The sequence below is a fragment of the Echeneis naucrates genome, chromosome 14 (genome assembly GCF_900963305.1).
Source record: "Echeneis naucrates chromosome 14, fEcheNa1.1, whole genome shotgun sequence".
Taxonomy (NCBI): domain Eukaryota; kingdom Metazoa; phylum Chordata; class Actinopteri; order Carangiformes; family Echeneidae; genus Echeneis; species Echeneis naucrates.
In genome coordinates this window covers 4,650,114-4,771,280 of record NC_042524.1, presented here as the reverse complement: position 1 = coordinate 4,771,280, position 121,167 = coordinate 4,650,114, and the positions used below count along the sequence as shown (strand labels likewise).

Below are 121,167 nucleotides of genomic sequence, written 5' to 3'. Positions count from 1 at the left end.
TTCAGGAGGGATCTTTATTTAGTTTAGGACTCAGACTCTAAAGTGAAAGCAGATGGGACTTCAGTCTGGAATAGTTTCCACTTGAAGTCTTGGACACGAGTTTGCTCTGCTCGCTGTTTCTGAGCCCATTCCAGTTTTCTTCAACCTGTGTTCTGGTCCTTCAACAAGAGGTTTTCAACCACAGATAGGAACATACACACAAAAGCCCGCCTGTAGCTCACCAACGTAGTTATGCGCACTTGTACACTGACATTTGAGCGTTTTCAGCCATGTGTACAAAGATGTGCAGTGACCATAAAGCCTCATAACTGAGCCTGAGCTGGCTGTGTGAGGTCAGCTGAGCAGTATTGGAAAGATGGTCCGCAGTGACGGGGTGAGCGTGAGAGAAACCCCAAAAGCAAAAACAATACGACCTCTGGCTGAGAGCTGGAGCTAAACAATGCTGTGTGAGGTTCATGAGAGGTCAGTTGACAGTTGCAGAATTGGTACACAATAACTTACAGTAACGGCTACACAATAGTGAAGCAGCTTATCTCTTTTTGTCCCCTTCAGATGACAAGAACGATGTTTTCAACATATACATCTGTAACGTGACCCTGAGAGAAGTCAGGCAAATAACCAACCATAGTATTTATCTTCATGTACAAAGCACATTGTGATTCAGCATCAAACTCTACGCAGTGTGTGAACAAGTTGTGTGATTGCAATTCATAGATTTGCAAAAACACAGACCAATGTGTCCGATGTGCATCCGCCATCTGAAAGGCCAGATCCACTCCCATTGATTCAACAGGCCTGAGAGTGAGGAGTGTGTGGCTGTCTCAGAAAAGATCTTTGTATGTATTTATAACCAACTGTAAATAAGTATGCAATCAGAGCCTGTTGGGTTTTCTAAACATACAGAGGTTTGGCCAGGACTTAGATTTGGACAGTTTTGTTTTTAGAAACACATTTACTATATGTGCATTGCACACACAAACACACGCAAAGTCTAGGAAATGATAAAGCTGTTTTCAACATCTCTAGCTGTACTCAGGATAAATTTTTGGTCACCTTCTCCATCACTCTAGAATGGTGCTGCTGTAACCTTTATTTTTAGCCAGTGATTTAATGGCACAATACCTTCTTTTGTGAACAGTCTCCCATATGTTCATTATTCAGTGGAAAACAAAAGCACAAAGTAATATTGCTGCTGCAGTTTGAATTCACACTCAAAAACTCTTTTCCCATACTGTACCTTTCATGAGGTTGGTCGACTGTTGGCTTCAGCTTAAGCACCAACCTCACGGTATGCATTTTTCACAGTCTGGACCCAACAGTTTGCTGCCTCGAGGATTACATTGTCCTCCACCCCTTAATTTTCTTTCCGTGTCAAGGGCCAGAATTAAAGTGTGTGATGCCAACCTTGGTTTTGGCTGCTCGCTTCTCCGCTGCCATTTTAAAAGATGCAACAGTGTAGTTTGGTAGCTCAGTAGCTCAGTAGAGGTGATTGTGTGTTAGTTCAGGGAAGATCTGGACCAATAATTCAAACATCTGAATGTAAATGGAAAATTACAACACTAAAATTGCACATATGCCATGTTTATTAAATGTTAGATATTGCATTACATTGTAGCTGTCTTTCTACATGATTTGTTTTGTATATCTTAAATATAGGAATTTGACCATTTGTCCCTGCAGTTAAATGATACTTAATTATATTTTGGCTCCAAAGCCTTAACGCGTCTTAGTTTCTGTTATGATATGACAAAATATGGCTCCCTGACTGGAAAAACAAGCTCTAAGGTGGTCTTTGCAAGCAACTAACCCATGGTTAGGTGACCTCTAGTGGCAATTCTATTTATGATACAACAAAAGGAGAATGTTGGGGGACGTAGCCTAAAGAGTGACACATTTGGAGGAGGTTAGTTTGGATGGATTTGTCAACACAACACAGAACTGTCACACAGAAGACTGCTGTTCTTTTCCCATGTGAAAGCAACAATCATCTCTTTTTCTTTTATCCATGACCTCGCCACAACCCTTACCATGTGTTTACTATTGCAACCAAGACGAAGAGGATCATTCAACCTTCACATGCTATTATCGTTAGCCTATTTTAATCCAAATCCTTCAATCTTTTCTGAAACAACAATCTTAACCACCCATTTATCACTGTTGCCATGACAACAGGGATTTGACACACTAACTGCTGGTAAACCCTCATGGGTATTTCTGAGGGAAGGTGGACTGTATTTGACCAAATCAAACTCAATTCAAGTACGAATATTAGCATGTGTCTGGTACATTTACAAAAACGCAAAGTTGCCTATACACAGATATGCCAAAAGGGGAGTGGAACATATTTAGTTGATAACAATATCTGGAATGACACTCAGAATCTGGGTGTCTTAAAACCTCCAAAGTCATTGTAATGGACATCTCCAGGTGACGTCATGTGCCATGAGTACACCACTCACTACCTATATATGTGGGAAAAGAAAATAGCAAGTGGAAAATTCTTTACAAAAAACAAAATAAATATAAAAAAAATTGGTTCCCTCTGTTCAATCTATATAGTGAAAAGGAATTCACACCTCATCCATCTTATTCCAACACACAATCTCTTGGGCTACTTTTTTCCCCTCCATCTCCCTCCTTCACTCACGGCTCGCTGGCCTTGACACTTTACTGGTCCTCCACGTGACATGCCACACTGCCAGGAATTCAGTTCATCTGAGCTATGCATAACCGCAAACGGTATCCTTTACAACCTGGATGACTCACACAATGGGGTCTGATAGAAGAGAGATGCAGGCAGATGGCGCTTTAACACTGGTGGGGGGGTGAAACCTCCTGCTGCCTGTCAGAAATCACTCCTGTAGTTATTCTGAAATGTGAAGGGAGGTGGTATTTTGTATTTAGTAACACACAAATGGCAACCGCATGTGCTGAGTGTCAATGTTCTGAGTCCTGCTTAGTAAAGAGAGCTGGACATTATATAACACAGAAATCTGAATGTTGCAATAAAGCTGAAAGGAAAAAAAAAAGGTGTCTGGACACAAATTTTCAAGATCATGGTGCAACTTGGCTTTGTGTGTTAGATTGTATTTTGAAAAAAATATTCACAACTTTTTCTGGACAAATATGAACATGAAAGAGGTCATTCTAGAGGTTGACTTGTAATGTTAGCTATGCAGTAATGGCAAGAATAGCTTCTTTTCATACAAAACTGAGACTTGTGTTGGAAAATGAAGGGAAGCAAAAGAAAGTTGTTTTTTTTTCTTGCACATTTTGGAATTTAGTTTGTGAGCTGAGTAAAAGATCAAAATTAGTAGTAAACCATTTTTCCAACTTTCTGCATGCCAGCATGACCTAAATTGTTTAATCAAAATAGGTACATGGCCCTCTGCGCTCTGTCTATCTACTCCCTAGGTGCTAAGTAATGTTAATGCTTTACTCTTAATGATTTAGCCAAAGGAGCCAACGTTCAAATCTCCATCTTTCCAGAGGAAAGAGTTGCTATGCAGCCATCTTTCATACTTGACAAAACCAGAATACAAAAGCTTGAAGTTCTGACCAGTGCCACGTTTCTCTGTGTAAACACTTAAATTAAATAGGGGTGAAAGGAAACCAAGTGATTGCGGTAAATCAGAGGAAGATAGTGATGAATAAACATCCCCGGCAGCACACAAACATTAATAGCATCACATTTATCGTGACATTCTTTCCCTCCTCCTCTGCCGCCAGACTCAGCAGCGCTTGTTTTTCCTCAATCAGCAGGCATTTAAGCCTGTGTTTTTCCACACCAGATATAATTTATAATGACAGAGTACTGTAAGTATGACAGAAAGGGGCTTTGGAAAGGTGCAACACCCTGACACATCTGTCTAAATCGCTAGAACTAAGAGTTTGGGGACGAGAGGAGGTAGGGGGAGTTAGGAGAGGACAGTGTGGGGGAGGTGGCCGTGATGAGCATGAGCTTTCACGTTGAGATAATGCAGGGAGTCTACCTTCTGGACACGACAGGAAATGTAGGAGCCTTGGGGGACACCTCAAAGATATCCACAGCGTCCTCATAAACCTTCAGCATTCACAGCTCAGAATGCCTGATATCTCTATTATGTGGTCTGTGGCTGTCATCAGTGAAGAAGCCAAACCAATTTTTCCATTGTCTGACCATTCATTATGAGGGCAAAACAAAAAAACAACCTCATTCAAATGTGACTCACTTCATCTGCACCAATGCCACCCACTTTGACCGCTGGATCTGTTGACAACGTGAATGGCGGTGAATTAAGCATAAAGTGCAGTTTAACTGCTAGTGAAAGTAATCCAGTTTTGTTTTTTTGGTATTTTAAAATAAGTCAGAAAAAAATATATATTTTCTGGAAGCAAGAAAATCTAAATTGTGTTAATTCATATAATTTTATGTCCCTGTGGTGATGCAATCCCCACCCTCTTTACTCTCTCCTTTCTTTCCGTGCAAGAAAGAATAAGTGCGGTTTCATTACTCATGAGGGCCAAAACAGATTGTCCTGTTTTTTTTTTTTTTTTTCTTATTTTCTTCACAGAAACAGCCTGCGAGAGCCGCTGTGGGAGACATGTGGAGCCCTGAGACACTGGTGTTATAATCAAACACAGGAGACACAGTCTCCTGACTCAGCTACTACTACTACCGACAACTGCAGTGACTCAGTCTTTTCAAAGAAACTCATAACTGTCATTTTCAGTAATGGCTTATCATGAAAAGGAGACTCCTGAGCCACTCCCTATCCCTGCTGGGTTTATTAAAGGTGCTGAAACATTACAATGTCTTTAGTCTTACTTGCACCAACGTTGGCATGAAAATATGTTCACCAAATGTGTTTCTTTTTTATATCCCCAGGCCTCGCCAACGTTTGACTCACTGGAACCACATCTATTTACTGGATAGTGAATCAGCTTTCCAATTGGTAAATCCAAAATGGCTGATTGAACTGTCAGCAGCTGCACTGCCAACAAAGCATGTGTTCAAATTTATCAACAGCACTGCCTCTAAAAATTATTAACTAGCTAGTTTGAAATGCTTGTTAAGACTCCTTATATCTGATCGATTTATACTGACCAATCCACTGCGATTATTATGATTGAAAGCTCATGCCGAATATGTATTAAATAGCAAAAGGACACCTTTTATTTCACTGATTTCAAGTTTTTTTGGCCATTTACTACGTGTACTTGAAGCTGCTCCTCACAGCACAGCTGATGAGTGGGAAACATTTTCCCATTGGCAAAAGAGAATTTTTTTCCGCTCCACTGTCATCTAATGTTTGCAATTTTATAGAGATTTAGCCCAACAGTTCCCACATTAGGTGCAAAGCACAACACGGGGGCCTATAATATGCTATGACATATGTATGTTGTGATTTGCCACTACACAAATAGTATAAAATGTATGTACTCTGAATAAGCCAAATAAAAAAACATTATAATATTTGACCCAGAGAAAAGAAAGTATTTTGCTCATTGGATGAAGATTAAAATGAAATGTTCCTATACTATAGTGCCAGCTATGCCATTTTGTTGGATTAGTCCCAGTCACCCTTTGCTGTCAACTTAGCTATTCTTCAAAAGTGTGTGACATCTGAGCTTGTAAGAATGTCAAAATAAATAAATAAATAAAAAATACAGCAGTTACTTCATTAAAGTGTGAAGGGCAGAAATAAGCAGTGCTGCTTAGCAATACTTCCCTCCAACTTAATCTAAACAAAGTGTTGAGCTAAATTTTCTGTGACTAGAGTACTTAAACAGTCCAATGCTTTAAGCTGAAATGACAACCAGTTGGCTTGCCTCAATGATAAGCCGGATCCATGTCGCTCCATGGCCAAAAAGCTGCATATAACTGATCTCCCTCTTACAGCAAATACTCCCTAATTCCCTGTTTCACCTCTCCACTCTGGGCAGACTCATCTGAAAGAAAGACTCACTTACCATGCTGAAGAGTGAGGGAAGGAAAGTTTGGAAAGGCATTATGGTCTTTAAATAATTGTGTTAAAATACCAGTTTTTTTTTTTTTGTTTAAGTTATGTGGCACAGATGTTGAATTTTTATGTTACACATAACAAAATATTGCTGATAGAAGTGCAGACTGAGCAAATGTTTACACCACAGTAAATTGAATTTAATTGCAGTCTAATTGATTTTAAATGACTGTTCTTTATATATATATATCCTGGGTCAAAATCAAGAAAAATGTCTTATTGTGTGAACGTCACACTGCATCAGACATTGGGCTCAGTTAACACTGCCATTGGATATGAAAATCTGCTGCAGAATAATTTCAAATGAATGTAATCCATAGGAAAATCATGAAATTTGATGATTCGACAATCATGTGAATATGAGAAAACATCAGCACCAGTTGAACTCGGACCAACATAGCTTTAAATTTTAAAGTCATCATAAACACATGGTCATTTCAAATTTTAAATTCATATGGTTTGATGTGAAGCAGCATCTCTGTGGCTACACTGACTGGTTTGTTTTTGAAGGCTTGGATTGTCAAAGTTAATAAAAGTCAGGAACGTATATCGACTGCACAAAACGTCGTATTGAGAGTGCTGCCTAACCGCCTGTTATGGCCTGTTATCAATGAATATTCATATTACTTGTGAATTATGCTGATTACACAGTGATGGCTACTGGCTATGTCCCCGGTAATATAACGTTTGAGTGTTTGTGTATCTGAGCACTTTGCACTCTTGCCCAAGCCGTAACACAGCTGCACTTCTCACATAGTCTCTTGGAGAGACTCATGGACAACGTACTGGCCAGGCATTAAATTTATATAAAGACAGAAGCTGTTTGCAAATGCTAGTGAATAAATCAAACAATTAGAAAGGAGTTATAATAGAACTTAAGGAACAGAAGTTTCCACAAAACAATACTGGGAGATGGGTCACCTGAGGAAACTAGCTATGCATGGCTGGATTTAAAAAAATATATATAAATTCTTGTCACACACAAGAGATGAGAACGATATGAAAAATTAATTTAAAGAGGAAATCACATGGAACAGTGCGACTACCTTCTATGGTTGTTTTCATGCTGTACAGCCAAAATGCAAAACAATAAATGGATGCTCTGAGATCAGATGTTCTGCTCTTACTGAATCCATTATGGAGGTTTACATGCGTGAGGTTTTGCTCAGGAGCGAGTAGCAGACAAATAATCCAAGTGGAATGCTAGTTGTAACCCCACTAGTAAAGCTTGCTGTTATTGTTTTTATTTGAGAAGTCTTTGGAGGATAATGCCTAACGTTTCCTTGACAGCAAAGGGTCAGTGACCTTCGCCTCCTTACAGAGCTTTGGGATATGCTGCACACAGTGGAAAAACGTGTACACGATACACCGAGCCATGGGGAAATAAACGGGCAACTGTGGTGTTTTAAAATTCAGCAAAGTCTCAGTGAAGCATTATAGATTGAATTTTTCCATTTGAGAAAAAGCTTGACTCACAGTCTATCAATCTATCAATCATAAATCAGCATAATGGCTTGTAATGTGAAACATATTTTGCTTCCACCACAGTTACAATTTTTCCCTTTTAAAGGCTTGGTGTAGTTGCTTTTTTGTTTGCAGAGCTGAACAGAAGTGGTTTCTGTTGTCCTGTTCTTTTCCTTCATTGCCTATGGTGTTGGTTTAACCTTCCTGATTGAGGGCCAAGAGTGTTTTCTTAAGTTCAGTATCTGTGTCAGACCCTTGGCTCACATCTTGGACACAAATATGAGGGGCAGAGAAGAGACTGAGAAAGAGAGAAGAGAGAACAAGAAAAAAGGGAGGGGGTTATTGTGACAGTGGAATGGAGAGAGTCGAAGTAGATGGAGAAATGATGAGGTTTCATAATTGACACATGGATATAGGAGAAACATAAGACAGAAAAAAAGTACGCCAAATAGAGAAGAAAGGCAAGTGAGGACGCCAAACCTCACTGTGAACTCAGACTAAGCTCTGCTGACATTCTGACAATGCTCACTGACTAAGAGGCTGACAGGCAGTCGGATCGGGACCAGCTCTCCTGCCGCAGTTGCCCACTGTAAAGATGCACAGTGGGGGAGAGAGAAACAGATGAGAGTGTGCAAAGTGAGGAGATGAGAGAGACGGAAAGGTATGGAGTCCATTAAGACTTTTGCGGAGCATGGGAGATTGAATAATCTTGGCAAACGCTAACTCAGCCTCCCTCTCTTTTCCTCAGTACTTTCCAACTGGGTGCCATCCACGTGACCTTTGAACTCCAGCTCAGTAACCCTGGTCCATAATTCATGCAAAGTAAGAATTACTGACTACACCCCGCCCTTTATAATGTGTTGGCTGGCGGCTGTAGGACCTGTGCGGGGCTGAATGGTCCATTCAGGCTCTGAGCATGAGATCATGAATAAGGTTACAGCTCTTCATTCTTCACAATCAGTAAAAGCTGAGGAAGGTGACTATACAGCAAAAGCTAAATCTGTTTTGCTGTCTAATAATGTACCTGGTTATTTTACTCATCTTATTCCAGTGACCTTTCAATTTACAACACACTATAACTGAAAAACCTTGTAGAACAGACACATGGGTTTCTAGCAGTAAAACAGAAACTCTCAGAAAAAAAATTATAAGGTGAGAGGAATTCTTTGGATAAAGAAAAGAACTAAAAGTCAGATTATCAGACGACCATGGAAGCTGAGAGTGGCTGTGATAGTTAATAATCTGTTTTGGCTGATAAACTCAAGATCATAAACCAATGGCATGGTCTCGAATGACTAATAGCTCCACAATTTATGTTTTAAATTATTTTTCATCATGAAATCATTGCCAGAGAAACATGGATCCCTAAAGAGGACAAAGCATTTAAGTAAGAGGATGTTCAATAATGTTCAAATATGTTGCTGTAATGATACTCCTATTATAATGTATGTTCACCACCTGTTATCTGAAGATAACAAGATATCTTACCCACCAGTATGGTCCAAAAAAATAAATACACCCTGGCTCTTATCTTGAGGAAATCAAATTTGTCATATCAAAGGAAGTCATGATCTCAACATGGTTAATCTTATAACAACAACCAGCAAATGGTCCTAAACCTGCATTTATATGGACTATCTTGCTCTGTTATCTATTGACCTTTAGAGTTTGGCACTAATAAAATCTCGCACACATACACACACACACTGACAGAAGGCAGAAATCTAACCAGTCTATTGAATTTTGATTATGTAACCAGGAGGTGTTTTTTTTTTTTTTTCTTCAGATATTTTTCATCTAATGGTGACGATTTCACACCCAGTCTGCTCAGAGAGGGGAATATGTCGTGGTGACAGGAGCGGAGATGGAGAGCTTAGGAAACATAGGGCAAAGGGAGAGCAGCTAGCAGCATTTCTGTCAGACTGAATACTGCAATGACTCACAATCACATCTGGAGCTACAAATTGGAGACAGGACAGGCTGGGGCTAGCTGTTAGCATGGTAACAAAACATGCCCTTGCCAAAATCTTTCTTTATTCTACTGATGATGTTAATGAATTTTTGAAAGATAAACGCCAACATATTGCAAATAAAATGTTGCCTTATTGATCCCGCATAGAGGAAAATTTGAAAATTTGGAGAGAATGTTGGGATTTAACCAAAGTACCCATTCTATTAAATATCCACATGTGGCCACAGAGGCCATTGTTTGTCAGTAAGGTTGTTTATTTTTTCCCCAGTAATTCATATCACAGCTTAAGTGGTTTTCTAAATGTTTACCATTAACATGCTACCTTTTGGTTGTGTACATTTTCCAAAGAAGCACAACTGCTGAAAATGATTGGACACTTTTGTTGATTTGTTACAATGTTATATGTATACATATATTATTTGTATTATGATCATTTATCATAAATGGTATTAAGGCTCAACTTTTTTTTTTTTTTTTTTTTTTTGGGGAGGGGGCTTATTACAATGACAGTGAGAAAAGATGACATGTTGCAAAGGGCTGAGGGTTGGGCTCAAACAGCCAAAGTGAGAACTGAGCCTCCAGTTATTTGTGCTCTGCCAGATGAACCACGGGGGTGCCGCCATCAGAGCATCTGACACCTGCACACACTCACGCTGAGGGCAGGTTTCTCGCTGATTGCTCTGCGCTGCAATCCAGAGAACGATTTATTTTTTTTAACATTTAAAAACCTGATTAGCAATGCTATATTTAAACAATGTACAAAGAAAGTATGTTAAACAATCAGTCACAGGGGCAATTAGAATGGCTAAAACGGTATCAAACTCACAGGGGAGTTATTCCCTTCAATTTTTGCAATTTCTCACTAATTAACAATGTAGCAGAGTTCAAACATTGACCTGTAATTTTGGCTGTGTAACACAGAACCTGATTTGGGTTCAGTTTAGTAGTAAACTGTGCTTTGTTTTTCAGTCTCCCTCGCCATGTGCACGATACTCCCTTCCATCTCACTCACCTCCCTTGTCCGTCCTGCAGTGTTTGAGGTGTGAATGACACGATTGAAGGACTCCTGTAATGCAAGGTCAGCACAAATGAGAACCAGGCTCACACTGTCTCAGCTGGCTTCTTTCTCCTGTCATTTTTTTTCTCTGCTTGATGCCACAAAAAACAAAAAAAGAAAAAGTGAAAACTCACTAAAAATAGCAATTCAAAGGCCATGAGCCAAAGAGCCCCAGTGACTGCCTTTCCTCCGTGAGCCCTCTGAGTCACGCAAGTGTCCAACCACAAAAGGGAAGAAGAAATCAACTCCATATTGGTTAATGTTGCATTAATTTAGGTAAATCTGCCTTTGCATTGTGCGTTTGAACGAATGCTGCAACTCTTTAGATTAATGAAAGTCTGAAAACCAGCTGTGTAGTTGTGATCCTTTCTAAATTGTAGCTGTTTGGCAATAGCTACTATTTGGAACTTGACCACATGACAAGATCACTTTGCGAACAGACCACAAACAGGAAGGCATAGCTTGTGGACAAACATCACATTCTCTAAAAGCACACATATTTGTATTCCAAAGAATCCAGTGATGGAAAATAGCGAGAAGCTTTTCTACTGCCAGCAGAGATAACAACTGATAAACACCATGAGGCTAGGCCTTGGCACCAGCAGTACTGATGTGAGTCCTTAAAAGTCATTGTGTAGGCATGCATGTGTTCATGGTAATTTCCCAGGGTGGTTGAGCAGATTCATTGGGGCCCAGCTGACCTTGGTGCAGAAGTTGCTTTAGCCAACCTCCATAGGTCGTGTTTGCAGTTCTGGGAATCAGTTCAAAGCAATTTCTGGATGACTGGAACTTAAAACTGCTTTGGCTAGATTTTAGAATCGAAGTATTCTTATCTAACCCATAAAGTGAAATGCTTCTGACATCTTTATGAATGCAAACTAAAAAAATTCCATTCTTTTTATCTTGAATGGAAAGGATTTTTAAAGGGCTATCCCAAGGGAATACGTGTCACACTTCCATACACCAAAACCCACTAGAATTGCTGGTGCAGCAATGCTGGATCCTACATATCCCATAATCTGTCTCCTGAATGCCTGTGTCTTAAAACTGTGGTCTAAGCAGATGTAACATTAAACATTGCAGAATATTTGTTAAACTTTGGGTATAATGTTGTTTTTCTCTGAAAAAGATTTCCATACAGTGGTTTGTATGCTCCCCATGATGAGTAAACTGAACTTCATGGAAAGAGTGAAGTATTTATGTGCTTAGAGAAATAAAGAAGATATAAACTTGACAGTCAGCCATATCCTTAAGAATGAAGTGTTTATTCAGTTTTGATGTTTGCTAGACATAAATATACAGTTCATGAGAAAGAAAAAAAACCCACAGTGAGTTTAACCTATGATAAATTATTATATCCACTCATATGGTAGGTGCAGTTCACCATCAGCATAATTATTTTCCTTAACTATTCCATATATTTTGTGGGGAAAGAAACTACTTATTTTTCAAGCAAGTATGCAGAATTGGCTAGCCATTCAAGACGAGTTCATGTGAGCTTAAAAATGAAAATGGAATTTAGTTTAAAGCTTACTTTCTTTGCATTTCATTAAAATGAGCTAAATTTAAGCATTACATCTAGAAGGAATCTCTAAGGAAGATTATTAAAACTGCAGATGATTTTTTTTTTTTCAAAAACATCAAACAATAAAAAACTTGAAGCTCAAGAAATCCCCTACAGTACCTCCACCTCAGTTAAAAGTTACAATAAAGATTGTTACTTTGAGTGCTGTTCCTATTTCTGTTCTGTTTTTTCTCCATTTCTCTCCTCTACTCCCTGCTTTCACTGCACTGACCTACATTTGTCAATACTGTAATAAGCCAGTGCAGTGCAGCAATATATTTTTCTAATATACCATGCACAATACTTCATACTCACCAGCTGCATGTGTTGGCTGTTTTATTCTGTAGTAGATGTACAACTAAGTGAGTGCATTGATTCATCATTTGATGATGCTGGAATGATCAAAGGCTGAATCAAGCAGCACCTGGACACTAACTACAATGTGGGACAACTTTAATATGATGTTTACAGGCTTGATTCCCAGAGAGTGCAGCTGCAGATTAAGCAGACCCACGGGAAAGAAAACACGCTCCCTTACAAAGTGCACTGACATTTGAGGAGAATAGGGTTTATCAACGTGTATGATTGTGTTTCTCCAAAGCCTTCGCTTCTGGTTCTCTTGAGGTGACTTTTCTGGGAATCTGGATGAAAGTAATTACAAGAATTGGCATTAAAAGTGATTTTTTATTTTGCTTTCTACTGTGGAAATAGTGATAAGCTAAAATGTGCTCTAAGAGTAAAACTATTTAGATGAACATTGAAGGTGACATATTTAGTTAAGTTTACTTTTTTTATTATTATTCTCTTGTCTTACAAGACCCATCAGAACTCAAACTTTAAATCTTGTTACACATCTGTATCTCTGATTCTTGACTTATTCCAACTTTTGCATATTATAGTGAGATCCTCAGAAGTCTCAGTAGACTGAAACTCTCTAAAAACCTTTTCCATCAGAACAGTGAAGATTTTATCAGCACCGACACCATCACTCACAGTAAAAAAAAAAATGATTTGAGGATACAGGTTTTCAAGGCCGTTAGAGGAGCCATTTTGTTTTTCCATGTTCTGCTATTGCCACATAGCCAATGTCAGCATTAACGAATGTTTACTCACCAGTCTAGTCGAAAGTTCAGCACTGAAGTTCATTCCTTGACTTGCCAGGAGTCTCCGGTGGAAAATGGTGGAAGGCTGCCCTTTTTGTTTGGCCTCTATTTCTGTCACTTGTTTTCTTCTTGTTAAATTAGCATGCCAACCAGCTAGCCCCGCTCGTTATTTTCACATTAACAAAAGCGACCGGTCATCCCCGGAAGAAATAGCACCGGGCGGATTTTAACTTATTTTATACTGCTGTTCTTTAAAGTTAACAATACTTGTGTTTCCATTAAAGATTTCTCGCGAAACAGAAGTGATATTTCAAAAATGTCGACAAAGTACAAGCGCAGCTTGCAGGTGTCTCCATTGAGGGGAGTTTTGCGTACGAACCGTAATTTTCGTGATGTCTAGATGACGTATAATCTCCTCCCGCGAGACCTCGCATTCGTGAAGATGGGCGAAAACATTTTGGTTTCCATGGTGTTGGAGCTCTGACTTCCGGTGAACTGGTCATGTGATCCCCTACGTCATGTCCGGTAAAGGGGAGATGGATGTGGTGGACTAAATAGTGAACTCATTCATAAAATTAACAACCGCTTCCGGGCGCTACTTTACAGCGTCATCGCTGTTACCAAACTCACGGTTAAAGACAGAAAAAAAAAACTGTTTATCACTGCAGTTTGTTAAAAGGCTTTTGATAATCTTGCACTGCACTGTGATTTTTATTCTTGTATTTGTTCTTCTTTTATTATTTCTTATTTTCTATTCTCTTGGCTCTTTGGGAACAGTTTTTAATTGTAATCAAACGTTAAGTGAATGTCTGATTATACTGTATTTTGCGCGATGTTAATGCTTTTTACATTCATGTAAACAGTATGCTTAATTAATAAACAAATAAACTTGCCTTGCCATTATTTAAATATTTTTTAAAATTGCCATTAAATAATTAATATAAAATTTTTTCCATCAGCGCAACACATCATGGGATATCTTGCTTGGGTTTGTGACCATCGGCTATGCACTACTTTTCACAATGCATTGTGGGATAATTTCAGTGCGCTACATTTTGCTGCAAAAGATTTCGGACACCACTCGAAAACATAGAGCTCCCCATATAGTGCACTAATTAGAGATTAGAGAGCCTGATCTTTGAGTAAGAATATTGAGTGCAGCTTTTTTTTTTTTTTTTTTGCGATAATAGTTTAGAGGGATCAAGAGTTTCCAATAGCAGTGCGATTATTACTAGATCCGATGTATTGAACTCAATTATGTCTTTCCAGTTGTCTTGAAGGTTACCTTTGCAATATGTCATAACAAAGCACACACACACACACACATAAATATTATACTATACAAAGGGTTTCATATTTGGCCTTGAAGTCTTCAGGGACAAGACTTCTGCTTTGGACAGATTTCTCCCAGATTTTCAAACTAAAGACCTGCCAAGTATGTGCCTGTAGGAGCTGGACTTAATCCAAATTCAGCTGGGGAGATTGTTGTGGGCCATGTGTGTCATTGTGTAGTAGCCTCTTAAGTTTGTGTGTGCAGTTGTATGTGTGTGCCTGTAATTATTTGGAGTTGTGTGGGGTTAGAGAGAGAGCATGTTGCAAAAGCGGTCTTGGGATAGCAAGCTGTAAACACAGCTGTGTTGAGGTGAATGTAAAAATAAAGGCAGCAACCTCTTTTTTCTCTCTCTCTCTTCGCTGGCAAGATGATAGTTTAGTTAATGTATTTCTAAATTAGCCAGATGAGCTACAATAGCTTTGTACAGAAAAAATGTACATGTATGTCGACCATCCCCTAAATTATACAGCTGCACTTCCAGACTACAAACATGAGAATATTCAGAATATACACAATTATGTCAACACTGAAATACAATAGTTTGCATTTCAAATGTGCAATTAATCATCACCAGTCATTTCCCAAAATGTCTAGATTGTCTCACTTACACAAAAAGAGCTTCTGTCTCTGGCTCTTTCTTACACCTTGTCAAAATGTATGCTCAGCTCCTTCTGTACACAACACAATACACGATTGTGTGTGATGACCAAATGAGGCAGAAATCCCCAGCAGCTATGCAAACATGTCTGTGCTCCATATGAAATAAACATTTTGTAATTATTCAGCTATGTCAACATGAAATGCCTTTATATGAGCTCAAAGAACTGAATCCACTGTTGACTGGATGTTGGCAATTTCAGCTCAGGTTTTTGTAATGCCACGATTGGCCAAACTTTACTCTATGCTGTGAGAAAAAAAAAAAAAAAAAACTTTTCTCACAAAACTTTCCCAAAAATAGTTGTTTATAAGAAACATGTGAATGGATATTGTTGTTAGTGAGCATTCTTCAGGATGGGAGATCAGAATACATTGTAACAATTTAGGAAAATAGAAGTATAATCAAATGTCATACAGTGAGTACATGGTCTGTTAATATGTCACAATATTTTGTGAAGCCAGGAGTTCAGTGCAAAAAAACTCAAAACCTTACATTAATATTCTGTATATAATACATTTTGCTGTTTGTAAATGTCCAATTGAGTCCTAATTTTATTGTATATCTTGGTTTCTAACATCCTGAAAACACACGCTCCTCGACAGTCATACTGCTAGGTGATTTTTTTCTGTCTCCTTGTCCACTGCACTTATAAAGTGTTGTCATAAGGTAGCAACATAAGGCTAATAAGGTTTGTTGTCTTCGTGTCTGCCAGTCTGCCTTTGTTATTAATTTCCTCACTCACAGTCTTGTGTTGAATTCTGAAAAAAGACAGTCTCACTGGAGTTTGTCAAAAGAGATCAGTAGGAATTTATTATTTGCTTTAAATACATGTACAGCACTTTTTTTTTCTGCCATTGCTCCACTGATCAGTCACTGGAACTTATCTCAAACTGAACTTGGAATGAAGGTCCTCCAATACAGAAACGTTTCTAAGACAGCATGATTATGAGGCATGAACATGTTGTGCTGGAGTTGGGCTCATATCATGTGTAGCTCTTACAGGAGCTGAACCAGTGCCTGCTTTGCATGAGGCGATATGTAAAGTTAAAATGAATGAAAAACAGAGGTAGAAGCCATCTGTTGGAAAAAAGAGGACATCCAATCTGCAATTACTCAAAAAACTTTGAAAAACAGGCCTGAAGGTTAAATACATGAAAGAATGAAAACGACATTTATAAAGCCTTTTGCCTCTTGCTACACAACCAGATTGTTAAATCTGGCTCTGAATGGTGAGAGTAAAGAAAGAAGATGCAGAGGATGAGTTAAACACGTGCAACCTGAAAACACCTCATCATCCCAGTGACAACCTTCATGTGTGAATCATGGAAATACAATGCACATAGCAAAGGGTTTGGAAATAAATAGTGCACTGGTTGCTAAATCTGTGTACATTCATCAGGGCTCATGCATTCAGGCTTCTGCTTCCCACTTGTCTGACTCGTGCGTTAACTTTGTCCAATCTGTGCCATTTTCCTTCTATGACAATGCTGGGCTGTGCACTGCATGCTATTTTTGTTGTGCTGAGATGAACAACTTCACAGTAAAATGCATTTAAGACAATGTCTGATCTCGCTGACTTTAGGAAGCACTTTTTTTCAAAGACACAGAGGTGATCAGCAAACTGAGCCGTCCCTGAAAAACAAAGGGGGTGTGCCGTTGTGCACAACTACACACAAAAGAGTGCTGAGCTGCTGGAGAGGCAGGCGTATAGATTGCTTCACAGGTTTTCATCCAGTTGCTGTTTTGGATTTTGAATGATCTACAATTTGACAAAAAAAAAAAAAAAGAAAAAGAAAAAAGCTAACAACGCAGCATAGTGTGAGCTGCACTCAATTTCCTACTGTTGAAATGGGGCAGCAAGTCTTCTGTTCATATAAATAATACTCAAACACAAATGCCTCCTTCTCACTCACAACAGAACTGTCACAAGACATTCTAAAAACCTAGGAGACACATACAGTACATTATGTTGTCTGCATACATACAAATATACATATATGCAAATACACAAACCAATAACCTCTCCATGTGGAATAATGGCATTTCTGGAAATTTGAAATCATAATTTCATATAAAAATATATAAAAAATAAAAGTGAAATCAAAAGATGTGTCACCTAAATGGGTGAGGAAAACAACAATCTCCATTGCTCTTACACTGTGTGGTGCATCAGCAATTAAATGAATCAGTGTCTTTGAGAACACACACAGTCTGTCTGTCCATGAGATTCACATACGTCCACATACACGCCCAGTGGCCATTTTTAAAAGAAGCAGCCACCAGATGAGTTTAATACTGGAGTGTAAAAATGTCCACAGACACAAAGAGAGGAACAAGGTCCTTGACTCTCTGGCCAGCCAGCGAGGTAACACGAAAACTACACATTTATCTATATACACACTAAGGGATCTCTGACTGCAGGGCACGGTGAATGCACATTCCCATGAAGAGGTCAGTTTTCCTCTTAACCCTAATCAGTTCATCGAGACCTGCGTCACTGTGAAAGAGTGGGCTGGTCCTGTCAACCTAGGCACATGTTCCACCTTGTTTGTGTAGCACTGCTGACCATCGGAAGTGCTTCAAAGAATGCACATATTCCAACAGAAGAAGGTAGAGTATGTTTTTGCGGCAGTGCTCATTGTCCAGAATTCCTGTGGTCAAACGCTGGATTTGTAAAAACTATATTCTTACAATGAAAGCAATGATTTCTGAGAATGACAGTACAACTGACATCTCCACTTGCCTTCTTAAGTTCCATGAAAAAGAACAGCCAGTAGAATGCTGTATCATGCCATGTTTAGGTGGTCTGTTTTAAAGTCCTTCCTTTGATAGTTTTCTAATCTTTCCATCATATTCTCATCTCATGATCTGGACTCTGATCCAGTGAGGGCTCTCTGGTGCTGATCATGGATGCCGAGGGCCCTTGGTTGACTCCAAAGGGAGAAACAGCCGGAGAACGAGCAGCCAGAGGGGAAAGAGAGGGGGAGAAGCTGGGGGACATTGCTGCAGAAGAAATGGATCCCTCGTGACTGATAGGAGACCTACGGAGTGAGGCCAAGTGGGGGAATGTCCGTCCGATTACAGGGACTTTGGGTGGAACTGACATGGCACCTGGGTGGGCTACTGATGTGATGAGAGGTGGAGGATCGATTCTAGGCTTTGGATCCATTTTGGGCTTTGGCTGAAAGGGCTGGCGAGGGTTCTGGCTCTGCTGTGCAGTTTCGTCTTTCAGCCTGGCGATCTCCGTGAAGACATTGGCCAGAGGCTGGAACTGCGGGCACCAGTTGAGCAGGTAATCCCAGTTATAGCTTCCACGGAGCTCCTCATCACTGGCAACGATCGCTGTGAGGGATCCATCTACTGAAGGCTTACCATCCTCAGGGAATGCATAATCTTTAGGCAGGGAAATGTTAAGGCCTCGGCCTACCCCCAGGTACCCGCCTCCCTCATCCCTATAGACTGGGAGTTGGCCAGAGAGTAAGGTCCCGCTGAGACTACCTCCCAGTTTCTTTCCTTTGAACCAGGTGCTGCCCTCCAAAGCTGCAGGTTCACAGGAGATATCTGAGAGCTGGTCGGCATCCTGCTGAATTCCAGAGTCTGGTCCTCTGGCTGAGATGTGCTCCTGCATGGATGAAGTGATGGAGGCGACACGGGGGTATTCGTTTATCATCCTGATCTCATCATCCTCCGCTGCCTCAGCTGATCCTCTTCCGCTGGAGTGAGAGGGATCCAAAGAGCCTCCTCTAGTGTAGGGACCACCACCTGCCCCACCCTGATCTCCTGCATAGCCTGGCAAGGCCTGGTGGTAGATCCTCTCTCCTCCAGTTCCTGAGCTGCAATCATCCAGTTTCTGTAGCGCAGTTCCAGAGGCAGCGGATCGGTTGCCTGCATCTTGTCCTTTCTTTCTCCGGCGTGATTTGACCAGGAACACCACTACAGCCATGACCACAAGCAACACAATGAAACCAAGAGATACAGCGATGATGCTAATCAGGAGAATGTTGACATCAGGAGCCAGGCCAAAATTGGTGTTTGTGACGTCAATGGAGACTTGGGCTGTGGAGGTGCGAGACTCATCAAGAGGACTGTGAGCTTTAACATCAAGAGTCATCAGTCTGGTTTCCCTTTTGGCTCGGCCGGACCCACTGCTGCTGCTGGTGCCTGAACTGTCCAACTTTAGAAAAATCGCCCCAGTTGTTTTGTTTACATCAAAGTATGGAGAGCTGGTGGGAAGAGAATAGAGGACGATACCATCGACCCCTCCATCCTCATCATTTGCTTGGACTTGGCCAATGCTCTGGCCTTTCTTGGCTCCTTCTGGGACTTCAAAGGTGAAATCAGAAGATGTGAAGACTGGATCGTACTCATCCTCACCCGTGACAAAGACCTGTACAGTCACAGTGGCTGAGTGATTGCCTGAATCTACCGCGAGTGCTACAAAGTTAAAAGAGTTGACCTTCTCGAAGTCAAAGGGAATTTTGCTTCGGATTTCTCCTGAGTTCTGGTCCACTGTGAAACTGTCTCTTCCTGCCCTGGGCCGCTCCACCATGTAGTATTTTAGCTGGCCAAAAACTCCTGTGTCATGGTCTATGGCATGGAGAACAGTCACAGCCGAGTTTGCTGGTTGGTTTTCTCTGATACTAGCTGTCAGGACTTCTACGGGGAAGAATGGATGATTGTCATTGATGTCTTTGACTTCAACAACAACTGGAGCAAGGGCAAAGTGTCCCTGTCCATCTGAGGCCTGAATGATGACAATATGCGTGGACTGGTGCTCACGATCGAGTGCTCTCTGAAGCCGCAAGGCTCCGGTCCACTGGTTGATGGTAAACAGGTTGACCTCATCGCCAGAGCTGATAGTGTACTGGACCTCAGCATTGGGAGCTGAGTCTGGGTCTGACGGAGAGAAAACAGAGCACAATGAATTAACTGAGAAAAAATGTAAGAAATTATCATGGAGAAATTCTGAGAGAATTCGATTTCTAGACAACAAGAGACAACTTTTGCCCACCAGTTGCAGTCAGCCGTATGATTTCAGTCCCTGCAGCAGCTCCCTCACTCAGCGACACGGTATACTCTGCTCTGCTGAACACTGGAGGGTTATCATTTACGTCACCGATGTTTATCACCGCAGCAACACTGGAGCTCCTTTGGGGCACGCCACGGTCAGAAACAACCACAGTGAGGTTGTAAAGTGGCTTGGTTTCAAAGTCAAGTCCCTCAGCCAACAGCAGAGTCCCAACGGTTTGAAAGCCCCGCCCTTCCAGGAAGCGCACGCTGCTTTCAATCTGGAAGACATTTCCTACATTTCCATTGGCAATAGCAAAGTCAAAGCCGCAGTTTTCTCGTGAGAGGTCGCTGTCAAAGGCCTCAAACGTCAACACTGTTGACCCTGGAATAGTGTCCTCAGGAACTGTAGCTCTGCAGACAGAAGAGTATTACATTTGTAAGAACAGCCGATGAGGTTACACCACTGCAAACCCAACATTTAAATGAATGTGGACTGACCTGTACTCAGATTGATGGAACACAGGGGCGTTGTCGTTAACGTCAGAGATTTGAAGCTGCACTGTGGTCAGGGACGACAATGGAGGCGAGCCGCCATCACGGGCTTCAATGACAATATTGACTGATGGACGTTCAGGATCAAACTCGGCTCTGTGACTGATGAACAGGGTTCCTGTACATAAAGGACAATGAAGGGGAGTTCAGATGTTGTACTTCGACTTCAATTACAAAATGAAATATCTTAGATGGTACTTTAAATTTTTAGTGAGCTAAAAAAAAAAAAAAAAAAAAATCAGGCAGGAAGCCAATAAACGTTGCTTACCGTTGTTGGCGTCAATGTAGAAGCCCTCCTGTGTTGATGACATTACTCTGTAGGTGATCTTTCCATTATCTCCAGAGTCCCTGTCAGTTGCTGTTACTGTAACAACTGCACTTCCTGGTGGTGTGTGCTCAGGCAGAGATACCTGGGGAGCAAAGATATAAATAATAACACTTGAGCATCTGTGCAAAAAATTAGGAAATGAAAGGAAAAAAAGCTCGCATGCATACTGTAATAAAATGTTCATGTTGAGGACATTTTCTAGGACAGAGAAGTAAATACACTCACCTCTCTAACTTTCCCCCAGTCAATATTAAGTAGTTAACTTTTATCACCCCCACTGCATGCACATGTGAAATGCACATGTGCTTTTAGTGTTTCTGCATGTATACAAATGCATTTTCCTGCCTCTTAATTAAATAGCCTGCTAAAGGTTCAATGCCCTATCAAACCTAGACATGAAGACACCACAAATTTGAAGATATATATACACACATATTTATGTACACTGTATGTTTGATGCGCATTAAACCAAATAAATAACCATCAAAACAGTTATTAGTGGGATGAATAAATGTCAGACTGATGTCTTTAAAAGGATAATTTTGCAAGAAACAGACTCATCCAAGCACCTGCATAAAGAAAGCATTAGTTTAAGTCATCCTACCTGGTAGAGATCATGGGTGAACGCAGGGGCATTGTCATTAATGTCCTCCACCAATATTGTAATGTTCGCCTCAGTTTGATGCTGGCTGTCTGTGGCTCGGACTGTAACAGTGTACCACGTCTTCTCCTCAAAGTCCAGAGGGGCGGTGAGTGACATGCCCCCACTGTAGCGGTGGATCCCAAACTTTCCTAAAGCTGTCGGGTCCAGCTGTAAGGAGTAGGACAGGGCAGGACTGGAGTCCACGTCATTACCCGTCACAAGCGTGATCTCTGTGCCAATCAGTGTATCTGAGAGATAGAGAGAGAAATTGAACAAAAACCTGTTAGTTGCTCATTAACTGAACATCCTTAGATCTGCAGAGTAACAACATTTACTTTGTGAATTTCATATATTTCCCGAAAGTGACCTTAATAAAATACATAGCAAAAAACCACAACAATCCTCAAATTTCCTCCATACTTACTCTCTGGGATGCGGACTTCTTGTGGCAAAGGGATAGTGGGACTGTTGTCATTCTGGTCAATAATGATCACTGTTAATGTGGCTGAACCAGCCAGTCTTGGACTTCCTCTGTCAGTTGCTGTAACGACCAGCCTGTGCAAGGACAAAAGAGGCGTTTTTCCAAACAGTCTTCTTATGTCGCCAATCAGTATTGTTGATGACGATAGAGAAAATGTGAAAGGACTGTCAAAGCACATCTATGCACAGGTTTTACACAGGTCACCTTTAGTTACACATCCAAATGTTGTTGTAAAACATACCAGCTGTTATGAAAAGTTAGTCAACAGTAGTTGATTTAGAGCGCTCCAGAAGTTAGAATTTGCAGCTTTGATACATCTGGCACACAGATATCAGTTTGTAATAGCGCTTATATCTTTAGCAGACTATGTCAACTTCCTCACCAGCTATCTAAATAGAAACTAACAGAGTGAATATGATTCATGATGTGCTACATCTACTTTACCCTTGTATCTGTTTCCTGTGTGTAAATGTAATGGGTTTTTTTTATGGACACCTCCATGCAGGAACAGTCATCACAGGTAAAGTGTGTGTCAGTCCTCAGCATGTGCACATAGAATGCTTATTTAAGCACAGGTCTGTTCTCACTTGGTCTGGGTAAATATCTCACGGTCCATGATGGCAGCTGTGGTGATGCTTCCTGTCATCGGGTCAATCTTGAACAGGCCACTCATGACCGATGACTGGATGGAGTAGGTCACCTGGCCATTTTGGCCCTGATCAACATCCTCAGCGACCACCTGGGTAAAGTTGGGAGGTGAAAAAGGAAAAATGAAAATTTATTTATACCCTTGGCTAAATGCCAGGAGAGCAAGTTGTTAATCATGCAGCTCTTATATTTTGAAGTACCTGTATGATAGGCATTTCATAACCCTGAGCTTCTCTCATGTACGCTACATAATTCTGCAGCTGAAAGCGCGGAAGGTTGTCGTTGACATCCTGCAGGATCAAGTTTATGGCCATGAAAGATGTGGAGGATATGGATTCAGCCTTCACAACTAGACGGAGTCTGGGGGTGTCTTCAAAGTCCAGACCTTTGGAGCTCTGAACCGAGATTTCACCTGAGGAAAATGGGGATTAAAAAGGTGGTCAGATTTTGATGCTTGTGGACGCAAGTTTTTCAAATTGCAGTTGACCAAGAAAGCTTGGTGTTTAACCTGTTGAGGAGCTGATGATGAAGGCCTGCTTTCGGTTCCCACTGAAGAGACTGTAGTTGATACCGTTACGGGTGCCATCTGGGTGTTGTGCCTGAGCTTGAGCCACAGCTGTGCCTGAGTTTGGGAATAAGAGAAAAAAATACTCCTAAACTGTGACAGCAAAGAAATTTCACAAGAATATGAAGGAACAATTAAAAATAACAATCGGCAAATGAAAAATAGGGCCAACCTTTTGCAGCATTCTCTTGTATGCTGACATCTCTGGCGTTCCTCGCGAAGCGAATGCCTTTGTAGTCCACCTCCTTGACGTAAATCACCACCACACCCTGTGCAGACTGAGCTGGGCTCCCCTGGTCCATGGCCTCCACAATTAACGTCCTCTGAGCCTGGGTCAGATCTTCCAGAGGCTCAGTGGCCTGGATCTCCCCAGTCAAGGAGTTGATGCTGAAACCCTTCACTGGCATAGCAAAACGGTAAAACACAGAACCGTTGGCTCCAAAGTCCTTGTCCTCTGCTTTCATGGTGGCTAGAACCCGCTGGGAACGCCTGCTGGACACTTCAATGACAAGCGGATCCTGGATGAAGAAAGGAGTGTTGTCGTTGACATCCAAAACGGTGACTGTCACCTAGAAGGAAAAGGTCACATTGTGAATTACAGCCCTAATGAATAATAAAGGGAGATACAGATTTTCAGAAGTCCAACACGAGATAAAAAATTCGAGCTCACTTCCAACTGAGCCCATCAAACCTCATTTACCTGAGCAGAGACGTTTCTGGGTGCAGCAGGTGAAAGGTCGGCGGCAAAAACCTGAAAGCTATAGGATGCCCATTTTTCCCGATCCAGTGGTGCTGCGGTTGTGATCCGACCAGTGTTCTCATCGACAGTAAATGCTCCGTGTGTCTCACGGCTCAAGAAATACAGAACTTTTCCATTCAGGTCTTCATCAGCATCTGTGGCCGACACCTGGGAATAGACGAATAAGGTCATATAAATAAATTAGTTACACTGAGACATTAGATACAGAGTATGACAGTGAGATAACACATAAATGCACGTGTTTTTATTACTTAATCATTTTAACTCCCATCCCTGCTTACCTCCAGAACCAGTGTGCCTTCGGAGGCATCCTCTGACACTTCCACAGAGTAGCTGCTTCTGCCGAACACAGGGCTGTTGTCATTGATATCCAGTACTTTGACTTCCACTGTGACAGTAGTGCTGAGAGCAGGGCTGCCTTGGTCTGCGGCCACCACCTCCAGAGTATATTCTGCCGTTTTCTCTCTGTCTAGGCTGCGTGACGTAAACAGGGCTCCTGTGCTGGCCTCGAGGTAGAAGTCGCCATTAGGATCCCCCGCTGAAAGAAAGCAGTTCATGTGGCAGAGGAAAGAAAAATCTTTAAATATTAAAGCATTTCCTACAGATTTAGTGTTTAAAGAACAGATGCCAACTCCGCTCTAGTCAAAGTTTGAATATTCTCTAGACAGTAATAAGGAATGCTCTGTATTTGAAACACAGTAGAAGAATGTCGGGAGTGTGTCTCGGTTTCATCCTTTATATGACCCAGGTCAAAAGTAAGACATCAGTCCAAATGCACTTGCATGTATCTTATTTCTGCACACTTCAGATATCACTACCAAGTGTCAAATGCAAATCTCTTTCAAGAATCTATAAACTATAAATGTGACCACGTTCATCCTGAAGAACATCCAAAAATGGGAAAGTTTTGTTTTTTTTCTTCTGCATAACACTGTTATTTCACACAGCGGTCCCACCACAAAACAGCAATTAAAACTAACTGCGGTAGACTAAATCCTTCATTAAATCCATTCATATAAAATACTTGGGATAGACACTCAACACTGTTTCTCACCAGTAATCCTGTACTCCAGCGCTCCTCCAGGGCCTGAGTCAGGGTCTGTAGCCTTGAGAAAGCAAAGCTCTACGGCGGCCTGGTTCTCTGGAACCTCCAGTCCGTACCACGGCTTCGCGAAAACCGGAGCATTATCGTTCACATCCTGCACCTCCACGCGAACAACCGCCTTGGCAAAGTTAGGAGGCAAGCCTCCATCTCTGGCATACACTGATAAGAGAAAGTTAAGATGATGAGAATTTGGACCAGGTGTTCTGTGGAGTTAAATCAGCTTTAGCTCCGTTAGTGGAGAAAAGGTGAAGTAAGGCCATGTGAAACAATAAATAGCATAGTACCAGTGAGGGTGTAGTGATCCTGTTGCTCTTTGTCCAGCTCCTTTGTGGTGGTGATGACTCCTGTCACCGGGTTGATGATAAAGCCTTCCTCTGTCACACCCCCATACGTCACTTGGCCATTGGAACCTGTATTAAAACGCACAATAAGGGATAAAAAAAGTAAAGTAAAACTGGGCACTCTGCAAAACAAGCAAAGAAACCAGTTTTAAGTTTTAAGGTGATGAGGAAATTATATGACGACTCCGCAGCTGGATGGAAACGTTAGCAAGTCCTAATAAAATCTCCAGAAACACAAGGCACTGTACAATGACTGTAGCCACACATTTTCATTAGTATGAGGCTGTGGTTCGTTTTAGTTGTGTGGTTTCTCAAAACCGTTTATGTCTCTCATTTAGACCTCTGGCCTTCCTGCCGGAGGCTTACGTGCTGTAGATCAGCCATGACTTTTAAGGCATTCTGCCAGCACTGCATTTTGAAACCTTTCTAATATTAATGCTTTCATAACCCGAACTTGTCCTACATCCTTCCTTCTGGAATGATCCATAATTCTTTTAAAATACAAGGATGTGTTCATTGAATATACAGATGTAAGTATAGCATGGAATTATGTGAAATGTATTGTATTGTATTTGATTTTAATGAGCTAAAAGTCTGTTTCAAAGTCTCCAGATTCTTCTGGGGTCTCGTCGTTCATCCAGTATGCCTCTAACTTTGTTGCTAACTCACTTTACTCATGCTACATATTGAAACAAAACATTAAACCAACCTTGATCCCTGTCGGTGGCACTCACTGTCAGCACCGTTGTTCCTGGTCCTCGGTTTTCCGGCACCTGGGTCTCATACTCTGCTCGCTGAAAAACTGGAGCTTCGTCATTCACATCAATCACCTGCACACACAGCATCTGAGAGGTGGATAGTTGAGGTATCCCATGATCCTCTGCTACAATGGTCAAATTGAAGACTTCCTGTTCTTCGCGGTCTAAGGCTTTAAGGATGGAGAGAGAGCCTGGAAAGAGAAAAATATTCAATGAGCAACAAATAAGAACTTTCCTTGATTACTTCACTTAAAAAAATCTATTCTATTCAATATGAATTCTTTTGCGTATTGGTGTCCAAATGTGCTTAGATTGTTTTTATGGATGTGTAATTTTTTTGTAGTCCTTGAGGATCAGTAAAACAAAAACCTTTACAGCTTTGCTTTATGAGAGTTTCCACAGTAATCAAGACACCGCAGTCACTTCATGCCAGCTATTCACTTCTGGCATTTTGACCGTGCATTCAATTGTGAATCGGACTGGATTGCAGAGCTTCATCAGCCAGACGGCAAACTCTATATAGCTGCCAACTAAAATCAACCTGTGGCCTCTCCTAAAATTAAGTTATTTCTTTTTTTCCCAGTTCTCTGTATAATATTACTATCTCTTAGCCTTTAAATCTGTGGAGCATTAGCTGGTGTGTGTATTTTATGTAAATCAAGTCAGTTCACATTGCCTCGAATCAGACTTCCACCACTCAGATTCTGGCTCCGGTTGCCCTCCTACCTTTTATGTCGACATCCCACACCCTTGTCATCACAATGACTACACAGAGGGTCAGCCAATGTTAGAGGAATGATGAAATGTGACTGTGTGCATTGTTCACAACAAGTGTACAAGTTTAGCTGGCATGCTGTGCTTGGGAGATGTTTATAATGTATTAATGCCACAGCTTGCCAAACATATGCACCCTGTGCTGACTGTTCTGTGAGGCTACGGCTCTGATGTTTCTGTGAGGTTCAGCTTGTTCCTGTCTTTAAGCCAAACTGCACTATTTCATCCGGCCCTGCAGAAAATGTAGTATCACTGATATCAGTCAAATGATAAAGGTGCTCTCTAAACTAGCTTTCTTCAATATCACATTAAACTTAATTTGTTTAGAGAGCTCTAGATATAGATATATAGAATTTCAGAAAAATGTGTATATTATCATTCACTAGACAGTCTTTTTTTCAATACAGCACTTCAACTATAAAAAATATGCAATGTTCCCAAGCACTATGAATGAAATGTTTTATCTGCCATAGAAGGAACAAGGAGACATACAGGAAACATTAGCTTTGAAATAGTTAATAAAACAGGCAGTAAAGCAGCAGTAGTATAAAATAACAGAAATGTAATATTGGCAGAGCATGCATATAATTTATAAGCAGCAATCAAGCTAATGATACCCACTATATTAGCTAGCCAGTTTGGTAAATGTCTTCCCAATTCATTGCTAATCTGCCATTACAGCTAATATTAACCATAAGCCTGAAAACATAAGCACCGCACACTCTGAGAAACAAACCAGAAGTGAACTCAGCCCATGCTAATGCACCAGACACTTGACAGTAATGAAGTAAAGACTTTCTTCCATCTGGAAGCTGCATTAAAGGTCTGCCTTACAGTTCCTAATCCCACCTCAGCCACAGCTGAGCACGCCCACACCACCCAGCTCCAGTGATGGAGAGATTGCACATTCGCATATATAAGATATCAAAGGCCGTCCATATCCCCAGCCCAAATAAAGATCTGTTCCCATGAACAAATCCGTCAAGGAAAGAACACTAAAGCATTATTCAAGTGGCATATTGCTAGAAGGCATTGAAAGATCATCTAGTAAAAAAGGGCTATGAGGGTTATGAGTGTTTTAGCAGTTGGGACCCCGTAGACACAGCACTTTGGTGGATAATTACAATCCTCTGGAAAGTTTTATTCATCCAGGGGGCTTCATTGGGTGGGATGTTTATTATCCATCAATCATGAAATCGCACAGAAAAAAAGTCCAGCAATGTAAAATCATTCAAAATGAAATTGTAACTGCCAGAAATTATTCCATGAATTTAATTCTATTAATCTTGTGATGGAGTGTAAATTGGATATTTAGGGTGAATCATTGGTTTTAACATTATTTTCAGATGATGTATTCTCACCCTAAAAAAATAAACTTACCAGTGTTGGGGTTCAGACTGAAGCGACCAGCACTGTCTCCCATCTGGATTCTGTATGACACCCGACCATTTTCACCTTCATCTTCATCCCGAGCCATCACGTACAAAATCACAAACCTGTAAACAGAAACACAAACATGTCAGATAAAAACAAACGGAACAACCCTTTGCTAATTTTCAAGTTTGTAGGACGTGCCACTGACCCCACAGGCTGGTCCTCCATGACGCTGACTGCAGATGGAGAGCTAAAAACCGGAGCGTTGTCATTTTCGTCTGTCACAAACACCCGGGCAGTGACTGAACCCCAGCGCCTCTGAGAGGGATCCACCGCCTGATCTGTGGCCCGCACCACAAGGTAGAGGGAGGGTGTGGATTCACGATCTAACTTTTGTCCAAGGGTCAGGACTCCACTGGAGGGGTCTAGGGTCAGAAGGTCAGGTGTGTCGGGCCAACAGTGCTCGATGGAGTAGCGTAGCTCGCTGTTGGGTCCACTACCATCCTATTTATATATAAAAAAATTAATAAAAACCGTTAGCTGCAGCTCCATTGTGTGCTGATATATGATATTTGGTTGAAATTATATCCATTACAACAACAAAGCTGCAATGAAGAAGTATCAGTCAGTGGCAAATATTTTAACATCTCCTGTAGCAAGGAAATAGTTTACCCCACCTGATCCAAAGCCTGGAAGGCATATATGGAAGCCCCCGGCTCTATGTTCTCTGGGACCACAATGGTGACAGGGTCTTCTGTGAACTGGGGGGTGTGATCATTGCTATCCTGCACATTAATATCCAGCTGCACCACGTGGCTGCTGGGAAATGCCTGGGAGAAGTCAGACACCTCAATGTGCAGAGTGTACTTCGAACCCTCCTCATAGTCCAGCTCACGCACCAGGTACACGTCCCCCTTCAGCCGGTCCACCATGAAAGTGCCCTCCCGGTCTGTGCCCCCTACTACCAAGTAGGTCACTTGGCCTTCCAGTATAGCAGAGTCGTGCTTGTCATGGGAGCGGACATCGCCAATGATGGAGCCGGGGGTAATCCCTTCAACTGTGTTCAGGGTCATCGAGAGCACATTGGGCTTGGGGCTGGACTTGGAGGAGCTGATTACCTGATGGGAAAGACACCAAGGTCAGAATTTTTCTATTCAGTGAGGAAATAAAGAGCCGTCGAGATTCTTTCCTTTAATAATCCTTCTATCCCAAAAGACAGCGAAAGAATTCAGTGAAAACATTTCCATCATTTTCAGCCTATACATACAGAAAAACTGTAAGTAAGAGAGAATAATTTCAAGGCGATTGTTGTGCTGTGCATGTTAGTGGATCTTATTTCCTTCTATTCTGGACGCAATTCAGCTATATGGCTCTCACATGAGCCCATCCCTAAACAAAGCCTTGGCCTGTAGTCTGTGTCTGTTTTGTTGTTATTACTGTAATAACCCTCACAGACATTTTCATTGTCAATGAAGGCATTATGTTCCATCTTTCCAGTAAATATCTTGACACTGCGGCATTCTGGCATCAAGATGAGAGTCAGGATCTGTGATCCGTGTCAAAATAGGACGGGTGTGATGGGAGGAAAAACAGCAAATATTCCAGTTGAAATAATGGAGGCCAAAAAGTGCAGCCTCCATATGCAGCAACATGGTAAGAGAGGAAGCAAATACGTGCCAGGGGCTTTCGCCACTTCGAGCGAGTTGCAGGGTTCAGTATTGCTCTGGGACAGATCAAAGAACTCTGGAGACAGCAAACATAAGCAGATTCGGTCTGGTTTCATCATCAAAACAGAAATCAATACACACACCATACTTTGCTTTCGTTACCAAGAGTCTTGCAATGAATTGCATCTTTCTGGTGTCTGAGTCAAGCATGAACAGCATGAAACCTAGAAGAAGAGAATCATTAAGCCTCATGTCCTGACTAAAAAGAAACTCTTTGCAGACATTTGCAGCACAACTATGCTACATACCATATTCTTTTAACCAAAAAGATGGAAAACAAACTTTTTTTTGTTTTATGTGTCATTGTTTTGATGGACCAAGCCAGTGACGATCCACAACAAAACAAAAGGAGCAGGAGTTTGAAATTAAAGCGAGATTCAGCATGAATTGACTGCATTTATTTGAAGTCTGTGTTGTGTTTATACTGCAGGTGTTTCTTGAATTATCATTCTTATTTGGACCAGTACATTTTATTTTATTTTTTATGTAATGCTTTACCAGACACAGCCAGAAACTGTGCAGTGCTGTACCACCTGTACTTTTCCCCTTAGCCTTCCCCAATGCTTTTTACCAGCTAGCATAAGCACTAAAGCGCTTGTGTACAACACTTTCCCCGTGTCTGATTTCACCCACAGCTATTTGAAATGTTATCTCAAAATCATTATGTGGGAATGTTACCTCATGAGAGCATTTGAATGTGCCGTTACAGCGAGAATTTCTGTGTGCGTGCATGTATCGCTGCATGCTACCGTATAGTGGTGTATTCCCTTTCTCTTTGTGTGATTTGATGCAGCTGGCTCTCATCAAATCTCATCTGGGAGCATTTGATTCCAAGGTGCCTGTTTCCCCTCTGTCTAATCTCAGTGTCGCACAGGCAGGGTGCAAGTAACATCTAAGGCGAGTTCTCCTGCGGTAATTAGCATCCTTTTCCTCTCCGAAATCACAGAGCTCAAAGCTCCATAGTCAAAGCGAACCACCACCCTTCTCTGGCTACATGCCGCCATGGCAGACCCGTTTTCTTTCCTGATGTTGAATTCCTGATATTGTATGTTGTTAGGCAGGATTGACCCTCCTACAGAAAGTTCAGAATAATAAATCAGTCAAGACCAGCTTCCTCCTGCAGCTCGGGGCTTCTCACCTTGGGTTTTGGTTACCCTACTAACCTCTGGAGCAGGAAACACACACTAGATTGGATAGATGACTTTTGTTTGTGCAGGCCCAGGATCGGTTTCTCTCCTTCTCATATTTACTTCTTCTTCAATTCCTTTGACAGTTATACTGTTCACTTTGTGCACAGTTTTGAGGAAATGACTCGCAGCAAGGAATGTAAAAAGACTGAGGTAATGTGAAAATGTGACAGTTTTAGGCTTGGTTGCCAAATTGTCCAATTGTTTGAAGCTACAGAATGACATGAAAGCGTTTCTCAGAGGCAACGAATTTGTTGCGTGCTGCCTGTGCATGCAGCCGTAGGTTGGGAAATGCACAGATTATCTTTACCTGTATGCGTAGCTGGCAGGTGGAGCTGAGGCCTGGCGTGCCATGGTCGGCAGCAGTCACAGTGAAGGCATATTCGGCTCGCTCTGACCATCTCAGAGGGGAAGCCGTTCTCAGCTCGCCGCTGTTCGGATTGAGGGAGAAACGCTCTGCTCGGGGGCCTTCAGAGGACGCAATAAAAGGGGACGTCAGCTCAAAGTAAGAGGAATAACGATGAAATACATACAGCCATAGTGTACTAACTGTATAAAGCCATGGCTGAGAGAGCTGATTACAATTTAGAAACTTCAGAGAATTAACGACACTCACCCGATAAAGAGTAGTAAACTGTCCCATTCTCCCCCTCGTCCGGGTCTTTAGCTATCAACGTCCCTACGACTGTCCCAGAAGGTAGACCCTCCATCACCTACAAGTGAGAAGCATTTTTACTCATATTAATGTCTATATTTAACATCTTTCTGTTGTTTCTATCTGTTATTGTGAAGAGAAGCAGAGAATTGTTGCTCATGCTTGATTAGAGAGCTGATGTGTGTTGGTGCTCCAGTGTGCACAGAGGTGAAGCTGAAACCTGCTGCAGCCTTTACCATTATTCAATATTCATCTCCCAAAGTAGCTGGATTTCTTTCTGTCCCGTCCGATCTATGTAATGTCATTCTCACCTGAAGGAGCAGCTCTCTGTCTGGACTGGCATGAGTGAATCTGGGGGCGTGGTCATTTTCATCCAGCACGGTGATGTGAGCGGTTCCAGTGGCGCTGCGCGGTGGCGTGCCCCCATCCTGTACGGCTACAACAAGCTGGTAACTGGACTGCTGCTCGCGGTCCAGAGCAAGGCGAGTGCTGATCTCACCTGAGGGAAAAGGAGAACACCAATTGAGCCTTCAGTTTCATTACCTGCAAAAGTTAGATATAAATTATCATGTTAATTGATTTGCCCAAAAGCCAAATCATTCATTCATTAAGATAAATCAAGCTGGCGTCTAGAGTTAATTTGACTACATTAATTCCATTTAATCCACAAAAGTCAAGGTGTTTATCTTCACCTGTTTGGGAGTTGATCTGAAAGTGTCTGTCAGGGTGCAGCAGTCGGTAGGTGAGGCGAGCATTTAGTCCTGCGTCTCTGTCCGTGGCAGACACCCTGCCAAAGCCTGTCCCTGCTAGCAGATTCTCTTTGACAGCCAGAAACACCCTCTCCTGGCTCAGTCTGGGCGAATTGTCATTTTCATCCGTCACTGTCACTCTGACTGTGGCACTGCCGGTCCTGCCTACCCCTCCCGGGCCTGAGGTGGCCAGGACGGTCAACAAGTACATATCTTTGACCTCTCTGTCCAGAGAGCTACGCACAAACAGCCAACCACTATCTGGCATGATGCCAAATCCAGCAGCGTCACCATCAGGCCTCAGGCGGTAGGAAATAGAGGGCGATGAGGAGCTTCCGCCATTCCCGGAGGCCTCTCTGTTTAGTGCCCGAACCTGCAGGAAATGCGTGTTGAGAGGTGTGTTTTCCCGTAGCTCCACGCGGTAAGTCAGGGTGTCAAAGTTGGGGCCTTGTGCGTCCTGTGCTTGGATGTGGACCACAAGAGTGAAGGTGGAGCTAAGCTGAGGCGCTCCGCCATCCTTGGCGACCACCTGAAGGTCATAGCGTGGGACATTTTCGTACGACAGGCTCCCAATCAGACGTACCTCCCCGCTTCCCCGGTCAACGCCAAACGTCCTCTGGCCACTGCTGCCTGCCGCCCCAGCAGACACCAGATCAAAGCTGAGCTGGCCATTATGACCAGAATCCTTGTCACTGGCCTGAATGCGATAGATAACAGTCCCCATTTTGGTGATCTCAGGCAAGAGGAGAGACTCTGATGATGAGGGGAGGAAGGTGGGGGCATTGTCATTGATGTCTGAGATAGTTATGTGTACCCGGCTGGTTCCGTAAGCTGGAGGGGAGCCTGAGCGTGCCTGGATCTCCAGGTGAAGGCTTGTGCAGGTCTCATGGTCCAAAGGAAGGGCGGTGCGAATGGTGCCAGAAGCACTGTCGACTGTGAAGTAGCCATCAGGGTCCCCAGAGGAGATGGAATAGAAGATATCTTTGGAGGCACCTAAAAAAAAAGGATGTCACAGTTTGGTTGGTACTGAACTTGAAGTGTATGTGAAAATCAGAAATGAAGAAAGCAGCAAATAGTTACATTTCAGAGAGTGGACACATTCAATCCTTGTTTTTTTCAAACAATGGTTAAAAAAAGTTATGGTAATGTAAAAGAAAATGTAAAAGGTTTCATCACAAAACTAGATGAACGCACATAAAAAAAAAAAAGAGAAGAAATCATGTGATATTTCCAGCCCACCTTTAGAAGTGTGTATTTATTTCAGCTCATATCTCATGTAAGTGTTAATGAAGAACTCAAAGTGGGGGAGTGTCTGGACTCGCTGACACCTCTTAAAGCTACGCAGGCAGAGATAAGTGTGCTTCTGTCCACTACACTAATGAAAACATTTCATTCTGACTCCCACTCAGACTTACAGCCCCATCTCGAACCCTTTCTCCGTCATTAACGGTGAGAGAATATAAAGGTCTAACCACAGTAAAAAATAATCCCCTGTAAAGCAACGGCTCTGTGATGGATGGCATTTCTTAATGGAGAGTATGCTCTTGTTGCTGGAGTTAGAGGTCAGGTATGAAGCACTCTCCAGTCCATTAGCGTATTTCTGTCCTGGTACTTGTCAGCAAGACAGAAATCACATAAAGCCGATTCTTGGATAGCGACGTGAAGTCAACTGATGAAAATCAAGTGTGCAATGAGTAAAGGTGGAACCGGTACAGATATACAGCAAGTCCTTACCCGTCTTGGCAGTAGCACGGACCACGCCCACCGCCGTCCCCCTCAGAACGTCCTCAGTCACAGTGAAGAAATACTGTGCCTGTTCAAAAACTGGAGACGCCACTGAGCCCCCCACCACGCTCACATTCACCCTGGCATTGACCGGCGCCGTCAGACCGCCACCATCCTCAGCTGATATCACCATGGAGATCACCGTGTTGGCTTTGCCGTGCAGCGAGCGAGAGAGAGAAATCACACCTACAGAAAAAGAAAGAAGCATGTGATTATTACTTTTTTTTTTTAAAACACATCAGCTGAACAGAGCAATGACTACAACTGTTGTGACATTATTTCTCATCTTGAGACTGATGCTGTTTTACAAATTGTCTCCGATACAAATAAATGTAATAATCTAAAAAACTAAACTCAAGTGCAATTGGTGCAATTCTGTGGATAATTTTTTTCCCCACACACAAAAAAAAACAAACAAACCCAACACATTTCAATGGTTTAATCCCTTTTTCTGTGTTTCTGTGATTGTATATCAACCAAAGGCGTTTTGGCTTTGGAGGGCATCCATAACTGTTAGATCTGTGAGGCACGTGCTTTTACATGCTATACAACACACACACACACACACACACACAAACCTGTGTCCTTGTTGAGGGTAAAGAACGTGGAGCCTCCTCCAGGTACCGTGCGGTAGGTCACCCTGCCGTTTTCCCCAGAATCAGGGTCATTGGCTGTTACCTTGACAACGGAGGTCCCCGGAGCACTGTGCGTACTGAGACTGACCGTGTAGAGGACGGGATAGAAGGTGGGCCTGTTGTCATTGATATCCACCACTGAGACGTGCACACGGGCTTCTGAGCTCAGACCACCCTGAAAATAAATTAACAGATAAATGAAATTTCAAATTATCGTTATCATGATGGTCGCAACAGCTAGACTGTACTTCACCGACTCCTGCTGAAATAAAAGGAGGCCAAATCGTTAAAATTGATATTTAATTAACATCCTTCCTCCCTTCCCACACAGTATAGCTCTAAAGACAACACTGAATTTGTTTCCGATCCCTCGGTGACAACGACAGTTCTGAAACCATGACAATAGCTTTCTATCACGCCGTAAAAAAACGCAGCAGCTGTAACAGAAGACCGAAAGATGAGTTCTCTGTTGAGGAGCCATGAAATATGGAGCAGGCCAGCCACCGCATGCATTTGTCAGCGAGTGGAAGAGTTTGCATCCATTACACTGCATCTGTGGGCTTCAGTTTTACAAGACCATTAAAAACAGGGACAGTTGAGACGAAGGGAACAGACAGCAGCTGGCTCGAGTGAAGGAATGTGCCGGGGCTGTGAGGGAAGATGCATAGTGGGAGTCGGATGTTAAATTATAGACCTGAATTCAATCTCTACCTGAACTGGGCTGAATAAGGAAAATGAGCATTACATGTAGATCTCTGGCTGTGTATGGAGCGTCGCTGAATTTGCAAAGTGTGGTGATTAATGGATGCTGTAAATGTGCATGTGTCAGTTAGATGAACCTAATATAAACATGACAAGGAATGCTATTTAACTTAAATTATATCATCCTACACTAAAAGATCATTTTAAAAGACAGACTATATCGATCTGTTTCAGTGCTTCTTTGTTTTTTTCCATCCTGCCCTTGCTTTGCCATGCTCGAGCATGTCCTTGTTTTTTTTGTTTTTTGTTTTAGACTCAGTGTCATCAGACAGATACATGCTGCCTTCTTCAAAAATATCCTGGAAGTTCCTTTGATCAGATTTATTTTCCTGCAGTCGTACATATCTTTAATTCGCTTTACTGCCTCAGCCTCAAGTGAGACAATTACTCACTAAATGTCGGGAACGTGTTTGACCAAGAAGCAACAAAAATTAACTGATCCTTTGACTTGAGTCTTGTTTGACATTTTGGTCAGATTCAGTTCTAAATAAATAGTCAAATTATGCAAAAGGTTAAATAAATTGCGGTTTGATTTTTGGGGGTATTGCAATTATTCACTTTGTTATAACACTACTAAAAGCAGCTGGTTAGCTTAGCTTAGCATGAAGACTGACAAGACTAACACAATTTATGTACACAGTATACTTTGCTAAAAAGAAAGAACACAATGTGGTTTTATGAGATTTTGTTATTTCCCCTTGCTTAAAGTAGTTCTGCTAAGCTCGTCTCATGTCTGCAGCGTCAAGGTTGTCATACAAACATACAGACAAAGGATTGTTGTTCCTTTTAGCCAACTTTTGGAAAGAAAGTCATATTCCTCAAAAAACACAAACTGCTCTTTGTATTCCAAGATTGATTTGAAATGTATTCCCTATAGTTTGGAGTAAAAGTGTACTTACCCCATCTGTTGCAGTGACTGTCAAGTCAAACTTGTCCAATCCCTCATCCCGGTCTAGAGCTGTACTGGTGCAGAGCTGGCCCGTCTCTTTGTCTAGGGTGAAGTGTGCTGGCAACACACTTCCGGACCCCGAGCCCAGGGTGTAGGATATTGCACCAAAGGAACCGCGATCTTCATCTGTGGCTGACACCTGAGGGAGAAGAGACATGAGGTAAGTGGATGGTCCAAGGTATCAAACGGCATGTGAGACATCAGGATCGTATAAACACACCGAGCCGGTTCCAAAAGCTGCATGACAGAAAAACCTACACTTGTCATGGTTGTTATTTACGAGCTAAGGGCCTTTCTGTTGTCACGATAATGTCCCATAATGCAGTCACTTCACAGGACCATATATCTGCACTTGTCTAAATATCGCACACCATAACACCAGTTGTTATGATTTCCAGAGAAGAATAAAAAAGAAAAAATTTGACGAGCATCTGTGAGAGCAATTGACTTTTTAAGATCAGAAGAGGTATATAAAAATGAAAAGATCTCCGCCACGGTATGTTTAGAAAAACTGGCAAAGGAAGAGGTGGTACGGAGACGAGAGTGTTGACAGAGGTTGCGTTTGGTTCAAAGGTCAACAGAGGCACAGTCATATAAATGATGAGGGTTAAGTGACAAACTGACTTTCAAATGAAATGCAGACCTGTGTTAGACTGCGAGAGCCATACGCCTCCATTTTTCTCATTCTCCTCACTTCAAACACAAAAACGCATCAGACCCATATCATCCAATCTACCTAACAACTTTTCTGCCGCACACACAGAGAAACACACCCACGCAAATATATATTGTACGATTGCGTTGTAAATTTTCCTTGTAAAACACAAAAGGGAAATTTCCTCTGCCCGTGACTGAAGCTTTACACCCGTTCATAACATTGTTTGGTGGCGTTTACGGCGCTGTTTTTGAGTAGCAGTCTAATACCTCGGATCCTAAAGCCTTGAAGGCGAGCCAAGGTCCAGGAGGCCTTGTGATATCACCCCTTCTCGTCTGTCGTGCAGGCTTTTCCCAGAAGAAAACCGCAAGACACCGCGACAGAAAAACATATAGTCCACGTGCAAACTTACAGGTGAACAAAGATGGATATTCTTCTGCATCCTAATGAAGAAATGTGTGATAAGAGCAAGCTTTAGAGAAAGAGATGAGCGAGACTGTATATATGGATGTACATTGTTATTGCCAAAAAGTTTACTTCTTTAACAGCAGCCCCAATAATCTGGTGAAGTTCAGATTCTTCAACATCCGCTGGTGGTGTCACACGACCATTAAATCATCAACTTCTAAAAAAAAAAAAAAAAGGGGTCATTGTGCGTCTGAATCTTAGATCTGAACTCGGCCTGGCCCTGAACCCCGAACAGCACAAGACCACCATAGCAGACATCCGGACAACAACCTTCTTTCCGTCCCGCCAACATATGTCTTCACCATTACACTTACCTAGTGGCGATAGACGGACAGACAAAAATACCACCACCTTCATACTGTTAGTCCTACAGGACATTAAAACACGGGATCGTTAGAGCAGCACAGTCTGGGTTTCCAGCCGCAGCATTACCAGGACTTGGCAGTTGTGGCTGTAGAGGGGGCCGAACTGCACCTCTGTCTTTGGTCAGTGTCAGCTGGGGGTTTTAGATCATTGCTGGGACTTTCTATAGAGCACACTGCTGAGACGGACTCTATCTCTGGGATCTGGGATCATGTCTGGGAGTTCCTCATATCTTTCTGGCTGTCTGGAATGGATTAGCCACCTGTGGTGATGAGAGCTGGATGAACACATACATGCTTTTTCACACGTGCACAGAGACTCAGATATAGGATGATCCCATTCTTTTCACATAATCTAATTAAGGCAACTTAAACACCCATGACCCCCCACCTGGTCATGGGGTGATTTCATCGATGCAAAAGTCAGTAGATCACTAACAAAGGCCAAGAAAAGGTTGTTATTCAGTGTAAAGGGAAGCAAAGAGGACACGACAACATTTGTAAGGTTCACTGTGCGTGAAATCCAGGAGTTGAGTTCAGCATACATGAGAACATTTTTGAATGTCGGTTTTGGACTGGACATGACTGGGAACAAGAAGAAGTGCAAACATCGATTTTCCACGCACTCTAAAATTCAAAAACGCAAAACATAAACACAAGTGGAGTCCACGGTAAGAAAATGTACATTTGGAAAAATTCTAAGCTATACAATAAAAGATCTAGTGATTTGGCTTCAAAACAAAGTACAGGATTTATGGGGTTCCAGACAAACAATTAAATAAATAAATAAATAAAAATACATGAGTGACAAAACAGAGACAAAACTCCGTGGATAAAATACATGGCAGTGTTGTCAAAGCACAGCAGTCTGACATGTGTAGCAGGAGAAAATCACATCAAGCCTCCTGCAGACAGGAGCTTGTAGGGATCAACTCTGTCATCAGTACATTTCCCACCTGTCAGACCATCTGACAGGATAGCACCAATGTTCAGCTGCCAATACTCAGGCCAGCCGGTTGGATCCAAAAGCTCTTCTTGGAATCCCCCCCCCCCCCCACACACACACACACCTTTTTTTTTTTTTTTGCCACTTTCAGCAACCATAAAACAAAAAGTAGAACAGCTTTGGACCCAGCAAGGTAATCCGGCAAACACACTCCTCTCAATGTGTCTTCTTAAATCAAGAGATCTGGTGGAGGATTTTTTTTGCCAGGGAGAATTACCTCCCACTGTGGATCCTGTTCTGTCATCCACAGTGAGCCAGCCAACTTCAGCTTTGCACACCGATCCCTCATCGTAGATCTCCAGAGGTACCCCCGCTGTGATAAATACTTCATAGCTACACAAACACACAGCAGCCAATATCTGTCTAAAAGTCGAAAACTCGCTTGCTCTTTCAAGCTTGCATTGTACTTGTCTGAATGTGGTAATAACACCTTATGGCTCCTCCACGTTTACACAGATTTTTGTATGAGTGTGTATTGTCGGTGGTAGGGCGTTGAGTTTGTTCTGCAGCTGAGAGGTCAAAAGTTTGGTCCCCATTTGTTTGTAACGCTTAAAAAGCAAGACACCAAATCGCTGACGTGCCTCATTAACCGCTGCAAGTTTTCTTGGATGACGCAGCATTTATAGATACGAGCTTCCGAAGATAAAAAGAAATTCTTATCCTTTTGTGGTCAATATTATATTAAAGTACCATAATGGCGGTTTTGCTCGTTGGTTCCTGTGTATTATTGGAGTGAACTGAAACTAATGGCTGTCTGGTAGGTGGCAAATGTAGCAATACAATTTATAGTTAATGGGCTAAAACTTGCAAAAACCACCAATGTGGTTCATTTGTGTGTGAGCACTGATATCTCACTTGACGCCACTGAATTTAGAAGTGTGCGGAGCAGACATTTGGCAAACATGGAGTGTGGAGCAGAACAAGGTAACAGAGTCATTACGAATACCAAACGATTGGTTCATTTTCTCCAACCCAATCCGTTATAGCTATGAAAAGTGAGATCACATCTAAACCAGGATACAAACTATACGGGCAGCTGTGTTGAAAGGGCCATCAACTCATTTACATGTTAAAAAGTTTTTTATGCCACTTAGATCTGTCAGACACACGGCATGCTAATGAAAGCTGCTTTCAAAGCGGATGGTTGGGTCGCATTTGTCGCTTAGCAAATTGCTGCACTTACAAGACAAGAAGTTAAAATGCACCCTTTAAGCAGCGTTACAGCTTTAGGGCAGATTCAAGACTTCTGTGAGTGGCTATCTGAAAATGGTAAGACCACCTGGCCATCGCTTTCCCCCTCAGGAGAAAGCTCTTAGCAAATATAGCAATTAAATTTGATGACCGGTTAGTAAACTGTTGTTTATGTAAATGCTGGCTGTGTAACATTACAAACGATTGACCATAATTATTAATATCCAGTATCAGGCAGCAGCTGTGCAGTTTGCTTTTTAAACTGGCTTTCTGAGCATTTATCAGTTGAAAAAGCACCAGAACACCAATCAACTTTGAAGCCTACTGCTTCAGTTAAGCATCTGCCAACCACATGAACTTGTAGTACACAAAACATAAATTCAGCAATTCTTCTAAAGATTTTCATACAGTACCATGATTTACAGACAGTGCAGCTCATTGACCGACTGCCATATATCTGCGGAAAGACATAGTTCAAGTCCTACACAGTACACGTCAGCCCGGTAAGGACTATGTGAAAAACAGTCAGGAAGAGCGTGCAGAGTATCGGATTCAGCCAGGACCCAGGCCTGCAGTTTCTTGCCCATAGAGAGCCATTCATCCCTGGCTGGGACAGAGGAGGAGCAATCACTCATTGGAGCATTAGCAAAGATCCAGACCTCATCACTCATTTGCCTCACAAACGCCCTTTCTCTTTATGCGTCTTTGTCTTTCTACCTTTCCACTTAGCCTCTCGCCGTTGTGCGCTCCTGCTGTCTCTCCCGGTCGCTTTCAGATAGACCGTACAGGAGGATCTACTTAGGTCTTCAGACGCACACACAACCTTCTAGCTGTAACTCAACACATCACCCACACTCATCTGTCAGTGATATTCAGTGCTGCACAGGGCGAGTGGTCTCCTGTCTGTGATATGGTCCAGATCAAGTAGGTATGTGTAACTGTCTAATACCAGCAGGCCAGCAGTTATTACATCAGCAACATCAGCTAGTCGGCGTTCACTAAACTAGCCCATGCTTGTTCTGTTTTCTCCTTGTTTACTTTATTACCCCATTCCTTTTCCATTTCCTCCTCATTTTTACAATGCTCGCGGTTTTATCCCTCTTTCTGTGCTGCATCTCTGCTCCCTTTTCCCTCCCCTCTATTCTCATCTTCTCCAGATGTGGGCGCTGTTCCAGATGGGCCCAGTTTTCCTCTGCAGTTTGTCTCTGTAAAACATCAGTTAGTGTCAGAGGGAGATTGCGCAGAGATTCTCCGATGCAGCTGCGGCCCTGGACTTTTATGGCTTCTCATGAAGGAGAGGCAGAGAGATATTTCTTTAGGCTTTCACGGTAAAACCTGTAAAACCCAGAGACCTTATCTACTTGTTGAGAAGATGTTTATACAACAATCATCATCTCTGAGGTCAAACAAGCCAAATTCAAGCCTATATTAATGCAAACGCGCAAACATTTTTTGATTAGCAAAACTCGGTTCTTTTGTTAATCATTTTGAAAGTTTAATCTGAATCTTAATCACGTAATTCTTCCATAATTCCACTATCAAATTATGATTTTGGTTACTTTATAAGGCTTTTTTAACCCGTTTTTCTTAATTTTTCATTTCAAGTTGGAGATGAAGTTGGAAAATCTGAGACTTTTATGAAAACCGGGTGAACATGTATCTTTCAATATCTGATTTATTTTTAGGGATGTCACTCCAATCAACTTTAGAATAATTTACTCGAATAGTAAGCCTGAATTATCTTTTGCAGCAGCCATGACCATAAAAGAGAATGAAAAAAAAAAAAAAAGATTGTAAAATGAATGGATCATTGGATGACAACTGCGCCCCAAGATGAAGTTATTTACAACAAACAGGAATTTGTTTGGGTTTGGAGTGTTTGATAGTAATAACTGGTGTCGGGGTGTTTTAGTTAGCTAAAACACTCATTTAGCTTTCCTGCTCTTTTTCCACCGACACATTCCTTCGCTCTCCAGTGAGCTGCATTCCTCATACTAGGCATTCTCAAGCCTCCAAATCAATTTCTACTGCGACGCTGCCAATGATTTCAGGCACTATGGGTACAATTAAGATATATGGCAGGAAGGGAGAGAAGTGAGGGAAAGGTGGGAGAGGGGATGAAAAAAAAAGTTGAATTGGGATGGGGGTGTTGGCGAAGGAACAAAAGGAAGGCTAATGATAACACAAGACCTTGAAACGGGAACAAACAGGACCAAGGCTTCTTATTCCATCTCCGTTCCTTCCTTGACCCCCCCTCACCCCTATTTTTTTTTTTTTTTTTGTCTCCCCTCTTTTCTATACTCTCCCTCACTCGTTCTTTCAGCACCCTATTATGGCAAGTGCTTGTTGTCTTTCATGTGGAGTTCACGGCTGGAAATGATTAGGAACATCAAACTGCTGAAGGGGAGAGAAGGAGAGGGAGGTGAAAGACAGAGCGAGAAAGATTGACTTCTATATTTGGTAGAAAGAATGCTAATATTATTAATGATCATAATAAAGGATGATGACCACTGGAACACTCTCATTCTCCCACCAAATGTGCATAGTTGTGCAAACGTACACACACACACACACACAGCAGGATGGTCAACGCTCAAAGCTGAGCAGTAAACTATACCATAGAGTTACCGCTTTAGCCCATGGGGCTTAACATGCAGACATGTGGTGTGTGTTAGGAAGTTTATCTTTGTCCTGCATCTCATGTTAAAGAATACAAGGCTTGGTTCGCCCACGGTGGTTTAACAACATGCAGTCACTCTCTGCGCCTGCTTATACTCAAGGTTTAGCAACAAACAAAGGATGGACCTCAGCGGCAATCTGATACTCTGATTGCAGACAACTTGTTTTGCCTGTCCCCCAGCAGCAAGTGGCAAAAGTCTGAATGGTGTTCTGCTGAAAGAAAACATGGCTAAAGAAAAAAAAAAAAAAGCTGGTTTCTTTTTTGTAACCAATCAAATCTGGCTCACAGGGGAGTCGAGATTAAGCCAAGATCATCTAATGTTTCCAACGACAAAGCATGAAATATGTCAAATTTAAAGGCATCGACTTTACGGAGCGCCAAAAGCAAAAACTTTCTGTCGTTACAGAAGATGGAAGCATTGATTATTTATCTTCAGGGGAGATTATCAAACATGCTGGCAGTTAAATATTCAATTAAGTTTTCAGCTGATTGATTAACTGGCTAATCATCTCTTCTCAGATACATACACCACGTGTCCCCTCCAGACACGCATGGAGTTCAGAGTTAAACTATAACTGGAAAAGGAAACCATCACAGGAGCAATGGCTCCACAGATAGAGAACAATCTGTTCTGTCCTCTGAAAATAAGCAAAGAAGAAAAGTGGAGGGAGCTGACGGTGAATGGAGGTTAAAACAGAGGGCGATAACAGGCTGGTTAGAAGGATGGACAGGGGGGCTGAAGCAGCACAATGAGGGATGACATCACCTTACCGAACCCTGAGGAGTGATCAGGGACACGGGGATTTCGATGGTAGTGATCTTATCTTGCACAAAGCCCTGCAACGTGAGCAATTGTGCATGTGTCAATCTACTGTATGTGTGTGTCAGCGCCTCCCTGCCCCCCACGCTCCTTTTTAAAATGAATCCTGTGGGCCCTGACTGACAGCTGGCCTAATCAGCACGGAAATCAGCCCTATTTTTTTTTTTTTTTTTTAAACTTAGTGTTAAATATTTATAGCCATTTAAACTCCCCCTCCCCGTCTCTGTCTGTGTCCGAGGCCTTGTGGCTGGTGCAGCAGCTGCTAGCAACAGATCTGCATATCTTTGAAATACCAGAAATTTTAGTGTGGCTGTCTGCTAACAGGAAGCTAATGAGGAGCTTGAGGTCAGGTGTCAAAGCTGAAGGGCGATTGTGAACGTTTACCACCCACAGAGAGGAATAAAAATTGTTGCTTCATATTCACAGTTGCGGTCATTAAATGGTTATCAGTCTGGATGAAATAGTAGCAACAGAAGCATCGGGGCGGTTGTTTTTTTTTTTTTTGTTTTTTTTTATAAATAATTGGGGAAATCGACATTGCGCCCTGTAAGTGATCCTTGGTCAGCAATCAAATTTAGCCATTTGGCAGCTTAATGAGGCTCATCGCTCTTACATTGTTAACAAACAGCGTAACTCTTTCTGTTCTGTGTTTTCCAAAGATATCCAAATTCCAGCACAAGAGGGACAACACATCGCACAGACATGAAAACAGCATTTCCTCCAGGTCACCATTTTTGATTCATACACGGTGACCTATAATGTGAGGTGAATGATGATCACCGCTTATTGTCTTCCAGTTGTAATTTTTTTTCCGGAGATGAAGAGAAAACAGTAATTAAGGAGCCAGAGAGCACAAAGATGAGGGACTGCTGTCTGAGACCGTCGGAGCTCTTGGGTTTTCGGATGAATTAAAACGATGAAGGACTGGTGAGAAGCCCGCCTTGGGGAACCCCGCACTGGGTAATTTGAAATTCTCTAACTAGTTAAATCAGCAGTGTGTGTTCAGGAGGATTCATCTATATTTCTGCTGCAGTACTTCTCTGGGAATGGGTCCAGACATACGAGTGCGTATATATAAAGTTTGGACATTTTCGTGGTTTATCCAATAAAAACATGACAAAGAGACGAGGAGAGTGCAGAATCAGGTTTTTTTGTTGTTTTTTTTCCCCATTGGGAAACCACAGGATTTTTATATTCTTTTTGTCGAGTGTTTGAGAGTCTTAAAGTGTGTCATTGGGAACTGGCACTTGGAATTTGAGGGTTAGCATCTTGTCGATGGTTATTGCTTCTAATTTGTACCTGGTGTTCAAAAACACGTCTGAATGGAAAGACAATGCGCGAGAAGAAGGTTCCTAATGAAGCACAAGAATAAACTCAGTGGAACATTTTTTTTTCTTTATTTTTAGTTTTGGACAAACATTACAAATGCCTAGTCAGTACGTGGGTGTGTGCCTATGGGCGGACACGGGGAGCAGATCTGATTATGGGTATTGATTAGTCCATCTGTGAGAGCAAAAAGCACAGAGAGGAGCAGATCAATAGGTGTGATTCAAACAATCCATCATGTAGACAGATGCTTAGAGCTAAAATATCCGAAATAAGTTTCTCATCAGCATGATTTAAAATTATAATCCAAGGAAGAAAAAAAAAAATGTTACTTTGAACTGGTAGTAAATCAGCTAGGTGCTTCTGGGAAAACACACTGCTGTCTTTGTGTTTATGCTCTGTGGACAAGTTTTTCCTGATAAAAGCTGATGTTTTACAGTCTTTGAATAAACAGTATTACCGCCATCACCGTAGTAGTCTGAAATGTTTAGACAAACTTTTCTAATCTGGAGCCAGCAGGGAAAAAAAAAAAAAATAAATAAATCCTGCCCTTTCAATAATATGATTCAAGTTCCGACACAAGTGGAGACACACACATATACGTACCAGCCCGACACACTGCACAAAGGTTCAGGTTTATCCGTTCTGATTTCACCGCTTCGTTCCACAGGACAAAAATAGTCTTCTAAGCCTCTGCAGCCCTCCACCCATTTGGTCGTGCTTCCTGGATGTGCTCTCTGAGGCCCATGGGACTTTCATCACGTTCTCATCAGTCATTGTGTCAACAGTGATCCAGTACGGGTAACTGAATTAACACCAGAGTCCAATCAAATAATGCTGAATTGTAATAGTCATTTTCAAGCCATAATGGAAATTTAATGAAAGCATTTAGGCATCAGGAACGGTATAGAATTCAATATGATCATTTCCTGAAGTTTGGTGATATCAAATGTTTTCAGCACAATAAAATCTATTGCTAAATCACGTTTTGCCTCAACATCAACAGATTTACATCTTCTTATTCTGCTGTAAAGGATACTGCTGAAAAAATTGTTTTGTTCATTCTTTTGTTTATATTATTTTAGATTTTGAAATATATTTTTGCCCCATTTTTGTCTTTGTTGCTGGCTCTTCAGCTTTGAAGCACCTACCTGTTTGAAAAGTGCTCTATAGCAGAGGTTTGATGGATTTATTGGTATTAGGGAACTTTAATATTGTGATCTTCGACCACACTCCTCACCCTTTGTGGTTAACTATTTAGAGAATTTCAGTGGCTGATGAAATGTCAAAGCAACTTATCTTTAGATGTATCAATTGACTGTGGACAAATCTGTCTTGTTTCTCATGAGGTGCAGATTTGTTTGAGCGGCAAACCCAAACATGACTCATTGAGAAACCACAGCAGTTTCCCCTACTCTCCCCCACGCTCCACGAAAAGCTAAAAACATGGCAGATAAAAATGGCTGACCTCATGCAAACACAGAGGTGAACTCCAAAAAATCATTCGTCTCTGCCACAATGATTCCTTGTATCTTACGCCCACGTTACCGCCGTGGTTAGGGCATTGTCGTATGTTGCCAGATGGAAGCCTTTAACTTAAAGACTTATTACATTATTTATCTATTATTATCTCTGCCCAGGGGCTAAGAATACAATAAATCTAGCCAAACTTCAGTTAAAAGACTCAGCCCTGACATGTTTCCAATTCAAACTAAATCACTGGTTTATAAAGTAAATCTGATTGAAACCAAGTCCGTCTCTGTGGAGCAGCAAGCTTTTTCCAAATGCACACAAGCTTCCAGTCTCGCCGAAGCCTGAATTTCTCGAGATAAACATTTATGTTTCAGTGTCATTTTATTTCTCGATGTGCAAACCAAAAACGCAGCTATGTGGGAGGTTCACACTAATAAAGCAGAGTGTGTTTATCATTTTAAGTAAGCTCGGCTTCGTTGGGGACAGACCAAACTACGTTTGTTGGGAGGGGTTTTTTGCCTTCAAGAGGTGGTTGCAGAATGAACCAAGAGTCATCTGACAATTAGTTTGCTCGAGGAGGATCCTACCAAAGTGTGGTTCTCTGCACGTGTGTGTGTGTGTGTGTGTGTGTGTGTGATTAAATCAATGTGAGTCTTGAGGTCAAAGGTGAGCCAAACATCCAGCTGTGCCTCTTTTTCCTTGACCCCAAAAGATAAATGGCCACGTGTGTGTGTGTGTGTGTGCGCAACAGGTCATCCATGATGCATCAAGAATGCGTCATTGAAAACACTGGATGGGACACCTGTTATCTTTGTACAGCAGGAGGACGTGTGACAGCTTTTATTATCGGGAATCCATTTGTATAATTTTGTCACAAAGAAAACGGTCATGGAAGAGCAAGTTTGTGATCAAAAAGCTGCATTGTGATGTGACAGCAGGGTTAATCTTTTTTTTTTTTTGAAGAACAGCAGATCAGCTCACAGCTGTGTGTGTGTGTGTGTGTGTGTGTGTGTGCTTTCTCTTCTGTATTTCATCCTTACTCTAAGTCTGTAGTTTGTCCATGTCGCTTTCTCTTTCTCTGATTCTTCAAAGGTCAGGCAGTTAGCGACCTCCTCCTCAGGGAGGTGATAATAGTGAAAGATAGCTGGAGCACCCCCTGAGCTTTGAGCTTACATCTGGTGTTGGGTTACTGTGATAGTTGTTGACTGCAGAGAAGCAAAGCAACTCTGCACCATAAGATCCCCGTGAGTGTGCAGTGCGTGTTGGCGAATAGTTTTTTATACCAAGAGATCACAAGCCTCTATCGATAACCATCTCTCCTTCACACACACAACAAACATACGCAAACAGATACACATTTTTACCTGCGTAAGATGATATTTATTCAAATTAAGGGCCCCCTACGTGAAAACAGGTACAATAAAAGCAAAATATTTCATTAAATGAACCTTCTAGATGTCAAGAGCACAGGAAGGCAAAAAGTCAGTTGATGACAACTATGATAGTAGAAACTTCAGCAACGGTTCAACAGCTACCCATCAAAACTTGTCACAACATTTCCCTTGATAAAATGAAGGATAGCTAATAGTGACACACAACTAAAAGCAGGGTGGTCTCCTAATGAAGTCGTACAGCACACAACCAGCGTTGTTGTCGCCGGATGTTCTGTGGCTGCGGCTGTTAACCCGTCTAAGCCAAATGTTTTTCTGCACAGTAAACTGACTTTCTGCTCCTGCCTGCTGCTGATGATGATGATGATGATGATCCCTCAATGTTGTTGCCTCCCTACAAATGTTTGTATTCTGCATGAACGCCGGCATCTGTTCGGGGAAGACTAGATCTACACCAGCTTACAGTTGTACTGTAAAACCAAAACTGCAGTACATTATAGGTGTGTATTTGATGTTTTCTGTTCAGGGCTGAAGTGTAGGACATCTTTGACCTCATGCATTTCTCATGTTCTGTCATGTGGCATGTGCTGAGGGTCCAACAAAAAGCACTAAAGTTTAATTGCTGCTAATATTAGATGTCAGACTGACAAGTTGATTGTGGAGGAGAAACAGGCAGCTCTTACAAATGAATTAGCCTCTGACTGACCCGGGCCTGAACCACAACCGGAGTCAGAGATGGGTCACCCATCAGGGAATGCTGAGAGAAATATAAAGAGGTTCTTCTGTGTACGATAATACTCATTAGCATCGGGGTCAACGGCAAGATGAAACCTAACACAGTTAGCGAATTTAATGTCGGGAGGGTTAAACTCATTGGGTCACGTGCACGACCCTGAAGGTCACCAACTCCTGCAGTGACACGTGGTGTGCGTTGATGGCACAAACAATGACACGAATAGTTAAAAACGTATCTTGCTAATTAGCTCGTGCATGCCGTGGGCATACTGACAAACAAACTGCTGCATGGTCAGCCAGCGGTCAATGCTATTACATCTTAATGAACAATATTGATTAGCTTTGTCCTCCTGAAGCTTCTGGAGCCAAGTCTTGTCTATTCGACACACACACATGTAATTGACCCACAGAGGCTCAGGAAGCCTCCATATGTAGGCTTATGTAGGGAAGAGGGGTAGGTGGGGGTATTAGACATAGCAATTACAGCCTTAGGGTGTGAAAAACTAGCTTATCCTCGTCAAATTAATTTCCTGACTCTGCATATGTGAGGGGGATACCAGGAAAGGGTGAGAAACACGTCCCTGATTCCTAAAGCACCTGTTAAGTAAGAGTTCATGCAAGACCAAAGTCTGATCCTGACAATTTTGACCGTACTTAGCCAGGTTACTCTCGGGATAAACTGTTCTGTCTAAAGGTAACTTGGCTGCTTAAATCATCCTTGGCTTTTCCTGCTTTCTCTGCTCCTTCTTCTATTCATTTACTGCTTTTCATCTGTGCTCATCGGTTTCTCCGGAGTGGATTAAAGTTAATTGTTCCTCAGGGTGGTATACTTTCCCCCTCATTTCTCTCTTATGTCCCTCTGCTAACAAAAGACCGTCATTGTAGACAGTGATGGCTCAGCTGACCAGCAGGGGCCCCAATCAGATTAAAGTGCACGCCGGACGCCTCTTGAAAAAAATAACCCAAAATACCCCCGATAAACCAGGTTGTCAGTGATTTAGTGCATCTATTAAAGACACATTCATGTGGACAGAGGTATACAAGCACACATGTTCTTATCCCCTCCTTTCCCCATTATCATCCCATCCTCCACGGTTAGCTCAGCCAACTGGAATTTCCAAGAAAAACAGGTTGGCTATGCATGATGCAGCCCTGGGGTCAGAGACACAGCCAATTCCTGCAGGGAGAGAATCAGGCAGGGATGAGGGGAAGGGGGGAAAAGGGAGAGAGAACGACCTCGAAAAAAAAAAAAAGGGGGAAAGAAGAGGGAGAAGGTTAGTAGTGCACACCTACAGACGTGCTGAAAGAGGTCTTAAATCAGCTGCGTGTCCGCACTTCATCAGTCAGTTCACTGGGAAATGACTTTCAACACACACAGGACACACTACAACCACTGTACAGCACAGTAGTAACCTCGAACACAAACACTGCAGACATGAACCAGGCAGACAGGGCCCGGAGCCACAGATTACTCTATATTCACCAGTAAAAAAAAACAAAAACTATGACAACATACCAAAGGTAGTGAAAAGAATTTTGAATGCTTAGACAGTTGCTTTGTCTGAATGTTGGGAAACCGAAAGTCCTAATTGCTTAAACAGCGGCGAGGAAGCCGATAAGCGGGAGAGAAGATTAATTTAAAGCTGAATCATCTCAGCATAGAGAGACTTTGGCTTCAAAGTAAGAATTAATGAGACCCCAGTGACTGATTAATTGAGGGTCCTTTTCTGTTTTCATCAGTCCATCTTTCTTGCTATCTGTATCTCTGCTGCTTTCATTCACGGTGCTGAATCATTACCGCCGCATCTCCGACGTGATTAGCCGCAGCAAAGCGCACAGCACTGATTACCTCATCTCTCATGCAGAAAGTTCGAGCTAATTTACGTTCGCTGGAGATAGAAAAAGATGTCGTCACCCCCCAAAAGGGAATGAGAAAAGGAAAAAAAAAAAAAAAAAAAAGAAGAAGAAAAGTTGGAAAGACTTGACAATGTCTTTGGCAGAGTGAGAAACAGGGAGAAATTTCCAGCAGCAGCGGAGATGCTACTTCCAACTTTTCCGGTTGGAGTTCACATCTCGACGGACATGATCAGCTGCCACGCCGCAGTGTGGATCATGATGCACCTGTCATTTCCATCCCGCGTAGGAAGAAAGGAAAAACAGTGTTAACAGAAGTCAGGAGTTAAAGGGACGAAAGACAGATTAAGCTAATGGGTGTGGTACTGAGAGATGAGGCGGCGATGCGCGGTGAGTGTTGGGTACAGGATGTATTGAGGGGGGGGTGGAAATTGTTAGGATAAGGAGTGTGTGTGAGGAAAAGTGACCATATGGGAGGGAGAGCTGAACTAATGTGGTGTGTGAAGAAGAGCATCAAGGAATACCTAGAGAGGCGGCAGACGGAAATCCAATTGAGAATGAATACTTTGCCCAACAAAGATGATGACACAATAGTGTAGTATCGACATGGTGTGTGCTCTCAAGTCTCAAGACTTTAAATGTCACTGACCTATTTTGGAGTAATTTTTCCCCACGAAGAAAGGGAGGACAGGGGATGAGGGAGAGATTAGCTTGAAGTCACGGGGTAAACAGACCTCCAGCACAGTATAAGCCGAGGAGTTCAAGGCATAATTCAAGGCGTAATGAGAAATGATGGGGTCGCAGCTATCACATGGCTGGTCACACTGAGGCTGCCTGGGAGAGGGGTGAGACAGGGCGGTGGACTTGGTGGGGGTGGCGGCGTAGATTATCACTCAGATCAAAGCGTCGTTTGAGTGGATTTGGGTTTAAGGAACGGGAGGAGAACAGGGGCCGGATGTGAGACTGAGGGAAGGCCGAGATTTAAGATACCGTGAACAGTTCAGCCCTAACTGCTCATAAAAATATCACCTTTCCCTCTACGTCCAAACCCCCAAACCAACAGCATTGGCCATTTCCTTCATGAAGCACCTGCTATGACAGATGCATCCCAACCCCCCAGGTCCCCCCCCACTTTACTACACTAGTGCCAAAAACGGCTTCTGCCCACGCTTCCTCTGTTTGCCTATCCTTTAATGTATTTATTTGACCATCCATATGATGCTGTTTTTCTCAGCCCCCAAAACCTCCTATAGCAGCCCCCCCCCCCCCCCCTCCCAGCCCAGGGCTTAGATAGCAACATCGTTCCTTACCCAGCAAAGCTCCCCATCTCTGGGTGTCTAATTTAGCTCAGCTCAGCACTTAGAAAACGGGATGACAGAGGGACAACTGATACAACGGCAAGAAGAAAAGTGGGACAAAATGCAGCAGTGGAGACGGAGGGATGAAAACGACAGAGTGGAGGTATGGTTGGCTCAGAGGAGGGAGACCCATTGTCTTTAAAATCTTATTGGTTTTCTCTTTCATTACAGAGCCAGTGTTGACTCTGCACAGCGCTTGCCTTGACACCCCCACCGACCCAGCCACACACACACACACACACACACACACACACAGAAGCACTAACCTATCTACATACTGAAACATACATAACAGTGCGTAGAGATACACCGACTATATTTTAATATCATACGCTTTATATTCGTAATTAACCTTTTTTTAATTTTGAGTGGCAAATTTGCCGCTTTCATGCAGCACTTTTCAATGAGTGCGGACAAACCAGTCCAGTTGGTAGCAAAGCCAAGTGGCTGAATGTCGTCTCTGTGAGACAAAATGGTGAACATCCCCGCTGCGTCTCTTTTGAGTGAGGCATGAAAGGAGAGCAGCTTCTTGGTCGATGTAGAAACAACATGCCCCTGTAAATTTCTATCTTAAACACATTGCTCCCCACGGGGCCAGTCAAAACAGGCCCGTCAAACCCAGTTAGCAGCCTGCTATAGACGCACAATGGCGCCTTGTGTGTGGGGGCCAATCCAAACCTCCCCCAGGTCCGCCTTGTTGGCCCATCTCCGCCATGACAGGGAATTTCCCTCAGTACCTGCTTCCTTTTTACACTTCCAGTTCCCTCCAGCCACTTGCACCTCTCCTCTTCTTGTTCCCCTTTTCCATCTCTGTCCCCTCAATCTCATCTCATCTCGTCTCGTCTCCCCCTCGACGCTGTTTTAATGGCAACATGTCCCCGCTGGCTTGAGCTTTTAACTCAATGTGTGCAGTATTCTTTCTGGAATCCTGCAATCATGCATTTTCCTTTTCCTGCGTTTTCTCTCATTTTTTATTCAAAAATGTTTGCAATTGATTTATACTTTGGAATTTTATTCGTTTTGTCCAAGTCCATCTTGGTACATGCCTCTACATTTTGCTCGGAGCTTGCTGTCTGTTACTTTCCAGGATGGGTGGGTCGGCATCATTTCTGGATGTGCTTTTTTTCTGCAGCGCAGTCTTATTTTTGGTTCTGACCAAGGAAGACAACCGAGAAATATTTGTGGTTGATTTTTACTGTACTACATTTCCTTTAGTGTATATTGTACATTCATTCAGCGGTGGTAGCCATGCATCACTGAAAGTAATACAAATTGTATCTTCAGAGTCATTGTCTTCCCAGAAACACAGGCAAGAGCACTTGCACGTGTTTACTTCTATGAAAATAAACATTCAAATATGTTTCTAAGCTGCAAACAGCTCTGAAAGTGATGTGGATTTCGAATGGACCACAAACCAGACCTGACTCCAAACTCTGGTTTTCTAAAAGAGAAAACACAGAGACACACACATATTCTGTAAATAATGGATTTTAGAGATTTCTTTTCCCAGCAAATTTCAGCATGATTATGAATATCTTCTTCACAATATGCTGTTTACAGCGACAGTATCTTTAGTCTTAAAAGTGTTAACTAGCTTTAAAAGGATGGGCTTTTCATTGCGAAGGAAATTTTTAAATTCAAGTTAACTGATGGTGACACTGGACTTATAAATACATGAGACATTAACAAGGCTGCAAAATGTCTTAGATTTACCTTCCTTCAGAAAAAAAAAAGTACTACATGCCAAAGTTAATAGGAAAATTTGCATGTGTTATCATCTGGCCCTAATGGACATAAGAACTGCCAAAGAACCATTTTCAAACATGAAACACAGCTGAGCCTTCATTCCTTTCAAACTCCTTCCTATCCCCCAAGTTTTTAATCTCTGTTTTTCCCTTCCTTCTTATTCTCTCTATACTCCAGTCAGTGCCAGCCTCAGCTCCCTTTGTTCTCCTCTAGGTGTGGTTGACGACAGAAGGCTAGGGGGCAGTAAACTCAGCCGCTGCTTCACTGATTCACTGCTAATCTCCGGTCCTCAGTGTGGCACAGACCGGCACGGAGCTGCACAGGCTCCATGCATGCATTAAAAAAAAAAAAAGGGCCAGTGCGCTCACACAGTGCAGTCACACTGTCGGTTTCAGTAAAACTACAGTTTCTGAAGCTAAATCTGACCTTGCCATCGGCCTAATGCATATTGATAACTTTACCACAGCCCACCTTTCATTACAGAGCTGGTTCTGTCAGTATCTTGTGCGTTTCCCTCCCTCAGTGTTTCGCCAGAACGACAACAGAATGAAACAACAAAGAATTAAGAATGGCTGGGTGGAGTCTCAAATACACACACACACACACAGACGCAGTTGATTACTTTGCTTAAAGTTACTAATTGTCATCATAGCTTCTGATTGGTAGAACATACGGCATAGTGGTGAGCAGTGTTGCCTCACACCATGAAGATTGTGGGTTTGATTCCCAATTTGCCCTTTCTGCGCCGAGCTTGCATGTTCTCCCCAAGCCTGTGTGGGTTTCCTCGGGGTACTCCGGTTTCCTCCCACCACCCAAACACATCATGTTTGGGTTAATTGGTGACTCTAAGTTGTCCGTAGGTCTGAGTGTGAGTGGTTGTTGGTCTCTGTCTGTCTTTGTGTGTTGGCCCTGTGATGGACTGGTGACCTGTCCAGGGTGTACCCCAGTGTGAGCTGGGATTGCCTCCAGCTCCCCCCACAACCCGGAAACGGACAAGCGGTAGAAGATGAATGAATGAAAAAAAGAATTTGAATGATGGAAAAATGAAATAATAATAAGACGAGAACACTAAGATTGTACTACTTTCGTATGAGGACATTTTTCCACAGCTGGAAGCAAAATGCAGTTTTCTGAAACAGAAACTATGAGTACATTGTGAGTCACTATTTCAGTGGTCACCCTACAACATCCTCGGTTCAGTTCTTGGTGGCCTGTTTTTCTCTTTGGCAGACAGGTGTAGCAGATATTAACAATCATTGGAACAGCAGAATAGAAATGAGGTATTTGGCTGGATTTTGCCTTTTCCACTGAAGCCCAGCATTGTAATTCTTCAAGTTAAAAGAGCCTCAAGGCCTTTAGTAACTCGACAGCTTTCCTCTGTAGCAATATACAAACAGATAAATTGAATTGCAATAAATCTACATCTATTTCTTGTCATCCTATATGAGCCATTGTGGTATCAGGCCCTCCTCTTGATTCTGATGAGCCGTTCTGTCATCGGGCCAAATGCTCTAAATACATTTTACACTATGCCAAAGTTTATGATTGCTTATGATGGATGCTAAACGCAGCCAGGGAGATTACAAACAATCAGTACATCATTGCTTCAAGGCACTACAACAATGTTTTCATTAAACGGGGTTCCCAGGCAAGATGAGACATACAACACCAAAATAAAGTTTGAGACTCCAGCTCCAGTTTAATGCGTCAGCGTCATCACCCCTGAGTTTAGTTCTCTCCATATCCCGCTGGCATCAGGAGTGAATGTTGGATGAGGAGCAAGGATAGATTAAATTGTCAGCATTGTGCTAGTTAGGCCTCGTACTATTCTGACCTGCCTGCATTATATCCCGCAGCACACGGCTAGTCTTTGCGGACTTCATCACATGCCGCAGCTGCTATAAACAAGGCTCGGGGCCAGCTATATCCAGTGACTTCCCAGCGAAACCTTACAGTTGGGATTCAGCATTACTGGCATGACTCAACTCAAAAGTGATGAAATGCACAGCTAAGTAGAGGACCATGGGTTTTTCGTTTGTTGAGCAGCTCTGAACGTTTGCCTTACATGGGCTTTGAAATGAAACCATAGAGTGAGACGAAGCGAGCTGTTCAGATTCGGGCTGGAAGACTGACGTGTTCCCCGCGACACAATACGACTAGACCACCCGAGCAGCGGCTTTTGTTCTAAAAGAACAAGAAGATGGCAGATAATCCCTGCAAGAAATCCCTCCTCTACACAGACAACTCCATACGGAAGCAAACAGAGCACGTGTCACTGAAACCTTACCTGGTCATTTCACCTCTACGATATCTGATACAGCATAGAAAACATGAGTAGACTAAACAGCAGTCACTTTGCGACATCACACATTACATACAACACCAAACTGCCTCTCATTCTCTTCTGTTGGCCATAAATAGGGGAGATAAATCAATGAATTACAACGAAATTTGGCACAGCTGCATAATATTTGCATTTGCATAATATAATATGAAATACCAGCAAACTTGTTGCATGATCATCTTAAGATATGAATATATTTGGTGAGCAAACACACTGACGATGACCAGATATGTTACAGAGGCTGAGTTTAACAAGGACAAAGACAAGAGGTCATGATTTACTGAAGATTACTGAGGAAATAGTAGAAATGATTCCAAAATCGCCACTTTAATCAAAGTAGATTTGTCTGGTCCTTCAACTTGTTCCCTATCTGTTGGGTTTCAGTGGACTTAGAGTCTCTTGGAGCAGACACAAACGGTGTTCGTTGGTAGTAGAAGCGAGACAGGAAACGATGCGATAAACTAGGAAGCTGCCACTATTGTTAGGACTAAAAACGGAAACTCTGCTCAGGACGATATGCTCAGGAGCTGGACCTCTCTGCAGAAATCACACAACACAGTCTCTTTCAACATAAAGCTAAGCTATACTGCTTCTATTTAACTTCTTCCAACTTCACTTTTAGAATGTGAATACAAATCTACCAAGTCTGTAGATGCTTTTCGACGTCTACGGCAGAGCTGTGATTGACATTTCCCATGCTTTGTAATGCAACCCAGTGGAAGCACTGAGGTCATAACTGAACACAATGACAACAATTATACACAATGAAGCTCTGACAAAATATGAATCATGTAAAAAGTAAAAAAAAAAAAAAAAAAAAAAAAAAAAAAAGCCACAGAGCGACTAGAAATGATCGTGTAACATTTACAAATGAACATTACTGAACAGTGATTGAGGGTCAAACTTTTGTAAATGACTCCTGTTGATGAGCAGGTGATGGTTACTAATATATTAGATTTGTCGTTTAGGCACACCGTACAATAATTCTACGAAGAACACACACAGACGGACAAGTGTCTTCGTTTGTTTTGTTTTGTTTTTTTTTTAAAAGCACAGATTCAGGATGACAAGCCGGGTGGTTATTCTGGTTTGACTAAACAATCGCTACAGTTTGCTGACATGCATTTCACACCTCTCCTCGACAGATTCAATTAAACCTTTTTACAGTATCGCCCCAGGAGCGGCACGCACCCCCCCCCCCCCACCCGCCAACTCCCCTGCTTCACGCATAAAAGGATTGGTGACAGGGATGTTTTTTCTTTCTCTTATGTTGAAGTCCGTGCAGCACAGCGTTGATTTAGACATCATAGCTCTGCTTAAACTACATATCAACATCCCAAATTCTTTCACACTGACAGAAATATAGACATGCTGAAGACATAATTGGCATACATGTCATGGGGCCTCCAAATGGCTACAAGCAAACCAATGTATGTCTTTCTCTTTGCGGGTTTTTTTTTTTTTTTGGCTCTTCTTTAACTCTACTTCTAACAGATCTGCCTTTTCAATTCACCAGGCAACCTCAACCTCATTAGGAACGACAAAAAAAAAAAAAAAAGGTAATTGTCAAGAAATCGCAATTACATGGGATTCGCGCACGCTGCCCACAGCGAGAATGTGTGCGTGCAAAAACATGCATGCATACACATGAATGCCCAGCAGTGACAGCTAGACTGCAAGAGGCGTCGGGGATTAGGTAGAAAAACCAATCTCAGCCAGCCGTGACCAAAGCCCTGTGAAATAATAAAGAAGAAAAGCTTTGCAGACAGAGGCTGAAACGAAATGGGCTTTTCATTGGTTCATTATGGGAGCTCGAGCCACAAGAGAACACATCTGGATTACTCATACAGCCTTAATCAAACAGCTGGCTGCGAGTGCGCCTGGTTTCAGAAGGAGGCCGCTAAGTTAATGTGTCACTGAGTGCTCGGGTGCTCGCTCATGCGTCTGTTGCCGTTTCGCACTGTAGCTACTTGTGACTAATGACTTATTGCATAAAAAAAAATCAATAGCGATGGCCGACTCTGAGATGGCAGAGAAGATCCCCCGATGAGGTCGTCTCTCTTTTTGTTACTATGGCAACACAATAGTCGCACAGAGAAACCATCCGAGGAAGAGAAATGGGTCAGGTACTATTAGCAAATATATTTCACTTCCCATGGTTGTTTGTTTTACGTCAGCCACCGCTGGGCTTTAAAGGAACTATGCCAATCCAGAAGAAATGTTGAGAGTTCAGCGTGTAAACGAGCTCTGATGGTAACCCTTGTTGGCACCACTTCTCATTCGATTACTGAACTTAGCACGATAACACGTCAGCCTCCATCCAGCCCATCAGTTTGTGATAGCAATCTGTCCTAAACATGCAGCTCTACTCAGAGGTGTTTGGATTACAAACACAATGGAGGGTGAAGTTCCTGTCGAGCAGCAGTCACCGCATAAAACTGACAAACGGCCAGTCCAAGCAAAGTCCGAGCATTTGGGAGTATTATTTAATTTGTTGATGTGTTTCTGAGACTGTTCATGCCACATAAATGTCACTGATGTGATAAATATGAATTTCACGTGGCAACGAACAGTTCAGTGAAGAGACAGCATGTGAATCTCTCTCTCTTTTTTTTTGCTTTGGCTCCTTTGGGTCTGTTATGTAAGGAAAATGCTGAGGCACTTTAAAAGAAAGAAAAAAAAAAAAAAAAGCCAAAACAAAAAAAAATCTCTGACATTAGTTTGAAGCCCTCACTCTAAATGAGCTCCAGACCCCTCCTGGGAAAAGCAGCTTCTCTCTACATGTGATATTCTTTGACAGAGCTCTGTCATTGATTCAAAGGAACTACAACAGCGTTTGAGGACGGATCCTCTGCCTTTCTGAAACGTACAAATCAAAGCACCTCCCTCAGCGAGCGGCTTACACGTGACGAGACACAACACAGAAATGTAACGCAACTTTGATTATGCCGGATGATTTTGAATCTTGGAACAAACAATCCCACCCCAGGTAATGTCTGAGCTCGGTTTGTTTCTGTGGCAGAAATCTCTCCGGGCACAACAAGGATACTCCACTTTCTTGACAAAAACTCCCTGCGCCGGAGAGCGGGGCAGAAATTAAGACGGCTCACATGGAGTGACACTTTTTGGAGCGAGTTAAATCTTTGAAGAAAGAGGCAATTCATGATAATAATTTCCAGAGTGGTTCACTTCAGAGGGATGCGGAATAATCCTTGTTCTTGACTTGCCAAGTCTAGAGCTACACAGCTCTGATATACAGGCAGTCTGAATAACACAGACAGATGCCACAGCAAGAGGAGACATCGGGTCAGTCGCTTTGATGCTCCGTGTCTGGTTTTGGGAGGGTGGTCCTCTAAACTGCCCTTTTATTCGCATGATCAATAGGCTGGTAACGTTTTAGGCGGTGGTGCTACAAGGGACATAAAATATTGAAGCAACAGAGTGAAACACAACCTCGCAGGATAAAGAGGGATTGTGTGGGTTTGTGAGGAGGGGAGCGAGGGAACACTAGAGATCCAGTCGGCATTATAAACTACTCCATCAGTCACTCTACACCAGTGTTTGTACGAACAGATACACGGAAGAGCGGCTGTAAATGTCAGCGCAATTCAGTGTAAAACTTCTCAGCTAGTTCAGATCAATCTTTAAGTCGGAAACTGATCAGTTCCACATCAACAAGATAAACAGCATTTCATTCACAGGCACTCACAGGTTGTTTGTCCTCACATGGCTATACATAGGAACGCACACAAACATACTCCGGAGATAATCTATAATTTGTTTTCTTATAAATGGTTACATAGTTCAGACTGTGGCTTCCCATTCAACGACCACAGACATGAGAGATCACCTTTAACCACTCCTGTTTTCTCCATCCCACACACTTACAAACACCCCATTCAGCCAGGGCTGCACATGATTTACTTGAATATAAATATACACGCGAACAAAGTGACCACAAACCCAAGCAGCCATACTCATACACTTACTGTACGCACTGCACATACACATTACGTTCTCTGAGTAAACACAAAAAGCAACCAAGTGTGCGGAAGCAGAGCTGCCCTCAGGTCACTCTGGGTGTTGAATGACAGCTGGGAATGAGTGAATGGAAGTTGGCCCTCAATGTGAGACGACCTTTATGATGTGGGCAACATGATAGGTTACATTTATGACAAAGAAAACTGATATTGGATTAGTAAGAAGCTGTGTGTGTGTGTGTGTGTGTGTGTGTGTGTGTGTGTGTGTGGGGGAGGGGGGGGGGGTGAGAAGTCTAACGATTTCTATCAACCAGGATTACTGAATTTCTTTTTGCAATGAACATTTAATATAACACTGTGAAAATGAAAGTCTAAAAAAAACATTTTGGGGGAAGTGAGTGAGCCCCAATTATGATCTTTGCTGCAACCTTCTTAACTTACATGGCGCTGCGGCAGCCTCCAGCTGGGAGAAGGAAACGCAGGCACATGTTCATCTTCTCCAACCACATGAAACGCTTCATTCAAAGTGTCAAAAGCTCTGCTGTAGTCGTAAATCCCTTCTACCTTTTCCCTTTACTCTTTGCACTTTGTCATTTCTCCCCTTCAAACAGCAGCCTTCGGCTTACTGCATGTTCATCTCAACGCTGATGACAGATGAAAACCAGCATCCAGGACTCAAGAGCAGAAATTTCATCAATGCCAACGTATGACATCCTTTTCAGAGTTTACACGGGGATCACGGTCATGAAACATAATCAGATCATTTTAATCCAAGAAAACGACCAAACTGCCTTTTTCTTAAAGCAGGGTAGCGTTATGCAACACACGCTTTGTCTCAAGGCTTGGGTTGCCTTCACTTTCCTTTTGCATCTGTGCGTCTACATTAAGTGAGACAGACAGGGCTGACAGATGGCAGCGGGCCTCAGACCCCGCTCTAACCCCAGCCTGTGCTCCGGCCCAGGCCTTAACCCAATCAGAGAGATGGATAAAGCAGAAACACGTATGTGGATATTTGCATACATCTGCTGAAGCAATCCTGAGGAGAGAGATAATTGGAAGGCTGAGACAGTTAAACAAATAGACGGACATGCAGACTACAACAAAGACAAAAGAAAAATGTAGAATATGGTAGAATATTTAATTTGAAAGACTCTTTCACACAAGTTTGCTACTGTCCCTGAACCTGGCCAAAGGAATCTCTTTTTGGCATCGTTGTCCACTTGTCTTCTGTCCTCTGGGTCACAGCAGCAGTTAGTTGCAGCAAATTCAAACCAATAATTAGACTAATTTCCTCACAGCTGACTCGCCCCGGAGGCGGTCACTATTAAACTGTATGCCAGATGGAGGGTACAGTGTTAAACCGAGCTGAGATCATTGTTGATAATTCACTTTTTCCCACCATTTTACAAACGGAGTCTTACGCCGAGCGATGGAACATGTGGGAGTGTTAGCGTGGCCGAGTGTGTGTGTGTGTGTGTGTGTGTGTGTGTGTGAGATTGCTTCCAAGTGCTCAAGTAAAAAGGCAAAAGAGAAAATAGGGCAAAAATGGCCAAAATATTCAGCTACTTATCACAAATTAGTTCTGGACTTGAAAAGAATGTCTTCGTTTCGAAAAATAAACCTGCGATGCTCCAGAAATGAATAATTCAGATCATGACAAAACGGAAAAATTATTATGTTTGGAAATAATTAGCAGAATAATCAAATACTGATATTGCAGAAACAGTGCCACTCCAGATCTGCTGCAAGCTCTGCTGATATGCAGCCAACCCAGTCCAGATCCTTCACCACAGGGAAATTAGGCAGAGAGCTGTGCAACACTGACAGCTTTACCATGACCGAACTGGTCCGAGGAGATGGAGTGAGGAAGGGGGAGGGCGCTTCATGTGATTATAGGAGCTGTAATTGATCAGGACACTGGAGTGAGGTCGGGGTGGGGGGGGGAGCTGAAGTTAAAAACAGGGAGTGATGGGATACATGAGATTCTGACCCTAACCTCAGAGACCCTGCAGGGGAATACTGCACAGAGCCATGTGTGAACACAGGGACTTTGAGGTTTACAGCATGTATAAACACACCACACACTGTACCATATATGATAGTTTCAGCACTGCGGCATGCGCGAGTCTGGCTCCGTGTCCCGGTTAGATAAGAAAGACAAAGTGAGGGAGAAGAGCACAAAGAGGATAAATAACAAACAGGGACGGAGACGAGGAGCAGGGCTATTCGAGACCTGTCTTCAGTAAATCACCGTAATAGTTCTCTTTAAAAATTCCCCGAAGAGTGAAGCAGCACAGGGACGCCGCTGGCCAGTTTAATAGTACAGATTAAATCTCTATAGCTGGACTGTAAACGAACGTCTCCTTGTTTCCATAGGTCTGCTTTAGTCTGCATCTCACATTACCTCTGTGCTGGCTCTGTGGTCTGCCTAACCAATACTGACTCTTTACTTCTAAGTCCCTTCAACGTAGCAGTCAGAATAGATCAGGGGCTCCCAGACCAGGGTCTAGACTGCACTTGGAGTGGGGGGGGGGGGGGGGGGGGGGGCATGGAGGGGCCTGTAATAAGATAAGGAACATTTCATGGCCTATGTAACAGTAAAATAGAAAGAGAGACGTAAATTTATAAAAAAAAAAAAACCTATTTGTTGTTTCTTATCTCTCCATCTGATTCCTGGCTGTCCAAATTACAGGCCATTTGATTCTCTTGTACCCGAAAACACACTTACACAACAATTACTAAAGAATCTTTGGGGGAAATCTACGAATTTAAGAAAATGGGCCCTTTGTACTGACAAAATTTGAGCAATCAGGTCCAATAAAAACAAAATAAAAACAAAGCAAAAACTCAAGAAAATTAAGGCCTTTTGCATCTGTGTGTCAACATGGCTCAGGGTCCCTGAGCTGACAGATGGCTCAGGGTCCCCACTCACCACCTCACAGGGTAGCAGGCCTCAGACCCACAAAAGAAAAACAACTAAAAATCAAATTCAAAGAGTGAAACCAGTCTTAAAATAAGTGTAAGTGATTCACCATCACCCTCTATTTCCTGTATCTCTTCTATCTAACTTTCTCTCTACGGACAAATGCATTCCAAGCATGTTTTACTTTTAATTTAATCTACTCTTTAAGTCAAGTTACATTAAACCCGGCAACGCCTGTGTGCCAGTCAAAGCTTTGCTCCCCATTCTTTTCACCAGAGAGCGTCCCTTTTTGTCCACCATGAATATGAATTCGGTGGAAGCTGGGGCTGAGCCGAAGGGATGGAGCTGTCAGCTGTAATTCCCTCAAACCTGCCAGGATGTAAATGTACCTTTGTCTCTCGCACCTGAGAAACCTGAGTGTATCTGACACAGTCATCCTGTTTTGTTTTGTTTTGTTTTTTTTTTTTTTGCCCAGCTGAGCCCAAACCCTGGATCCGTTTAGGATCCCACCCCTCCTCGACTGTAGTTTTCCAAAAGCGTGAGAGACTGATGGCTAAACCAGGCCTTACGCTGAAGCCCCTGATCCCATTCCTTCAGTCCAAAAGGAGCCTGTCTCAGCTCGGGGACAACCCCTGACAGTGGATGGAGTCTGAACTGTGGCACATTTGGTACCACAGCTCACCTCACAAACCAGCTGTCAGCCATGAAATGATGTGTGGATGTGTTTTTTTTTTTTTTTTTTGTGTGTGTGTGTGTCCATGTGTGCATGTACTCTAGCCAATGTGACCCCAGAATGAACACGATTATACGAGCCTATATTTGTGTGTGTGTGTATGAATCTGTGTGCAAAGGTCAGATGTGTTGAGGTAGTGTGAGGTGCGGAGGTGCACAGTGAGTGCACACACAAAAATGAGTGAGTGACTGATTTATTAGGTGTATAATTGCCACAGCTCTCCTCTATCTTGGCTGCAGATCTCTGTTGGTTATTCAGTTCGTTTGTGTGTGTGTGTGTGTGTGCGTTGGAGTGGGCAACATGCAACATAGCAGGATTAATGGAACACTCAGCACACTAAGCCGATGCAGACCACCAGCATTGCGTTAACCTTTTACACTAAGATACTGAGACAAAAAAAAAAAGCCCATGAAATTGTGTGTATGGCTGAATATGAGCCTGTTGTATGAGTCCATCTGCGCGCCTGTCCATCTCATTTTGGTCTTTCAGTCCTCTTTCTCCTCCTTTTGTGCATTAAGTATATGGAAACCCCGAAGTTAGTTTTTCTAGTTGGGATAGATCACGATTTTAGTGTTTCTTTAGCGTCTCTCTTCCTCTGCTTTCGCCCCTGAAGAGATCCAAGTATTTATCTTATACCCCAGTGATTCAGTGAATCTCATTACGGATCGCAGCCAAATATTCTCCTGTGCATATCAAGCCTCGCTGATTTAAGTTGAAAGAAAAGAGAGGGAGTGAAGCAAAGCTCTCACACGTACATGGAGAAACACATGCACTCCGAGACGCCCAAAGAGCCGTGCCAGAAGAAGTCTTATTCATCAAACCTAACCTTGTGAAAATGTATGGACCTCACTATAGTCCTCTAAATCACTGGAATGAAATGGCAGCCAAATCACTTTATTACACATTGCATTGGCTGAGCGGTGTTGGAGCCGTGACCGAAACCCAAAAGAGATGATGTGAAAAAGTGCGGTTGGGAAAATAGAAACCTTTTTTGTTTTCAGAATGAATGTAAATCTAACTGAAGGAAGGAGCTTAAACTCAGTTTCTCATTTACAAATTACATTTGCCAGACTGTGATTTATTTGTCCTTTAAAAGGGAAAATCAGGTTTTTTCGTTAACTCCCTTGCAAAGAGAAGCTCCACCTGCTTCAGAAAACGAGCTGCTGATTGGACCTCAAGCCGAGGTTCAAGTCCACGCTCTCTTGAATCTTAACCCAATAAAGAAACTCTCAATTCAGAGCAGTAATTATGGGTCTTTGAGAACGTGCAGCAGGAGGACATTAATTAAGCTAAATGAGTCTCCCTCGAAAAAGCGTTCTCGCAGCATTCATCAAGGAACAAGCGAGAGAATTGCTCCTGCAGCGTGAAATATAGGTGTGTTGTATGGAGCCGTGGGCAGCCTAGACAACGCGACATCCACTCCGCTGTGAAAGAGAGGCAGCTGGAGGAAAGGCCATGGAGGATGTTTGATTGGGCCGAGAACAAGATGTCTGCCGAGCAAATAAATATAAAAGAATAATCACCTATTGGGCGAATAAAAAAAAAAAAAAAAAGAGAGAGAGAGATAGAGAGAGAGAAAGAAAAAAGAAAGTGCCCATTTCGTGTTGCAGGTTTCCATTTTGGAAACAGCTCTCTCCCTCCTCTTCCTTCAGATTTCACAGACAGGTCTGCGATCGATGGGGTTTCTTGTGGCTCGAGGGAATTAGAAACACACATGTAAACACACACACACACACGCTTGTTCTAACATCTACATGCTCATGAGAGCGACACATGCTTACACACACATGCATACACAAGCAAGAGAGGCAGCCTGAGAGATGATTGTTACCAGATGAGGGGGGTCGTTCATCCAGCCGCACTCTGTGACAGACAAAAGACTGCACCGACTTTTCTTCATCTTCTCCTCATTGTATGTGTGTGTTTGTGTGTGTGTGTGTGCCAGAGAGAGACAGATTTTACAAGCATGCTCAACTAGTTTTTTGGGGGATGGGGCTCGTGTCTTTAATGAATACAACCTAACCCCCCCACCACCACCACCACTTCTCCATTGGGTGATACTGGCAGCTGGCATATGTGTGTCCCATTCAAATAGTGACATGTTTAATTTGACAATTAAGAAAACAAAGACCTCCATTTAGAGCCACAGTTGGAGGCTGTGTACATTGTGCAAGTGTGTGTGCGCCTGTCAAGAGTCTCTACTGAACTGAAGGAGACAGAAGGGGAAGTATTGTGGACGCAGAAGCCTAAAAAGCTGGAGCAAACCTGAACCGTCAGTTTAGATAAGCGAGGAGCGAAAAGAAGCCGTAAGTAAAAGCAGGCAACAGCAGAGTAAACCTTAAACTGGAATTCACTTTTCCTGGTAATTCAAACCACTGGGCCTAACCTACTGCTGTGCCAGTCGCTATGGCTCATGCATGGAGCATTTACAGTTATGGAAAGCGGGGTTAAAAAGCCAGCTTAGGCATTACCTCAGTTTACCTCAAAGCAGCGGCAGACCACAGGGATTTAAAGGTGATGCAAATAAAAACGCACACATGGAGTTTCTTTTTAGCTGGCTGAGGATCGTTAACCTCACATTAAGTCGCACTCTCTGTGCTGGAAAAGAAAGCTGAGAGCGCTCCCTGCTTAATGTCTGTCTGGCAAGTGTGAATGAAAGTATCCTTCACAAGCAAAGCGCACACATATGTGCAAAAAGCATAGTACGTTTCCTACATGAGGAAGGCAATCTAGGATTAAGGCCTGCTTCCGAAGATGCAAATAAACAAGTTCATAGCTTTTTTTTGGCCTGGAGAATTTACTCTTGTAGTCCACTTAAGGAGAATGATGGGAGTTGTTAAAAAGATTTTACGCCATTTCTGAAACTTTTGCATGTTATTCGATCTACAGTTTACGCTTTTACTTCTGCATTTACAATTTGTCCCTGTGAGTATAACATATGAGCCAACCAGCATCATTTAGTGTAATTTCTCTCGCTCTGAAATGTGCATGCACATCAGTCCTTGTGCGCCGTCCTTGAATTTGGGATTTAATTTACTTTAAATCTTTGAAACTTTGACTTGTCAGAGAAAGAAACAGCTCCACATTTTGCATCACGGAGGCTCAGATTTCTATCATCACTTATCATAAGACACAGACGCCAACCCCACTCCCCATAATTCCCCCACCACCCCTCCTCTTATCTCCTCCTTTCGCTCCCTGTGGTCTTGAGAGTCCTGTTACCATGGTTACCACTGAACGATGGCTCCAACCCCTTCGAAATCCATCACACTTCGCCTCGCCACACACACACACACACACACACACACACACACACACACAGTCACCGACACGCAACCGTACAGGCTATCTGTATGAAGTAATGGCGGCCATCCTTCACGTGGGTGAGTGTTCACATGAAAACTGTCTGCCTGCTTCTCTCCATGCCCAGTTACAACAACATGACCCCACGCTCCCCCTGACAGGAATGAAAAATACCTTTTGAAGGAAGATTCCTCCCCCTGAAACACACACACACACACACACACACTGTCACCGTCTAATCTGCAGCCGTTTTGTTGTTCTTATTTGAAAAGACAGATCGCGTCCCTTCATTGCAGCCATTATCATCTAATCAAAAGCAGCCTTGCGGCATTTTGCGATACCGCTCTCAGTCTGCATGTAGTCGAAGATAATGTCGTGTAAACAATGAACAGATTGACAAGTTGCTTAAAGAGAGAAGAAGGCTGAAGAGAAACGTTTCTTTCTCTCTTTCTCTCAATGGAAAATTCTGTCAGACGAGCTGCACAGCTGGCCTGCCCACGACCAGTCTGCCTCCCATCCGAGTCTCTGCTGCGCTGCTCTACTTCCTTTAATAAATGTGTGTGTGGGTAAGGTGTGCAGGGGAGAATCAGTCGGTTTCAAGGGCGGACTCAGACAGATAGAGGTGAAGCCATGCACACAAATGTGCACACTTACACACACGCGTCAGAGTAAGTGGTGATGAATTGGTCCGGCCACACCTCCTCCATCCTCCCTCCGCTGTCTCGCTCATTGTCATGGCAACCATCAGCACTTCCACTGCATCCTGCATTCAAGCTTTCATACAACGAGCAGCCAGCCCTTTCATCACTCCCTCTCCTCTTTCAATACCCTCGCTCGCTGTCGAAAATGTGCTGAGTCCTGGTCTGCTATTTCTATGAAATATTAAAGTTTTAAAGCAGGAGTACCCCACTCCCTGTAACAATTATACCGCATATACATATACAAATACGTGTACTCTGCCACTGTGGTTTTCAAATGTAAATATTTGGTCTGCACCTTCAGAAAACCTCTGCAGACAATCGGTTTTTCACTTAATGGTCTGTAATAGCACCTTGTTGCCTCACTGACCTCATTTCCTCAGTCTGCTGCCACATCAGTCTGTATTCAGCAGGAGTGAGGTGTGATTTTAATGAGTGATTTTTTTATTTTTTTTTTGCTTCATAATTAAATGATTCATGCTGCAAATTATGCAGTGGAGTAAACTAATTATATCTACAATGGTATGCTACAATATTTATATGTAGCATTTGAACACAGTCCAAAGTTTGATATAGAGCAGAAGATACTACAGTCAGTAATCTGAATGTATCTCTCTTATCTCCCTTTGCATAGTAACCATCTTAAAATCCGCCAGGGAACAGCGCCACGATGGACCCATCACCCCACAGCGACAGGAGACAAAGCCCAGGCACGAGGCCCCAGAAGATCCTGGGCACCCAACCAAACCATCTGCTGTAGGGCCCCCCCGGGCTGCCGGCCCCTCGTGCCACCCAACTGTGTAGGACCAACCCTGGCATGACTAGCAGCAAGTGAGAGTGCCCCCTTTCCTGTGCTTCCTCAGTCCCTGTCATAGCCCTGCACCATGAATAAGTGACCTTGGATATGGTGTGATGCATTAAGATTGGGGGAAAGGAGAGGAGGGAGGGGTCAAGTCGGAGGGCAATAGCATACTGCTGTCCTACAGCAGATGCAGATTGACTTGCTTATTGACTCACTAAATCTCAATCATTTTTTTTCGCGCAGCAGATATTTTCTCACGATATTTATTCTGCAAGGAGGCTCAACCAGAGAGAGATGCTGAGAAACTCTATTTTTCCGGTTAACTAGGATTGTTTTGTTGGTGATGGCTGGAGCTGCAACCCAAGATGGAGGCGAGCTTCGTCAGCCAGAGAACGTGGAAATAGGTTACTCAGTAAGTTGTCCTGGAAGAGGTGATGGAGATGGGTGATTCCGTTCTGCTCCCAAGTGCTAAGATGAAGAGGGACTTTGTTCTTTAAGTCTGAGTTGTGCCGGATCGGGGAGAACATACGGGGTTCCATGTGGGAATGCAATTATTTCAAATATGTTACGTGGCGAGGCATCAAACAGCCAGAATCAGACTTTTGCAATTCATCTACCATCACTGTGTCACGCTTCATTGCCACACACAGTTTATGGTGTACGTTGCGTTACACATCCCTTAGAGTAAACAGTATCATCTGTTCAGCCCGTTCTGTGATCTCACTTTCTCCATCTGCCCAACTTGAAAGAACCATTATTTAGATAAGAAACTAAAGCTTTGGGAGGAGAAAATATCCTTCGATGGATTCACATTAGCTCTCGTATCCGGTATTAGAGCAGCAGATCCGGCACTCCAAGATTCGTGCAATCAAGCAGCTCCTCTATAATCATCCCCTGGAGCTGGACACGAAATACTCTCAACCAGCCCGCCAGTGTTGTGGCTATACCACTGTGGACGTGTCTGTGCGTTAGTAGCCAGCACATAAATTTGTACAAATGTGTGTGTGCGTGTGTTGAAAACAATTCCAGCCTTCTAAATTGTTATTCTTCTCCAAGAAAGCAGGACGCCGGCCAAGATATCAATGTCTGTCTCCACTGGAGATCTATAAATACAGACAGATGTAGATAAACTGTGCATCACCAGCAGAACAGGGTTCAGGTTGATCCTTTGTATAATCGGGCTTGAACAGTCATCATATAATTAGCCAGTAGACTGTTTTAACACAGAGTCCTCCGCTCATCATATGGATGAATAAAAAGCCCCACGTAATATTTTAGAAGGTCTTTGAACCCACAGCTGTGACATTTATCCATTCAGCTGCATTTATACACATGTTTGGCGTCATATGTTTGGTTCAGTTTAACACGCATCACTTGTACTAATATCTAAACCTACAGGGACACGAGGATTATTAGGTGATGAGGGGAATGAATAAACCAAATCCCCTCTGTGCACGTCCTTTATTACAGAAAACTCCTGTTGGAAAAGTAGGATATCAGATCCTTTAAAAAAAAAAAAAAAAAAGAGCTTCTCTTTTCATCTTCCAACCAAGCTCCTGCTTGCCACAACAGTCCCGCTCTGCTAAGCCATGATGTGAAAACATTAAGCCGCTGTGAGTGACAGCAGCTAGGACTCCAGATGTTGACATTTAACGATGGCTCGTGCGAGTCCCCACTACTTTTCCTGTCGTCCGTTGCTTTGATCCGTTCTCTAGGATCGGCGCAACGTCTTCGAGAGATGGCAACTTGCAGAGGTTTTGATGGCAATAACGCATTTGAGTGGGTTCCTCTTGTTGCATTAATGCACACCTGCTTTTTTCGCTTCCGGTTGTGCTCTTCGGCTTTATAACATCATCTAGTAGCACTTTTGCTGCAAAATTCTGCAAGATGGACGTGCTATTTCAAAACCAAGAGATTTATTCCAAGCAGTACAAAGAACTTCCTAAACTGCACACCGGGGTGTGTTAGGCTGCAGTAAATTTGGTCCAAAACCACAGAGCTGACTCTGGGCCATGTAGACCACAAATGTTGGTTCTCCTAAATTGACATTAAATCTGACTCATCCTTACTCGAAAAGTTAAATCACTTAGAACAGCTAGACAGACCAAATCTGTCTTAATTTACCTAACTCCGGCCAACACCTATCATCTAGGCCAAGTGCCTGTAAATGTACTCAGTGTGAGGTTAAAACAACACATAGTGACTACTGTTTCATGAAAGATTCATCCTGGAGTCTTTACAGAACTCCAAAACAAACACCTTATACGTGATCGAACTGCAAGACATGACCCTATTAAAAATGCAACAACTTGATGTCGAAGTCCTTACAAGGCCTTTGTCCAAATTGCAGTGTGGGAACGCTATAAGTCACGGTGACAGGAGAGATGGAGAGTCTCTTTTACCTAATAACAAGTTACAGTACGGTTGGTCAGAAAAGGACAGACCACCCTGAAGCAGCTGAAAGTGGCTTGAGGCAAAATGTCGACTGTGAAACCAGTACAGCTTGTCAAAAATGTAAAAACTCGAGAGCTTGGAAAAATAATCAAAGCTGTTATTGATGAATGGCAAACGGTATTTATAGGTCTATTATCAGTGTTAACATCAGCGGAGCTCATTACAGAGAAATATTACAGAGAGTACGATAGCCGTTGTGCTGAAATGTTTGATAAATTGAACCTTGGGCCAATAGGTATAAATTTTGAGAATATACGAGACTGTAATAAACGCAGTCATAGCTGGTTTTATGTTAAAAGGAAAAAATACAAGGATTTTTATTCCTCAGCTCAAAGCTGCTTATTAAATTAATATTCTGCTTGTCCTGTGTGTATAAGGTCACTGAGTCCAGTGCAGAGGAACATGTCTGAGAATGGAACCGCTTCTGCTCAGGGAAAAAGAAGTTAATAACCAGAGTCTGTTAATAATAACTTTTTCTCGTGTCAATTGATTCCAACATTCATTTCATTAATTTTTTTTTTTTTTTTTTACCCTGGAACTGATCACCTCTCCATTCGTTGTCATCACTTTTTCAGTCTTTCCCGTCTTGTCGCCACTCGCGGTCTAAGATTTGTACAGTTCATCAAAACAAATCACGGCTGTTGCCCATGCAAACAGTAAAGTTATTTCCACTCCTGCAGTCCTTCCAAGGCCCGTCTGACAGGCCGCAGCCAGCGACCACAAACACACACGCACGCTCACATGCAACCGAGGCCCACAGTGAAATTAAGTCTTGACTTTTTCTGTGGTTTCTATCCCAGAAGTCCATGCTCCATGGCTTTCCTCCTTTGTGGAAGCATGTGCATCGTATTGTGTGTGTACATGCACATACATATATATATCCCCACATAGCACCGATGCCCCTCAGTACCACTCGACAGCAGCAGACAGTATTCAGTCAGGGGGGAGAAAAGGAAGTGGAGGTGGGCAGGTGGGAAGTAGTAAGAGATTCTCTTGTAAAAGTTTCCACTATAGGGGAATGGAAACTTTCTCTCCCTCTTTCTGATGTTGCTCTAAGCTTTAATAGACATCTCATGGTGGAAACTATCCTTATAAAAGCTGATGACCAAAGAAAAGGACAATATGAGGTGCACGCATGACAGAAATGCATCTGGGAGATGTAAAAAAAAAAAGCGGGAGACATGATGTGGACCATACTGAGCATAAAATGCCTTTTACTTGGTCAGTGCCATTTGTGATCTCACATGGACCAGGAAAGATCAGCACTATTGTTTAATATTGTGTCTTTTGGCATGATAGATGCAACACTAGCTCTGGAATAGTAATGTATGCGCCCCCCCCCCCTCGTCTCTATGTGTCTCTCAGCATCTGAGATCCAGAGATGAGAGGGACAGACAAAATGGATGATTCATTCAAGAACACAAATATCTGTAGCTGTACCGCCTTTGACCCCTAAGAGGAAAATAAATAGTGTGGAGCGAGCTGGGACACAGACACAACACCAAAGGAGTGGAGTTGGCCCGATAGCAGCTCCAAGACGGCTACAACACACACACACACAAACAACAACTTAAAGCAGACTACTCTAGTGGCCAAGAGTATTCAAAAAATAGTCAAAGATACGCAAATCAAATGAATAAAATCATATCATAATTCACATCTTTCTCGGTCACGTCCAACTGTGACTTCCAACCTGACATCTAACGCTGTAAAGCCGAAATTGCAGAACTTGATACACTGGGAAACAAGCTCTCGTACCACCCTTCACCCCAATCTTATTGACCACCTGCTGTTCCAAAGTGCACAACCCCTCCCAAAGAAAATACAATGCAGAGAAACAGGGGAAGCACACTAATTTACACCAACGTAACTCAGCGTGTCATGAAATTAGATTAGTTTGACCTAATGAACTGCGGACGGCCCGCTGGATCACCTGCCGCTTGTGTGTGGGTAGTGTGTCCATGCAGTTGTGTGTGTGTGTGTGTACATGCCTGCGGGTGTATTCCTTTGTACAAATAAGAATGAGAAGGAGGATTTGAGCACTGAGTCATGAGACGGTGACAAAATGGAGGCCCAGAGAGCGATAGAGAGGACGAGAGCTGGGATGAAAGATAGGCAGGAGCGAAGAGACGGACAGAACGTGTGAATGCTCGTTTACGCTTTCACTGTTGTCTCCGGTCACTATGGAGGATCTTGTGACCGCAGCTGTTTTATATCTGTGTCTCACAACCTGAAAGAGCCATCTCAACTGTGATTGTCCTAAAAGTGTGAATTTGTCCACCTTGACAGCTGCAGACTGTGTAAAGAAAGAAAGCAAAGCTTTTCCATTTTTCTACACATTGTTGAGAAGAAAAATCTGCCGACATGGATCTAAAATGATGAATTTCCAGGGTTAGATTTACTGTAATCCTGAAGCTGTTAGTAACAAATGAATCATTTCAAGCCAGTGTTTTTCCATTTAACAAACGTGACCAGTTTCTAACGCTCTTTGTCTGCTGTTGAGACACTGATCCACGTTTTCATCACATCCAGACTCGACTAACGCAATAGTCCTTCATAAACTCGAGTAGATCCAGACTTCTGCTCGCTCCCATGGCCACACCACAACCTGTCCACCACAACCTCCACTGACTCACTCAGACATGACAGACACAGGAGGTAACGTTGGCACTGCTTCTAACAAATGGTGGGTAGAGGAATACCGTTTGATGCTAAACTCAACGTTTTTATAGGTAAACAGCTGTTAATGCTAACACTGAGCATCCAGTAAATATCTGCCTTAATGCCTTTAGCATGTTTTGGGTCATTTGAGCTTTTTTAAAGTTTCTGACTGTCTATATTTTGAGCTTTAAATATATATATTATTATTATTATTATTATGATTACTACACTTGGGCATGTTTTAATGATTATGGAGTTTAGAACTGAGCAACAGCACCACACAGCCAAGAACAAAGAAGAAAATACTTTCCATACTTGATAGTCTCACTCCGTGATGGGAGGTTGATTCCTTGGGAGAGATAAAGTTGATGCAAGAGCGACCACAATGGTAAAAGCACCAAGTCATGACTTAAAAAAAAAAAAAAAAGAGACAAAAGAATGGAGAGCGAGATACTCGCTAACAGATGAGATGAAAAAATGGAATAGAAGCCATTGAAACTGGAGAGAGACAGAAAGGGAGTCGGAGAAGAAAAGCCCTCACTGCCATATGGTACAGAGCATTGGGCTTAATGGGGCGTGAGGCCATCCTCTCCACAGAGGCATCGGCCGGTTAGATCACACATGAATGAACACTCTGATAGGTTTAAAACGCAGCATATGACAACAGCTAGTGATATGGAACCAAACTACTGCTTCTGAAAGGGGGAGAAAAAAGGAAAGAGAAAAAGATGGATTTGTTCAACTTGTGGCAACAACCCAGCAGCCACCAAAGAACCGAAAAATGCTCCTGCAAAGAGAAATCTGCCAGATAAAGAGGTTAAGCTTTGAAGCATTTTGATTGCTACTGAGAATATTCCAGCAGAAAGCGATACGGTCAAGATCAGCGGTGCCAGCACACACACACACACACACACACACAAAACCAGGTAGTTTTGGTGTGTTTTTAATGTGAATCAGAATACACCAAACCCCTGGGAGCTACTCAGTCAGATATACAGACGAAGAACACAGTGTTTGAAGACGCTGGCTCATCAAGTAGACGATTGGGCAAATGACAACTTAGATTTGATAATGCCACCACATGAGAAGTCATCACCAGAGTTTTACAATGCGTCCTTCACCTGGGGCCTCGAATGTGCGCTGAAAATTGCATCATGATGAAAAAATCCGAGTGTCTGGCAAGTTCGAGAGGATGAATGTCTAAAGGAAATTTCAAGCAGCAGCTCCTATTCCTGCTGTAATGACTGAGGGTGTCATCAAGGCGGTGACATTTCTGAAAAAATACTCTCATGCTTTAGACCTGCTGCTTAAAATAAATAAATAAATAAAAAGACATTAACAATATAATGTTGATAAATTTAGCCCGTCTCATTATCTCCACATTAACAGCTTGAGCGTAAAATCAAGATGGATTTCATTCATGGCATCAGAGCCTGCAGTAGCAAACAGGTGACGAATTCACAGGAGAGCGCTGACGGATGATATGAGAATAGTCCACGCAGCAGACACACCATCCTGATCCCACTTCACACACTTCCTGTCAACAGCGCTGGCAGCTGAGAGACGTGTGAGTTGGCGAGAGAGGTGAGAGAGTGAGTGTGTCGCAGCGGGGGGCCAGCTGTTAACAGCATGAAACGATTTGCCGAGTTTCTGATCTCGCCGGCGCCTGTTTGCGCGTGAACCATTTGTCGTCGCTGATCATTTGTTAAGATGTAACCGAGGCGTGTGGTGACAGTGGCCACTCCAATCTGCACTCTCTCCTCGTCTCCAGATCCAGCTGAATTAAACACACAGACAGGATAATAAAAACACACGAGACAAAGTTTCAACAGAACATGGTTGTGTTAATGCACAGCTACCACCAGACTAGAAGAAGGAGTTGGGGGGGGGGGGGCATCAAGCGGACAATAAATTTCATCTCCCCCACACATTTTCAAGCTTAATAAAAACTTGAGTGTGTGTGTTGTGAGTTTGGGCTGGAGGGGAGAATGTGTGCTCCAAGTGGAAGCTGTGGTTTGGTCTGGCTCTGGTTTCCACCAGCAGGAGACCGGTCCACGGTCACAGGAAGCTTGAACCGAACACCTTCCTGCACTGAGCGTGTCACCATATGTCTCCGGCTCTATTGGTTTATCAAATGTGATTAGTCTCAGTGTGCGTACGCGTGTGCGTGTGTGTGTGTGTGTGTGTGTGTGTGTAGCTTTAAATATGATTAGTTTTTCCGGATAGAGACGTATAGACTTTTAGCCATGGGGTCCCCAACTTTGGACTTCACACCAAAGGGCCTGATTGCTCTGACAGGCAGACGAACTGTGTTTATCCAAGTGGTTTTGTGGGAAGTTCAGGAGGACTAACTCCACCTGTCAAAAGAAACCTGTCTCTTTATGTTTTTGCTCTATTTCACACCACACTCACATGCTTGTGTGTCTTGTTTTTGCTTTTGTCTTCTTTTTTCTTTTTGTTTTTTTTTACCTGCAGAAATCAGGATTTCACCAGACTAGACTGAAACCGACACCAGCAGGTCAGAATTTCCCCTCGACCAGCAGATTGCTGCATGACCAAGTAGGTCAAAAACAGAAAAAAAACACGAAATTTCCATGAAATGACTCTGGCGAGTTGTGCTCTCTAAATGCGGAGGTCTATTTTGAGGAGCAGATTTCTGTTACATTTACTGCTCAGATTCTCCATCTCTTTCTGCCGTAATAGAGTATTTTCAGTGGCAATCAGCTTCAAAATGTTAAGCTCTATGTGGTTTTGGCCGCAGGGCTCCCCAGTAGATAAATTGTTTCTATTTGGATACTCCTGAAACGCTCCTGCATCAGTCTCAGGCCCGAACGTTGACCTTATTTTCACCCATAGGACAAAGCAATCTTATCCACAATGTTAGCAAAGATGCATTCATGGCAAAGTCATCACTAGTGTCAAACTCTGCAGCCTCTATAATCCTGAAAAATGATTCATTCTCAAAGCGTAGTACTAAACTGTATTCCAACAACAGTGCATTACCATTATACAATGCCAGCGAGCCATTCTCCGCCTCTTTGTGCATCTCCCAGCTGAGCGCATCTGTGTCTGTCTGTCGAGATGATTGAGTGCCGTTTAACAGGCTTGACCAGGAAACCACATGCTGAACATCACAAGGGAGACGCATCACCTGGCCGAAGTGAGCTCTTGGCTTTGACACTGTACACAAGTGCAGATGTATGAGACACAGGCATGCGCATGTATGCGCTCACGTACAAACATTTGCTTTCTGTGTTGCAGCCTTTTTCCTCAGCTGTCTCGTTTCTCCTTTCTGCCGGGAAGCCTTTAATTTATTTCTAAATAGTTTTTTTATGGAAACTCTTTCAGTAATTTCTTCTGGCTCGCAGCTCATCCGTTCACGTCTGTTGGCGCTGCGATTTTGGCAAGAGCGCCGATGTCACTGCTGGTGAGATCAGCGGTGGCTTCCCAGCGGTCAGGTCATGCTGGAAGTGAGCATGTCATTGGATTTGACAGAAACTCTGCGAGGCACAACCCACACAGGAAAAGAAAATTCAGATTATACCAAAGAAGAGCAAGGGATCTGAAAGTAGTTATATCAGCTCAGCGGAATTCGTGCTCATTCATTTGGGCCCAACGCAGATGAGAAGATTTCAGCAAAGTTCACAGATGATCCATTATAAAATGGACCGCCATCCATAATTCATACTGTTCTCATGACCTCTACCTTGTCAGGATATGAACCTGTATCACAAGAATGCTCACACACGCACACACAAACACACACATAGACCCGCACCGTAACCTCTCTTGCCTGGGAAATACTTTAAGGAAGCAGGGGAAGAGGAAAGCAAGGAAACAAAGAAAAAATAACTCCTTTGTGTCGCTGCTACACAAACAGTGCAGCACATTACAGATTACTACAGTGGCCAAAACTGATAAGAAGCTTCCTACACACTATCACTGCCTGTGTGAGTGCGAGTATGTATGTGTGAGAGGAGAGTCAGCAAAAGAGAAATGAAGAGAAAGGTATGAGGAAGGAGAAACAGAAATCGAAGAAAATACAAAGTACAAGAGAAAGAAAAGAAGGAACCAGAAATAAACCTGGAGGAAGTGGCCCTTACCTTATGCGTGTATCTGTCCCATTCCTTCACACAACACATTTCCTTGTTTAGATATTAAACATTTGCCTCGATGTTTACACTCTCCAAATCTCAATTATCCAGCCCAGCAGTATAATAATCCCAAAGGCCAAATGCGATCGTTATCTACTGTAAATATTAACACAATTCTGAGAACATTCTTCGTTTCGTCTCTGTTAGGAACGTGACAAAAATCGCACTACCCTAATCATCAGTGCCAAATAACTTTGCAAAAGAATGTAAACTGAGCTAACTGGACCAGCTGACCCAATTCTTCACCATACCAAAATGCTCTGTCAATGTCGATGGTGAGCTGGCAGGCAAAGGGAGAAAATAGAGTAGAAATCTTGAACAGCATCCATTAAACTATGGTCTAAAATAATATCAGTGTGTGTGTCCTGTCTGAGGCCACATTGAGTAAAAAAAGAAAAAAAAGAAAAGTTAACCGTTATCCTGCCTGAAGAAGCCTGACTCGTTTCCGAGTGATGCTTGACGAGCGTGCCGGAATGAGCAAATCAAGCCTTTTTCACTCCAAACTGGAAAACCACCCGAGATGTCTGGCATGGGATTATGACCGCACATAGTGCCAGAATGACTGTTGGCTAGGATTAGGAAGCCCAAAAAAAAAAAAAACTGCAAACATTTGAATACAACTGTTGCAAACCTGAAATCAAAGTCCACGGGGGTCATTTAGCTGGTTGAAGGATATGATCATTTAAGAGAGCAGTTTAACTGGGAGAAAATTACAAGGTTCAATAATTTGGAAACAGACAGGCTGTGTCTAAAGAGAAGAAACAGTAAATCTTGTCCAGGCGTCCCTTTTTGTTCCCTCTCTCACTTCTTTCACAGCTCTCATCCTTTCTGTTCTCCTCTTATGCCTCTACTTTTAAAAGCTATCCCTTACTTCTCTCATCTCTCATCTTCTCTTCGGACCGGGACCATGTGCCAGTTTCCATGGAATACCAACCAGCCGTCCTTTTTCCAAAAACATGTTAAATGAACCTGCAAGAATGCGAAATTCAACTGTTTATCCAATTCCAGTTCAGTTGGCACGATGAGAGGTCCACAGCCTTTTATTTGGAAGGCTTTAAAGTTCAGGCGGCGGCTTTTTCTTATAAAATGCTGAGAAACTGAAACGCTGCTGTGTCTGCTCATCTGCCCCTCAGTAGAGGAGTAAAACCAACCAGTAAAAACAGCAGGTCTCCGCCGTGCACAGCGCCAAGTCGAGGCTGCACATGCAGACAAACACGAAGCCACTCACTCTCAGGAGGTGTCGCACACGCACCCGCACACACACACACACACACACACACACACACGCACACATATATTAAAATAAAGGCAAGGCCAGTCGTGCTGATAGCAGGCTAGTGCACCGACACTGAGGGCTCGCCCTACGCCGCGGGCTACGTTACCGTGGCAACCCTGTGAGGTGAGAGAGAGGACACACCAGCACCCGGGTAAATCTCCTCAGAGCAGCTTAAGGAATGCAGGTGAAGTCTCACTCGCTGCCTTTCTGCGTTTCTTTTTCCCTCCTCCCTCGAGAAAATCCTTGCTCCCTCTCCTCTTATGGCTCAGATTATATGAATCACATCACAACGCACCAGTGCATCCAAGTGTGCCACTTTTTTTTTTTTTTTAAAAGAAGGACTTTGAGACCGTTTTTCACTTCAGACGCAACTTTGATTTCCAGACTCATTTACATTGGCGTATAAATCAGGCTTTTGCCAGGGGAGTAATCAGAGAAGAGTTGGGGGGGAGGGTGTGAGTGAAAAGCCAGAGAGAATAAAGAGATGAGAGTAAAACGGAGACAGTGAATATTTGGTTTTGGCTGCTTAAGTAGGACAGTGGTGTTGTGGCCAACACGCAGCAAGATTGAACACCGAGAGGATTAAAGACGACAGTTTCCCTACTAAGTAAAGACCAGCGCAGTGGAGGCGGAGACAAAGTGGAAGATGGATGAAGACTTTTTCAAGTTTTTTTTTCTCTTACCTCTAAGAAGCATGTCCCCGCTGGGGTGTTCTCCTTGATGGAGGCATTGTAGAAGCTGCTGGAAAACGTAGGCGTGTTATCGTTAACATCCTGCAGGACGATGTCCACATTTGCTGTGGATGACAGCGGCGGCCGGCCGCTATCTGTCGCAACAACAGTCACGCTGGGTGCTGGCTCTGATTCGAAGTCCAGAGCGGCTGCGGTGGTAATTATCCCTGTGACTGGGTCAATGGAAAACCAATCAGAGTGAGAGTTTTTGCCCTTGAGGAGGCTATATCGGACATCCCCATTGGGGCCTTGGTCCTTGTCCCTTGCAGTGACCTGAAGTACAAAGGATCCAGGATACACCACCTCAGGAATAGTTTGTCTGTAGGACTGCTGGTCGAAAAGAGGGGGGTTGTCATTGACATCAGTCACCTGGATGGTGAAAGACGACTCCGCCCTGAGGGGAGGTGTGCCAGAATCTGTGGCCATCACCCTGAGGTCATATGAATCCCGCTCCTCTCGATCCAAAACTTGGTCCACGTATATCAGATAAATGATGCTGTCTTTGGTCGTAAGAGCAAACTTCCCATCACCCCCCTCGAGGGACACATTCACATTGGCGTACTCTCCGTAGTCTGGGTCGGTGACAGATATCCGGGCTACGTACTGGCCTGGTTGAGCTCCTTCTGAGATTCTGGGAGAGCCGTCCTCGCTGAGGAAGATGATGGTCATGGTGGGCTGGTTGTCATTGTAGTCACGAACATGGATGGTCACAAATGCGTTGTTCACCTGAGAAATTGATTTGTGTTAATTTATGTTCATTGGGTGACTTTATTTTGGCGAATTGGTTAGAAACTTAACAGGAAACACAGCTCAGTTCGTAAACAAGTGTCAAAATCTGCAAATAAAATAAATTAAGAATGCCCCTTAAATAACATACTTCATGTAGTGTAGCTGTAATTACCTCTGGGTGGCTGGCGTTGTCCCTGGCCTGGACCACCAGTTCATGGACCCTCTTCAGCTCATAGTCCAGGGGTCTATTCAGAGTGATGATGCCCGACTTAACATCCATGACAAAGTAGCGGTCAGGGTCACTTTGTCTACGGTTGATTTCATAAAGCACCAGGCCATTATCGCCCTCATCCTCATCTGTTGCAAACACCTACAAGGACAGGAAGGTCATTGCCGAGATTAAAAAGGACCTTGGTAGGTCTGAATTCATGGAGGCATTGATGACACGCAGATACTGAGTGCAAATACTAACCTGTAGGATGCTGCTTCCTTGTGGCAGACTCTCAGAGATGATAGCGTGATATCTGCTCTGATTGAAGACCGGTGCGTGATCGTTGATGTCGGTCACTGTCACTTCCAGGCTCATGGAGCCCATCCTGCGAGGTGAACCCCCATCAAAGGCCTCCAGGACGAGGCTGTACGATGAGCGTTTCTCCCTGTCCAGCAGTCCATTGACCACTAGGTCCAGATACAGCACCTTGTTAGCCCCTCTTTTGGTCTCCAGTCTGAATGCCTGGCCTACATTGCCCTCTCTAATAGCGTAGCCTTGGGTCGTCAGCTGGTCCTTGTCTGCATCGGTTGCAGGCTCCAGGGAAAACCTCGTCCCCACTGCTGTATGCTCAGGGATCTTAAGAGTAGCTTTCTTCTTAGGGAACACGGGTACGTGGTCGTTGATGTCGTTGACAGTGATGGACACTTTGATGGTGACTCCCGTCATTGTCACAGCAATGAAGCTGTAGTGGTCCCTCTGCTCGCGGTCCAAACGGCGCGCAGTCTTAATGATGCCCGTGGTTTCGTCGATGTTGAGGTCGTTGCCGACACCTGTGCCTTCATGGTCTGAGATGAAGTACAGACTTGCGGTTTCACCGGGAGGTAAGCCAGCACTGATATCCCCGACGATGGTCCCTGCAGGCTGCTCTTCATCCAGCTGGAGCTCGAGCGCTCCAAGAACAGTTGTAGACTGGATAAGGACAAGGACGATGCTCAGATAAAAGAGCGGCTCCCACCGCCACAGACACACACCGGGTCCGCTGACCCAAGCCCTCCATCTCCACCCTTTACTTGTTATCGGCATGGCTGGGTTGTGCTACACCTGTGGAAAAAGAAAAAGGGAGGAGGGGAGAAGAAGAGATTTATTTCGTTGTATGTGAATTGAACAATTGAAACACGTTTTTCATGTTTTTTTTCCTTTGAAAACATCTTGAAAATTCAGTCAGCACAAAATGAAAACAAACTGTTCTTCTGTAGAGCCCCCATCTTAAATCCTTGTATGACAATGTGCTAACACTTTTACAATCCAGAACCTGTATTAAAGGCACTGCCTGATGAATTTCAGCTTTTCTTTTCCCATAAAATGTCTATACATAACATTTGGGCAAAAAAAAAAAAAAAACCCTTGAGCTGGATCAGGGAGATCTGAAAAAACATCAAAATGGAGCTTAAGTCTATCTAGAATCCACATTGGCTTGAACCAGACTGAGGACAGAATCGTAAACTATATTTATCTCACGGATCGCAAATTTTATTTGCTGGGCGAGAACATCTTAAAGTGTCCAGAGTGGACACACAGTCAAATCCCCAGAGAAAACACATTAAACGAGCATCCATCCTACCTTCGTCAGATTTTTATACCCAACTCTTGATAACGATAGCAAATTCCTACACACGCACTAACTCAAACACACGCACACAAATGCATGGAATGCGTGAGAAAGCGAGTATGTAGCTACTTCAGCTGAGCTTTCATGGGGAAAAGCAGTCATTTAGGACCGTAAGCTTAGCCTCTATGTTCCCCAAACTCTAAATCACGCACAGATAATAAAGATAATACCCTCCTCATGCTAATGCTAAATCAATGTTATCAGTCAAAGGTTGAATCTAATCATGAACAGACACACATACTGTTACTATCCACGAAGTCCTGCACCAGTCCAGGGTCAAACACGTCTTTTGTGATATTTGCTTCAACTCGCGGTGCCGCTTGGAGATGCCTCTCCGGATGGTAACCACAAGAGTTTAAAGGGCAAGATAAAAACTCACCTGACAGTCTTTGAGTTATATATTGCAGCAAAGTCACCATCTGGTACTTTTAGCAAGTTAAAACAAACACCACTAATTATTTGCAAATGGTATTTGACCCCGGTTCGACTCACATACTTGCACACAACCATAAAATTCTGGAAATACGCTCATAACTGTTCTGGCAAGGTTAACCAACATTAAATTCTCGTGAGATGGATGCTCATTTTACCCCGTGATGAGGTCTGCAAATATTTACATTATGTTCAAGATGAGAACAATTGTTTAGTCATGTTGCTATAGTATTTATAATAGCAGATTCATTGCTCGTATAACTCTTCAAAACATGCTGCAATGAGGAAAGCCTTCCAGAGCTGACATAACTCATACATCCCACTTTGAGATCAGAGCTCACATTGATCTGCACATTAAGGGCCATTAGCTCTCTGCTGCCATTTGCAAATTTTGGGGTCAAGAGATCTAAAGTTAAGAAAAAAAAAAAAAAAAAAAAAAAAAAGTGCAATGCAGACAAAAGTCCGGTAGCAGAGAGCAGGTGGGTTGGCTGTCAGTGGAGGATGCTGGCCCTTTCTGTCCAGCTATATTCAACCAGACAATCGCTCCCGCAGTGCACATATAATCTGGACAGTTAACTTCAGGAATGTCTCTGCCACCTTTAGAGTGAAAACCAGTCTGCTGCCGGCTGCCGTGTTTCCACATCAGTTGGATTGGAGCATTCCCACATTTCACTTGATGGCAATCCCTCGAACAAAAAAGTGGAGGAAAACACCCTTTTTCTAACAGGTTACACTTTTTCATGTGCTTCGACTACTTAGCAGAAACCAGTCAGCAAACTAAAAAAATATATTATTTAGCATCTAATGAATCCTACTGCTATCATCCGATCCAGCGGTCTTCGTCCTGACCCTGACCTCCTGTGGTAATCTCTCAGCCCTCTGAGGAGGACAGATTAATAAACTCTATAGCTCCTTTGGGACTGGAGAAAGGGACACACATACTGGGCCCTCTGGTGCAGTCACTGACCTCTACATCTGGTCCGGACGGCTGCTCTGGACACTTGCTACACTCCTACACAAAGAGGGAAGCAGAGCTAAGACTGCACACAGGCTCCCTACACACCCTTGTTTTGCTGCGTTTGCTACGAGTGTTTGTCTGCAGGCTTTTCTTTAATGAGGCTGGAGAAAAGGAGAAACAGGAGAGAAGTTAAACGACCAGGTCTGGTTGAGATAATTAAGGGTGTGATGATGAAAAGAAGGCCTTCGTCTGCTGAAAGGGGAATTCAGAGTGAGAGTCCGGCCCTTTTGAGACCCTGTTCGGACTGCATCAATCAGTCCTAAGTACAGAATCATAATGGAGCCATTGAGTGCAAGAAAAAGAGAAAAAGAACAAAGCAGAGAAATGGAAAAGGCTGGATTGAGGACACAATAGAAGAAGTTTCATTCTAAGGCGTGATTACAGTTTGATTTGGCTCGAGGGCTTTATTGTCTTTAGGGAGCACTGAGCTGTGTCGGTGAACCCTCTGATTGAAAAAAACAAAGCCTGAGAGAGAGAGAGAGAGGATGTGTGTGTGTGTCTGTGTGTGTGTGCGTTTGTCCTCACTTTCATTTCTTCAGTCAAGTGTCAGTGAAAGGTTATATTGATGAACTAATCTCACGGCTGTGATCTGTCACTGTCAATGAGCAGTCGGCCCATGACATCATCTCTCTTTCGACGTGCACCACAGTACATGTGTTTGTCCTGGATAACGCAAGCTGACGACGAACAGAGAGAGAGAGAGAGATACAGCTTATGTTGAAGGGATACTTGCTTTAACAGATGGCCAGTGGTGTAAAAAGACACTCCCTCTAGTGGTACTCTATAACATCCTGTCAATTATGATGAATCACGTTTCCTCCAGAGTCCGATTTCATCTAAAATGCACAAACTGCACACAGAATACAGAATAAAATACAGCAAAACCTCCTGTTTCGACCTGTCTGTCTGGTTACATGCTTGTTTGTTTGTTTTTTGTTTTTTTAAAATCACAGCATCTTTGTACATCTGCACAACACATGTGCACGCAAAAAGTGACATCATCTCTGTGCGACCACATTGACAGGCAGGACAGACCCGGAGGGCTCCATGCAGTCTCAGCCACATTATATCTGGCATTGCACCCCCATAATCTGCCTCTGCTGTGCACAAGCCTCAAAGCCTCAAATCCATGGGCCTCCACTCTTAAGTGCTGTTACCATATAATAGGAAACCGTGGTGTTTTCTATAGGATGTGACCATTTAAAGGAGCAGTACGCTGCCCATGAAGATGCATGCGAGTGTGTTTATGCTGTCGTTTTGCAGTTGCGAGGAATAGCTTTTCCTCATGCGGTGCCAATTCTTAACGGGCCTCTCGATCTCCGTACCCCTCCCTCGTCCCCCTCCTCCCACCCTCCCTCACTGCATCGCCTCTAATGGATTTAGCAGATCTAACTGGGCACGCCATAGCTACCCGTGGCCAAGCTAAACAAGATCCAAAGTCACGAAGTTCTAAGTAAAAAAAAAAAAAAGAAGAAAAGGGTTACCACGGACTGTATCTCAGTTATGATTTCTGTCTTTTGATGGAGCAGCGCAGGTCTGGCTTTGCCTGCGGACAGTCGACAGCCCTGCAATTGTTTCTGTGTCACCCAGTCAGAGGGGGGAGCCTTTCCAGATGAAATATACAAGATCAAATTTATACCTACCACAAAGATAGATATTGGAGGAAAACGCACATTTTCAAGACTACAGCTGTGAAAATGTCATTTCTGGACAGAACAGCTCCGTTGCAGAACATGCCATGCAAGCACTCGATATGGTGTGAAGATACTAGGCTGTTCTAGCTTTGGTGTCGTTTAGAAGACTTTACTCAGCAAGTCTACAATTACAGTTTGGCTGGAGCTGGGCCAAATCTTCAAATGACGGAGACTGAATGGTCGGGGTGGATTGTGGTAAAACAGGCTGCAGCAGTCTGCAGTGGTTAAAAAAGCTTTGTGTGAGAGTCCTGGTGGGGGTTAGAGGATAGAGGAATGCTTTGCATCTCAGTTTTCATGTCATTTGGGTTGTGTGTGTTTAGGGGGACGACAACTATGACCCCTGTCTCCCCTTCTGTTGCCTTTCCCCGGATCTCTGGATATAGACATCCCACTTCTAACCCCAGCTGTCACCAGCGCAGTGAGCGCATGTGTGTGTTGTCAGTGTGTATATTTGAGTCCCCCATCTATGTGCATATGCATCTGTTCCCCCGCAGCGCCTCTTTTACATCTTCTTCAATTAAAGAGTCTAAACTAAATGGTGGATATCTATTTCAATGTATGGCCCTGAATGACTCAGTTAAAAGTGAATCTGCACTAATCCGGTGACTCAGGCATCAGAACAGCAGCTCTTCAGACAGCCAGACGAACACTGTCTGGACAGTTTCACACACAAACACACAATAAAATTTACTTTCAAGTGCTGCACCGATTCAAAGCGCAATCAATATTAATACGACTACACACAGAGAGAGTTCACAACTATGGCACCGAGGAGAAGTCAGCAGACATAGAATCTCTCCCAACACGTGCTGCGAATCAGGATTGTGGACACTGTTGAAAATAAGTTTGAATTAATTATGATTAGGTCAAGTTCTGTTCCTTGGCTGCTCCTCCCTTTTAGCTCAAGCTTCCAATCTGACGCAGAGCGACAACTCATCCGGCCAGAAACATGGAAGACAGACTGAAGGAAGAAGTCAGTAAAGAGCATCAATGCTTCAAATTTCGCCCACATTTCTTTCAAATGCCTTGAAATACCCTGTAATTGAAATCGGAACATTAGTTGGGTCTTTTAACATTTTTTTTTCCTATTAAATTCGGAATTATACCGGCGATTATTAACTCTGGTAAAGAGGAACTGAGCTGTAACATTTTTCCCCAGTTTTCCTCAACTCAACGAGAGGTTTCGTTTTTAATTCTGTCCATGAAATGCTGCTCTGGAGTTTTATTTTATTACTTATTTCCTACATCAACGTGCATGTCAGTGACATCAGTGAGCCTGCAGAAAGTGTGTGCATACATGTCTGAGTGTGTGTGTGTGTTTGTGTGTGTTGGCGGGGGTGAGGAGGGGGGCACATCATTGCAAAGGCTAGTCAGTTCACAGTGGGAGCCAGTGTCTGTGCCAGGAACCTACCGAGACCAAAAGTCTGAGGCTCAGGTCCACACTGTGTTTTCATATTACAGTTTTTTTTTTTTTTTGTTCTTTCTATTCTACACTTGAAAAGTGCTTGAATCCGAAAGAAGAAAATGGAAGACAGTGACATTATACCCTGATCAAAGAGCTTACTGTTAATTGCATGTAAATGAATGTCATACAAGTTTTGTTCCAACCCAAAGGTATCTGGAAAGTGCGATTTATTGTTGTTTTTTTTTTTGTTTTTTTTTTTCCCCTCATGGTTTGGCTCCACACTCTCATTTGGATGTGAAACGATGCAATGAGAATGAGGTTAAAGTGCAGATTTGATTTTTAAGTTTTCTTTTACTCTCAGTCATAAAGGAACAGTTGTGGTTTTACATTATGTGTCCTCATTTGTGGGGTCAGTGGTCTTTTTCAAAAGATCATTTCCAACATGTCACATCCCATTATTAGCATTCAAGAAAACCATCAGCTGTTGTCTGTGTTCTCTTGGCAGTCATTATGCATCTAAATTCATCAGTTTATTGAGATACAGACTTTGTACTGCGTCTCTGCTTTAGATTAGCAGATTCATTCCAGTTCCCAAAGCAGCTGCAACATAACTGACTGCAAGACCACGCTATCATTTTCACATCTCTCCACTAACACTCTTACTTTGAATCCATGGGGATGTTAGGCGCGTAAAAAACAACAGCACAAGTCTCTGAAACTCTGTCGCAGCAGCATAAACAATTCAAAGCTGGTGTGATGACTCAGTTTTGTTTATTTACCCACACAGTGACTGTCAAACTGGAAGAGTCACGCACACTTACAGACTGCACCAGGTCCCCTGTGACAAAGCGCCCCAGATTTTTCAGTGCCCGGCAGGCCAGAAGGAGACGAGAATTATACAGGGCAAGAGGAAGAAGAGGTAGTTTTGGAAAGTTTGATTCTGCATAACAAAAAAAGAACACTGATACAAAACATAAAGTTAACACTTAAACACAAATAATGAACCCTTTGGACCCTCAGAGAGCAAGTGAAAACACAGCTGGAGGTGACTGACTGACCTCTTAACCTTCAAGGCCGCTCGACCAAATCAGTGTGCACCGAGTTGTTTATCTGTCATGATTTGTTTGATGGTTTGTGTAAGAAAACGTTTTTTTAAGAGGGAAAATGGAGAAAGCGAGAAGGGGAAGGTGAAATAACACAACAAAACAAAAGGATGGTGGAGCAAAATATCTCTGAAGGTGAAGCAGCAGCTGCCAGCTACCAATCGCTCATCAACCCCCACACACGCTCTCTCCTATCAGAGCTTGTTTAATATCCCACCAGGACAACTTGTCAGGTCTGAGCCATTGTGCTTCTCTGTCAAACTTCATTACCTCACTGTTGAAACTGAGATAAATACCCTTGTAGTGGCCAAACAAACTACTCATGGTTTGATTTTGCGTTCCTATCTGAGATCACTGCTCGGGAGTAAAAACTGGGACATTAACTGGAAGCAATTAAAGGTGAGGAAATATTCTTGTCAATGGTGAATGTGGAACTGTACAAACAAGTGCTTAATGTATCCATTTGGCTCCATTAAAATCCCAAAATCACTATTTGTCAAATTACTCACTTGGTTTTGTGCATGATGTAGTGGAGCTTACACTTGTCAGTGTTGGCAGTGTGCTGACTTACTTTCATTCCCTGGAGGATTATCCGAACCTCAGATGCCTGACTCCAACCTTTTACCCCAAACTTAACCCAGTCGTAACTCTCAACCTAAAACTCTAAAGTGAATGGCAAAATCTTAAGGGACTGGATTTGTGTTCCCATATGGGAGGTGAGTCCCCACACGGGGCAGCATAGAGACACACAACCCCCCCCACCGGGCCTGATGACTAACACACGCACGTACAGAATCGCTAAAGAGTCAGAGCATTTGTTAATGATCTAAAGCAGGAAGGAAAGGAAAAGACAAAACACCCAGCTGATAGCATAAACATGGTCTCCAGACCATGATCTATCTTTGTAAGTCAAACACACACACCTACCTAGCAGGGACGCATTTCAATCAGTGACGTCACCTAACAGCACAACTGGCACAAAAACTGTAACAGTTCATAAAACGCATAAAGATTAATCAAAGTGGACAACTAATGTTTTGTTGAGGACTCAGCCAGCTGACAGAACAATCGTTCCAGGGAGGACAGAGGTCAGTGTCCACCTAAGAGAAACACTACAGGCTTAATTGCAGACTTCTGGGGCAGACAGGCTTGACAAATCATCAAAAATCTCAAATTACTCATCTAACCAAGAATACAGGAGAACGACTTGGCTTCTTAGTTGTTATCAACTCGGGTTAGCGGTGCGCTGACAGTTGCTCTCCGGGAGAATGCCATTGGATCATGTTACACCATTATATTTTCTTGTGGTAAGCCTGGGAATTAAGTCTGTCTGTTTTTGTTTTAATTTGTTCTACAGAGTCAAATACTGCATTTATACTCATCAGTTAATACCAATCAGAGATGTGATAAATTAATTTAAAGCTCCAAATAATTCATTAAACTGAGCTGATCAATAGAGCGTAGATCCACTGACACACAGAGTTCGTTTTTTATATGACCACAGGTCACTACAGTCACAGTCTCTAAGATATCAAGAAGGAAAAAACCTTCCCAGAGCCAACTTTTTCTTTCCTCACTTGTCTCACACCACCCACACACATCCAGCCTCTGACTCCCTTAACTTGCGTAACACGTTGCTCTACCTGAGCCACGGTGCCCTACATGCAGCTCTCAGCTCTGCTTGAGCGTTTGAAGTTCCCAGAAGCTCAGATCATCTCGCTTACTTCATAAAAAACTCATGAGACGCTACACAGACGGGCCCTCTCTTCCTCTCCTTCCACTCACCTTTCAGTGCTTAGACACTTCTCATTCGTCAAGCGCCCAGATGGGCAGGAGTTTCCGCATTTCATTCATCTCCTGCCCGGAGACTTTTCCCACATTTATATCGTCATGTGAGTAATGAAATGAATACATCACTTCATTCAGAAACGTGAGCATGTAGGGCACACATATGGCTGCGCGAGTCATCATCTCGATGGGAGGAAAGGAAAAAAAAAATCTGTGGGCAGGAATGTCTCTGTTGGTATTCAAAAGAACATTTTAAAAGAAATCCGCAGCATTTAGTACATTTATCAAACAAAATGCCAAACACCTGCTGCTTCTGGCTATGCAAATATGCACACTTACTGTGTTTTGTATATTTGTTTATTGAATAAATATGAGTTTGGAAGTTGTGGGAAATTATAAAAAATGCGTTTCACTCGTTGAAGACATTTTATAGACTAAACAGTTCATATATTTGTCAAGAACCTAATTGAGAGATGAATTGTTGTTGGAAACTCTTGTTCGTTGCAGCCCCGCTGTCATATCTCTATCAACAGTGCAGGCCATACATTTGCTCGCATGCGCAAGTTTCATGCAGGGAAACAGACACGCTTCTCCCACATTAACGAGAAACGCAGAGCTCCAACGATCCGGCTACACTTTGGCACTCAGGAGCCAGTGTCACAGCTCCAACCCACGGCGGAGTAAAGCACAAGATGGAGGAAACTCGAGACAACACCAGGCTTCGCAGGACATCCATCTGCAAGCTTCCTCCAGGAATATAACAACTCTGTTTCCAGTCATTGTTATCCTACATCTTAATCATGAGCCCGCTAAAGGCCTGGTCTGGCTTTGTTTGTTGTCAAATTTGAAGATTACACTGCAAGTGGAGCCATTTGAGTCTCCCCACAGTCTTGCAGCCAGTACCTATTGTCATGCTCTGTAATGATGGGTTTTTTCTTTTTTCAAATCTGGCCAGTGTCTGTAGTCTTTTTCCATCCAACTGACCTGATCATTATACTATCAGGATCCCCACTGCCTGGATAGAAACCATGAAAAACGATGAAGGCGGTTACTTCAGAACTGGGCCTCAGAACAAACACAAAAAATGGAGCTGCAATGACTCAGAGCTCCTGCTAGTCAATCACTCTGTGTCTGACAGGAGACTCCAGTCATTTTCTTTGATTAGATGAGTCAATCATGCAGTAATATCTTCTCCAGAGCCGCAGATACGTGGCTCTTCATGGCGTACATAAGAAATTTAGATCTGTACCGCCCCCAGGAAAAGGCTGCAGCCCGAGCACAAAGATGAGGTTTGTTTTTTTTTAAATCAGGGTGTCCATGAATTTATTTAGCACAAGCTTGTTTCTACGACCACACGTTTCAAAGTATGCCATTGTGATTCATAACCCAGACATTTTCTCTTCATGTGGCTCCAGCAGGAATGAAACACAAAATAAGCAAGGATGGTGACTGTTTAGAAACTGGGGATTATTTTTAATCAATACTGGTTCTATGCTTGAAACTCTGCTACTGACAGTATGTCCTTGAATCCAACTTGACACAGCTCCACTTCAGTTTGAGGTGTCACTTCTCCTGCATGTAAACACACACACAAACACACACACGAATGCAAATTCCAAAATTTCTGCAGCGGTGTAATTAAATTTCACGATTATAATCACAGCAAGATGGCAGACTTGGTGATTGTGGCTGTCATGGCAACCAAGAGACCCTCAGGGCGAAGTTAATGAAATGTGGAGCAATCAGGAACCGGGGGGATTCTTTATCAATGGGAATCATTTTCTCAGACTCTACTACTAAAGCTATTAAAAACTGCCAGGCATTCCTGTGGATGGATGATGCAAAATACAAGCAGCTTTCCAGGAAACCGAAGCCGCTCCCCTCACGCGCTGCTGAGCTGTGGCACCGGTTACTGTTTACATGCGGACTTATAAACTTGAAATCCAATGAAATCCCCTCAATATTGACCATTTGGTTTTACGCTGCGTCTCAGATGGTGGTCTGGGAGGTAAATAAAAACACCAACACAGATCCCAGGCATCGGCAACGCGCAATGAGTGAAAGATGCAGCTAGGGTAAATATTTCCACTGGCTACTTGTGGAGCCAAGAAAGAGGAAAACAATCTTATTTATGTTAGGTTTTTTCTTTTTTTTTTAAGTTGACTGTCATCTGCTTCCCATTCAACACTGTGGTGAGTGCGTGTGTAGCGTCTCTAAACTTAGGATTGGTCACATTGCCTCACTTTTTTTTTTTTTTTTAAGGTCGGCCTTTGTAGCACTTGGTGTTGAGAGGTGGGATTTTGTTTGGGTTGGGGTACAGGTCCCTCATGGGACTACAACTGAGAAAAGCTAGGCAGGAGGGTGTGTAGTGTGTATGTTTGTATATATGTGTGTGCGAGAGTGAGGGGGGAAGTCTGTGAGTCACTTTCCGATATTTGTACTCTGACGCCAATTTCCCATGCATGAGAAACAAAAACCCAGGAAGAAACATTTCTGGGATACAATCAGAGAGATTTTTGTTTGAGCTGCAACATTTGGGTGGGAAGATGCTTTCTGTTTTTGCCCTCACCCTCTTTGTCTGCTGGCAGCACTCTATGATTTCATATTACACAAAAGCTTTTTCTCTGTGATTTACTTCTAGTGTCTTTGTGTTCGGAATTAACAATTCTGAGTTGTGCATCTGACTTTGTGACGAGGCAGTTAGCGGATAAACTCAAGCACATAATATGACATGACTGAAAAACACAAATTTTTCCTCTTATGTGGGTTTTGTGGGAGCCGCAGTGGGGACAACCTTGTATACACTACAAGCAGAATTTGAGTGTCAATGTGGGTGGCAAATGCGCAATTTGATTACACTGTGTATCTGCACAGTTTAAAGTAAACTCTCAAGATTGCATGAGATTTGCAAAGGAAAAGTGTCAACTTGAACATTCCTTACAGTAATGCCATTAGAATAAACAACAAAAATTCCCCTCATATTTCATCTGTAAAAATCACATGAAATTGACATTTTCCAGATTCAGAGAGTGAGATGGAAAACACAAAGCAAATGTGATACCAACAATCACCCCCATATGATATAACAAAGAGAACGGGAGGGGGTTGGAGGTTAATGGGTGTTATTCAGTCACCTCCCCCAAAATAAAATAAAAATCAGCAGATGCTGTGCTCTAAAAAGCGTTTGGAGTTGGGCCCTCATGAGAGTCGAGCCCTGACCCTGGCCGAGTCAGTGTCCTGCTCGTCCACAAAACCACTTGAAGTACAAGGTTAACAGCACAATGTTTACTTTGTTGATAAGCTTGACAAAAACACTTGAACTAAATGAACTATCCTCTCTGCATCGACTCGCCTGTTATTAATAATGTTAAAAGCGGGCCGAAATAACAAAAGCAACACTTATCACCATTGAACCTACTGACAAATAACTAAAGAAAAATCAAAAAGATCTTTCGCAAGGTCAGAGGTCAAGGTGGACACCTCAGGCTGCCCCGGTCAACCAAACCCAACCACAACATTACCAGATTAACTTCTAGTCTCGACTCTGTCCACTTTTGTTCATCCTCTAAGAAATTAGCATTAGGTCACAATGAATTAAATCAGGATAAATATCTAAGAATGAAAAAATATTTTCATTGCCACAACCGTGAAAGTATCCTCAGTTTGTCAGTCCTGCTCCCGAAACAGAGGACCTACAAGCAGCTGATGTGAGTAATTATAAGTTGTTTGCACAAACATAAGCTCCATTTGGTTGCAGGCGCAGAAAAAGATATCCATATGGTTCCTGTTAGAGAACGTCTTGCTGCACGCCTCATCACTCCGCAAGAAACCAAACTCTTACTGGTTGTATGCAAACCAACCGAGGGGGCTGAGGCTGCTGGGGCCAGTATATACTGCGGAGCTGAAGCACACGGGACCGTGTAAGTGGATAGTGTAATAATGCAAAGACCCATATCCCGCCTTACAGCAGAAAAGCGGGAGTTGTGGATGCCAGCAGACACCAGATATGACAAGAATAACTATTGTGGTGAGGTGCTTAAATATGCCCCTGGGTTCCCATTTTAAGGTTATGGCCATGTGAACATATACAGACAGAAGTGGTGGCTATAAATAAACATCATGTTAAAGGAAAAAACATGTAGCTGTGTCAGAATATGCATGCTGCATAGCGAAATGACCCCAAGACCTCTTGGACTTTCTATTGAAATAGCCCCTCTGTGACTGCTTTTTGTCCTGTCACCTGAATCACGTTGGTCTAAGTGCCTTGCTCAAAAGGCGCACAACAGCACTTGATCCCGAAACCCCACACTGTCACATCAGCTGGGCTCTCCAGGAAATAGTTGAAAATGTGCTGGCCCACTTTGTGCGCTTGGTGTTTCCCATTTAGTGGTTCTGTCCTGCCTCCAAAACAAAGTGTATTCGCTCTAAGTTTCCAAACCCTGGGGAAGGAATCACTGCTGTTATAAAACAGTTCCATAAGTCATAATAAGCCTATATAGCGGGCTATTAGACTAACATCCCTTTCATGTTTACCACAGAATTTAAACAGGAATCCTCCCATTTCTTTTCCTACAGTCTGGCTGTTTAGCTGGCTGGGCTGTGAATGATAATCAATAATCGGTGTGAGGCTGTGCTGCATCAGAGTGATTAATTGATCTCATAATTGATCCCAGTATTGTCTCTCTGCTATGGTCTCCCCCCACTATCACAGCAGCCCAGCGGGTTTCCAGCTCATGCATGCAAGGTGCAGATGCATGGTGCAGCAGCCCTGAACGGAGGGAACCAGAAGCTTCCACCCAACAGGAGCTGAGGATTTTTTTTTTTTACGGCTCTGCTTTAAATGTACCGAGATACATCGACGAGGCTGAACACACACAGGATGAGAATTAAGGAAAGTGTCACTTACATTCATCTGACCCAGTCCGCTGCTCTGTAGATATGTCCCCTCCAAAACCTGATTAGTATGCCAACGGTTTTTCCAATTCCCCCCTCAACGACAGCCAAGCCACCAGGACCAGATCTTGAATGGAGCCCTGTCGGCCAGCTGGACTGAGGTTTCCTTTTCGTTTGTTTGTTTGTTTGTTTGTTTTTGTTTGTTTGATTGATTTTTACATAATATCCACACACACATACACAAAAAAACAAAAAAAAAAAAAAACAAATGCCAGTTGAGACAATTCCACAGTTATTTTTCTTCTAATCCGGTAGATGTGCACTGTGTTGCATTTAGCCCTCCACTGCAGGATCGTTTCGCGTCCTGGTCCGCCGAGTCAGGTGAGCGCGTCCGGATCAGCTGGGGAGCTCAGTGGTGTGTTCGCTGCGTGCGGGAGAAAAAAGAAGCGCTGTCCGGCTCCGCAGTGCTCTGCCTCTGCCTGCCGCTGCTCTCCAACGCTTCTCTCCTCTTTCTCCCTCTCTCAGCATCCAGTCACTCAGCCTCAGTGTGTGTGTGTGTGTGTGTGTGCGCGCAAAAGACGCAGCCACCGCTTCAGGGCACCGTGCACCTCACAGACTGAAAGCCGACTCCTCCGCCCCCTCCGTGGCCACCACCTCCTCCTCCTCCTCCTCCCTCTGCTGACTTGGCCTGCTAATTTATTCGGGTAGCTACACAAAAGGGGGGGCAGAGCAGGGGGGGAGGCTGGGGGAGACGGTAGGCAGCAGAGCAGACTTTGGTGCCCCCCAGCTCCGTGCAGTGGAAGTAAAGTGTTTGAGACAAAGGAGCGCACCGTGCACCGCCAAAAGAGGAGTTGGAGTCAGCACGGCGCTTTGTGCAGGGATGTGACTCATTAGCACTCTCATTAATCTCCTCCCATTTCGTTCACTCTTAATATGATCATATCATTTAGGGCACAACCCAAAAGCGAAGAAGGTCCTGTACACTTAAGGAACTGACTACGCTTTATATTTACTGAAGATTCCTCAGAATAATGAGAAGATCATATGGTTTGGACTTCGGACTCATATTAAATTTGAATTTAATGTGTTTGGCTTTTTTGAAGTTTGAGTCTTTGTGGTACTATGAAATTAAATGTGTATGAAACTGCAGGTTTTTGCATTAAGTTTGTCAACTGCACATTTTACAACACAAGTCTATGATTCTTCTGAATACAAATGTGATTTAACAGAAATAAATCAACAACTTTTGGGTTAAATACAGACAGATATGATTATAAAAAAAACTGATTAAAGTTCCATTCGTGGTACAACAACAAGGTTTAGTGTCTGGATGTAAAAGCTGAGGAGTATAATATGAGAGAGGAAGCAGGAGAGGAGACTGGCTTGAGGTTCACACACACACATACACACACACACACACACACACACGCGCCCGCACATGCACATCTTTTCGGGTTGCTGGTGTCAGCAAGATGGGACTCATGCATCACCCCGGATTTTAGGTCAGGCATCCAAGGCTGCAGAGCAAGGGAGGAGACGTGGAGGAGGGAGAAATGGTGTGGACCTGGGAGGGGTATGTGTGTGTTTGTGTGTGTGGCTCATTTCACTCCACAGAAGGTCAGGCTTACATTCATAAAAACAAATGCAGATGGCAATGGTGGGACAGCAGTCACTCGGGGATCGAACACCAGCCATCCATGGATGCATTTATGTCATATGCTACCTGTTAAATGGCCCAAGTGTAAAATAACATCTCTATTGTGTTACATTAATAATGCACACTATCCTCCTTGTTGTGCGTGTTTCCTGTAGCATGTGTACTAATTTACTGCACTTTCAACTGTAATTGAAATTGAGGGTATGCTTTGTGTTTTATCATGATTTGGAAATTGAAACTTTTGAGTCCCTTACAGTACAATTATAGTTTTCCCCTTTCAGCTGTTTTTGAGCCACGAGCACAAGACATAATAACACTGGCTTTGTTTATGTGTTGTAAATTCTGAAAGTATTTTCACTATAAAACCTGCCAACAATACAGTTCAAAGCAGCACTCAGTCAGATTTATTAAAATGTTGGTCTTTGTTGTTATCTCAGCAAGTCTGACTTATTTTTTTGGGATGATTGCATGTGTTTCAAAAGTAGTTCCAGTTGACACAATGAGGACTCCAACTCCAGTTCCCACCCGTTGTCTCTCATCTCCTGACTGAACCCAAGGCCCCAGATATAGCTCTATTTCCATAAAATCATATCTGAGGGTTAATAGGTTTATAGCTGAGGTAGAAATCGATCCACCAGTTGATTTTGCCTCCATCCTGCTGGCTGTAAGCTATATAGAACAATTATTTGCAGAAGGGCTTGTTGGCAGGAAAAGACCTTTGTGCTGAAATACCTATGTCGACTGAAAATGAACATATTTCTGTTATGGTTTGGAAAATAACTTTGTGTGAACAGTCTATAAAACCAGAGTGAATGAGTGAACCATAGATAGGCGAACAGATAAAAGCCTTTTCATGGTCCTAGCGTCCTCGTAAGACTCCTCATTTGATCTGTGTCCTGGTAGGCATTTGTCTGTGTGTCTGTGTGGTTGTGTGCATGCAAATGTGTTGCATCTGTTTGTGAGCAAATTTATTCAGCATCGAACTTGCTGTGTCAAAACTTGCCACAGAGTAGCAATTATACAACTGTAACCAGGAGCAGATGGCTGAGGAGTGACACTTCTGGTGTGGCTCCACACGATGGAGCAGATTTATATCTCCACCACACACATTCATAAATGTAAGATCGCTGTCCGCCCCTCTGTCAAATTTAAAAGGCACATCTACACATGCAAACATCCATTATCAACATGGCGTACCATGAAGGGCTTTATTTGGCTTCTGAGTTTATCCTGTTTGTTGTTTCCTCCGTCGAACCTCAAAATCCAAACCCTGACCATCAACATTTCACAACCATACCAAGATTTATATTCTGCCAAATTACATACAAAACTAATATTTATTTCAGCTCCTTGAATTCATGGCAAAACTTATTGGAACATCAACCACAGCTGAAAATTCCCAGAAAGCTTTCATAATTCACTTAGAGGTTCCATATAAAGTGAGATTTTAAGGTCTGTTTTCGATTATGAAAGAGCTCTTCATTAATGTTAGGAAAGCATCACAGCGCTGTCCACAGAGAAATGCACATTGCCTGTCTTTATGAACTGAACTGGACTTGTGTAACTTTTCGTGAGGTCGCATTGAAGCAGTTTAACCGTCAGACGTGTCCCAAGCCCGGCCTAAGATTTATTTTCTCTGAATGGCTCTCATCTGATTGGGTCACCAACATGTTGTTACAAAAACTGTAGAAAAATGCCTGAGAGAAAGTAGGGAAAACCTCATAAAGCCGTGTGTGTCCTGTATCCTCTCATGGATATCAACGCTTCAAATGAGGCGCATACAAAGTGTGAAATATGGGACCCTTAATCTGGCTTTTACAGGATCATCTCCTCTACCAATCTGAATAATCCCGGGGTTGATTGATAGTATTCACAAACAAAAAGAAAAAATGTTGGAAGCTAAAAGTTAGAAGCCCCTGTGACATTTGGAAATAAATCAGCTGGAGCTAAAGGGGGCGTCGGTCTGTACTGGCCGGCCTTCTTCCTAATCCCCGAACACAAAGAAAGTCACAGTTGTCCGCAGCAATGTGATGTCTCCGAAGCAGTAAATTAACCAAACTGACATGTTTGTATTTGCATTGGAGTGCACTGAAACCATTTCCCCCCATTGCTTAAAAAAAAAAAAAAGAAGAAGAAGCTGGCTAATACTGTAACATAACAAATATTGTTCCTCTGAGCAAAGTACTCCGGATGATATGGCTGAAAATATTCTTTGACTGGCAGGAAACTTCCAAAATCCATATGTGTTGGCAGCTTCATCCCAAAAAAAAAAAAAAAAACCCAACGACTTCCACCACGTTTTATTTTATTCAACTGTTATCACTTCATCTCACTGGATTCAGTCCCTTTCCTGGCACACAAGTTCATATCCACTGAGATTTGCTTACATTGACTTTCTTATTTCGGACCTGTTAACTCCGTCTTGTCCTCTTTCTTTCGGCCATACGCACACTTTGACCCTTGTGTCCATGCAGGTGTCAGCCCCCTTTTGCTATGAGATCCACCTTTCCTGTGCGACAGGATGAGATGAGGTCACAGCTCCACTCGGTGACCCTCTGCCAAGAACGGAAAGAGTGGTGGCTAAATCAGACCTTCCTTTCCCATGGCCAAAATATCGCTGCATGTCACTGATTTGGGTTTCTTTCGAGAAATAGCTGCGGGCGAAGAAAGCTTGTTACCTTATATTCACAGTTAATATTTTAATGAAAAGCCTGGAAAATGGATTTTTTTTTTTATTTAAACAAATCTAATGAAAAGAAAAATAGACAATGAATAGCATGATGACATAGACCTTCACATTTCCCCCAAAAGCAAATAAAAACACATCACCGAACCATTCTGCTGAACCAACTGACATGTTCTTTCATTACAATGAATACACACACACACTGTAATTTATTTTAAATGGAGTGAAATCAAGTGAAACTATGTATTTCTGATTCATTTCAGTGGCATTTCTAGTGGGAATAAATGGGCTTGGGCTGAGCGCCACAGGCAGGGTGTGGAAGTCCTAAAGTATTCACAGATGAACTGTATGGCGCATTGTTGGTTTTGGTCTTTTGAGGGCATTGTAATATGAAATTTTTAGAACAATCAGGCAAGTTCAAAAGCTTTTATCCAGTCTCTTCTTTAAAATCCATACAAAATGATTATATGTACAACGACATTATGGACCCTTTCCTTTTTTTTCTCTCAAGAGCCTTTATGCTTCTATTCATCTGGCAACAACAAACAGAGTTGTCTTCATTTGTGGCTGAAGGATATTCTTATAGGCAGATTATTATAGTTTACTTTATTCTGAGGCCTCTCTGCCCACCATGCAACCATGCATACACTGACCAGTTGAGGCTTTGGCTGTTCTTTTAAAAGCTACTATGTTATGCATTTCTGCAGATGTCACTACAAGGGAACCAAGGCAAGGCTGTACTGAATGTGGATATATGGGAGAAGCAGTGTTGTTCTGCCAAAAGAGGAAAAAAGAAAAGTTTAGCTTCCTTTTGCGGGCTGCTGGCATCACATTTCCTGTTGGTTATGTGCAGTTTCCTCCAGACCTTTTTAGCTGTTTCAGGGATTTCTCTTTTTACATGTGCATTGTTTGTGTGAGTTGTGTGAGCCTGAACATGTGCAGCGTTTGGACTATTTTAGGGAAGCACTGTGAGGATGAATAGACCAAAGGATGACAGAGCAGGAAAAAGGCATTGTTACCTGCAGCACAGCTTCCCCAGAGCTTGGGTAAATCAAATCACATCCAAATGGAAAGTGCATCTGAAATCAAGTGTTTCAAATTGTGAAAGCTTTGTGGCAGCTACTTGCCCCCTGAAATACCTTCTGTGTACACTTCTGAGTTTTCAGAATCCATCATAAAATCTTCTTTTTACTCAGCTAAGACGTCTGAGCTTCATATTTTAGCCTTATCTCGAATGGCGTCGTCATAATGGGCTTAGTGTTTTTAAAAAAAATGTTAAAAGTTGTCTTGCTCTGACTGAACCGTTAGAACGTCTGAGCCACTACATCAGAATCTGGCTTATTTCCACCTGGCAAGTCTCCCCTCAGCACGGCCTCCCAGCATTTAACCAAATTTTTGTGGGGAAACTTATCTCATATGTTAAAGCGCAAAGGTTAGAATTTTATTCTTATCGAGCGGCGATCTGGAAGTAAAGAGTGAAATCAGGAAAATGGCAGTCCAGGTTATCTGCAGCAGTTGTGATGCCCCTTTGCTCCCTCTGTAGCTTTACATGCAGGATGATGTCACAGAAGGAGATTAAATAGTTCCTCTGACGAGCTTCCAGCTTTTGTACAACCGAGGAAGTGTGCGTCACGATCCATCTGAGGGTCTCTCACGACTCTGGGAATATCACAGCCCTGAGTTTTATCATATACCTGTTGTGAATATAACTCACAGGGTGTTATCCTGCTTCACCCTGCCTCAAACAGAGCCATAACACAGCTCCGTTGTGTGCAGTCATTCACTGATTCTTGCACAAGACTCAGGATAGAAATCTTAATGGTCCCATAGGGAATTTCTCCAAACTCATCACACATCATTTTGGAAAATCCATGGCAGCTGGTGTAAATATCAGTGTTTATAATTTAAGATCCAGAGGATGTTTTGGCTCCTATCACTGATCGTCCCTTCACGTTGGGCTCTTTATCTTTTTTCTTTTCTTATCATGACACCTTTTACAAATCTACGTCCCCCTCCTCTTCTTGTCGCCGTCCTGACCTCGTTCTCCACAAGAGCCGGACGTTACATCAACGCGGTACCTGCAGACTGCATCTTCCTCTTAGGCACTCTTGTCACACTATTTCTCTCCTCATTAATTTATCTCTCCATGACGCTTCCCTTCCTCTTCCTTCCTCCCTCTATCCGAATATTTTACTGTTACAAAGAAAATCCATACAGCAGGCAGATATATTAAATCAAGATGGCCTCCGTCTTACAACAGATTGGTTCAGATGTGAGTGAACTATTTAGACGTGCTATAAAATCTTGGCAACCATAAAACGTGGGCTTAATGGGCTGATAAGAACAATTTAACATGACAGCCTTTCCAGAAATTTCTTCTAATTTTTAATTGCTAAAGAGCTTTTGTATTTTATGTTCACGTTTATGTTCCATTGCTTCCTGTAGCTATATACAGTGTTGTGTGGTCTCAGCAAACTTTGATGGAGGCATAAGGTATAGCAATAAAAATGGAAAAAAAAAAAAAAATAATTAAATGGCATAGTTTCTAGAAATTACATAAAATGAAATAACAACCACAGCAGTTGGTCCCTGTTCTCTCGTATTGGTTCATTACACTTACTGAATAGTTGCTGAAAGGTTTCTCCACCTCACAATGTGCTTCTAATATGAGCGTCTAGCAAACAGGAAGTAGCCAGAGCTGAGAACTTCCTGTATAAGCCCATCTATTGGCCGGCTGCTGCACTGCGGGCACAGGAGGTTCCTGTAGGAGTGTGTGTGTGCCATTCAGGACACCCTGCCACCCCCCCCCCCCCCCCCCCCCCCGGTTTCCTTCCCTACCCTTCGCCCCTTGTTGCAGGGCATCGTGGGAAACAGTGAGTCTCACCTCTGCACACCATGCTCCCTCGCTCAGCACACACATAAAGAGGCAGAGGCGGGGTTGGATTTAGTGGATGTCGTGAGCCAGATGTGAGGCTGTGTTTGTGCTGTTAGGACTCTGTGCCACTAACGAACCAAACAGTTTGCCCTGTGATTCCATATTTAGAGTCTGTGTTTGTGTGTGTGTATTGAGACAGCTGGCGTACAAAAAAAAAAAAAAAGATTACTTGTTGTATTACATATTTTTAACCAACGTGAACTCTCGTTGAAAGGCAAAAGTTAACGTCCTGGACCGGAACAAGCTTGACACACACACAAACACTCCCTTTTGTTATTCTACCATTCCTTGTCTCCCTAAAATAAAACTTGCAGCTTAATGTGACAACTGCTTCTATTTTGTTTATGTCTGTACGTGTGTGGCGCGTATGTTATGGGACTTCCTAACCCTGGATCAGCCTGTAAAATACGTGTGTGTCAGAGTCTTCAGGGGAAGAGGATGATGGGAAGGTCAAGTGCACAGGGAGGGGAGATAAGTCATCCCTCTGGTTGGTCTCCTGGATCAGCTGCTTCCTGTTTATTGTTGCACAGAAGAGTTGTCCTATCAAGATAACAAGGTTTTGACTTTTGACTCCAGCGGAACAGAAGCACATCCTGCAACGGATGCCATATTGTTCGCCGCTTTGTCACATACTCATCGCTGTGACCTGCACGTCAACATGCATTTGGACAGTTTGTTCTTCAGAAAGGATCACTGTGCAGTGTTGTGATTGAGCGGCTTTCCCCTAAAATGGGTGTTTACTTTGTCATCACAGATTTCATATTTATTGATCGCCACTTGGGATTCGAGTGTAATCATTGTCGGCCAACGTTGCTTGAATGTGGGCTGGACTATAATTAGCTGAACTTTGAGTGTTTATAGGAAACACCAAACCCGATTTTCATTCCTCACAAGGCCCACAGAACACACAGATCCTCAAGGAGTTTGAAATGAATGAGAACAGTTTATGTAAATTCACGGAGCACTGCCGTCTTACCCTGAGAGATCTTTGAATGCTTTTCTGACACAGCGTATAAAACTCTACTGGTCACCTGGCTTTGACATACAGAACACAAAACTATCCATTAAGCACAATCTGTTATTCTTTCAATAAATCTAAGGGTGTACGTTTCCATTAGGACAGAAGGTGCCGATGGATCATATTCAGGGTTTTACGATACAGTGCTCTGAAAACTTTACTTATCTTCTTGGAATCAGAGACCTGGAACTTAAGGCCACTTTGAGTCTGGAAAATGTTCAAGAAAAACTCCAAAATCGGCTTTGTAACTCTCACAGCTGTCTGTGGCTGGAGCCAGGGCAGGAGCTGGAGAATTTTCTTCATCCTTCCTACAGCGTGATTTATGTCGAGTCTGGTCTTCTCCCACTGAATCCACACTGTTCGATTGTTTGTTTTTTTGGAGGAGTTTAGGATTTCTTCTCCAATAAATTGCCGGCTGCAGAGGGACAATAATCAAGATAAGGTGATGCTGGTTTCCCCGGTGCCACACACAGCACGGGTCACAGCGTGTTTATATTGTGAAAGGGAATGTCAGCTTTTAGAAGGATTAGAGCCAAAGGATGGAAAGTCTCCAACAAAGCTCGTATTTGTTCATAAGGATGTTTGGGCTAGTTTGGCAAAATGACAAAAGTATACAGAGATTTGGAGAGAGACAGAGAGCTGCGATGAAGTTGAGATGAGGCCACAGTTGGAAGAAAAAAAAGAAAACAGGAGGAAGCCAGTGCGTTTTAGTTTGTGTCCATGAGCTTTGTAAGTGTACATGGGAGCTGATCACTGGATTGCAGCTCAAAGACTTCTTTTGTGTCTTTTGGACCGGACTGGTCGAGAAAGGCCTCTCTGCTCTCCAGTGCTGCAACCATAAAGAGAGTTTGGAAGTAAAGAAAGACAAAATAAAACCAACAAAAGACTTCGCTGTCAGTGCGTGTCCACTACAGAACATGTAGGTTACTTCTGCTGATGAACGAGATGTAACCTGCGTCTGCCCCTCAGCATGTGACCTGGAGCGTGTAGGCCGGATCATCCACAGTCCCGCTTTTACTTAACGGTTAACGAAAGGCACACACACACTCACATCCAGACAAACAGGTTATTTGCAGAAAGACCTGGATGCAGAGTACGCAGAGTAAATAAGGTTAAGTCTAGACTCTGTAGTGATAAGAGCTGGAGACAGACGGGAGCCACAGAGTATCGTCTGAGGTCGTGCACCTTCCTGAAGCGAGCTCATGAAATTCAATTCCGAGTCTCATACACAAATGTTCTACATGTGCATGTATTCAATCACTACATGTGAAATAACGTACATACAATAGCAGTCAAACTTTTGGATACACTTTCCTATTCGCTTGAATAGAAAAGTGCATTTAAAATGACAATGAATGAGAAATTCAAAAGAATTTGTGTAGTTTTAATACATTTTTTATATATAAATTCAATATATATTGTTAACATATGTGCCTAAACCAAATAAAGAGTCATTCATTTATACATTCATTCATTTTATTATATGTGTATCATTTCATTATTTCTGGGTTTTGAACTAATATCTTCATATATCCAGAGGATGTATATACTGTTTGTGATGTGTGTCCCATTTGGCAGCCGCATGAAATCATCATGACATACAGACATGTGTTACATGTTATATTTACTTTATGGATCTCTCTTTAACTGTATGTTGATCATTTCCAGGTGAAAATAAACAAATGAAAAGACGCGCAGAAACAAAATTCTGATTACGATTCGTGGAGCTTAACAACAGCTCTCTTTTTAACGTCGGTTAAAACTGTTCTGAGCTCAAAGCAGGTTTCATCAGCGAGTCCATCCCCAGAGGATTTAACTTTCTTGTCCCCTGGCAGCTCGGCAGTCAGCAAGACCCAAATATTTACAGTGCCTTGTCTGCCATCGAAACACCCTCTCTATACGACATATTTATTCAATTACGCTTCGTTTCACAGAGACAAATAGAGCACTGCAGGTCTCGGCCAAGTTGTGAGCATTTTCCACCAACAACTGCACGGTCCCGAAGGCTTTGATTCAAAACAGACCGAGAGAAACTTTGGATGCATGTATGACATTTGTTAAATACTCCCCGTAAACCATTTTGACTGGTGAGGAAATCGTAAACACTATTCTTGCACGAGTCAAGGTCCAGGTACGCTGCTTGGAGCCGGCAGTGTGGTGAGGTGTTTTTTGGAAATCGGCCTTTGGGTTGACAAAGAGCACTGTATGGGCTACCAGTTACCTACCACAAGGGAGGTATTCTCCAATTTACAGCTGTATTTCTCTTTTATTTGTTATTTTAGCATGCATACCTCCACAAGTCCGTGAATAAGTACGACATAACATAGTGAGCTTTCGTGCTCGCAGTGCAGATTCCCAACCTCTCCTGAACATTTCTTCACAACCCAAGACAGGGAAAAAAATTATGCTGCGCGCCTTTTTTGTTTTACAATATATTTTTTAAAATAATAGTAAATGAGTGAGTTCACTATAAATGTGAAAGGATGCCAACACTGGCGGATAATTTTTCTTTTTTTTTTCCCCCAGCACGCCTGCTCCCATATGAGTTTGGAATATAATACATGTGGTTACATGGCTCAGCAAAAATGAAATACTGATTTAAAAGGTTGTTCTGACGTCTTGGCAGGACCAGTCTTTGATCAGATTTGTGCTGTAGGACAGGAAGAATGGTTTTTGTTCCAACCCTTAGTTCTCATTATCTGTCTATATCACTGCTGTGCATGCTAACGCTAAGCTACGCTGTGTTTGATTAGTGGAGGGTTTTGCGTTGCTTTTTGGCTCTGATGATTGGATGAAATATGATGTCAATTAAAGGCAATAAATAAAAAGCAAAATGCAATCATCTACGGTTCTGTAGGTTTTTTTTTGTGTGTGTGTGTCTGATCACTAATGCTTATTTTATGACAAAACTACCACATTTTTATTATTGTGTGTGCTTCTGGAGAAAACCACCCATTTCTCAGTTTCTTCCATGGAACTTAATGAGGCAGTCTTCATTTCCCTGTTGCCTGTGTTGCAGTAATGATGCCTATCAGGCAGACAGTGAGGTGCCAGGCACCTTTGAGTACGGTACAAGGTTGACGTCATCCTGACTTCTCTGGCCAGGTCTCTGGTTTTTAAAATCAGCCAGAGCATTAAAAAAAATCTGCAAGCATGGATGCTGGAGTGTGCTGACATTTTTTATACAACCCATGTGGCCTTAGTATGCACACATCCATCCATCCTTCTTTTGTTTTGCTCGCAACTTTTCCTTTCTGTCTTTGTCATGCCCCTCCTTTCTTAAACTAATTGTTGCCTTTCCCTCTATGTTTATCTCAGAGGCCTAACTTAATGCGTTCTTCTGAAATATCACAGTGTGTTTCATGTTGGCAGAGTGTGAAAGATGCAGGGATTGGGTTGGATTTGGTTAAATTTGTGGCAAAAAAGTCTGTCTTCCAGACAACCGCTGTTTTTGTTTTTTTTTTTTCTCCAAACTTTTCCAGGCATTAGGCAGTTATTATTTAAGTAGAGTAGCTTTCACACACACACACACACACACAACACATGCACACCACCATACCCCTTGCCATAGAGGCGGTTGTAAGCAGGGCTAACATGAGGACAGAGTGGTCACTGTGTTTCCCATCTTTCTCTGCACACACAGATAGCCCTAAATGGAAAAGCAAGGTGGTGTGTGTGTGTGTGTGTGTGTGTGTGTGGAACCGCGGCCAGAGAATCTGCTGCACCGCTTAGGTTACCCACCGGCTGTCCACATCACAGTGACCACCGATTTCTGAGCTCTGTAATCACCCGTGTGCAGGACTATTTTGGTGCAATCTGACTATGGATTAGACAGCAAATTGCCAGGGATCGTGAGCGTTTCCATGGAGAGGGTGGAAGTTGCTTGTAAGAAATAATAAACAGAGTTAGATTAAGATTTGATGTGATGGTCTTCGAGCAGTGGCAGCTGGAGAAGTGTGTGTGCGTGTGTGTGTGTGTGTGTGTGTGTGTGTGTGTGCGCGCATATGTTTAAAAGCGTAAGGACCCGAACAAGGAGGTTTTATATGGAACAGAATATTACAAAGTCGAGTAAAGACAAAAAAATGTTTTTTTTATTTTTATCCTCACACTTAATCAGCTCCATTCATGAATGTCTAACTGATGACTTCTTCCTATTAATCAGTTTGGTGTAATGACAAGCTGACATAGCTGTAAATGTTTATACTCCAGCTCACACATATGTGTTGGAGACCCACAAACTTGTCCCAGAGTTGAATTCATTACAGAGCTAAGTCGTAACTGTCATGAAAGGCACCAATATGCTCTTTCGATGAATTAGAATATGAGAACTCTGTCAGAATCCTTCCGTCCTTAAACGCTCCATCATGTATTTATTAACTGTGACTCCCATCCACTGGCCGACTGCTGAGAGACTGGCACGTTATATACATACATTATGCATCAGCCACGTATGCACACACGCACACACACACACACACACACACACACACACACACACACACACACACAGAACATAAAGATTCAAATGCAGCATGTGAGCCATCTTTCAGAGACTCTGGAGAATAAACAATGAAAGTATGCTTACACAGCAGAAAAGGGGAGAAAAAAAAGTCAGCGATGATTTGGGGTAGAAACCTCAACATGCATCCTTTGACACTGCCACATCTTCTGTCAGATGCTTCCTATCCACACAGGCAAGGAAACACAATAAGTATACCCAACTTCAGCAAACTACTTTAGCACTAACAATTGGGAGAGACACACATATTTTTCTACTTTTGCAAAGAATGCTATCTTAAGTAAAGAAATAACCCCGCATGATGGATATATTAAGTATGCTATTTTGCAATCATCTTTAAGTCACGGAAATCACAGTTCATTTAGGAGACAAAAGGTTCAGTAAGTGAACACAGTAAATATATAGATGGTATGCAACTCCCTCTTTTAATGATAGCGGTTTACTTTACTGAAGGAATAACATCATCGTGCAATTAATTGCCTCAGCAGTAAAATGGGTGTTGAAAGAGTCAATAGATTAAGTTGATAGCTTGAGTGCGTTTAAATCTAATTGCTGGAACTGCAGGAGAAAATCTGTTTTATATTAAACTATTAAACTATATATAAAGTTCAGTTCTCCTTTATAAGCAGAAACTCTAAAAGCCCAAATCTTCTTTTCGTAGTGACCAGGCAAAGGTGGCCATTGATGATTTTTGGCTGGGAGCCATTTGCCTTTTGGGACCGCTGATTGTTGTTATTATCTTCTTCACATCTCATAGAAACCATAAGATCAAACTTTTCTTTTCAAGTTTGTCAAGATGGAAACTTTCAAAAAAGAAAACACCATAATCTTTCTGGAGCTGTCTGTTGACTAGGACTTGGTGTTTTTGAAGTGGCTCCTTGACCTATATTGTTTTTAACATCTTGCTTTGAGTAATAAATAATTGTAAAATGTTGTCCATATACTCTTTCTGTGGCTCTGTCCATGCCTCACTTGATACAGCCAACGTGTTTATTATTGTAATAGTGACAACCAACCCAGATAGCAATGATACATCTGGCCTTTGTTTGGGCCACATGTTTGTGTTTCTTCTGGCCCCGGTTTCACGGCCCACGTCTGGCCCACATGCAGCATGACTGTCAGATGCTACTTTCACATCTGGATGAATTCTGGCTCACACACAGAAAACCTGGAGGATAACTGTGAGAATTGACCAAAATGAGGAAACTTACGGGCTAGACCTGAGTCTTCACTGGGTCAGAAGTTTCCTTTTGTATCAGATTGGATACGTAATAGTTATCTTGGTTGAGGGACGTTGAAAAATTGCAAGCATTGTACGAGCACAAATGATCCGACCACGCCACTGCCTGTCTGTCTTCACTTTGTGTGTTGGAAGTCAAAATCCAGTGAGCCTCAAAAGTATCAAACGTTCTTTCTTGGAAGCCCACTGCAGACATAATTTCCTGAAAATCAGAGAGAGCTGGGGAAAGTCTGATAATAAAGGCAACAACCAGTTTGAAAAATGGTGGTCTTTGATAGTTATGAGCTTATTGTGCGACGCTAAGCACTCTTTCGATATGTGCACAAGTGTGGAGGAAGGGAAATATGTGTGCCATGTGGGGCTGAAGGTGTTAGAGGAAGCCTAACAGGCCCTCTCATTTGTAAACCATTTGATCTGCTGCTGCAGGCGCGCACTGCAACCACTTTGATGACTGTTCGGGCACCTCGCAGTTTGCACCAGGTGTTCGGCATGACCATAAAAGAAACTTTTAGCTTAACACAGGAGTTCTTGTTCATGCTATTGGAATAACGCAATTGTTTCTCACTACGCCTCATGTCAGTGAGTTTGAATAATATGAAACACTTCCCTGAGCGCAACAGATCCCCCGTGAAGACTAACCAAGCATCCATGCTTCTTATTCAGCCACTGTGATGATTGAAGCCCAATAACAAAGTCAAGGGGCTGCGATTTTTACGAGTCCCTCCACATGGCTTGTGGCTCCTCTCGTTCTCGTTCTTTCATTCTGTCCATCTGTCACACGGCTGAACATGCCAGAATTGTTCACTTCTGATTAATGCTAAAGGTCTGTCATCCTCTGATGTGGTAGTTCTCCCAGGGCGGTGTACTGCTTCGTTGGGCGATCAGAGGTGGGGAGCGAGCCCAACGAGTTCAGATGGAGGCAAGTGAGGAGTGAGTTGCTGCATCCTGTGTATGTGCGTGTGAATGTTAATATATGTCAGTTTTATTTGGATGCAGGATCTAATCTCTGTTAGTGTGACAGTCTAAGCGTACCCCGCCCTCCCTGCGGACATTGTGATCAGTCCCAGGCCACAGGGAAGATTCCATTGACTTAGTAGCTTGCAGGTGGTTTTCATTGGCGTGACAGTATCGTCTCCTGATTCTCATCGTGCTCAGTCTCTCTGTCTGGTCGCTGCACTAAAGACCCTCCCTCTCTTTCTATGTTACCCAACTCTTGTGTCCCCACTTAGCCTCTCCAAACTCATGCTTCTTTTCTACTTCTTTGTCTTGTCTCTGTCTCCTCCTCGGTCTCTGAGACGACGCAAAAAGAAAACTTTCTGTTTTCAACAACAACAACAACAACAACAAAAAAAAGTCCCACATTTTCAATTCTGTGCCGTCAGGTGATGTTTCACCAAATCCCATCAGTTTTAGAGATTCAAAACCAAGAAGAGGGCCCAGCTCTGTCAGTGCCAACAGAGCAAAAGTTCCTTACATTGGCAGATGGGAAGATTTTAAAGGACCCTCAGAAAAATCCCAATGTTTATCCACCGTGTTTACTGTCTTCGGTAAAGCAAAGACGAAATCTGTCAACCAGAAGAAATAAAGCTGCTCCCTGCAAAAGGGAGCAGTTTATGGAAAATGTGGTCATAATTTTAAGAAACGCTTACAGTAAATGGCCACTGTTGTGGGATAGAAGCTGCAAATCTTCTTGACCATGGCCCCATTTTGCTCATGATAATTTTACACAAAAAATTATAGTGAGAGTTATGTTGACATTGGTACATTTGCATTGTGAAAGGGCTTTACGTGTCACCTCTGCGGCAGCCTTTCGCGGTGATTTGGCAACACGCGGAAATGTGAACTACAAAAAAAAAATATCACAGCTCGGCCCCCCGAACACAAACGAATCTCCTAAACATGTCTCCTCTTCAGTTACCTGTCGACATCTGCATGTTGGAAACATTCACTTTCTTGTTGTTGTTTTTTTTTTGTTTGTTTGCTTTATTTCTCCTAGTAATCATATTATTCACTTATTTTGGTTCGGACCTAATGAGCGTGGAGAGGCTCATTCTCTGCAAACAACCAGATCTAATCTGCACATGGACATACTGTATGTGGAACAGCAGCAGTACCAACATAAATCTTCACAGATATTTACAACATAATTGAATAATGGTGATCAGAGCAAGCACATGTTTTTGGTTTTCTATTTTCCAAGTCCCAAAATACTGGAGTACACAAGAGAATTAGGATTATTGTGAGGCCAAGGACTCCACATCTCATCCAAAACTCCACTGGGTTTTCAGCCAGGTATCAAGGCAATGATTATGATTTTAGTTTTACACTCATTGTGCTTCGGTTTTCCATCTGAACTGATTAAAGACACACCTTATCTTTGTTGAACCAGCAGAGAAGCTCATACTTAATAAAGCTGTCACTTCTTATGTGTTTGTCATTGGTGCAAAGGTCCAACTTCTCTTTCACTTGGAATGTAGAAAAGGCTTTCCCTGGAGAGTTATTTGCAACCTGTAACTTCTGAGTTTCTAGCAAACGGATCATGGATCAAAGTGTGACTGCAGCTGTGTTTTCCCGTCTTTAGCGACGTCCTCATCCTTTCAGTGACATCATCAGGACATCCTATACCAACGCTGTTGACCTTACGAGACCTCGGCCCGCTGCACATATGCATAACTATACGTGTGTAGACATGTGGCCGGATTTCCATTGAACAGCACCGGAGAAAATGCTCGCTTTTTAAAGAGCTCTATGTGCAGGCTGTAATTTACAAAATCTGTGTTTGGGTTTTGTGCTTGGAGCTGGTCGGCTGGTTGGCTCAGGGTTTTTTTTTTTTTTTTCTTAAAATACAGAGGGCAGTAGCAGACCTCATCAAAGCTCGGCTACTGTTTAAAACTCTTTTGCTTGCTAAACTTACTCCCTGGAGTATTTCAAAGGTCATGTCCATTTACAAAACCTCCTTTATAAACACACGCTTACAAAGTGCTCCATATACACACACGAGTTAAGCCGACACACTTTGTTAGAGATAAAAATAGATAGACTGATTTGTCAAGGTATTAGCATTACCAAACAAATAAAACAATAGAAGAGGAAAAGCTTTTTATCCTACTGATTTTTCCGTCATTCGGATTCTATGAAGACTGGGAATGATGGGAAATTGATGATGAATGACTCCACAAATAAAATAAAATACACAAAGCATCATGTTTATAAGTTAGCAATAAAGGACAGAGTTAGGCCAGATCTTTCCTCTGATAATTTTATGCTGATTTAACCCTCTAATGGCTGCCGCTTCATATATACATATACGACTAAAACAAAAGTGATAAGTCGAGAAACTTTCAACAACAAGACAACAAAAAGAATGTTTTCTACAATGGAAAACAATTCCTTTCATGTAAAAGGAAATTATTTCAGTAAAACATAAATATTTGGTTTCAACACTTCAGACATTTAGTGGTAATTAGTGAGGCTGTTACGCCTTCGTCAGTAAATGGAAGGAAATATTTCAGCAGGGCTGTTGATGGGATACAGTCCATAAATCTCACAGAACAATGGAGTTCTGGTCCATCTGTAGATCTGGCTTGGAAACAAGAAGGTACTTAGCGCTGAAATTTTCTTGGATTTTTTTTTTTTTTTTTTTAAGATTAAGAGTGCAGATTTTAGGAAACTGTAACCATTGTGCCTCATGGCAAATGGCATAAAACCCTTTTCTTTTTCTATCCCAGTTACATTGACCTTCCCTTCCTTTTGGAGAGTTTGTCACGCTCAAGGGATTAAATGATTCAAAGAGCTTGTCAGTGTTAACATGGCTTTTCTTTGCTCTTAAATGTAAAGCATGTTTTGCAGAAACGTCGGTCCATTTTATTACCAGTCCCTGTTCCCTTTTTTACTGCAATGCTAAATAGTGAGTATGATGAAGAGGATAATCAATAAGGTCAAATGAAGGTTAACCATCACTCTGCATCAATGCTAAACATCACAGTCAGCACTGGGCACGCTGTATCACAAAAGCTGCATCTGGTGCTGGGAGGATAATAGTCCACAGCCTGATAATTTGGGTCACAAAAGTTCACTTTCGCTAAAGTTCACGAAAATGGCAACACATGTAAAGTCTAAAGCTGTCAAGCAGCGAGTCTCTTTTCAGGCAAAACTCACAATAATTGGAGGAAACCCCAAATGATCGTTCCAACCAACAACATTTAGTCCATAAAGAGATTAGATCTCATACATTTATTAACATTTTTTCAACATTATGTTCATAATGAAGTTCTTTTATCCAGAAAGGTCATTTCCATATCAGTGAGTGCAGTGGAAGAAAAGGATTAACTTTCTGTCTAGAGCATCTGGTTTCATCTCCTAGTGTGGCAGTTAGCATGTAACAGCTGAAATCCAGGAAACATCTTGGCAGTGATTGTACATTTCCAGGTGCGGGGAAGTCGAAAGCACCCTTAACTCCAATTTTTCTTGAAGGGAAAGAAAAGAAATATAATGCCATCAAACACAACGTTAATGGTTTTGGGAACGAGCGAGGCAGTCCAGTGGTGTAAACGGATTTGCATGCACGCTGACATGCACTGCGGCTGCACGTCTGCGCTCACATACCTATTCAGCGGTGGACCTTCCCATCATTACACACTCACTCACAGCAGACTGGTGAGTCAACAGGGGGCATTCTGGAGGTCAAGTCGTGGTCAGACTTTAAATCATGCTATAATTGTGTCTCAAACTGATGAAGTTGTTTCACTTGTGGCCAAGAGCGGATCTGCAGGTGTTTGAGGGTCAAAGGTCATCCTCAGCACTGCCTCTCCGAGCTGGAGCAGGGATTTTAATGACTCAGACACGTGTTTTTTTTTTTACACTCCTTTATCGTGTGAAAATTTTGCCATTCTACATGGTTGATTATTCAACAGACTGGTCTCAAAAGGAGCCCATCTCCTAAAAAGTAGAATTGTTCATCTTTACCTAATTAGTTTCAAGCTTTTCAGCCAAATGATATCCGTTTCTGTTTCTCTGGATTGGGCTCCGGCCTCCTGCAGTGCCACTTGTTTCGATGCCAAAACCTTCTATACCGGCAAGTCAGATCCCCCTCTCAGCCTTTGCATTCGTCATTTTGGGCACTGGAAATTCACAGAGCCTCATAAGGCTTAAACTCATATCCTCTCACCCTGAGATCAGTCCTGTGAGTCGATCCTGAGGCACTGCGCTGAAGTGAAGTAAACACTCAGAAGGCTCCAGCAAATATTTGTCAAATGCCTTTTCACGACTCGCACTGAACTGCTCGGGTGTTTTTGATGCTCTGGGTTTTCACAGCTTAGAAATGCCTGATCAAATGGCCCACGGTGTTGGAACACTCTGAAGTTTTGAGGTTGCGGGTTGAATCCTTGGTGAATTTTGAAGTCCAAAACACAGATGAAAGACGTAAATACTCTAATAAATTGCTCTCAGGTGTCTCTGACTAAATAATGTGGAAGGGAATTTGTGGGAACTTTTGAGGATATGGGTTCAATACATACAAGGCTTGGTGAATTTTGCAGTCTCACGCCCACGTGAAGCTCTCAGTGCAACTGGTGGTGTGTCGGGCTTGTTCGTGGCAGGAGGGTGCCAAAACCTGCCTGTTTTTAAAACACGAGTTTAACGAAGGTTTTTCAATATTGTGGTAGAGCCACCACCTTATTAGCCTACCACATTACGAGCTGCGAATGTGTACTTCGTAGCTATTAGTCACATAAAGATGTCTTTCATAGGAGGGGAACAGCCAACTTCACAGTGAATTATTAGGGCTCTAAAAAGGAAACGTTATCACAGATTATTTTTATCTGCAAGAACACCCTCTTGTGATTTTGTGAGAGCTTTTCTTCTTCGCAGCTTCTACTATAAACTTCAGGCTACGCCAAACCATTCAAGCAAATATGAAATACTATTTAGAAGACGGCTTTTTCCATTTTTTGGCAGAATCAGAACTTGTCATAGTGCATGTGCTGTTGTCCTTCCAACCGTGAAGGACTCACAATCCAGATGACAAAGAAGATGTATTGTAAAGAACTGTAAAGCTGACCAATGACAATTTGCAGTGACCTTCTCAGTGATGATATTTACTTCCAAGCAGAGCATTTTCTATGCTACTTAATTATTTCTATGTTTTACTTTCATCTAATATATATATATATATATTTGTTCATTATTCTACCTGGAAAGTAGCTCAAAGCATTTGGACCTAACGGTGTGTAAATGTGTGTGAAGGCTTACCTTCTGATTACAGCAAGTGAAATAACTTTGTGAAGATTGCGATTAAGAAAGTTAGGGAACATTATACAAGTTTAGGGTCAAGAAATAGAGATAGACAGCCACTCTGTGCAAATATTTGATAAATATAAGTATATTTACCCTCGCCAAATGTGAGCTGGGATTGGTTCCAGCACCCCCCGCAACCAAGAAACGGATAAATGGTAGATGATGAAAGAATGAGTGAATGAATGTATATACACCAGATTCCCACACAACTATTCTAACTTTTCACCAGGCTGATACGGGATTGAACAACAACCCTTTTTCATCATGCTTTCTTTATGTAATCCTTGTGATGACAGAACATGTTGACTCACTTCTAAAGCACAGAGAGATGCATATTAAGTTATCAAGCATACAAATACAGATAGAACACACAGACACAGAAATCTGCTTGGAAATATTGTAAATACACTGAAATAGGAGCTTGAATTGTTCTGCAATAGCCAATAAAGCTATCATATGCACGTTTGTATGTCTACATGTGCTGTCATATATATTGGCACGTGGTCCCTGTACCGTAAATGCACATGTTTGTGTTCATGTGTCTTTGTGATACTGCCGATATCGCTCACATGGCTGACATCAATCACTGGCAGACGCACGACAGATGTTAGCAGTGTTTCAGTAGACTTAAGTAAGTCTTAACAGCTGGTAGAAGAGACCGCTGAAAAGAAGATACGGGCAAAACAGCCACTGGGATATTATCTGTGTCCTGAAACGTTCGGAGCTGGAAGAGTTTCTGTTTCTGTGAATTATGCTGTTACCACGCTTTACACACAGTAGGTTTCTGCAAAATGCCTGTCCTACTGGGGATGACATTGAGACAAAAGGAAAGCTCAAGGACATTGCATTATACTCTGCCTCCAAAAATTCTCTTATCGTTGGACAAGAAAGCCAGCAGAGAGGGAGGAAGCCCTTGGGAGTGCATGGACAATAAATTCCCCAAGATGTCCCCTCTAACCCGACCCTAACCCATCTACCATCATCTACTTCTGTACCAAAAGTGATGTAGACTTCCTTTCTCCTGTTTGGGTTCACGGCTGAGGCCTGATAGACAAAATACAATCCCTCTCAAATAACTGCCTTCATTAAAATTCGGTCCAGATGTATCATTTGACTCCATTGTTGAACATCGAGGGATTTCCTAATTCAGACAAATGAAAGCAAAACAATAATATTTAAAGGGTCAGTGATTGGGTGGGGCTTGGGGGTTGTTGGCGTCTCGCCAGAGATTGTTGATTGTGGAGGTTTTAACACAATTTTGTGTTTTATGGTGGCTAAACAGCACACACAGTAATCCCTGGTCTAAATACACGAATACAGTTCATGTATTGTATTCACATGTAACATGTGTTTTTAGTCAGAAGCAAAAGGCAAGACAGGTAAGTCAAATAAGTGTTCACTCATTATTGTGTTTGGCCATTTAATTGGATTTATTGGCAATAATAAAAATATAGAAACACAGACTTTTGATTGATTTTTTTCGACTAGATGCACCAGGGCATTTCTAGATATGTGTGAGAAAAGAGCTTGATATATCGTGTGATACATCTGATTATACTGATTTAAGCAGCTTTTTCGGCGGACAGTTTCCACTCCGCGGCCATAATCAGAAACCTGATGCTTGTGCGCGCTGCAGAAACTGTGCTAATACAAACCGAAATGAAAATGTCTATTAATAGACCAGTAAAAACCAGACGTAGCCGACTGCAGGCTGTAAAAAATGAGCTCACTCCAAAGAACAGAGGAATGGGTTGGGTCAGAGAAAATCTGATAAATACAGATGTGAGTCTGTGCGCTCACAGCGTGATGGCTTACTGTTTGCCAGTGTGGCTAAACAGAAGGTCTACTGGCTCTGTGGTTCCTGTAATGTCAGGCTGAAACTGGAGAGCTTCTGATTCAACCAAAGATTCCTCTCCTGGTCAGTTCGTGTGCTCGTGTTTGTGTGTGTTTAAGAGCACGCCCTGGCCTAATGCAATTAGTGTGAACCCACTTAAGACATATGTCGCTGTTAATATGCACAACGAGACAATAAAACTTCCACGGAGGAAATTGAGACTAGCGGAAAGACAAACAGAAAGAAGAATGTGGACTGCAAAGAAATCATGAGAAGGTTAATAACGACATTAACAATGTCACCGATGCTCAGTGTAATCCTTTAAAAGCACAGAAACTGAATTGGGCCCATATATCACAATTGGTCAAGCATTCCTCTTTCCACTCCTCTCTGATTATCAAGTCCTGACATTTCTTCCAACCCACGGAGCCAGCTGATTAGTCAGACGCACTGAAGCAGAACCAGTGAGCCACAGAAGAGTGTATTGATTGTCACGGTGACCTTTTGCTTTGCCACTGTTTCCCGAGATATAGGGGGGATGTAGCCATTCTTTAAGAGTCGGGCTCGATCGCAGCCAACCAGGCTGAGGACAGGAACACTTCTCGAAAGCACTAAATTGCAATGATTGTGGTTTCAGTAGGATGGAACCAACAATCAACAATCTTCATCCAATAACCTCCAACAAACCGGGACTGCACACGCTGATAAACGCTCGCTCGTGGTCAAAGCAGCAGTTGGTTGTTATTTTAGTAATACAGTATTATGGACATAACGCCACTGAATATCCATGATAATAGTAATAAACACAGTATAGAATAAGATATCTTTTAGACAATCGGTTACAGGAACTACTGTGGCTGTATGTAATCTATGACAGTATTGATTGCGGTTCTATGTTGCGGCTGTAGCGAGGGAATGAAGATAGTGGCGGAGGGAATTGATGTGGAAGAGGTCAGGAGACATACAGCAGATAAGCAGGGTGTGGGGAGCTGGAGATTTCACAGTGAAACCACTTCTTCGGTCAGAAGCGTGGTGTGGATGGAGGTAGCAAAGGAAAAGTAGAGGGGGGGGGGGAGTTGTGGCGGAGGCATGTGCCAACAACGGCGGTTGCAGGATCTATATTTGAAACAGATCATAAGAGGCCAGTCAATTCCTCTAAGTGAAGTAGTGGGGAGAAAATAAGTAGGATGTGAAGGAAGGAGGGAGGTAGTAGGGCTGACAGGGGAATAGACGTTATTGGCAGTTAGGACTGGTTAAAGACATCTGTGAAAGGAGTGGGTAACCACATGAAGCCCTGTGATCCAGATGGAGCAGATGCAGGTAGGGAAATGTGTTGATCTCGGTGATGAAAGGAGATAAAAGAATAGGGACAAACTGGTAATATAAATGCATGGAAAGTTGGAAAAACTAAACATTGATTGTTTTACCTATAAGTGATTACAACCCTTACAAAGAAAAAAAAATTGGCAGTAATTATGCACGAGGGACGGCGCTCCTGGACAAACATCCAACTGAGGGACACACAGCAGTGATCAAACTGCCTACGCACACATTACATATGCGGAGCAGCGGCCGATCAGAGCTCCGGGGAAAAAAAAATTAAATTCACAAACACACACATCATCCACAGCACATGGCAGGTTTGCCAGCAGGAGAAAATCAACATGGCAGTGTGTCCTGGACAGGAAGAAGAAGGGGTGGAAGAGCATAAATCTTGACTTGTGGGTTTGTTGTACGATGCGTGCACACATGAACAGATACAGACAGTGCGAGCATTACTACATTCCCAGTCAGGGTGCTGTAACCTATAAACTCCTGGTTTCTTAGGAGTGCAATGAAGCAACCATGAAATTCATAACCTGCCTGGGAAAAATGTAGCGTAGATGTTCTGCTCTACCTCAACTGCTGTCAAGGTTCCTTTTAGGGAACTGTCCCAGAAAAGTTGTGTATAAATATGTCTGTATTAGGTAGTTCCCATGCTTAAAGTGAAGATAAACATCCAAGACCTTTTTTTTTTTTTTTCATGCTGAGCGAAAACTTCCCCCGGACGAAAACAAGAGCAGGAAATTATTTTCTGACGTACCAGAATCATCCCACACTGACAGAAACTGTCAGGCTTAATTCAATGTGCTATTGGGCCTGACCCTGATCAAATGATCCTAGAAGGGGAAGCCCCTTTATTCCCCACCTTCCATTCAAACCACCTCAAACAGGTTTTTATATGGGAGTGAATTATCTCATCTTGGGGACCATAAGGTTGAGATAAAGAGAGGTCTGTTAGCAACTTCCTGGATCAACATCAGAGTTTAGTGCTAGAGTCTACTGGCGATGTGATGTGATGTGGTGTGGCGCAGATGATCGTTTTGCTGAGTCAGCGAGTTTGTAAACCAGAAACCAAAGACCCTCAATCTCCTCCCCTCCGTTCTCCACCATACTCATGTCAAAATTCCCTTTAATCCTCAACGACCCCGTGCGCACCAGAAACACACACAAACCACCGCCACGACTGTCTCCCCCTCCCTCAGCCCCTCACCCCTGGGAAAAATGGTCTCCTGGCTTGTGAACCATCGTCCCTGCTCACCACACCTCCATCTCTAATTTAACCCGAAACCTCAGGTTTGGTGCCAAGCGAGCCCTGCCTCAAGTAACCTCCAGGCCCCCGGGCTTAATTCCGACTCACTGTCAGCATTACCTTACAATCAAGCTGCAGTCAAATTTCTCAAGACTTGAGGATGGAAATCAAATAACTGCACATTATGATCGGACGTCATTTGGGTTTCCGTGAATGAAGCCAATTCAAACTGACGTGCCATGTATGAATTTATAATAAAAATGAGGGGGGCGGGGTGGAGGGGATTACACACACTTTGGTTGGCACGTTTCTGCTTCCACAATTTTAAAAAGCAACACAATTTTATTTTTCTTTAGTGCATGGAGGTCTGCTACATGTTTTCACACTGAAGCAGCAGCTTAAACAAGCAGATCTAAGTTGTGTTCCCTTTTCACCTTTTCCATTCACCCTTGATGGGTGTTTCCCATCCCACCTCTCACTCCATTGTAACAGAACAATCTAAAAAAAAAAAAAAAACAGTAAACAAAAAAACACAAAAAAAACAGCCCAATTCTAAGCAGTGCTGATAACTTTACCCTGTGATGCATCATAGTTGTGCTGTGACCCGATTAAATGTGACATTCAGGTGATCTCATTCATCCTTTGTGGTATCAGGCACTGGTTGCACACTTCTCTGTTTCCACACTAACCCACAGTTCCACTAACAACACAAGCCATGCAAACTGATGGGCTGCATGCCAGCATTTCACATGTCCATTCAGATTCCATAAGACACACATCTATTGAATGCTTACACGCTTTCCATGAACCTTACTTTTTTTCCACCAGAGACAAGTCGAAGTGAAGTAGATTCACATAAGCCACAGACATGCAAACACAATGACAAGCTTTCCATTCCTAAGACAGAAGGACTTGGGAAAATTCAGAAAAGGAAAATGGAAATGATTTCCCTTAGTCACCATAAATTGGTTAACATAATTTCCAGTACATCAATCTCACTGTGGGCAATATCTGCTTATATCTGCTCAGTAATGTTACTTTTCCTTTAGTGGAGACCACAACAGTATGTGGTGATAAGTCTCAACTGGTTATCTGACCATTTAATTAAAGAGTGGCTGCCCAGACAACATAATAAAGTTTGCAATGGTTGACTGTAGAGTCATCAATAGTCCTTTTGTAACTTGTGGGGGGAAAAAATGGGAATCTACAGAGCAGACAAGTTAAACTGCTTGACCTTTACAATCCATACTTCAGCATGTATCATGTAAATGGCTGTATAAATATAGGAAGCTCCAACTCGCAGAGAAATATGGTGACTGTTTAGAATTTCATTAGTAACACAACATAAACAGAGCTGGTGGTGCTGATGATATTCATTATATATACTTGCTGGTAAGAGCTAAGC

The 121,167-nt window shown here is 42.7% G+C and overlaps 1 protein-coding gene across 1 annotated transcript; it reads right to left on the bottom strand.

Moving 5' to 3' along the window:
• Nucleotides 1-15,944: 15,944 nt before the first annotated feature.
• dchs1b (dachsous cadherin-related 1b) lies at nucleotides 15,945-95,197 on the bottom strand. The gene is made up of 29 exons (XM_029519317.1): nucleotides 95,021-95,197; nucleotides 81,267-82,106; nucleotides 80,967-81,164; nucleotides 80,018-80,791; nucleotides 36,892-37,080; nucleotides 35,174-35,405; nucleotides 34,545-34,781; nucleotides 32,754-33,803; nucleotides 32,373-32,560; nucleotides 32,023-32,119; nucleotides 31,717-31,874; nucleotides 29,170-29,610; nucleotides 28,701-28,996; nucleotides 28,499-28,614; nucleotides 26,296-26,535; nucleotides 25,530-25,655; nucleotides 25,195-25,404; nucleotides 24,422-24,678; nucleotides 24,081-24,287; nucleotides 23,553-23,949; nucleotides 23,324-23,437; nucleotides 23,016-23,227; nucleotides 22,755-22,906; nucleotides 22,111-22,241; nucleotides 21,648-21,934; nucleotides 20,984-21,125; nucleotides 20,662-20,833; nucleotides 20,165-20,574; nucleotides 15,945-20,049 (listed from the first exon to the last, which is right to left on the bottom strand). The coding sequence occupies exons 2-29, from the start codon at nucleotides 82,086-82,088 to the stop codon at nucleotides 18,002-18,004; spliced, it is 9,903 nt and encodes a 3,300-aa protein (XP_029375177.1). The 5' UTR covers nucleotides 82,089-82,106; nucleotides 95,021-95,197; the 3' UTR covers nucleotides 15,945-18,001.
• Nucleotides 95,198-121,167: the final 25,970 nt, after the last annotated feature.

Coding starts and splice junctions, on each gene's coding strand:
- dchs1b (XM_029519317.1), bottom strand. CDS start 82,088: ATGCCGATAACAAGTAAAGGGTGGAGATGGAGGGCTTGGGTCAGCGGA. Junction 35,406..36,891: donor CAGTCACTGCAACAGATGGG/GTAAGTACACTT, acceptor ATTTATTTTCAG/GGTGGTCTGAGCTCAGAAGC. Junction 29,611..31,716: donor CCTGCCAGCTACGCATACAG/GTAAAGATAATC, acceptor CTTTCCCATCAG/GTAATCAGCTCCTCCAAGTC.